Source organism: Pezoporus flaviventris, unplaced genomic scaffold (genome assembly GCF_033815535.1).
Source record: "Pezoporus flaviventris isolate CSIRO_AGI_PZ_B2104156 unplaced genomic scaffold, CSIRO_AGI_Pfla_v1 ptg000031l, whole genome shotgun sequence".
NCBI lineage: Eukaryota > Metazoa > Chordata > Aves > Psittaciformes > Psittacidae > Pezoporus > Pezoporus flaviventris.
This window is the reverse complement of record NW_026892579.1, coordinates 59,778,415-59,922,593: the sequence shown is the minus strand read 5'-3', so window position 1 is coordinate 59,922,593 and position 144,179 is coordinate 59,778,415. Positions and strand designations below refer to the sequence as shown.

At 40.8% G+C, this 144,179-nt stretch overlaps 1 protein-coding gene and 2 long non-coding RNA genes across 16 annotated transcripts in view; 2 read left to right on the top strand and 1 right to left on the bottom strand.

Annotated features, from left to right (window-relative positions):
• Positions 1–36,411: 36,411 nt before the first annotated feature.
• LOC133273254 (uncharacterized) lies at positions 36,412–88,587 on the top strand. Of its 2 annotated transcripts, none has more exons than XR_009744702.1 (5): positions 36,412–36,571; positions 68,533–68,621; positions 69,872–69,973; positions 81,739–81,895; positions 83,660–88,587. It is a non-coding gene; the product is annotated as an uncharacterized LOC133273254 (long non-coding RNA). The 2 variants fall into 2 exon arrangements; XR_009744701.1 differs by lacking the exon at positions 36,412–36,571 and adding an exon at positions 45,931–46,069.
• On the bottom strand, positions 86,566–100,309 carry ETAA1 (ETAA1 activator of ATR kinase). 10 transcript variants are annotated; one of them, XM_061461477.1, is made up of 9 exons: positions 99,941–100,309; positions 98,900–99,037; positions 98,544–98,620; positions 97,075–97,193; positions 94,605–96,736; positions 92,567–92,702; positions 91,325–91,413; positions 89,501–89,596; positions 86,566–87,483 (listed from the first exon to the last, which is right to left on the bottom strand). In XM_061461477.1, exons 1-6 carry the CDS (start codon positions 100,182–100,184, stop codon positions 92,587–92,589), a joined length of 2,826 nt encoding a protein of 941 aa, XP_061317461.1. In that variant the 5' UTR covers positions 100,185–100,309; the 3' UTR covers positions 86,566–87,483; positions 89,501–89,596; positions 91,325–91,413; positions 92,567–92,586. The 10 variants fall into 10 exon arrangements, with proteins under 10 accessions (XP_061317461.1, XP_061317464.1, XP_061317468.1 ...); XM_061461480.1 differs by having other exon boundaries at positions 86,566–86,639; XM_061461484.1 differs by lacking the exon at positions 91,325–91,413 and having other exon boundaries at positions 94,605–94,716; positions 94,936–96,736.
• A 33,192-nt stretch (positions 100,310–133,501) lies between these two features.
• Positions 133,502–144,179, top strand: part of LOC133273251 (uncharacterized) — a 246,819-nt gene continuing 236,141 nt past the window's right edge. For 2 of the 4 annotated variants that reach the window (XR_009744696.1, XR_009744695.1), the window contains exons 1-2: positions 133,502–133,569; positions 139,726–140,374. This is a non-coding gene — a long non-coding RNA (uncharacterized LOC133273251). Of the gene's footprint in view, positions 133,570–139,725; positions 140,375–141,546; positions 141,699–144,179 lie in introns of those variants that run through there. The other 2 variants (XR_009744697.1, XR_009744698.1) reach the window with 2 other exon arrangements.

Sequence of the window (144,179 nt, the reverse complement as noted above, 5' to 3'; positions counted from 1 at the left end):
TCCTTTCTCTGCATTTCCAGAAATTCCTCAATGTCTTTGAAATGTGACTCTAAAATTTGATATCATGAAGATATTTTTTTTTCTCTCTCTGTAGAATTACATGGAGGATTTATATTCAACTTGGTGGGTCAGACCACTTCTTGAGAACATAGGCTTGTTGTCCTTGATTTGCACAGGCTGTTTTACTGGACTGAAACCTTTTGAAACTGTGTCCAAGTCTGCTCTGTGGAAGGACCTGTTCACTCCTCAGCTAATGGTGGAGAACCAGAACTGCCAGAATGTGCATTTCACCTCTGACACCTATTCTAGTACGGGTTAAAACATCCTCAGAAAACTCTCTCTTGCTGTTACAGAAGGAGTTTAGAGGATGACATTAAACCCAATTCTGAATTTCATATAAGGTTATAGGAGAGCCAAGTGACTGTAGATTTTGGAGGTATGCAAATCCAAAGATGTTGTAAGCTGGCAGTAGATGAACTACGAAGTTCAGAAGACTTTGATACCTATTAAAACAGGATTGTCTGCCTCAATATTTAATGCTTTTATATGAGATTTAACTGAGGGAGTGCAGCTAATTAGTTAAAGATTAGACTGCGGACTAAGTGGGTCTAAGGTCTGTTCCTCACTCAGACGCTGTTTTTTCTGAGTGCTAATTGCTTGTCTATATTTTAATTTTCCTTCAGCGTAAATAATTATGATGATGTGTAAACCATAATGGTCTTCTGTAACGGAATTCAGGCAGGATTAGTAACCGCTACATTATTTTGGGTTGATCTGCATTTGAGAAATAGGAAGGACAAGATTTGTTTTCAGAAAACAAATAGCTGAGCCTTTGGCGTCTGGCTTGGGATATTTGTCTATATAATACGAATCAGGAAAGCAATTTGTATCCAGTTTCTATCTGCAAAACTGGCATATTTTATGACCAATATAACTGATTTAGAAACTTATTTAGACTTACCAGATTGTCCTATGTACAGCAGAGAGGAATGGGGCCACTGAACTGTGCCAGGGTAAGGGAAGAATGGAGACTTTCTTGGAAATGTTCCAGCATTTTGGAGAAGCATTTAGAGAAGCCACAGGAATGCCAGGATTAAGAGCCTGAATGCAGAATATAAGCTTAAGGAGATGGTGATGGATTACTTAATTCTTTTATTAAGATCCTGTACTGTTCCATATTCAGTATAGGTCCCTGTAATTTCCAAAAGATGTAGTCATATCTGAGAAGGGACTGAATGAAAAAGGACTGTGAGATGAAACTAGGTCTATAAAGAATATTAAGATTGACTAAACATTCTGGTCTTCTAAAGGAATATTTTATCTGGTTCAACAAAGCTATAGAAAATCTTAAATCATATACTTAATTCCGCACTTCTATCATGGTGTCATAAAGCCCATAAGAAACATTTGGTTCTTTGTCTACCATGAAAATGCAGTGCTGATGCATTTTGCTGTGAAATGTGGTAGGCTGAGGTCATGGAGATATTATCAGATCTTTCATCGCCATGCATCCAGGCAAATAAAATGTGAAAATCAGTTTTCAAAGCCCAAACCTCTAAAATGTCATAATGGTTTCTGAGTTTTAAAGCTTGAAATTGCAGCTCTTAGTGAAATGCCTTGTGCTGCACTGTTAACATTTGTTAGATGGCAGCAAAAAGGCCACTTAGAGCAATCAGGATGACTTTGTTTGTGTTTGTTTTCATCTTCCATTAGTCTATGACAAAGTATGAAATTTACCATTTTAACCATAACTACCCCATTAGATCTGTTGTCTATTCCCACGGTTTCTGTGGAATTCTGAATTCAGAGCAATGCCCATTTAGATGAGAGTTCTTGGCCTAAACCAGATGATAGAAATGCTCCAAAAGAGAGTCTGTGTGTGACTATAAAGCACAAACATAGCAAGTCTGGACACGGAAAAATTTGGTGATATCAAAATATCATAGTGAATGTACTCTATAACCAAAATAGACAGGCTGAGGAAAAGAAACCCAAATCCTAAGAAGTTAAATAGCACTTTTGTTTAAAAAGGGAAAAAGAAAAAAAGAAAAAGAAGAAAGAAGCCACTTTATCATGGGGGGAAGCCAGGATACGTAAATAGACAAAAGAATGTTTAGTGTCACAATATGACTTGGGAGTGGTGCTAAAGCTTAATCAGCCATATAGTTTGCAAACTTTCCCACAGCTAAATGGATGTCCAGGACTAAAATAACTCAGGAGCTGAGCTGAGCTAAATTGATGGATAGCTATGTAGCTTGTCTCTCCCTTCCTAAAAGTAGGAAACTATCAAGATGACAGTTCATCAAGAAAGTCTTGCAAATTTTTTGGAAGAGCTGAAAAAAATGGCAGGAATGTTTTGGTAGGGTGTTCAGTTTCTGGACCTGTAACATAAGAAGGTCTAGCAGAAGAAATGTTAATGCAAGGTTAGTCTGGCAGCTTTGATCCCAAAACTAAAAAGAAGAGATCCAATTCAAAAGATTGGCTTTGATCTGGCATTGACTTTTGAGTTTTTGGGGAAATTTTTCTCCTCTAACATAAATTAAGCATCTAGGAATTCATTATCTTTAACTGAATGATATAAGCTGTCTGTTGGTGGTGGGAGAGAAAGGATCACTTCAATGGAATGTTTCATCTGTATTGTCCTTGAGAGTTATTTTAGGATGGGCTGACTCATACCCTGAAGATAGTTATCCCTCTACTGGCTATGGGCAGTGCCAGTGGGTAGCCTAGACTTACATACACAAGTTTTTGGTGGCTAATGTGGATGCAGTGTGTCCTCCCTCAGTGACTTCAAGTCCATCTGTGATCCAGTATGTCTGCTTTTAATAATCCAAAGTAAAAAGCCTCCTCCCCTTCTAAAGCATTCATATTAATTAGGTATGAAAAATTACTTTCTGGATCAGTTCACTAGCACTTCAAGGTTTTTTAACCACCTCTAAATGACCTAAGGCATATTAACCGAGACAGAGCAAGTGGGAAGAGGGAAACAGAACTACCGCTTTTTGAAGTATAGAAAAACAGGATGAAAAGAGTTCCTTCTCTTTTGGCTTTAATATTTACTTTTGTTCATCTCTTAAACTTGAAAATCTCATCAAACAATCTGTCAGCACCTGTACAGTGAACAGAGCCCTTTAGCAGGAAAGGAAGCCATCAGTAGTCGGTCCTGCTTGTAATTTTAAGCATATCATTCAGTCTACTTATGCCAGTAGGACTTCTCTTAACAGTCATTGAATGCATGCATGTCTGTGAAAGGGCTTTTTCGTCCTTAATTACATGAATGTGAGTAACACAGCAGAAAGCAGCCACATGCAGGTGGCCTAAAATCCAGCTGTGTCTCCTTTATGTGGTCAGAGCACAGAGCTAGCTAGCCTTGAGAAAAACAACACGTCTCCATAAGGTACTGGTAGGGAGCTGTCTAGAGCTAATTAATAGGAAACTATGTAAAATACTGAATTAGAAGAGATTTCCAGCAATAAGGAACAGCTGGACCAGGAAGAGGTTGAGAATAATGTTTCAGAAATAAATTGGGGAAAAAAAATGGTCCTGAAGTTGCTAACCTGCACTTAGAACGTTCTTGCATCCTGCTGAAGGATGGGTTTAGTTCTAATACTTGATTCCAAAGAGTGATACCGGCCTCATGGTGTGGAGAATCAAACAGCCCATATGTCTGCCAGTACTTCAGGGCCTGAAAATCTGTTTTGCAAATGCTTTGTAAACCTGCAACAGTGCAGAGTTGTTTTGGTGTAGTACGACATCATTGCAGTAAATAATTGTAGTTTACAAACTAGTGCTTCTTTCCCTGGTGTTTCCTGGGCCTGAATACCATAAATCATAACACATTTTAGCAAGATGGCCAAGTGATTTTGCTTAACTTGAAGTTTGCTGAGCTTTTCTGTTTGGTCGGGGAGTCCTTAGGATGACATTCTGTTTCTCTTGCTTTGCAATTTTACAGCGTTTTGTTGCTTACAGGGTATTATAATCTTCTGGTACTGCTGAACTCTTCTTGCTGTGAGCCTAAAAGATACTGATTTCCTGGGAAAAGATTTATAATTGTCACAGAATCGATTTCCCGGAGGTGCAGGCAAAGCAAGAGCTTTGATTTGACATGGAGTTCAGGGTCTTGGGGATAAAGCCACCTAAATGACTAGATCATCTAATCCAATCCTCTGCTTGGAGGAGGATTTATTTTATGTTTCTGGATAGATGCTTGTTGAAATTGTTCTTGCAAATCCCTAATGCTGAAGACTTCATCATGTGCTGTTCTTCCCAGGTCTAATTCAGTTCTGCACTCTTATGATCAGAAACTCGTTGCTAGTCTCCAGCCTGAATCTCTCAGATGGTGGTTTATGCCCATAACTTCTAGTTTATCTAATCTGAACAGAAAAAACAGATTGTGCTTCCCTCCCTGATCCTCCCAAGCTCTTTGATTCACAGGCTGGTCTTAACTCTTTTTTAGCTTGTGACTACTTGTCCAAAGTCAGAATAATTCAATATTAGATACTCGGCGTCGACAATGTCAAATCTTGTTCATCTATGGTGGTCATGAAATAAAAGGCTATTCTTGTCTCCTTATTTATTTGTTCAAATTTAGTATTCTATAGGCACACAGACATCAAGAGCTGATTCTGCTTTTAGCTGGTAAGAAAATGCAGTACACTTCTAGAGGTCCAAAAAGAGATCTGGCAGGGATTATTTCCCCTCTAAAAGCCTGCCTGCCTATGGGGGTATCTTTGCCCAGGAGATTGAAGCATTAGGCTTCTGCTCATGAAAATGTGATCCTTTGTGAGAGAGAGAAAACTGTGATCTGGTGTTCTGGTTTTGTGCTCTTTTTTTTTTTGCTGCTTTTTGATTGGCAAGAACCGAATACACACTTTAATTACATCTGGCCTTCTTTACAGCATGACTAAGCTGTCCAACAGATGTCTGCTTTAGGTCCAAACAGCATGAACATATGACAGGGAGGCAAACAATAATCTCATGGAGTTTCATCCCCGTTGTCTTTCACACAGATTTGGTCACACTATATCAAAAGCCTGTGCAAGTCCTTTATTCTTTTGGAAAGTAACATTGCCAACAAGTAGCTTCTGAATCTGGTCTCCTCTTATGACTTCCAAAGCCCTCTCTGTAAAGATATCTTCAGATCGCGTCTAATTGCCACTCATAACCTGATGATGCGCGCAGGGGTCGAAGCTTTATAGGCCACACTCCAGCAGAAATCCTTAAGGAGGACTAGGAAATGGATACCATCAGGCCAGATTTGGAGGACTGGAAATAATTTACCCATAACTCTTGATTTAATCTGTCTGTTCAAATTCATCTCTCATCTAATCAATCTGAACAAGAGGACTGAAATTCTGGAAGTAGTGTGTTTATTAGTTTAAAAAAAATAAATAATAAAAAAAGAAGTTCTGGAAAGATGTGTTTTAACAAGTTGTTGAGTTAGCAATTCTTTCTTACACTACAGCCCGGTCTGCCACACATACTGTAACTTTCATCTCCAGCCAGAAAACTTCAAAGTCCTTCTGAGGTCAAGGGCAGTATGGCAACATGTATTAAATAAAGAGTTTCCAGATCAGTGTACGTTCTTGGATGTGGACATGGACTGCAACATACAGCGACACTGTAGAAACTAAACTAAGCTCCCACTTGCAGAAATTAATGATTTGAGGCCTGCAGAGCTGAGAGGGTTGGGGGGTTTTGTTGTTTTATTGTGTTTTAACTACTGTGGTTTAAAGAGCAGAAGGCACATACATGACTTCAGTGTATTGTTCTGCAGCTTGCTTTATTAGATTTACTCACTGGTGAAATGGTGCTGCACAACCCAACCAGTAAGCAAAATCCTCTCAAAGCCAGGCAAGAAAACAGTCTTTTTCCAAATGTAGCTTTATCAGAAACATAATGAAAACCTGTTTATAAGGTGAAACAGTCATCTGTAAAAGTAGTAAGCTTGCAATGATGCTCTGAACTGGTTGGGTTTGCTCCCGCTTCTAGTTTGTGTTCCATTTGGAATAATCTTATTTTTCATTTACAACCATCATGTTCTGTCTGTCCTGAGAATGAAATGCAAGCTAGTCCCTGCCTGATACATTTCTGCTCAGAGCAGTGTAATACATGGTCTTGGCTTTATTAGGCAACAAGAACGGTTGTCACTTTTCCTTCCAGCAGCTTGGAAAGAACCTTAATGAAAAATGTACCTGTTTTACTGCAGAAACAAAACCAAAGCCTTATAGTAACAGGCAAGAGTTTAAACATTATCAGGTGAACTAATATTCTGAAATTGTCTTCTTTAATCTTGGAATTACCAAAACTAGTGGCAATAAGAATTTTTTGCAAAAACAGAGCTGCATTTGAATCCAGAAAATAATACACACAACAAAGTCTCCTTTCATCCCTTGAAAATACAAGCACTTAAGTAAGATTTTATGTAAGATTTTCATTACTGCAGATTCCCTCTAGGATCAGTAAAGATAAACAGAGGGAGGGCAGCTTGGCTTTGAATGTGCAGCTACACCCTTCTAATTTTTCATAAAAAGAAAAATCTTCACAATGTTTATGTGAATTTGCATGTGTGATGTTCTCAGTCTTCCTACAAATGTTACATCCATAGAGCATACATATTTAATTATAGAATCATAGAATGGTTTGGGTTGGAAGAGACCTTAAAGCTCATCCAGTTCCAACCCCCTGCCGTGGGCAGGGACACCTTCCACTAGACCAGGTTGCTCCAAGCCCAGTCCAACCTGTCCTTGAACACTGCCAGGGATGGGGCAGCCACAGCTTCTCTGGGCAACCTGTGCCAGTGCCTCAGCACCCTCATAATGAAGAATTTCATCCTAATATCTAATCTAAATCTTGCTTCTCTCAGTTTAAAGCCGTTCCCCCTTATCCTGTTGCTACCTGCCCTGTGAAAGTCCCTCTCCAGATTTATTATAGGTACTGCAGTGCTGCTCTGAGGTCTCCCTGGAGCCTTCTCTTCTCCAGACTGAACAAGCTCAGCCCTCAGCCTGTCTCCATTGCAGAGGTGCTCCATCTCTCTGATCATCTCTGTGGCCTTCTCTGGACATGCTCCAAGTGGTCCATGTCCGTCTTGTGCTGGGCACCCCAGAGCTGGATGCAGGACTGCAGGGAAGGGTCTCATGAGAGTGGAGCAGAGGGGGAGAATCTCCTCCCTCAACCGACTGGTCACACTGCTGGGGATGCAGCCCAGAAACCAGCTGTATCCCAGCACACACTGTTGGGTCATGTTGAACTTCTTGTTGACTAACACCCCCAAGCTCTTCTCCTCAGGGCTGCTTTCAATCCATTCTCCACTCAGGCTGTGTTTGTGCCTGGGATTGCCCTGACCCAGGTGCAGGACCTTGCAGTTGGCCTTGTTGAACTCCATGAGGTTGGCACTGGCCAAAAAGGAAAGAAAAAAAGGATATCTCTTTTTATAAATCCCACTTCCAAATTTAGTCACAAACCCTGGTTCTCAGGGTGAGCTTAGTTAGCTAAAGAGAGAATAACAAAATTAATTCACAGGGCCTCGGCTGCAGTTTCAAATATCCAGTCTGATTGCCCCAAAGTGCCAGATAACCAAGCTGGAATGTTGTTTTCTCAGAAAACCTCCTTCCAAATGAATCACCCTCTTTGCTTCAGGCAGAACATCGCTCTTCTTCAAGTTTCCCATCCACCTCTTGGTCGCTCCTAATTTAGTATGGGTGCCAGTCTGTCATAATTAGAGTGGGAATACGAAAACGCAATTCAAGTGAACTTAAACTAAAGCATGGTTTAGGTTTTCAGCCCAGATTCAGGTAGTTTCTATTTTTGCCAAACAAATTACCTCACTGCTGAATAAAATGGCTATCTTGCTTCATCAGCATTGCTCTGTGAAAAAAAGGAATTAATCAGATTTCCTGCCGTTCCATTAGCTAGTTTTTTTTTGTTTCATTTAATATTTCAGCTGCCTCCAGAATGATTTTTCTAATACCAAAAGGGCTTAGTCAATTTTCGGGACTAACTACTTGCAAAATGTCAGTTTAATAAAGCAGGTTTATTGCTGGAACTTGGCACAAAAAGAAAAGCTGAAGCAATGTAAAAATGTATTTTGATGAACTTTAAAAAAGTGGGGGGGAGTAGTGCTGGTTGTTTCTCAGTGCCCTTGATTTCTGTAACAACTGAGTCAATTGAGGCTACTCAGCATTTTTGGTGTTTGCATTCTTCATGTACAGGCATATTTGGTTGGCATCTTTACAGTATTATCCAGATCTGCTTTGAACTTGCGTGGTTTAAATCTACCCGTTGATGAAAGATTTACATGTAAAGTTTAAATATTAGAAAGGCAAAAATAGAATTAAAACAAGAAAACACTTTGACAACCAGACATGGAGAGAAATGCTAGTGATTAGTCTTTCAACTGACTGTGCTTTTTCATTTTATGGAAAAAGCATGCTTCATTCCGATACAGCTCCAAAAGAGATTTCTTTTCACGTTTGTGGCCTACCGTGCTCAGGTACCCATCTGGTTTGTGCCCTGCTAAAGCACCATGTAGGGCAGGAATGTATAGATACCAAGACAAAGACAGGCAGCTCTTCTCAGAGTTTTTCCCCTCTTTGCTTTCCCCCGCCATGCCTGTAGCCAACCTGCTTGTGTAAGGTGAACGCCGAACGTTCCCAAACAACCTTGTCTCAGGCTTCTTTAAAACTGCTAAACGAAGGAGAGGAGGATGGGGAATTCAGTTTTGCGTGCGTGTAGGTTTGGCGTGAAAAACTCTCTCACCTGCCATTCATCAGAAATAGTCACCAGCTGCTCCCAGTCTAACGTTACAATGTCAATGGGAGGTCTTTAGCATGAGAGGGAGAAAAAGGTCTTTGCCAAGATGTTAAAAAGTGGAGTACAGTGAAACTGGAAACTTCCCTTGATAGTGAGCACATTATCTAAGCATCTTATTACAAATTACTGAGAGCCCTTTTAGCATTATTTTTTTTTTCATGTCTTAAGGGGATTTAACTAATTAGGCACAAAGTCTTATGCTCGGGATTTATTCACTCATATTTTTTCACTTAAGGTATGGCAAGTTGTCTGGTTTTTTCATGTTCTGGTGGTCATTTGCAGACGAAGCAGATTTAGCTGAGAGAAATCCAGCTGCAGTTGCTAATAATGTTCAGCAGTGCTGACTCTACACACTTGCTGTGCACAGACTCCTGTTGGATTCAGCTGAAGACCTATGTTCTTGCTAGTGTGCAGTTCTGCTGTTGCTGCTCATGTTGCCACTGTCACACAGCGTCGGTATATAGCTATAGGACTAGATTTTGAGTATACAAGGATGGCAAGGGTGGCTCATCAATGCTAATATTGCCCCCCTTGTTTGGAGAACATGAGACCATCCAGCTGCCTGATAGCACAGCCTTGGTAGTCCTGAAAAGCTCCACCTTGGAGGGGAGAAGAAGCAACAATTCAAGGACCCCAATAGCCAGTAGGGAGATGGCCTTACAAAACAGCATGGAGTATGTCAGTTCAGGATCTTCCTTCTGCCTGGTGCTCAGGTATTCAAAGGAGGCAACGTGGTAGCTCACTTTGGAGTTGGATTGATTTGTGGAACATAGTCTCTCTTCCTAGTACTAAAACACATGCATAGAAACAAGGACTGGCCCTGAGTCCACAAGCATCCTTAGACCATGCAGTGACCTATGAAAGGTCTCTAAGAATAGGAGACCTATTGTCTGTGGATTTGAATTACAAATTTGAAATGTATAGAGCTCTGTGGATAGATTGAAAACCACTTTTAATCTGACAGTTCCTGCTGTTTTCCTTGAGACCCCTGTGATCTCACAAGCATTTCCAAAGCAACCAGTAGGAAAGTCACTGAGATCTTTGTATTTAAAGCAGGATCATGTAGCAGGAGAGCGTAAAGCATACTAGAGAGTACTCTGTGCCTTCAGCCTCTTGGACCTGCAGTGGGGCGGGAGGAGCAGCTTTGCAGACTTATATCAAAAGTCTCAAAGATTATATCCAAAGCCTCAAAGACTAATCCATCCTTGCTCACTTATCCATCTGTAAAAATCAACACTGCATTCTGGGTTGCAGAAATGTCTGGTATATGAAATCGTTTCTCATTAAAGTTTGTTGCTCTCAGGTGTTACTTAGCTTATTAAGGCTGTTTGAGAAGCATTTGTTCTTAAAGAGTCAAAAATGTGTTGCTGTATGTGGAAGAGTTAGCTAATTCAAATAACTTTATAGACTGTTAATGGTCAAATCCTCAAGTTTTCTTAGAGTCATGTCAGGTGAAATTTGCAATTGGTTTTGGTGAGACATGGACTCCTCCATTACAAAAGGATCTTTTAAAGTCTTCCTTTGGTTCCTACCTAGTGGTTAGCTCAGAAATCCAACCATGTTCATCCAAATGTTATCTCACAGCCATGCCACAAAACTACTTCTTCTCACCTATTGAACTTGGAGGTACTGGGGGCCACATGTAGGTTTCTACAGAACTTCACTTGGTGTAAAGTATAGGGCGATATTGCTGGCACATTCTTTAACCCACAGTTTTGGTTAATGTAATTCAGAAAACCAAGCTGCGAAAGTGCTAAAATCTCACTACTCTTGACTTTTACTGAACATGTTGCATGATATCTCAAACAACCAGAATCATCTGGCACCAACTATGTTTGACTTACTGTCGTACTAAAAGGTGTATAGGAAAAATCAATATCTGTTTTGTTTCACAGTAGAAGATCTCAGTATTTTGTAGCCTAACATATATTTTAGTGGTTTCAATGCATCACTAAAGGTCAAATACCATATCTGTGCCTGTGATTTCCTGTACTGCTTTAAAGCACATCCAGGGCCTGTAACTCTTTTAAGGGCACAATCCTGTTATACTGAAACAAATGGAGGTATTTTTTGATGGTGAAAAATTAAATGTAAGAAAATAGTTTGTGCAGTAGTTTTTGAAGCTTTTCTTCAACTTTTTCTCATCGTCACTTGTCACATCTAGCAGTAATTTTATAAACTATATGCTTAATTGTAAGCTCATGGCTAAACCCATACTATAGCTTACCGGCCAGGGACTCAGACAACAAGGATGAGATCTGAATGACAGCAGATTGTATTAGATATTTCCTGATTATAAATGTTGCAGTGCTTTCTAAGGAATTTCAGATCTTGCATATTTTGCTTAGTTTTTTACTGACTCAATTCATATTCTATTGTGCAAGCCACATTATAGCTCTGTTCTGTAGTATTTGCATTTTCCACCTCTTCTATTTGTCTGTTACCTGATATGTTGCATTTTCTTTTTAGAAACTTACCTGGTGGATTGCTTGACACCTCAATATCCCATACATCTAATTCCAGACAAATTTATAAAAAACAGATAAACCCCACACTTGTTTCCTAACCACTTTTGCATTTTATTGACATTTCTGGTTCTGCCTGCGTTCATTATTTATTTGCTGTGATGAAACAAGTTACACTCCCTGATTTATTTGGTGTAAAATACCGTTCTACATACAAAAGGTCCAATGTAAATCAATCAATAATAATAATAAGTAAAGAAAGTTAACATTTCACTTTATGATTTTCTGAGAAACAAAACACAAAGTCTCTGTTGACTGTGAGACATTAAATAAAGCACTACACAAACACACCAGCACACACCCTTTATAACTTACTTGATGCAATTAAAATCCAGGCTTAAGGGTGGCTGCCCAGGAGTTTATGACATGTCTGTTGTTGTCCTATCTTTTAATTTTAAACTGCATCTTGTAAATCAATTTCTGTTATAATTCTCATAAAGGAGTATTTTGTTCAATGAAGTGTGTGCTGTGGTGATACCAGATAACAGTACCAGTTCCCCTTAGCTTGTTTGAGCTGTGTAGGACATACGTATCTTATAAATTACTTCCCCTGTTCGATGATACGTCTATGGCTGCTTTCAGGAAGGAAAGTATATTTTTGTGAAGTGGGGAAGCCTGTAATTCTTCAAGTGATCCCTGAACCTTATTTAATGCTGCAAAACACTACAGGAAAGGGGGTTGAACTTTAATGTCTGCAAGGGGGAAAGTAATAACTTTCCCCATCTCTTCTGTAAGCGACTTGGGCTATGTGATGAATGCAGAACCTTCACTCACAAGGTTTTCCTGATATTATACACTTGTAGCAAATAAGGTTGGAACCTTTAAAATATAGCATTTAGTAATGTACTGGAAATAGCTTCTTCTCGATTCCTTTAAAGGTCACTGCATTTGCTTTTCAGTCGTAATTTTAGTTCGGACCTCTACAGAGTAGAACTGAGAACAAGCTTCACAATGTTCTCTCAATTTCCCCAAGACTGAAAATAAAATGGCATGGGACATTCATATGTAGTGAACAAGTGTGTATTTTGTGTGTGTTTGTATGTATGCCTGCAGAAAAATGTTTAGAACATGTTTGTGAATAGGTTACTAGACCAAATAATCAGAGATAGACACAAACCACAGAGAAATAATCACTTTAATATCCACTGTTTCCCTTAAATCTTAGCATGACCTCACTCTCTGACACTGCCCAGAGCTCGGGGATCTCCAACCTCCCCAGCCAAACAACAGGCCTGTTGCTGACGCTGTAATCATGTTTTGCTTAATAATTTGGCCTTGCTATGAAATAAAAACCAAGTGTTTCTTTAGCAGTTTGGTTAGGACATCTGAAATGAGGAAAGATGCTGAAAAGTAATGAGTGCCTGTGAGATATATTTTTCCTCTCAGACTTTAGAAATATTCCATGGAGAGCAGTTTGTTTTGTAGTTGGCCTAAATTTGCCAGTAATGCTAAAGTTTATTAGGAATTGACATTTACTCATTAAGGACAGGTGTGGAACATTCGGGTAGAATAGGGTTAGAAGATGATGTGAGGAGCATCTGTGAAGTGTGGGCTGGCAGAAGTTGCATTTCACCTGAAAGACACAGATGCAAAGCAGTGGGTTTGGGTTGCTTGGGAAGATCTTTTTTTTCTGGCTGTGGAAAAGTCACATGGGCTCAGATCCAATGAATATTGAGGCTCCAGACTTCTAATTTCAGTGCAATGATGAGGAGTTACAGTAGCTGTCTGCAGAGGGGCTGTGATGCTAGAGGTCATTGTTTCAATACCTAAGTTGAACAGATTCCTCTGAGCAGATGCCGTGACCCTGAGTTCACGTGCCTTTGCTCTCAGCATGGGGAATGGTTGGCAGCTGAAAAGAGGTTGTAATTTTTTTTGCTGAAATAGGTCCTGAGCTGTAATATTTTTTACACATGAACTTATATTTTAAGTCTTGCCCTAGGCTTATAAAAGAAATGCTTTTTTTAAAGCACATAAATCAAGTTGGGTGCCAGCTGGATTTTCCCAGGAGAATATTCATATTCAGTGACTGAAAGGATTTATTCTCTGTTTATGTTTATGAGATTTGGCAACGGTTAATGGAAGTAGAAAAATCAGCTATCTTCCTTTATAGCAGGTAACTATATCTCTTTGGCTGATCAAGATTTACAGACATCTTCTCAGTTGATTTATTCATGTTAACATTGATACTGGTCTATTTTGAAACTCAGGAGAATGATGCCAATTTTCATTTCTGTAAATGAAGGCGAAGAATTAGTTTTGTCAGCTACCAGCTAATAACTTCCTAAATAGTATGTTTGGGTGGTTTCACTGGTCCATTTGGAAGATGTTTGACCTGTTTTGTATTAACTGAAGGACTCGGAGCTCCGTTTTCTGAAGTGACTGCTGCGAATACCTGATGATTTAGGTATACAGCTGAGATATCTGGTTTTCAGCTCTCAGGTGTTCAGTGCATGGAAACCTACCCTCTTTTGGATGTCTCTGCTTGAGCTCCAAATTTAAATAGACTAAATCATTTCTCTCCTCAAATACTCTCTTTGCTCTGGAAGCATCTGAGCTTGAAAGCAGTGGTAGTCATCCTGCAACAGGGTGCTTGCTATGGCCGAGGTCTTGGTTGTAGTCTTTTAGCTAATGTGGATGGTATAGACTGGATCAGATTGTGTTTCAAAACTACTTGATCCTAGCAGCGTGGCAGGTAACTGTCTGCCTGAGCTGATGAACAAACTGTACCTGAATGTCGTGGAGAGGAATCCTCATTCTGAATGTTGTAGCACCCTGTGAAAGGCTTTTATTTTTCTCATGCTTGTGGCAATCCAGGAGGACAGTGAGTGATTCCCAACTGCTTTAGATCGGTGTCCGATCCTCACAGATCTTGTGGAATAACACCCTCTCATTTATGTGAAAACACCATACATTTCACTGTCTGATAGGTCTTTAGGGACCCACTGCAGAGTGTTGAAAGAGGCTTTGTAGACCACAAGTGGGCCAGGACCACACTGTGAGAGATCATGGATTAAAGTCTGTTACGCTTTCCTGACTGGTTTACTCTCTTAATCTCTGTCTTGGTTGATGTGCTCTGCATTCAAACTAACTTGCAAATATACCTGATTAATTACCTCAGTGCATTTGCTGGGCAAGGCATTTCACAAATATACTAAAGCTACAATTACCGCTTTAAAAACATCCTAAGCCATTGATCCTATCCTTCTGAAAAACACTTTGTGCCACAGCCAGAGCGTAAGCTACTTTGGTGATTGAAATACCATTATATAGTCTCCTTTGCATCTATAAACGCCTTGCAACCTGAAGACAAATTTCTTTGCCAGCTTCTGAACTGGAGGAGTTAACCCTGCTTACCATCCCTCACTGCGCGGAGTGCTGTTGGCTGCCCAGCGCAGGGGGGGCATAGAATATATTATTCCATTAACGCTTGTCTGTGTTCTGTACTCTGCATATTAAAGCAACTGAGGAGATCAATTATCTTCAGCTGGGGATACTAAGCCTTATTATGTCTTTTTTTTTTTAATGTTTATCCAGAGCACTATGAACTTTCATTCTCTAAAGGTAGCAATCAACAAAGATAAACGGAGTGGCAGAAATCTGCTCCCTAACTAACATCTTTTTCTGCTCAACACAGGGTTCTGAATTCAACAGAGGTGAGGCTCTAAAATGAAAGCTAAAGGAGGGGTTGGGAGACAAAAACCAGCCAATTGAGATCTCAGAGTAAGAGATGTTAATGGCAAAGATCACACACAACAAAACCAAACAAAATGAAGCAGCTAAAGACAGTGATTATATAGATCTGAGCAGACTGTTGACTATGTGGAATTGCAATTATCTCTCGGGCTCCTGGGACCTTGCTCAGGGAATCATTACTACAAAACTAAGAAGATTGTTCTCAGGTGCAGAACATATTGATTTTGCTGTTCTCCAGCATCCTGCAAAGCAACTGACCATGTCATTTAAGTGTTCGTTAACCAAACACATCAATAAACATAAAACTTTCAAAAAAGTAAAAATCACCTCATAAATAATTATAAAGGAGTGAATTATTACCTAGGAGCAAGTGTAATTGATGTCATTATAAATAAACCACAAAATATATTCTGTCCCAAGCTTAAAAATGTATGAAGGCATCCATCTACCTTGTTAAAAAATGATAGTTTATCTTGCCAGGAGGACAGCTTTCATAGCTGCCTGATTGGAAGAGGTGTGTGCAGAGAAGAGATTACATTGTAAATATTTTTTATTTGCTTTATTTTTTTTCTTTTTTAGTTTTATGTGAATTCAAAGCTTATAAAGAGAGAGGAACAGATAACATTTGTTACAGCTGAGCTGCAGGAAGGGCAAGAAGAGTTTCTCAGTGCGGTTCACAGCAACCCTGACCTGCAGTGCTCCAACTATTGTAATCCTTGACCTTTGAAGAGCAGCTGTCAGTAACAACAGGCTTTTTTTTTTTCCCCTCAAGGACTGCAGGGACAAACAAATTCGTTTTGAATGTGTGATGTGAGGTAATCAGTAATGGCAAAGCACTCACATCCTCTGTTCTCCAGCATTGCCCATTCACCCATAACCACAATTAACACTAGCGAGATATTAATGCAGGAGGAAATGAGAGCCTTGGCTCTGTGTTGACCAATGTCCCAACATACCTCTTAATCGGGGTCCCTTCTTCTCCAAATGCTGAGACAGGGACAAGCCCGCAGGGTAGGTCAAAGGGGTAAAGATGAAGGCTTTGGATTTTCGCTGACTAGTAACTGAAAGGGACAGATGAATCCATTTGGTAATGGTGGTCTTTTCCTGCATATTATTCCATACATGAAAGAAAACAGTTGAATACTTCCTTTGTGTGCATGCTCATTTAAATAAGCACAACTCTGGGGCTGACCAACTCCCAGAGAAGTCAGTTGAAGACTGTCAGTTGGATGTGAGATAGGGCTTCACGTGTTCCTTTGAAAGAGAGCTTTTAATAAACTTGGAAACTTCTACAACTTGTCATCCAGAGTGGATGGGAGACTGTCTCCATCTCCCTTCCCCTGGATCCTGCATGGATCCATACATCAGCATTCCTCCCCCAGGCCAGCCAGATTTGGCAATACTGGATATAAACTGTGCGTATGCTATATATATGCAGATATAACTTCACATTGTGGGATTTTGTGAAATGAGGTATTTCTCCATCTAGTGTGCTGATGTATCAGAAAACAGTGATTTCTGTTTTAAAAATCTCAGTGAAGAATCTGAAGGAAAACTGAATTTGTTTTCTTTTTTGTATGTCCAGTGATCTGTTTCTTTTCAGGTCAGATTAGCACTGGCTGGTGGCTCTGCTTGAACCCTTAGACATAAGGAGAGATTTCAGAGTCAAAAGGGGCTGTTGGTTGTTTTGACTTCCCAGCAGTTGTTGCTTTTGGTTATTCATGTTTCTCTTCTCTCCTGCATTGCACCCCATTGGCTTCTGTGAGGGTCTCTTTTTGCAGCTGTATTTTCACAGAGTTGTGAGACTCCTGTTCACGTAATAAAGCCAGAGGTTTGTCCAAGAAGATATTCTGATTTTTTTCACCCTGGTTCCAGGAGTAAAGCCAATATCAAAACACTGGACTTTCTCACAGGGATTTCAACAATCTTTGCTTCCAAAGGCTTTCCACAAATTTGGAGTTCTACTTTGCTGTCTGTTTTGGGCAAGCTTAGGAGCACATGGGCACTGCCTTGGAGAGATGAGAGTGTGGAAAAGCAGAAATGGAGGCAGGGTGAGGGACTGACACAGAAAATCCCATGAAAATATTCCATTGATATTTCCATGGGGCTTCTTACAGATCAGTCTGAGCAAAGGGATGTACTCAGAGAGGTCAGGGCAATGTCTGTCATGCATCTTACTAGTTTTATTTCCTTTCCCTGCTTAGAGTCTTTGTTTATTAATTTACTATTTTCATGTAAGAACTTCTTCAAACATTTTTCAGAGCATCTGAATCATTTTGGTTTTGACAACATATTCCGAGATGGTATTTGTGCAGGGGATAATCACCAGCAAAGGAAAAGTGGATTTGGTGAGCAGAGGAGGAAGGAAGAAGGTGGAGAAATAAATAAAAAATGGATGGAAAGCAAGGCTAGGGTAAGTTAGTGAGCTGCTTATTAAAAAGAGACTCTATTTTCTCTTCTAAAAAAAAAAAAAGGAAAATTACAGGTTGGTGCTGCCAAGTTTATTGTGCTATGGGCTTGTGCCTTGATTGCTTTGATGTCTGATGCTGGCTTCTTGGACAATGCTGGCCACTGAGTCTAGTGAGACTTCTGGAGGAGCTACTGAGTTAAAAGTAGTAAATAAATAAATACTAAATAAATAAAATAGTAAGTAAATAATAAGGACAATAATAATAATAAACGGGAGATTTAGGTTAGATATAAGGAAGAAATTCTTTACTGTGAGTGTGTTGAGGCACCGGAACAGGTATTCCAAGGAAGTTGTGGATGCCTCATTCCTGGAAATGTTCAAGGCCGGGTTGGACAGGGCTTTGAGCAACCTGGTCTAGTGGAAGTTGTCCCTGCCCATGGCAGGGCAGTTGGAGCTGGATGAGCTTAAGGTATTTTCCAATCCTAATCATTCTATGATTCTGTCATAATAGAACATGGACATATACCAGACCAGCTTATCTCAGACACCGAAGTTTTTCTCTGAAGGGGCCTTTTCTCTCTGCATAGACGGTTCTTGGGAGTGTAGATTACCAGCTTGACTTGCCTTATTTTTAGACAGCTGATTTTCTGTGTCTAAAGTCAAACCTACTCAAAAAGTAATATTCTTTTCATAGAGGTCATGGCCATGACAAGCTTTAAGTTTTCACTGCATGGCACCATATAGATTAATTAATAGAGCTGGCTGATGCAAGGTCTCAGAGGTCTGACTCCTACTGGCTTTGCATTATTGTAACAGTAATAATTTAAACCTATTTGCAATCTGCAGAAGAGGAGGGGATGGAACACAGCTGTCAAAAAGTAAATTTGCTTCATTAAAAACAAAAGCGATCTGAGGGTTTGACTGATCTGTCAGTTGACGTGAAACAAGAGACGGTGTAAGACTGCAGCTAACTAAAAGCAAGAAAAAACGTGAGTTCTGACATAAGCAGTGCTACAGAGAAGTGAATAGAGATCTGAATACTTTCATATTGCAAGCCTGAAGTTAAAGCAGTAGATTATGCCATTGAAAAAAGTAGGGAGTTGATTTGGATCTTCAAAACTTCAGTTTTGAATTCGGAGCTTTTTTCTTTGCTTTTCTAGACTGTCCAGCACTCCCTCCGGCTCCCACAGCATTTCCTGGCACTGTCTCCGTAACCCTGGTTGGAGGAGCTTATCTAAAGCTCTCCACTGGGGAATGGAAACAGAACATATAGTGCAAGTTACTTGGCTTATCATCCACTCTGACAACAACCACAGCAACAACAAGAAGCTGGACTTATTTTTACTACTTGGCAGTGGAGCAGCTTTGGGAAGAAAACATTTCTGAAATTACATTTTCATTAAAACTTGAGAAAACATTTGAGGGGGAGCACAGGGAGGTATATTTGATGCTACATTATGAGACCTATTTTCAGTTAAGCAGAGGCATGCTTGGGAATAACATTTGCCCCTGGACAAATCCACAATGCAACAAACTAAAACTGAACCTGCCATTGAATTCCCTATGCACAGAAGTTGTCAGCAAATCAGGTCAACAAGGAGGGGAGGGCAGCCTTTGAAATCTGAACCAAAATAGATCTCCATTTCAGCTATCACATCAGTAAATAAGTCATTGTTTTTTACCTTCTTGGCATGCAGAAATCTTTTATATCGATTTGTATCTTTTATATAACAACGGGAGGTTCTGCGTGAAGGAGTGATGCTGTAGTGACTCACGAGTTAGATATTTCTGACAGACTAATTATCTAGATGATAAGAATAGTTCTCACACTTTGGAATAATAATAAGAAAAAGGAGCAAATTAACATTTATTAAGTGTGTTTGAAAAATAATTGTTATTCATCACTTCTTGCAGTTAGCACTGTATTAATTATCTCTGCCTAGTTCATTTGCTCAGTCGCACCTAATGAAGACAGCAGCTTCTGGAAACAAAATCTATGTCTATTAGAGAAGATTAAAATTATTGGAGGAAATCTGAAATTCATTCATTTAATTCTGCTGCCAGAACTTTTTCTGAAAAGGCTTTGTTAAGCTACAGATGAAATCCTTTTTTTCCTCCAGATTTGCGGAGCCATAAGTGAGGGAAAACTCTGACACATAGGTTTTGGGGGTTTCTTTTGTGTGCTGGAACATCTTGGTTCTGCACAACCCGAAAGTTGGCTGGTTCCCACATTCCTAACGATGACGTGCAGGAAGGAGTTCAGTGTGTTGGCTGTTGATTTGTCAATAGCTTAATTCTCCATGACAACCTCCCCAGAGGAGTGAGAAAAGTCAATAGCAGAAAGTTCACATCACCTTGGGTAGCTGATGAGAGGCAAAACACAATAAAGAAGATAGAGGCCATAAACTGTGATAGGCAATGATTAACCCATCAAACTGCAGAAATATAAAAAATCATTAAAATGACAAAATACGATGAGTCATTTGGTGCTGATCTAATTAAATAATATTCCAGTGTAAATCAGTGTAAGTCTGAGAGCTGGGGGAAATAGGCATTTGGCCTAAGTAGTGATTTCTGAAAAGTCCCTATAATTATGTTTCTCTGCTTGACATCTTTGTCACGTGCCTGTAGCTCATTTCTGTGAATTTGATTTTGGTCAGGACAAGGTTGACCCAAAGCCAAGCAAAGGCAGTAGAAAGGTGCAGACTAATTTCAGTATGATTTTTGTCAGAGCCAAAAACTGATAGATGATCATCAGTTTGACAGAATGGAAGGTTTTCCCAGCTTGGGAGGAAGACTGCTTGTTACCCACAGCATGTGGTTAGGTCTCATCATCGTTTCAGAGTCAGAGTGTTCTTTATTTCTAATGGCATTAGTGGTGGCTGTTGTAAGAATGTGGATGTTCAGGTTTAGCTTTGGAAGAAGTTGTGATGAGTGATACAGATTTCAGATCTATTTTACCCAGGCCCTGGGGCTCTGAAATTCCTTTGACAGGAAAATCAGGAATGATTTCTTTTTACCAGGACTTCATTAGTAATGATTTGGTTTCATAACATCGAAACGGACTAGGTTGGTTCAGGTTTAAGTTCCATTCTGTGTGCATGCTCTAAGTCTGAGGATGAAAGTTCTCGGGCATTTTTTATTTTTTTAGTACAAAAATACTATTTGTGAGCTTATTTCTTTGGAAGAAGTTGAAAAGATGCAGATGATACAGGCCTTTTATTTTCTGCCTCATATTTGAACATGGTTACTCTGGCTGATGTGCATCTTCCTTTGCTGTTATTCCCTTACCTGTATTCACTCTGGTGCATGGCGCTGCCTTATTCACTCCCTTCAACTTTAGCAGCTGATAAACAAAGTACAGGAGTAAAATTCTTCTGCTTTTCCTTCATGCAGAAAGCCAGCATTTCTGATTTTACTGGTTTCATCACGTGTATCTAGGCCAGATACTGGGTAGCTGTGAAATGGGATCAAGAAGACAGATGACCGGCTCTTAAGGATGTTTTTTAAAATGTCCTGCTTTAATGCAGTTGGCCATATTGTTCACAGTGTGTGGTATAGTTTCACATGAGTTTATGTCACTATGTTGTTCTCACCAATTTATTATTCATCTGCCATGGCTAAAATATTTATAGGCTGTAAGGTTTGTTTCTTCCCAAGCACCTGTAGTGCTCACACACAACAGTAACTTGGGCATCTGTCACAGCAGGCGTATTTGGTAGTTTTGGCTGCTGTTCCACCATCAGTGACCCAAAAGGCTCCCTAAGTGACCTAATTATGAAATCATGCTGACCAATAGCACATTTACATCGCTCTGTTAACGGCATTATTTTCAGTATAACTCTTTCACTTACTATCCTTCTGATCAATTAACCATGCCAGCATCTGCTGTAATGAATGTCAGGTCCCCATCAAATAAACCTCTCTTATCCATTAGTAATTATTGGCCGTGGCCTTCATCAAAAAGAGTGAGCTGAAAGTAAATGTTCAGATGGTCTTATTTGACTAATGTACTACTTGAATCTGACCTTTTCTTCATTGTGCAGTATAGGCTGATAAGGAGTCTTTCAGAGACTTTGCTCCTTTCTAGTGAAACATAATCTCTTTCATTAAAGTTTGAGTTATTTAATCACATCCTTTTCAATGAGGCCAGCTTTTCCTGAAGTCCAGGAAAAGACTGCCATTGTCAGGGGCTGCTTCAATACCTCCAAACTCGTCATCTTTCTTTTTTGGTTCAGTTTCCATACAAACACCTTGTGGTTTTATTTTTGCTGTTTTCAAATAAGTTTTTCATTTAGTAAAGATTTCCCTCATTGCACCTTCCTTGTATCTGTCAGCTATTGTCACTCTTCCTTCTGCCTTTCCAGGGATGCTCAGTTTCAGCCTTGATAAGGCAGGTGGGTGTTTTGCAGGCAGCTGAGGGACATGACAAAAGTTCTGTTGTTCCGTGGATCAACATGGCTTAAGGCCTTCTCTCTTCACAGGCACAAAGTCTCTCACTCCATTTCTCTGTGTAATAATTTGTATTTTAGAGTGAGGGTTTGCTGGGAGATCAGGCTTTGGCTTTTGCATTGCTTGTAATACAGTGAGTTTGCAATTAAGAAACTGAGAAGGTCCAAGTAGCTGATAAGTGGTCCTAAGCTTCACCTAATATTGCAAATATTTTTAATTTTTAATTGCTTTTTTTTTTCTTCAAAGTGACCTATTTTCTCTGGAAGCATCTCACTTTTAGCTGCCAAGTTCTTGATTTCTCCCCCTTTTCCTTCCAGTCTGAGGGGTTTCCTCTAGGTACGGCTGTTTTCTACCTTTCAGTGATACTGGAGAAAAACCATCCTGAACCTTTTGAGATCTGTGACCAGATTACAATGCCTGCTTCTTTTTCCATCCCTACTGCTGTTTCCTGGTAGAGTTGTTTTTTCTATATCCACTTACACACTAAGGACACAAAACCTCTTTCACTTGCACAGTGAAGTTAAATATCTTACAATTCAGCACTCTTTATTTTAAAACATATCATCTTTGCATGCGTAGATGTTTACTGCAAAACTGACATAGTCACCATTCACACAAACATGTTCTCCTCAGGAAGCAGATAATTTAGAACCAATACCTTCTAAAACAGACTTCCCCAAGTGTACAGGCTTGAGCAGCTGGAAATCAGCTGAACTTCCTCAAATAAGTTGATCTTACTATTTGATACTGGGAGGCAGAACTTGCTGTTCATGCATTTATTTCTACTGGGTGATAATCCTATAGAGAACCCTGGAGAACTCTTGCATTACTTCTTATCCGGTGGATTACACACACAGAAAGACTTCAGCCCCTTAGTATAGTCTCCCCTCCTTGACAACATTGCTGCCAGTTGCTTATTTTGAGATACATCCCATTTTGCCTCTCAGCATCAGGGGGAAGGAGAAGCTGGAGTGTGGTCACAGGCTCAAGCTCACACAAGTGCTTAGGCTGTGGCTCAGCAAAGCTCTCAATGATGGGCTGAACTTTAAAATGAACTACAGGTAAGACAGTTTCCCATGCATCAAATCAGATGTGTGTTTTAGGGGCATTGCTAAACTAAGACCTAGAACCTTATGACTTTGTTTACTGAGGGGTGAATGATTGTATGTGCAGTGTACCTCTGCCTCTGGTGCCAGTCAAGCCATACTGGAGAAGGGCTCCACAAAAGAGGGCCTTACTCTAAGCCTGAAATTGATTCCCAACCTGAAAATTGCAGTGACCAGCATCAAAACTCTCCATTTTCCTCCTTTTTACCCTACTGGCTGGTCAATAGTAAGACCAAAGGCTTGCTAGAGACCTGAAACCAGTAAAAATTTGTAGCAGCCTTTTCATGCAGCAGGGCTGCTTGTGCTGCTGTGGTATCTAATTCCAACCCAGCCAATTTTCTTCTCGGTTAATGGAGAGGAGTTGAGAAGCAGTGATTTAAGGCTAGTGGGAGGGACAGATGCAGGAGAGTAGCAGTTCTGGCTCTAACACTGTGTAGCCTGTTGTGTAAGATTAATGACTGTGGACTACTCTATTTTTCTCTCCCTACAACTGTGAGTAATCGCCTCCAAAATCAGCCTGCTGCTGGCTAGCCAGCAAATAGATAATAAGATCCCTGTGTGTTAAATATGCACAGCTGCACGTCTGACATTGCTGATCCATCTGCACTCCCAGATACCACGTGCCAGCTGTCTTGTTCAGGGTGAACAAGGAAGGGATCCATTAAAGAAAGAAAGTCCACAGCCTCATCTCGGCACTCTCCCCTTTACCATCGCTGTGCTCTGTTGCTCCTGTTCCTGGAGTCTCTCTCCCCTCCGCATCTGTCTTTTGGCTGTGGAAGTTTGAAAGCACCAGATGCCTTTACTTTACCATTTAAAAAGTGAGCTGCGTTGCCAGGTGGGTTTTCCCTGAGCTCCTGCAGTGCTAATTTTCACCTCCCCAAGGTGGTGGTGATTCAGAGGAGCTTAGCCAGTCAAGTGAGTCACAGCACCTTCCTACATCCCTCTTTTATTGCCTGGCATGTTCATTCAGTAAGAAAACTGAACAGCCTTTTCCTTGACTTCTTTCTGTCTGTATCTCCTGCTCTCCATCCTCTGCCCCTCCAAGCAGCTTTGCTTCTGGCTCTCTCTTTGGCAGCGGGGGAGAAGAAAACCAGTGTACTTCTTACGCTCCATGCGCCAATGCCTGCAATAGCCATAGGGGTCTGATCACAGCTTGATGAAGAAAGGAGCATTGGTTCTAGCCAAGAGTTTCAAAACCAGGAGCCTTCAGCTTTGCTCCTGGGTCTGTGTTTAGGCACTGGGGTCGGTGTGGGCTGTTCTTGCTCTATGCTTTTTTGAAAACCAACCTTCTTTGATGTTTTTGCCAAGGTAGAGATAAATTGTGCCTTCTTGTTGCTGTCACCTTCCTCTTGCTCCCCAGGGCTGCAAGTCTTGGCCATCAAGGGAGGGAGAGAGCAAGGGGGTAAGGAGAAGTCCAAAATCTGTATGGTAGCCACTGACTGCACTAAGGAGTGTTTTGTGGGGCTTACAGCCCAGTGCCATGGTAAACACCACTCTGCAGTTGCTGTTTCTGTGTGAACTAGCTCACATCTGGCCATGCTGGATAAAATGATAGAATGGTTCAGGTTCAGGTTGGAAGGGACCTTAAAGACCATCTAATTCCAACCCCCTGCCATGCACAGGGATATCTTCCACTAAACCAGGTTGCTCAACTCACATCTACATCCAAAAGGCCACGTAGAAGACAGGTTCCCAGCAAAGTGCCCTTTGGGACCTTTGGTGGAGGAGGGAACAGGGAATAAAACACATTGTTATCTGTCTATAGGGGCTCCTGTTTGGCCTTATCCTTAATCTTTTACTTGCAGCTGAAGCTGCGTACCGTGCTTGTAAATGAGGAATGTCATCACTGTTCTACTGACAGATGTATAAATCCTTTAAGCCATGATTTTATTATGTAAACTTTCTTGCCACTGGCATCCTGTCAGTACTCTAGTGGGAGGGCTTTCCTCCCCAGGTGTAACTGTGCAAACATTATGGTTATGGCACAAAGTCCAACTTGGTTAGGTTCTGTCACATAAATATACATCGAGTTAAATCAAACACAGCTTGCATCCTGTTGGAAAAGCCCCTTCATAGTCAGTTGTTTGCGATCCATAAGATAACCCAGTGTGTAAAGGTAGCCAGTTCCTCTGAAGCATAGTTCCTGGGAAAATGTACAATTGAAGATCAGTATTTAAGCTAAAGCTAATAGGTGACCAGTGCCCTTGGATTTTATATGACTGGATTTCCAACACTTCTCTTTTTTCCCCTTTCTTCTTTATTTTTGTGGTGAAAAATAGTTCTGTAAGTGAAGGAAAACCCAGAATCTGGGAGGGAACCCTTCCAAAATAGCATGTTACAGACAGTCCCTGTCTGGGAAAAAAGGAAATGATAATACTTTGGAACATAATGACATTTTGTATATAAAATAATGGAATTGGCAAAAGTATCATACAAGTGCACATGCTTCAGTTTATTGCTAAATGAATGTGGGAACGAATCCCCTCCTCCCAGTTACTCCTGTGTTTTAAAGTGCAAAAACATTAGCAACATCTAAACCCCAACTGGTACAGAAAAGTTTAGCAGAATAAGCTAAAATGGATATAAACAATTTCTGGGGAAATTAAGTTTCTCACAGTCTTTTTGAGAATTAGGTTTGCTATGACTACATACAGGATACTGCCCCAAAATACAAAAAACAAACACAATACCCCATTCGTGCTTGAAATATTGTGGAATCTGTGGCGAGCAAGACATTTATGTTCCCCTGACAATAAAGGCAGCCAAATAACGTATCAAATATATTTGCAAGGATGTATCATCATTGTTAACATTTTTCTTCATGCTTTTCAGTTTATTTTGTTAGATAAGTGTACTGGGCCTGTTCTTGAGCTCAGCCAGATTTTAGATGGGCATGAATACACTGGCTCCTGATTAGCATCTCTGTAAGTGAGAATGGAGCCAAGGCAGTACCTAGAAGGGAGTTTGAACCAAGCTTTGTCATCCATGTGATTTCTTACAATTTACTTTTTTTAAAAGACCCTTTGGAAAAACAGCACCATCTTTCTGAGCAGAATGAGCCCCTGGATGCAAATGAATTTGAACATGTTTAGGGCTCCATTTCTAAAGGAGACCTGATGAAGCAGTAGGTGTCTCAAATCCTCACACATATTTAGGCATCGATACCCCAGTAAATTTTATTTGACAATTGCATATGTGTAGACTCATCCCATATCACTTTCTGCAGTTAGAAGGTCTGTCTAAAACCCCAGGTACCTCTATAATGGAAATAGAAGGGGGGTCTCAACTAGAGTAAATCACCGTCACGGAAATAGCTGTGACTCCAGTGATTGTAAGGGCAGTTAAAGATGATTTAGGCTTGTGAAGTGGACATGGTGGTTAGCTGCCCAAAGTTAGGTGGACCTCTGACCTTTTCTGAAGCATTTTGAACCCCTGGTCAGCCTGGTTCCCACCATATCTTCACAGTGCCTAGCAACTCAATCAGATCTAGGAGCCTACCTTAGATAGGAATGTTTGGCCTCTGCTTGCACACGACAGCAGGAGACACAGTTTAGAGTGAAAACCGTGATTATTATAATTTTATGTATCAAATTTTGTCATCTATCTATATACACAAGGTCCTGAAGAGTGTGTACATAAATTAGGTTGTTGAATGCAAATGGGGCTACGTAGATATCTAGAGGGTTATCTGACAGGCATAACTCATGGCTGATTTATGCCTGCAGTCATTATAATGGAATGTACAGTTGTTCGAAGGCCAGAAAAGTCAGAGGGTTTCTTTTTGACTTCAGTCAAATTTAAGCTAAGCCCCCTATAAGTAGTGCATTTCTTCTGCATTCCCAGTGGAAAAGGCTTGACTTCTCTCTTCTTTACCAAAATTTCCATTAAGATAAAGATGAAGAGGATATGAGGTATCTCAGCTTTCAGTGCTAAGGAAAATGGAAGCACTGAAAACAGGAAAATACCTTTCAGTTCTGAAACCATAAAATGTTTGCAAAAAGCCAGAGAACATATGAAAGTAGTCTGGTCTGGGTTTTTTGTTAAAAAAAGAAATTGAGATTCAGCCAAGAGTCATTCAAACATTTACAGGGTGAACAAGGCGACTTGCAAAAGCAAAAGTGCAATTATCCACCAGGAATTTCTGCTTGTCTGTGGTACTTGTTCTCCTAAGACTGTCAGATACTCTCTGAAATCTAAATAGTAAATGTATCTGTGTCCCTCGCAAACCCAGAAGCCTGATCAGAATCCAGATTTCACTACAGCTCTACATATCACCTTTTTTGGCAGATCTGCTCTTCTTTGCTGGGCCCATTACTAGCTGAAATCAAGGACCAGGCTGTGTTCTTGCTTTAGTCTGTGTAGATCTGAAGTAATATCTTTTGACACAATGAAATTATACTGGGATAAATGAAACTCGAATCTGGCCTTAGAAGTGGCGCGTTCTGGAAAGCCATGAGAAAGGTTAAAATCTACATGTTGATGTGCCAATATACCACAGGAAGAGCAGTTATATATGCTCAATATATTTCTATACAGCCTGAAATTCTCATCAGAGTTCTTGTCCAGCTTTACAGGTTTGTGAAGGCAGATGGTAAAAGTTTCAAATTTCGTGGGACACCTCAGAGGTAGTCGGCTGCATATTTGAAACATACTTGAAGAGGTGTGTCCATTGGTAACGACAAAATCAGCTCTGTGTATCTTGGTACGTAAAGGAAAGTATGCATCCCAATGAAAACTGCTTTAGCCTTTTTTCACCTTCCTGGTTTTGCATTTATAAAAATCTTTCACACGTACCAAGATCATTTCTCCTGTATGTTTACAGCATTTAGAAAGAAAGGAAAAGGCAGCCACTGAAATTAGCAAGTTGATGAAATAGTGTAAATCCTGCCTGCTCCCTGCTTGTGGGAGAAACTCTACTTCTGAGTCTTCTCTAATGAATGATGACATTTTGCATTCAAGGAACAAATATGACTTTTCCTGCTGGCCAACACGCTCTTGCTTTCTCTTTGAGTACACATGACAGAAGCTTTCTAAGAAGGAAAACAGTTATAAATGAATTGCAAAGCCCTAGATCTCTTTGTAGAAATGTGGTAACTGCGTAATGTTGTGGTCATGAATTAAAAGGTGAAATAATGTATAGAGCTTAACGGCAGAGTCATCTCCCTCTGTGCAATGAGGAGCACAGCTGGGAATTCCTCAAGCTGCAGCTGTGCAGGGAGGGAAACTGCAAAACCAGGAACAACAGAAACGTTTTTATTCTTCCAGATTGTTCCTGGTAATAATCTAAAATAAAGATCTGCAGGCAGAGTGGTTTGCATGAAATGGAGAAGATCTTGCCAACTATGCATGCAGGACAGGGCTTGGGGCTAGACTTTCAACCTGAGTCTTCTTGCAGGGTTGATCACCCCAGAGTTTCGCTATCTTCACTCCTTTATTATGTGAAGTTGCCTTTGGTGACAGAGCCAGCTGTGAAGAGCTTGGAGAAAGGTACTCTGCTTGATTTGTTGAGTCAGGGTGGAGAGCAGAAGTGGTGTTCTGCTGCTGTTCCCTCTTTCATTGCTGCTTTCCACTAGGGAGCTGTGCAGACTTGAAGAAGTGCTTCTTCATGTACTGCTGGGAAATGCTTTTGGGTATTTGGGTTCAGTGGGAGATAGAGGCCCTGGGACCCCATACCTTCTCTAAAATGCCAAAGTTGTCACTTCTCCTAAAGTGAGAATGCAAAAATGGGAAGTGACATATTTTAATTATGAAGTAGGGTGGGAGTGAGAAGGAAGAAATAAAAAGCAATCCAACAAAGCCAAGATTTAGAGTGACATCACTTTCTATATAATTGCAATGCCAGCAGACACTCAATAAACATATCAGCATTGTTAAAATGATTTATGACCCAAATAGTTGAATATAAAGTATTATCAATAGATGTGTCATCATTGATCTTTCCTGGGGCTAGCAGCTGAAGGATGGAAGAGGGAGATGATTTTAACAAACAATCCTTGACAGGAATCCAAAGGAAACAATGTGCAGGGACAGACAGCTGACAAATTCAGTATGGGGCCATTAAAACATGTGATGAATTTGCTGGGAAAGTATATATTTGTGGAAGAGGTGAGCTCATATCTGCCATAAATTTGTCAGCTGTGACACAGTGTTCTCAGGCCTGGCATGAATAATGCCTAGCTATTTACAGGCTTTGTCTGGCAAAAGCTCTATCAGTCACTCCAGGGTTATTTACAAAGAAAAGTGTCTGTCAGTTACAAGGACATGACTTTGCCACTAAAAGATAACAAAAGAGGAAGTCAGCCAGTGGCCTCTCAGTGCAAGATGCATCTTCTCCAGAGAAGCTCAGGGTTGGAATGAATCAGATGGACTGCAGTAGGACCTCCTGGCAGAGTGCCTGGCATAGGCTGCAACAGTACATTTATCCACACTGATTAGATTAGAATTATTAATAGGGGTCTATGGAGTGGAGCAAAGGGTCATTTAGAGTTTAATTCTGTTCTCAGATAACTTCATTTTAGCTGATGGGATTGTTATTGTAGGGGTTTTATATGTTTATAGGAAACAATATACTCAATAATGAAGTCATGCATCCTTCAGCAAGATTAGGAGAGCTATTGTGTAGCTGGAGTGAAGTCTTCACAATTGTGTTAATTAAGTAATAGTGATTTGACTTTGTCTCCTCATAAAATGCATTTAAGAAGTGACTAAAAGCTGCTGAGAAAGTGTTCCCTCAATAGAAATATATAGCAAAACAAGCAAGAAATGAAAGCAGCCTTGGACTGAGTAAACAGAACTGATGATGCGATGCTTTTACTGAAGACAGGCAATGACTTGATCTGGGGTTTCAGCTTCCTGCTATGTTAATATAAATGTGTATCAATTTAGTATTGAGTACACCAGGCTCCTTTTTCCGCGTCCTCATTCCTGATAAAAGTGGAAGGCAGGACTATAGACCATGGTATTTATGGCATGTTTACATTTGTCAGTCATTTGTTTAAAGCTTCAGATTGTGGAGTTTGAGATTACATCTGGCTTCTTCAAAGTGGGCACCTGACGTTAGGCATTGAATTTTGCATTCAAGATGATAGATTGAAATGGCCTAATATGGGAAAGTAACAGAGCTGGTAGGAACTGGCAGGCAAGATTTGCAAGTGCTCTTGAACAGTGCCAGTTAAGCCACTTTCCGAAGGAAATGCAGGAGGCAATTTCGTATCAAATCATAGAATCAGCTAGGTTGGAAAATACCTTGAAGATCATCAAGTCCAAGCTCTACTCCAGCACTTCCAAGGCCACCACTAAACCATGTTACTAAGGGCCTCATCTGCACGATTTTTTAAATCTTCCAGGGACAGGGACTCCACCACTGCACTGGGCAGCCTGTTCCAGTGCCTGACCACCCTTTTGGTGAAGAAATCTTCCTGAATGTCCAGTCTAAACCTCCCCTGGTGCAGCTTGAGGTTGTTTCATCTTGTTCTGTCGCTTGTTACTTGGAAGAAGAGATCAGCCACCTCTTCTCTCCATCCTCCTTTCAGGTAACTGTAGAGAGTGATAAGGTCCCCCCTGAGCCTTCTCTTCTCCAGAATTATTGCCCCCAGTTCCCTCAGCTGTTCCTCACCAGATTTGTGCTCCAGACCTTTCACCAGCTTTGTTCTTCTTCTCTGGACCGACTCCATCATAGAGAAATGTTACACACCAGAAGTGTTGACCTGTGCTCTCTTCTGAAATGCCGTTGTCCAGATTTCACAGTGTGTGTTATGCTGTTCCTAGTAACAGTTACGGTTTTGTCACTAGGTACTTTATCTTCAAGGGCTTAGAGTCTGGTGATAAAATTTTTCTGAGAAGTTTAATTTTGCCTGTTTTTCAGTGGCGAGGAGCCAGCTCCATACGTGGTGTAAATTGGACTCTTTTCATTCACTTCAGTGGAAGTGTAGTAACATACATCATTTGAAATCAAATTAAGCAGCAAGCATGGAATGTGAAAAAGCAGCATATTAATGCTTCAGGATAGGATTTCAACTGCAAGTGAAGGAAGTGTCTTGTTCATGACCCCAAGATGTGACCACAGAATAAATAATAAATCCTGACAATGGCAAACACTTCCTTATCCTTCTAAAGATAGTATTCCCTGTTAAAATAAATGTTATCTCACCTCAGTTTCTCAGCCAGAAGCGTGCAGCTAGAAGTTTGTCAAGCAGATGCTTTAAGGGGATGGTAATTAATGAGGATAAAGAAGGTTACCCTGTTTCCAAAATGACCACCAGCTTGTGCAGTAAAGGAGTTTCAGAACACTGATGTTTGTTTCGTAGGCTTTGCAGGCATGTGTGACAGCCCTGTTGGTGTGATAAACTGTAAGTGCTCCAAAGGAGCCATCATGGCCAATTTTGTCATTGATACGTTGGCTCTGAGTGATTTACCCTCCATGGTATATGAAATAACTCAAAGGAGTTGCTGTGGCCTGTTGATCAAATCTATACTGGAAGGACCTCAGGAAAGCTGCTAGATCTATTGCTCTAAAGCCTGTCTAGGTACAGCAGGTTTTGTTACCAACATGGTTACACCAGCTTTCTGTGACTTGAAGCAACACGTTTTCATATTCGTGAGTGGAAGTGAAATGTATTTTCAGATTGCTCAAATACTTTTATCCATTTTCTCTTTAAGTTTATTGTGTCACTTAGAAAGCAAAAGCAAATGTTTAAAGACATGTAGTTTGTAATGTGCCAGCTGAGAAAAAGGGATGGAAGATGAAGCAGGTACACCTGCAGCCATGCTTCTCCTTTTTTCCCCTTGGTCCACAGAAAGTGTGCTGGTTCAGGAAAGAAAAATGCAGGTATTAAAGCCTAACTGTATTTGAAGGGAATCTTGTTCTGCACACGTCTGGTCTGGTGTTTGTTGTTGCTGGCAAACGTGTGCTCTGACAGTTTGGGAACTTCTGTTGTGAGGACTTGCGCCATCCATTCACTCTGGGAGTGAAAAGGCTGGAGATCTGGTTTGGCTCTGTCCCGAGTCTGCTGGGTGTGTTTTGAGAACTCTGGTATCCATTTGAATTTCAGCCACTCTGTGTATGTGTCCAAGGATTTATGCCTTTTCCTGGCGCTGCGTCCCATGACTTCAGGAATTTACCAGCCAGTGTGAAGATTGTTTTAATGAAAATCTCTTTCAAAATTTGGTTTCCACTACAGGGGCCCTACTTCCAGCTCTGTTGATTCCAACTGACTCTAGCAGGAGTCAAAGGGAATAGTACTTTAGAGAGACAGCTTTAACAAGTAATTCAAAGGCGGTGAAGACAAACAAGAAATAATCTGCCTTCAATGAACTTTACATCACATTTTCAGGAAGGTGTAATCCCACATATTCTCTTGGTAGGAAAATCTTCCTGCACTGACCTGGAAACTCTGCATGTGCCTCATTTTTATTGGACTTGTATCCAGCCAGCTGTTCCATCGAGATTCTTATTTTCTTCTGAGGACCTGGTTGGCTTTTGTATTTATGAAGTTAACGGTTATACAGCAACAGACTTGAGGGTCTTGAGGTGAAATTTCAGTGTGCTTCATCTCCTTTGGAACTGTCAGCATCAAGGTGCAGTCTCAAGGCACTTGCATGCAGCTTGGTATCTTCATTCCTGCATTACGGGTAGGAAACTGGATGCACAGGGCAAAACGTTTTGCTTGGGAAGCAGAACAAAATCTCACCCACCCAGCCTAGTGCTGTACCCATGGGGGCTGTGGGGAGGCTTGCAAGCACCTGATAGACACTTTGAGAGGCATCAGGAGGGCAGAGGTGAATGTGGGCTGGCCAGGTTTGCCTCTAACCCATGCCAGCCATGGCCGTAAGAGAGCTCATGGACCTGTTTGTACAGCATTACATTTTTTGGTGTTTTTTTGACTAAATAGAATTTGACTCTAGGAAAAAAGCAAACCTTTCAAAGCTCCGAAGTGGCCAGAAGGATTCATTCTTCTGACAAGTAACTTTAACAACATGTCTTCAATGGAGTCCATGTGTCCGCTTTCAGACAATTTCTACTGGAAATGCCTTCACAAGTAGACGCATTGCTGTAAATAATCAGATTTCAAACACTACAACTCCAAGTCATTTTGAATATAGTCCTGGAGTTGGAATAACAAACATACATAAAGCTGGCTGCCCTAATGCAGAAAAAGGAACTGTAAGGCAAAATCCAAACCAGGAAATGCTGCCAACTTAAGGCAAAGTAAACTGAGAGCAATAAATCAAACTGAAAGACATATTTTATTGTGGACTGAACAATACAGGGCCTGACGTTTCCACAGGCAAGGCACAAATATCCTTTTACTATCAAAACCAAAAGCTTTTAGAGCTTCAAAAGGAGCTGCAGGCAAAGGAGCAAATAAATGACAGGCTGAGCTGGTCTGATGGGGCTTTGTGGGTTGTGTTATAGAGGTCTTAGAAGATTCACAGATGTCTGCTTGCCCTCCAAGCGTCACTGCTGACCATGTCATCCCCAGCTGCTAACGCTTGCAGCAATTTTGGGCAGGTGAACTAAAACAGCTTAACAAGTTAGCTCCCTTCAGCTGAGCTGCTGTGAGCATCTGTGATGTGAGCCCATCTCCATTGCAAGGCAAAATGTATCAGCTTGCATTTCGTTTGCTGAAGATGCTAAAATCAACCTTCCGATAAAGATTTAAGCCAACATTTTGAGCTTGTGGTGGGGACTTCTGGCAGAGACAGCTCAGCTGAGAGGAGATACCTCCTTGAGCTCTTCTGGCTTGGTTGCAGTTAACAATGAGCTCGTGTCCAGGCTGTTGCTGTGAGGCCTAATTCTCTACCTGCTGTAAAAGCGAGTGGGACACTGAACCCAGTGGATGAGTCGCATTTTGCTTTTTAACTTTACTTTACTTTGTCGTTCAATGTGTCAGCTCTTCTGGAACCTTACACGTGGAGTAAATATCCCCTGACTGCTGCAGAGCCAGAGTTTTCCCAACCAAAGGCAGACAGCTTTCCGGAAATGGGAATAAAAGATCCTATCTGCTGTCCTCTTCTCTATGGAGGAAGAGCAGAGAGGGCATTACAGTGTGCTGTGTTCACACCTGAGCAGCCTGGGCATCTTGTCATCCTTTTGGAACATACTTCAGAGTTCCTCATGGCGGTACTCAAGTCTTAAGAGTTCCCTTTGCACCCCAGGTTGCAAAGCAAGCATGTGCTGGAGCCTGGAAGGCGACTGCAGCCTGCAGAGGCCTGTGGCCGCCTTTCCTGTGCCTTGTCTCTGTAAGGGCTCGTCCGCAGACTGCTGTGGGTGACATTTGGCCCACACAGGAAGATAAGATTAAGACTGAAAGGAACTTCCTAAGTCATCAAGTCCTGTCCCCCGCTGTTGAAGGCAACCACATCATATGATGTCTTTCGAACACTTATCTAGTTCCATCTTGAAACCATTTCGGTTTCTTGCCCTCACTACTCCTACTGAGAGGCTGTCTTTCTTCTCGTGGTTATAAACCTTCTTCTAATTTCCAGCTTAAATATGTCCAGGGCAGTTTAGGCTGTGTTTAATAGATACTAAGAAAATAAATTAGTCACCAGCTTTTATTTATGTGCATCAAGCTTTTGATACGCATGTATATAAGGCCCCTCTGCTGCCGTGTGTATGCTGTGCTCATGGGGAGATATCTGGATGAGGGGGAAGGGGGCCAGCACTGCTGGGTGCCCCGGTTCGGGGAGGAGGGGATGACCTGGGCAGTCAAGGGAAAACAGGGGGCAAAGGGGAGCAAGCGGAGAAGGAAAGTGAGGAAGAGGAAAGGAGAAGACAGCTGAGGCAGGGCAGGGGTCAGGAACAAGGTGTGAGAGGCAGCGAGGCCTGATAACGAGGAGCGGAGAAATTCTGAAACGGAACGTGGGGGGGGGGAAAGGCGCTTTTAAGAAAAGCAAATAATGATGCAGATAAAACATAAGGAAACAATATTAAGGCAACAGGCAAGCAGATAAGGAATGTAAGGCAAAAGGGGAAGATTCACAGAGAGTTCAGAGCAATGAAAAAAGAAACCAATTCAGAGATGAAACCCAAAACTATTTCAAGTATGGGGTATCCCACTTGTTGGGTCAGACTCCAGTTCTGACACACAGGCTGGCTGGGCCTAAGCTCTTCTCCCAGCTGCAGGTCCTACAAAAGGGAAGCACAGGCTTCGTCTTTGAGAAAGACATGACTGTAGAGAGGCAAATCTGTGTTTTCTGAGAATATTCACATATTATTTCTGAGGAGGGTGGGGACTTGAAGAGGGAATGAAAGGTACAAAGGTGTTAGCTGATGTTTGCTGGTACTCAGCAAAGCTCCTCTCTCTGCTGGTCTGTGTGAAGTTGCATTGTTAATACAGCAACTAAAGAGTACTAAAGGAGAAGCCGTTCCCCTTCATCAAAACACAGTTTAAATAGCAAAAGACAATTCCTAACAGAGTGGGTAATTTTAAAAAGGGATGGGGCTTTTCCCCTCCCTGAGGCTAGCACACTATGGCACTGTTGTGTAAAAAGACTTGCGGATGAAGTGAGAAAAACATGGGTCTATGGGCATATGCATAGGGGATAGCAGAGACCTTTGTACTGAGCTAGCTTTAAAGATCCTGCAAAGAGCAGAATTTACTCATAGCTCATGGCAAATGTTATCCTGCAAGTTAGCAGAAAGCTGTATCTGGGAGGTGGGGGAGGTAGCTGTAAGATGAGGTTATTCTGCTCTGTAAGGCTGTGTTAATAGCCGTTAAGGATCCTGTCATGTTGTAATTACTTTATGCACAGTGAATACTTGCACAGAGGCCTAACAGGCTCCTGCAGCCTGTACTGTGTAGGGACAGAGGCAGCACTGGAGGCACAGACATCAGCCACATCTGAGGCTCTAAATGTTTAACCGTGTGCTTTGCTTTGAGAAGTCCTGGGGACAAGGCAGGTGCTTATGTGCAGCATATGTGCAGATGGCTTTGCAGAGTCAAGACCACTGTGCGTATTCTGCATGTGGTGCTGATGTGATGTGAAGTCATGGGAATACGACCAGTGACCAGAGTGAGGATTGCTCCAGCTCTGGACTTGTTGATACTCATAAACACTAAATGGAATTTTGGTCATCAACGGGATATAACATTGGCTCTCCTGTCAGTTCTCTTTTCCTTAAAATACGACTTTAGAAACTTCTTTTTCTTTACCTTATGCTGGTACTCAGTGAGATGGGACCTTTTCTGATACAGATTCCTGTATTTCAATATCAAAACTTGAAATGCATTCCTCTCAAGCTAAACAGAAGCAAAGCCTTTATGTGTTTTAGATGAGACTGGTGGGTTTGAGTCCAGTCCCAACCTGCAAATGAGGCAGGATTTATTCAAGAGCATTAAGCTTGTATTACTGTGTATTTTTTAGAGGACTGTAAGTTGTTCCTTTATTTTTTCTTTCTCTCCTCAGATGCACATATATGAAATGGGTGTTTTCTGTCCTTATAGCAAGAGTGCTAGTTTCCATCAAGCCAATTAATGAATGGGAGGCGATGTTCAGTGTGAATACCAGGGGCTGCTATCTAATCGGAGAAGAGCTGGGGGCATTGCCTGCATCTTAGTACAAGTCGTCAGGTGGCATATTCACCAAGGAGTCTGCCAGCAGTTTGATTGACTTCATTACAGTTTATCATTATGTCTGCCTCCTTTTTTTTATTTCTACATTTAATCACCTAATATCATTTTTATCAGCTTGTCAGGGCGTGGGAGAGAGTGGTGGGGAATTTGTTCCACTTCCTCATAGTACATGTCTGTTTTGGTAAAACATTATGGCAAGTTTATGACTGTCCTACTTTAAAAAATAAGATCCAAGTGAACTATTTAAGCCTGTGAGTAACAAAACATCTAATTAGCATTAACTCTTAGCTGTAAAACTATCATAGGTTCTTCATTGCAAGATACATTTCTGTATCATTTGAGACACATAATGAACCAGTAACTGGTAGCCAGGTGGTTGGTTAAAAACTGCACCTTCCCAGCTCAAAACTTGCTTTTGATTGAATCATGTTATTGTCCCTATGATAAGACCTATCACATACTATTGGAGAACTGATTCCCAGTTCTAAGAGTATCTTCTTCTTCATTTAATAAGGCACCAAGCCAAACCACTCTTCATGCCTCTATAGCTTGGCCACCAGAAAAGAAGATGACTTCCCTATGTGCCATATGTGTATTCTGGATGTGGAAATGTGTTGCAGTTTCGGTGGAGAGCCAACAGTTGGTTAACTCGTATAAGATTTTAAGACAGCAGTTAATAGCGAGGTTGGAAACTGAAATTCTAGCTATTTAACATTTGCTGTGTATGCCATGCCTGGTTTTAGATGCTGTTCTTGCAGGGAAAGTGCATTCTTGCACGGACATCAATCTAGAAATAGCTGTTGTAAAAAAAACCAACCCCGACATAAAAAAAAAATCCTGTAGGCTTCCAAGATACCCTTGCGTCCAGATATACTGTAACAGTGTGAATTTAGGATGATGCCATGCGTGCAGTGGTGTTCATCTTTTGGTTCAGAAAATGGCTAGTTCAGCCCATACAAAGGTGGTATGAAACAGTCATCACATCTCCTTGTTTGAGAAACTGCTTCTCAACAGTGACCCAAGTTTCACTGGAGGTTACTGTCTGAGAATAGATGGTATAAATCACACTTTCCCCACCTCCTCCTCTGCCAGCTCTCCTGTCTAGTGCCTGCATTCAGAAAATTGCCTCCATCCCAGAAGGTCAAGACAAGTGCTACCAGTGATGAGATCCTCTTCTATGGCATCTTCAGTACAGGTCCCCAGGGGACTGGACCTCTGCTGATTGTTCTCCAGATTACTGCATTTCTCTAACAGGCTTTAGTGTCTCAAAAATTCACTCCATTCCTGACCTTCTCAGATCTCTCAGCTGGCAGTTTTCCACAATGCCATCAAACTGGATGCTGTAACCTTTTAAAAAATGTTAACGGAGGTTAAAATCACAGATGCATTTTAGGTTTGATTTCTCTTTTAGAAATTCCAAATTACGCCGCATATTGGAAAGGCCTGGTTTGGCTCGGAGCCATTCTGATAGATGTCATATTGCTAAACAAGATGGGCCTAGAAGTATGCCTAGATGTTTCCTTTTTTATTTCAAACAAATACAAGCAGTAGATTAACATTTGGCTGACCCTGGCGGCAATTGCTAAATGTAATGTTTAGAGCAATCTAACACCCTGGTACTCTGCGGTCCTCCACAGCGGAACGTTGTTTTCAAGCAGCTTTCCAAGTTTTACAAATCTGGGGTATTTCTACAACAGAAGCCTAACCCATGTACCAGCAGATCGAGAGCACCCAAACCGCATGGTCTGATAACATTATGGGGGTGTTTCTCGACCTGGTTGTGTGGACAACAGCAAAGTGCTCTGTAGCTGGCCGTTTGCTTGCAAGTAGTCGATTAAGAATCATACTTCTGTATCATTTATAAAGTTTCTGCACTGTATTGCCCCAAAACAGCTTTCAATGAGCAGGGAAGCCCACGCCAAAAAGCGTGTAAGCAAGCGATAGAGTCAAGTCACGTGAGAGAGAATGAAATTTTCATGTCTCATAAATGAAATATACATTAGGGACTCTCTCCAGCGACCTCCAGGTTCTGTAGTTTTTGGATCAGAGCTGAACACCTAAATCATGGAGCCACAGCGGCCTGTAACACATAGATGGCGGGTATTGCCTTGCTATGGGCCTGCGATGGTAAACAAATGGAACTAGTTTTGGAGAACTGCTATTGACAGTAAAATTCTAATTTTGCTCCAGCTCCCAGAACAGATGTACCTCAGAGTCCATAGACTGCAATACTTAACTGCAGCTACTCAGCTGTGACCTTCAGCCTCAGGCTCACTGCAATAAAATTTTCATGCAACCATATGGAAGAATATTTTAATAGAGATTTACTGTCAGTAACTGTCCCAAAGGAGCAAATAAGGAAGCTGTAACATATTGCGTACAGTAAATCAAGGGGACTTCAATGGAAAAACGAAACCTCCCTGAGGCAAGCATCTTTAAAATTACAGGCAACACTTTGTACAAATATGTGTACAAAGGACTAGATATGCACTCAGTTAAGCAACTCAAAATGGTTTTGATTTGAAGATATATTTATTAGAACTTATTTATTGTATTTGTAAGTGCTAATGGGGGAGGGGGTCATCTCGCCGGGCTCACCAGCAACTGCTGAGCAAGTTTTTGGCTTCATCGGGCGTGATGCGAAACAGGCAAAAGCAGAGAGCAGGAGGGAATGGGAGCGCCGAGACCATGAGTTCACATGGCAAATTGCATCTCCCAACAACCACAGCTGCAGTGGTGCTCTCTTAGCCACTCTGACCATACTGAAGGATTTTTAGTTGAGAGCAATTAAGCTTTGCAATTGCTGGTTGCTTCCTGAAGCCTGGTGGAACTGTCAGGAAATGAAGGGGAAATTCCTGCTGGAGTGCTCAGTAGGAAGCAGGAAACACAAATGCTGTAGCTTTGGAAGCATGTCAGAGCTGTTCCCTGTTGGCAGTCCTCTGGGGAACTTCATGTGTGTAGACTGAATCTGAGAAGCACAAACGGGCAGAGGTCTGTCCATTTGGATGTGTTAAGAATTCACCTTTTAGGGCTTCATTCTCTTTCCCTTTTTCAGGAATTTCTACAACTGGATAAAGGCAAACTGGAATCTGAATTTCTCCTCTACTCTCACACTGCGCACACACTTGTTTCATTCCTCTAATGAAGCTAATAACATGACAAGGCAATAAATCAGGAGCAAGTAGATTAAATGCTCAGAGAGGTAGGACCGAGTTATCCTTTGTAATATTCGGTACTAAGCATCATGTAAAGAACAGCTTACGTGAAAACTTACAGGTGTATATTGAGCATACTGAATCATGAAGTATGTGATGAAAGACATAGCAAAGCCCAGGAAAAAAAAATAGCCAAGCAGTAGGATGCAGATCTGCCTTTCTGAAGGAAAAGTGGAGTATTGCATATGAGGGACACCTTCAAGCCCCAACAGCGAGATGATTGGCAAATATTAATGTAGTGTGAGGATTTCCCTGGGTTGCCATGGAAACCAGGTAACACACATATACATATACATATGCACATGCAAATTCATGTGGGCTGCCATTAGCAAGCAGTCCAAAAGCATCCTTTATCTGGTTCCTTGGCTCCAATTCAGTGGTGAACTCTGGTTATGAGGAGGCGATCACACCTGTCAAAGGCAAAAGTAGCACAGGGTCCCTGCCTTCTGACTGCCATTGCCTTCAGCTCCTAGTTCACTCTTTGTTGTTTCTGAATGCACGTGAGTGGATAAGACCACTATTGTGGTCACCAACCTCATACTCCAAACTCTCCCTTTTCACATGCATATTTTGGAGAGACGTGGGTGCAAATCTTAGTTTGGATAGGCCTTTCTTTACTCCAAAGTAAAAAAAAAAAAATGTTATTCTTTACTTGGGTACATCTTAGAGGGCAGAGGGCTTGAGGAGCATCCTTTGCTCAGGATGGCAGTGAGGACAAGCAGCTCTTGATGCAGGAGTGCTCTCCAAGCACTCTGTGCCAGGGAGCATTACTGTCTACTGCCTTGGATGGGTGAACAGGAGAAGTAGCAGGGGTGTATCTTGGTGTAAAACTGCAAAGAAAGGAGTTATAAACATGCCATAACTGTGTGCAGTTTTGGTGGTGAGACAAACATTGTAAGAGAGAATGAGGAAAAGCAAAACAAACCAAGGCATTTTCCATTTTGCAAATAAACGAGCTGTGTAAAAGAAACTGCACTTCATCCCCATGTTTTCCTAAATGGAGTCCTGTGCAAGACCCTTCATGTTGACTAAGTGCATGGTCCGAAGTGACCACTGGAAAGGAAAAAGCATGTTAAAACGGTCATTTCAGTATGGGCTCTGAAAGCACTGCTCCTCTCTGCCTGGTGCAATGACTCTGGAGGCTGCTGTTGTATCAGCAGCCTAGTTCCAGAAGAACTTTATGATTTCCAACAGCTATTTCAAAGGAAGGGCAGATTTTAACTTTAGAACATCTCATGCCTACTCTGGATAGCAATTAGAGATGTTTAAAATAAGGCGTTTTTACAAGAAGTGTTTTTAAATTGCTGTTTTCCATCTCTTTATTTGTACTTTGCCAATCATTCATTTCTGTGCTATAAAATAGGTTGGGTAGCAGTTCTGGGTCCCCTCCTTTGCTCCTCACATGTGTCTAATATGTAAGAAGTCCTCACTTTGCCTGAGTCTGAGCATTTCCATTTCACTGAACTCTTGCTGTGCTGTGAAACATCAGCTACAGGCAAAGGTCTGCCAGTATATATTGATTTTGTTTTCATTTATTTGTTGTTTGTGTTATTTGGTGGGGTGTTTTGGTATTAGCCATAGTGTCAGATTTGGACTAACCTAAGGAATCTATAAGGTGTTTTCCCCTTTTGCTTCCATGTACCTGTTTCCCTCTTGAAATGCTCTATTCAAAGAGCGCCCAAATGAGAGGATTATAAAAGTTTTGTTTTGCTGATCCACTGTTGATAGAGGCTTTTGAGGAAAGACAAATCACTGACAGGCTCTGAGCATCACAGAGATTGTCTCTTCTTAGCTCAGTACTGTTTAATCACCTGCAGGCATCCCAATTACCATAAGCAGAATTACTATCCCAATTAAGCAGCAGTCCTTGCCACTTGGTGTCATTAGGCTTAATTTGGTTCCTTGGGAAGTGTCCTGATTAAGTTGATTACCTGATTAAGTGGGTGTACTCTATATGATGGGCCTGATGCATCAGTGCTTTATGCCAGTTCTGCTTGTTGATTAAAGTGCTATTATGGCAGCGTAGAAATAGAGCAGTGCCAAGGTGAATCTGGCCCGCTGCTTTTAGCAGTCATTGTCCAAGCTTACAAATACTTTGCATTTCTAGCAGGAAGCCACTGGACACAAATCACTCCTGGGTTTAATTCTTCATTTTTGGAGGAAATGAAATTGGGATGAAATCAGACAGTTCTGCTTCTTGCGAGCAAAATAGTGAAATTGGCTGTCTTCAAGGGGGTGGCTGACATGGTGAAAATGGACTTGAGTAATACAAGATAGGAACATTTAGAATTTAAAGACAGGGAAAAAAGAAACCAACCTAGCAGCTCAGGTTGCTACTTTTGCACTGGTTTTCCATGCTGGAAAGTACTGGTGTAGCGTATCAGCCTATTTCTGCAATGAGCTAGAGACCTACTGCCTGAGAATACAGTCACAATTATGTTTTTAAATACTTTATATCTATTTGTTTTTCTTGGCTACCTCTGGGAATAACCTGGAGTGTCAGAATATTAGGAGCCATATTCATTCACTGGTTGACATTGTCAAAAGCAGCGACATCATAAGAGGGGTTAAGTAGGCATCACAAGAAAAAAGGAAGTTATTTCTGGCCAAGCCAGAAGTAAGAGGGAGCAGAAGTAAAACTCCTAAAGCAAAGTCTGGGAAGAGTTTCTTCTTAATTTCTATTTTAGGAATAAAAAACATGGAATACTTCTTAGGTGTGCCGTCTTTGAATGTAATTGTGATAAATGACAGTGCTCAAAATTTGCAGATTAATCTTTGAGCATTAACTCCATCCCTGATTAATACCTGTCATAGCATTCATCTTGCCTGCCTTTGAGCACGGTTGTTGTAGAAGTTTATATGGGGATGTTGTGTCTCGGCTTCTTTCATAGCCAAGGAACTATGGGGTTGATCCAACCTGGTACAGATGCCTGTTTTAGGGTGAGGTGTCCTGTCACCTCATCCTAGTAAGTCTCCTCAGCTTGCTCAGAGGTTAATTATCTGTATTAATATCTAATACTGTAGGCAGCCAGACTTGGCGAGGCGAATCAGACCCCCACTCTTTGTTGAGGTTGTGCGCTTGGGCTGCAGACATGCCCACTGCTTTCAGCAGAACATGTTGAGAGAAGAATCTGCCCATCTGCCGTGAGATGGAGGGGTAATATCTCTGCTTACTTTTATCTCTTGTCCCTTTCATCCAGAACATATTGCTTCAACTGAAGTTAATACAGCTATTGGCAATGATATGAGCATATTCGATTTTTTTTCCTCCCATTAGGTTTTCTTGGAGGACAGGAAGCAATTTTCCCTTCTGTCATGTCATTTATCTAAGGATAAAGGAGGAGGGATGCAAACCTGCATTAAACTATCTTTGCTAACAGAAATCAGTTGTCCAGTAATATCTGTTTGATCTGTCCAGCTGATGGAAGAGATACAGCACTAACTTAAGCTGATGCTATATTTTCCAGGCTGTTAGCCAGCTTTTATCCATATTTTGGTGCAAAAGGGGGTGTGTACAGCCGAAGGGCAGAAAGAAGGCGGCTTGCCCAAAAGGCTCATCAGAGCAGCAGCCTAGTTTAGGTGCTTTGAAAGCCTAAATGTGATGGATGTGGTAGCAGTAGATACTCTCCATTTAAAAGATTTTGAAATAGTGCACAGCTGTCGTAGTACCTGTGTCTTTCCTTCTTACCCAACCTTCTCTAAAGTCATTCATCCCTAATAGTCATTCCTTCATGAGGACTGTTTAGGGAATGGAGGGGTTTCTGCCTTCATTTGTCAGACAATTTCCAGGGACCCTTCTTGTAGCCAGCATAGTCTAGCTGACTTCTGAGGTTGGTTTGGTCTGTGCTGCAAAGTGGCTGATCCCAACAGGACAACCTTTCCCTACATATTTTCTCTTGTGTTTACGATAGCTTCTTCAAATCAGATATTCTACCCAGACCACAGGAAGTGAAAATACCGATTTGGACAACAGCCTCCAAAAATGCCTTTAGAAGTATGTGAACCTGTGAGATAGAGGTTTATTTCATTAACTGAACAACATTTAAATCTCCTTCTCTGGTTAATTCAATCCGCCCCTGTTCCAATCAGGAGGGTAAACAGTCTGAGCTCAGGAAATGATTCTGAACCTTGTTTGTAAGCTCTCATGGGCCAGATTGAAAACGGGGGAACCCTCACATGGAATTGGGCTGATACACCGCAGCTGGAGAATCTGGCTCTTTGTACCGACATCCCCTATGTGTGTACATTCAGCTGCTGAGACCTGAGCATGTGCAGTGCATTATTTCCTCCATCTTCACAATCTGGCAAGAAACTGTAGTGCCCTGAAAGGTTACACATGTGGCTATAAAGCTTGCGTGGATACTTGCTCAGCTGCATGCGTCACAGCTACATGAGCCTGGCTCCTCCTTGGAGTTGAGTGAAGGAGGGGTAGGGCTTTCTACCAGTGGATGCACCTTTAAAATAAGAACATAAACACCCACTGTAGTGTAGGAGTCCCCAAGCAAGCTATAATGTGGGCAAGTGGGCCATGTTCTGTAGCCAGAGATGCATATGGGAGTGTTTCCTGCTTGCACAGCCAGCTGCCTTTGGCTGCGCAGGCTGAATGCACAGCTTGTAGATTTTGCCACACATGCCTCAACTTGGCTTTTGCTAAATATTAGGCATAAACCATTTATTTATTATGCCTCTTTGTTTCTTGTTCCTGAAGGTATAATCCCTTTCCACAGACATCAGCAGTGATATTCCCATTTGCATCAGCAGGGCAGGGACAGGCAAAAGTTGCCACCATCGCTCTCCCAAGTGTGTCTGCTCCCTGAGTAATCAGGGATCTGTTCCTTGTTCCCTGCATGTGCTTCGTGTTCAAGGTCTGTTGTTTAGCTTTGACTGGACAAACAGGCTATGAAGTGTCAATTGTCTTTGACTGGATAAACAAGGCATTTAGGAGCAGGCATCTAGTTTGAATATTCATGGCCAGTGTACTTAGAACTCTTTCTACGTGAGTTCTTCAGGGCTTCATTAGGGGTTATTCCCTCTGAAAGCACAGTTCCCTAGAACACTAACAGGAAGAAAACATGAAAAAGGTGAAAACGTAATTGAATCCAATTCCTTTAAAACTGGATGAATGAATATTGCTGTAAAGTATTTGCAGTAACCTCCCAGATGTCTCTCTTAGAATTTGGATGAACTTGGCTCAGAAGTACCTTTTCTTTTCCTTTTTTTTTTTTAGATTTTGCTTTTTATTAAGCTTTTGAACAACATTTTACAACCAGTAATAAAAAGGAATATTAAATCTCATGCAATCTTTCATAGCCGATAAAGAAAAGTGTGCTGTATCTTCTAATATATCACACTCTCCTGGAAAGCTTTTGTACCTTAGAACTGGAATGGGCCTGACTCCCCCATATTAAGTACTTCCCTGCAATTTGTGGGGTAGGAGTTTTAGGTTTGTTAATGTGTATTTCTGCAGCACAACCAGAATCCTCTGTGCTCTGTCATGTATTTGAAAGATGGGATAAATCATTAGGATGTGTCCTAGGAGATTTGCACCCATTACAGACCTTGGAAACTTCATGAGAGGAGCTCATCTCTGAGAGTTCTTGTCTTGCTGAGGTCAGAATCCTGCAAGAACATGGCTATTCTAAAGAACTAAATGTGAACCCGATGTTAGCACTGATTTAATCTTGCTCATAAACTTAAAACTTGAGCCAAAACCTCTCTGCATGTGGATAGCAGGGATGACAGGTTGATGGATCTGAAACTTTAAGTGTTGTGTACAATTGGGATTGCTAAGCAGGATGAGAGACGTGTAGAACCTTGGATAGTCCTGTAAGGATATATAAACCCTTCACAGGCTTGTCAGATGAAGAGCAAATATGGATTTATGTGTTAGGATGAAGGAAACTGGAACCTTCCTACTGGTGAAGGTTAGGAAACCTCTTGCATTCTCTCCAATGAACTGCATGCCTGCATAAGCCAAGGGGATTCACAATCGATGTTCTGCCTGCCAGGAACCGCAGCCTTCAGAGAGTGCAAGTGGCTCTGGGAGATCCCTGAAAAAGAATGAGACCTTCATGTAGGAAAGGGTATTTTTAGTGATTGTTTGTTTGTTTTTACAGTTAAAGGAAATGAAACCAAACTTTCTTTGTGTATTAGTCTGTGCTAATTATTGCTGTTAATAGAACTGTGAGCCCTCAAGGCCCCAAACATGCAAAGACTAGTGCTGCTGTTTTGCGTGCCCATTGAATCCAGAACTGACAAACAACTGCTTGCAAAGTTAAAGGTGTATATCTTTGCAGGATGTGGGCATGAGAAGGGGTTTGGAATCATCGTTGTTTTAAGATCCCAAAAAAAAAACAAGGGCTGGTGGAAAAGATCAAAGTAATTCTCTTCATTCAAGCATGATTCCTGATCAGTTGCTGTCTTCGAGGCTTTCTAGTTAAGCCTTGTACAGGAGAAAATAGTAAGGAATCACAAGCAAATGACAAAATCAATCAAAGGCAGGAAAGAAAAACAACCTCCTTATTTATGATAAGTATCAGTTCTGTTTCCTCTGTGTTGGCTTTATCCGCAGCCTGCTGTAATCAATTATATCTTCCTCTTGACTTGGAAGCATTCTGGGAGAAAGTCTGTGGCTGCTGATGATTGTTTTAAACTGAATCTCTGAGCAAGCTGCATTGGGCTGTAGCACAGCAGTCCTGGACCTCATGCTGCACATGGTGTCCTGCAATAATCGTTGCCCAGGTCCGCTACTGGTGCAGCTGCATAGTCACGGTGTGCTGCCAAGGCTGTGCTGTTCTGCAGAAACATCTTCTTGTGCTAATCCATCTGTACCACTTCTGGTTCCAAGGGAAATGTACAGTGAAGCATCTCGGGAAGCATTAATACCACCAGTCTCTTCATAAGCTACAACTTAAAGGGCAGTTACTGCCAAGAAGTGAACACACCTACGTTGCAGTGGGGTTTTGGCTAAACAGTCTAGACAGGCTGGTTGAGAAATGATTTGTTTTCTTCTCTTTTAAATCCTCTTTAGCACCACCCCACCATGCACAAGCGCACACAACTGGTCATGACAGTGTTTTGACCCTGCTGTTGCAAAGGCAAGGAAAAACGCAATTGGTTTTGGTTAATACTTGTTGTTTAGTTTCATAGAGAACTGCCAGTTTTAAATGACTACAGAGAAGAGATTCCTTTAAAAAGAGATGGAGAGATTAAAATGTGAATAGACGCATTTTGCAAAAGGAAATGTAAAGTTTTTTGGGGAAAAAATTTCAACTTGCTATATTTTGCTGTATAAGGGGAGACAGGCAACTCTGCACAGTGGTTCTTCCAGTTGATGTTATAATACCTACATGTGGAACAAATCTTTTAAAGTCTCTGGATGAAACTCTTGGAGAAAAACACATGAAATCTAAGGAGCAAAACTGGTTGGAAGAGACATTATGCCTTATGCAGAGAATAAAGTAGTTGTCGAGGCTTCCAAGAATCATTGTGGACTTCCTCCTGACTGTTTAGGTGAAATATGAAACTGGGATGTTTAGGCGCTTACACTGGAGGTAATCATCTTGTGTGTTTCAGAACCATTAACTAGGCTGGGATTTCCAGTGATGTCCAGGTTTGCTAGGTGCCCAACCTCAATGAAAATTCCCTTTGAAAACTATGGAGGAGGTGGGTGGTAATGAGGGTCAAAGTATTTGTGGCCCTAATAGCATCTCACAAGTAAAGTTGGAGTATTACATTGGAGTATTACACAAAAGGAGAACTTCACTGCCTTTGATGAAAGTGTGTATTATGAACTTTATAAGGAACCCCCAAAGCTTGAATGAGATGTCTCATGCTTCATTCTATTTTGGAGTTCAACATTTGAGAGATGGGCTTAAGAGAGGCCACCGTTGTAGTCCTGTTTGTCATCTGCTGGGACCAGGTGGAAAGCAGATAAGAGGATTTTCAAAAGGTATATAGAGCCTAACTCAGAGATTTGTAATTCTTTCTCTAGAAGTGAAAGCACTTCCCACAGAACTTTAAAATATTTTATGATAAATTGAAAAACTGCTCAGGCATAGTGAGCCTTTAAATACAACCCTCACACCATGTTCTTATTTATGTAAGACCAGGTCATCCTGATTAAGAGAGTGATAGTGTTAAGAATAGGAACAGTGACTTGTAAAGAACACTGAGGCTGCATCACAGACCTGTTCTTCTGAAACATAAATTTTCATTACAAAAATACAGTGCTTTCTTTGCAAGGAGCCGTAGAGCGCTTTAAAAGGCTAATGACATTATTGGTAGGTGATACATTTTGCAAATAGAAGACAAGGAAGAGAAAACATAATTTCCTCTAAATTTAGCATAAATTCTATTACCTCTGTTATTGTCCCATAGGCCAATGGCACAGCTTTCCTAAAGCATCTGCTTCCTAGATTATAAGGTACGGTTTGTTCTTTCAGAGTCCTGTATTGTTTCTATGGAGATGAGTGCAAACGCATAGCTCTTCATGCCTATATAGGGCTTATGAGTTATAAAATAAAAAAGGAATGGGAAGTTGGGTATCTGCATATATACTTGGGTAGCAGTAATGTGGAATCCAGTGTGGATTGGCAACTGTGAAAACGTGCTTCATGCTTAGGTTCAGGGAGGTGAGTGCCATGCTCCTGTGTTTAGAAAACCTTGGCCGGAGTCTGCAAGTTACTTACTGATTAGTTGTATTTTATCTTGATTCCCACCTCTTATTTCCTTCTAGTTAAGAGAACTCTTGCAGTTAATCACAGCAAGATTTTTAGACATCAATGGTGAGGATTTGGTGGTGCTGGGCACCTACTGAGTAAAAACCTTTTCCCGTGTTTCTAGACAGGTACTGAATAGATCAGATCAGGATTAGGAAGTGGTTATGTTCATATTGCAGAGAGGAGGCACAGGTACAAATAGGTTACACGGCATTTTGTCCAGACCCTCTGACAGAACTGGAAACTGAACACAGACCCTATTTTCTTGTTTGAGGTCTGTAACCCCAGAGCAGCTCTTCCACCTTCATCTCTCTCACAGGTTTTATTAGCATGCAGCTGGACCGTGGCATCCCAGTTACTCATGGTAATTATTCAGCAGCGTCTTGCAGGACTTGGGTGCTGGAAGTATTAGATCTATTCTACGTAATTTATATAATTTACTCGTGAAAGTCAGAAGGGAAAAGGAGCCCCTAAGTTTTGATTAGACACTAAATTCATTATTTCACATTAGAATTGCCTTCACCAGAGGACCAAGGATACTTATTTGATTCAGTAACAAGAGCTCCAAAGGGTACTAATTTAGTAAGACTATTGACTGTTCATTACTCTGATGTTGCTCAAATAGCTGAGAGCATGTGTGGTGTTTAATGTGATCTTAAACATTACTATCTACGGTAAATCAGAAACAGGGCACAAGTGCTATAGCTGCTGTTTAATGATGTATGAAAAAGCTGCCTGGTAAAGTGCACCATTAAGAAAAGCTAAAACCAGTGCTGAACAAAGACCCGATGAAATATTGATACCTTTGCAGCCAGTACGATTTCTTCTTACTTGGAAAGTGACTGAAGTCTGGTTTTCAGGAAAATCACACTTAACTTGAGCAAAGCAATGCAATCAGATGCATGGGAGAAAAATATCTACTGGGGCGAGAGAACAAGGAAAAATAATACAGTTAGTCTTCTATACATCAACGTTTAGTTTATAATCAGGAAGACTTCCAGTTCTGCCATTATTCCCTTTCCATTAAACTACCAAACCTCTCCCACTGCATCCCCAACTCTTTCCTCTTTCTTGGAGAAAGAATCCAATTAAATCCAATTATTATTATTAATCCAATTATTATTATTATTAATCCAATTGAAGAAAAAAAAATAAGACAGTCCTTTTTAAAGGATGAACTAAAGGATGTAAACTTCATCCAACCTTTAAAGAGTGTAAAAAGACTGATGTTCAGGGGAGCTCTCCCTGATCAGATGCCATCATTGCCAGACCTTCCCTCAGAGATTCTCAGGAAAAGCATCACTTTTCTGCAGTGGACTTGCATGTTCTTAGCAGGGAGGAGGATGCTCCTCTGTGCATGTATATCCAAGAGAATGGCTTTTTCAGCACTGTCATGAGCACTGTTATTTACAAATGTGCATCCATTTGCCAGTATTTTGACGTAAAGCTAGTGTTCCTGACACCGGGAACAGTGGCTTCATTTCTTTTAACCTAGGGAATCACCTCTTCAGCTCTTTGTGAATCAGGGCTCAAACGTGTGCAAATTGGGCATTTTTGTTTTACTTTTCTCTTGCTTTTTTCAATTCCCATCCTTTCCACCAAGCTTGCGGTAACCAGGGCTGTGGTAGGTCAGTGCTGTCCCAAGGGTCTTGTGCACAGGGGTACGATGGAAGCTTTTAGAAATCAGGGTCCTGTCATAATTGTGGAAGCTGGCATGGATTGCAGTACATGTGCTTAGTGGTTAGAGCACCTCTCTCACACCAGTGCCTTCTGTAGTTTGTGGTGAAAACCTGAAGTTCCTCTTGTCTGACAGCTGCAAGTGGGCTTTGCTGGTCCATAGATCCCACTATGCAGCTCTTTCAACCTAGAAAGAAGTAAATACAAAACCAAGAAGGCACCCAGAAATGGTCAAAGCAGGGAGTTTGAAAAGACAAGACAAAAAGGAAGTGCTTTTTCACACAACACATAATGAAATTGTGCTACTCATCAGCACAGGATGCTGAAGAGACCTGAAGAATAAATTCATTCAAGATAAATAAAATAATGGGATTAGGCAACCTTATTAGAAGAGGTCTACTGGTGGTTATTAATGATGTAGGTGGAATCTCCAGGTCAGGAAATCCTGGAGCCATTGATTTTAGGAAACAAGACAATGTAACCAGGAATGAATTGTGCTTTCCTGGCCCCATTTTTTTCCCTGGGTTTCTATTACTGAGGCATTCCAGGGCAGCTACCAGGCCAAGGGACCTCAGGCTGAAGCAGAGCAGCCCTTCTGCTGGAAATGGCCTTAAACTACGAGCTTAATTCAGTCCATCTGAAACCCACAGGTCTCTTCTGCTCTGAGGGTGAGGTTGCCATCTGCACTGAGGACAAAACCAAGAGGTTGGGTGTTCAGAATTTGTCTGCTGAGAGCCTTTGCTGTAAGCAAGATCTCAGTGGTTGCTCCAGATTTCTTAAACTGGGGGAATAAAGGCTGGATGCATGGTTATTAATGTGCAGTGTGGGCTCCCTCCACTCTGTTGCTGCAAGAGGCCGTGCATAGATCTGCCTGCTCAATATATACAGTAAGGGTACACAGTATGTACACGTGCACGTATATATGCTGACTCTGGCAGATGAGCAGAAAGAAGGAAATATCAAGAATCATGTGCTCCAGCAGCATTTCAAGTCACTTGGAACTCCAGCACACCTTCTTTTACATGTGGGTGTTTTGAAACTAATGAATAAAAGGGATTTTGGAGATAATTGCTGTAGATCTGTGGTATTGTGCAAGGAAGTGCCCTGAAGAAAGACCCTGAGACAGGCGGCTCAGATTGTAATTAACTCACAAAGAGCAGGTGAGGGCAGGGACAAGCCTCCAGCCTTCTCCCTGTTCTCGTTAAACAAAGACCACCTTTACAAATATGTGTGTATTAGAGCCTTTGGTCTGCAAATTTCTCTCTTGCTCACACCATCATAAAAGATTCAGAGGGCTGTATCTTTTTGATTACTAATTTATGCTGTTTACAGACTGGGTAAGGGGAAAAGAAGAAAAGCTCTGAAAACTCCAGGAGCTGTGCTTTGCCGTTACAAGAAACCAGCATTCTTTGGACAATGTTGTTCATCCTGAGATGGGATTTTGTTTAGCTGGAGAGGAAGGATCAGCCTGAAAGCAAGATGTTCTCTGCTGAGGTAGGGCCCAGTTCAGCAAAGCAGGTTCCCAAGAAAAGAATGGCAGGCATGAATGGTAATGATGCCGGGTTTGGGGAATATGAACTGAAGAAGACCCAACGTGAGGACAAGGGCTCCTGGAGACACTGGATTCACTCCAAATCGTGGGAAAGGCTCACGTTCTTCTCTGGCTACCTTCTAAGGTCTTCTTCCTTAAACCAACCTGAGGTTGGCCAGGAACAAAACAACCCCTTTCACCTAATATGCCAGAGCCATGATGTCCCACTTGTTTTCTGACCTCTGGGACATAGTATTTTTCTACTTGAGGTGTGTGCCTGCCAGCATCTAGATGTAGCAGGGTGACGTTTCACTCTTGCCCTGCTGTGAGGCTGCAAGTACGGTACCACTCTCATCATCTGCTCTGTGCTGCTGTAAACTCTGATTTTCATTTTTCAATACCAAGCCCTGATTTTCATCAAGGTGTGCAAGGAATGTAGGTCCAGGCCCTTCATGAGACCCATCTGGGACCCCTGCAACTTCCATTTTTTTCCTTATTGCTCTTTTTCCTTTCCATTAACCTAGCAGAAACCTGGCTTTCCTCCTCCACAGCAATGCAATCAGCACATTGAAGAGCTACACATTATAATCCCTTTGCATCTTTTTCCCGGATTTCTTAAGCTCATTTGTTCATCTAAATATGTGAGCAAACCTTTTCCTCCCTTGCTTTGAGTGGATCCAGACACCCTTAAATTAATACAAAAAATGGCATTGGGGTGCTGTCACTACTTGAGAAAACCCAGAGGAATCAAATTAAGTCCATCAGTGGCCCTAATTCACACATTTGTGGGAAGGTTCAGCACCATAACTGAAAGGTGGAGTCCTGGTATGTCATCTTCTCTTCTTAAAAATGCACTGTAGTGATTTGATAAATCACAAGGATCTCTGCCTCTGAAACAAAGAAATGGGAGATGCTCTTTTGCTGGCGATGTACAATAGGATCCACAGCAAGCTGGTTGAGGATGCCCCTGTTAGGCATGTAAATAGCTGCACTGAGATCACTTGCTTAAGGTAAAGCATGAACTCTGACTAAACTGGGGCTCAGAGAAAGCATTATGGCAAGGTGTTTCCAAGAGAAAGGAAAGAATAAAATCAGGGTCATCCTTTAAAATATTGGTGCCCATGCGACAAACATCATTTAGGGTGCAGAATAGTGCAGAATATAGGTTTCTGTTAGCATGTAAGTTGGCTCAGCTACTAATTGTATCTGTAGTTTTCTTCATTTGTACACACACAGTCTGCACATTGCTTTTAAAATGTATCCCCAGTTCCGTTCTCTTAACCTGCAAGGAGTTTCAGCTGATGACTGCAAGACCAGCTCCATCACCAGTTCACTTGTCTTCTTAGAAATCAAAAGAGCTTAGAGGGACGTTATACTGAAAGGAACATCTGCAGAAGGAGGGGGAAAGGAGCTGTTGTAAGTAGATCTTTTAGTTGCTTTTCTAAAAGTTTAACAGGATTCAGTGGTCAGGCCTGAAGATTTGCAACCCACCTCCAAAACGTGCCAGTGCCCAGGCACCCGCACGCACACAAATCCACCAGTAACGCCAACACATGCTTTTCTAGTTCAGAATAACCTTCTTCCCTGAAGGGCCACGTGCATAAAGTGCCAGTACATAACGGCTCATGTAACTGAATTTTAAACTCCTGAAAATAGCAGCTTAGATTGGAAGTGCTGACATAGGCTTAGTGACAGCAGTGCCAATTTAACAGTTGTATGCACTATGGAGTGTTCTTGCAACATTCCTCATTTGAAAGACAATCTGTGCGTGGTACAGACTAGTAAGGTTTAAAAAAAAAATAGAAATAGGGGAGGGAAAAAAAAACCCAACTGTGGTCTTGGCTGACAAACTCTGTCAACCAATGCAATCTGTGCTCCTGATGTTTACTGCTTGAAGCTAAATAGGGTATTTAGCCAAATTTCAATTCCTGCTACAAATAAAGCTCAATTTGTGTGTGTGTGCGTGTGTGTGTGTGAGATGATTGCTCATTTAAATGACAACTTTATATATGATAATTACAGTCATTAATGAAGACACACTTACTTTACTATAGATTATAAGGATAAAAGAAGATCGCCCAAGAATCACATTCTGGTATAGACTAGAGTCAATAAGAAAATTAGTCCAAATACTATCCGGAAAATTGTTCTTAAATAATGCCCTAAAGGTTAAAGGAACAATGGGTGTAAATTCAATGGAAGAAATGTTAAAAACACACTAGAGGTCACTGTTGCTACTTGAGCAAAAGCTTTTTCAGCTTCCTTGTAGTTTGAGACGCTAAAGTTCAAACATTTCAGCAGGAAAAAAAGTACTTCTGTTTCTATATATTTCAAAGCATGTACAGTTTGATATCCTGAAAAAATAAACAGTACATTGATAGGGAACGGATGGTCGTGCTATGATTGTGGAAATGGTATGTACATGTGAAGAACTTGGAGTCATAGGACAATACAGTTCTATTTTGTGCAGCATCTTTCATACAAATGGCATCCCCAAACACTTTATAGCTTGTAGCATTAAATAATATAGCTTTAAATTACAGAGATAAATAATCAGTGGGAGAGAAATTAAATGTTATGGGCAAGGGACAAAAGAAATGTTAGATATCTGAAAGCTGTGTGAAGGCATGAATTGCAAATCAGAGCCAAAGATAAATGAGGAAGACAAACAATTAAGTCTTGTAATGCAGGAGAAAATACCTCAGTCTTCCCAAATTATTCATGAGCTGGGTATTAAAAGGGAAGCAATCGTTTTATATCATAAATATAGTCCTATGCCTAAATGTATTTATAAATATATATGTGTGTCTGGTGTATATGTATCTGAAGAAGAAATTCCTCTGAATCCCCAAGGGTGTAGACACTCACTATAAAAGCAGGACTAGACCATGGCATGTTGCATTTGTTACAGCCTTCAGCAATTAAAAAGGGGTGGATTTAAAGGAACATTTTTACTCATTGATCTGGAGAATAAAATCATACACTTCATATAATAGGGATATTACCATGGACTTCAAAAGCAGGAGGTAAAGCATTCCTGCAGAATGCAATACGTTGGGTTCTTGGTTGCCTCTTGAATGCCATTAAATTTCAGCAGACAATCAGTTTCTCTGACAGCTGAAGGAATTAAACTACCAGTGTACATAATACTGGTATTATGTGCCAGTGTGTGGGAATGTAGGTGGGTTGAGTACTTTCAAAGATTATCATTTTGTGTTCAATCTTCAAGCTCTAATTAGCACCTCACCTTTCAGAGCTGCCACTGAATTGGTCATGGGTTTAGGGGTTGCCCAGTGACAGTTGCTGTATCTGGTGAGTCCCTTACCTGCTGAGGTCATTAGGATCAGAATTTTCAGCTCCATGGGAACAGTGTAAGAGCATGGGATACTTTTCCAGCCTTCCCTCAGTCTTTTTGAAACCATGTGGATTTTACCTCCATATACTTGTTGTCTTGCAAGCAAGGAACTCAAGAATTATTATCTCATAACTCATTTTTAGTGAGAAAGGATATCTTTTGCAAGTTATCTCTTGTCTTATTGTCCCTTTTGTCTGTATGCCTGGGATTTTCAGGTATCTGCCAGCCCACTCAGTGACTGCATTGGCTGGCTGCAGGATATCTGGGCAGTTGGCCACTGCTACAGTCACACAGATCAGCTGTGTTATCTCATATTTGTTTGTGGCCTGTCACCACTCAGTTCTGGGGGTCTTCATATGTTGGCAGCTCAGGATTATCTCCAAAACGCAGCACAATTACAGAACTGGGGAAGCAGCAGCAAGAATTTATATGCATGTATTCTGTATGTATACAATATCAGTTTATAGATTTAATACAAGTCAGGGCCATGTTAAAGCCTCAGGCTGTTCTGTCTTTTTTTCCCAGAGTTGTAATAGTTTATTTATTTTTGCTGAGCCAGTTCCTTCGTATAGGGTTAGGCATGGCCCTATCTTTTCATGTAACTCCACCCAGACCTGTAATATGTTCTATTTAGACATCTAAAGCATTCCCAGGTACTAAGGCAGCTTTATTCTTTAAAAGTGAAGTTTCTTTGGGTGAGGATAGCTTAGCTGCTGCTGAGGGACATTGGGCCAATGCAGTCAGTTTTCTGCAGTGATATTTCTGTGGCTGTAATTTTCCCTTTGGCCATCTTTGAACTGAGGAATGCTCTTCATTCTAGACCAAGCAATGTTAATGAGGGAAGCTGGAGTGGAAAACTGGGGAAGTCACCCAAAACGGTGCATACAAGCTGGGGTGTTCAGTCCTGGGTGCCCAGTCTGTGGCACCTCGGGGAGATCTTTATTTTGAGAGAGCTGAGCAAGCATTTTGTGGAAACCCAGCTCCAGTAGCGTCTTGTGGATGTGAGCTCAAACTGCATGTGGCCTGAGAGCAAGGTATAAGAGGAGAAGGGAATAAGTAACTTACAAAGTCTGGCAGAAAAGTTCAGTTGTCTGCCCCTGGTTTGCCTGTTTGTATTGATTTAGGATGAGTCTTTGACTAGGTAGCACCTGGCCTTGAATCTCTCTTTGAGTTGGTCTTTATTTGAACCAACTCTTCTCAGTGAAGCCGGTAAAGAAGAGAGGGTCACTAATGCGGAAAAACCATGCTGCTAGAGGACTTCTTCCCAGTTTAGGGCAAGAGAGAGGGATTGTGTGGAGTGAGAAAGGTTCAGTGGAAGGTCCTGCTCTTCCTCTCTAGGAGAAAATACAGGCCAAAGGATAACATGTTTTGCCATTAGCCATCATGCCTTAGTTTATCTTCTCCAAGTTTGTAAGCAAAGCCCCATCCCTTCTTCCTTTCAAGCCCCCCCCCCCCCCCCAGGTTCCATTCCTACCTTGCAGCCTTCAGTGAATCTTATAATCAGGGGTAGAAAATCCTATATCCTCTGTCCCTTCTGTCATTCACAGTACATCTCTGTATATCAGCTGTGGATGTTTGCTGTGCAGACACCTTCTCGTCTTCTGTGTCAAAACCAAGACCATGGTTGCCAGAGAATTACATTGTATGAGCCAGCAGCTTGGCTTGGGAATCAGCGCATGAGCGAGCTGGTGAATTCCCAGCACTGCCACCAAGCTGGGCAGGTAATTTCCTCTTTCTGTTTTCTCTCCCATCTTATTTTTGTACTATAAATTCTTTAGAGTGGGGAATATGTGTTATTCTGTGAATACATGTAATAGCTGCTAGACATTACTGCAATGCATATTATAAATACCTGGAAGATGATGTAGCATTTTTAAGGACTACAGTATTTTATTTCCTTGCCAGCATTTTTTTTTCCCCCCATGATTTTCTTTCCCTTTGTCTATTCAGTGATTGCTTTCTCTGAGAGCAGAATCTTACTTTCTTTATGAAGCACACAATGAAAATGTGAAAACTCTAGGTACAGCCTCAATATTATTGAGAAACAATAAAAATATGTGCTAGTATCTAGCAATCACTGCCTGTGAGAGAGAGAGAGGCAGGAAATAAAAGAATCATGTTGCATGCCCTTACTGAACAAATATTAGCTCTTCAGGGTACTGTATTATCACAGAGCACTTAAGAAATCCAAATTATAATAACAGTCTGAACCAAACTCAGTTCCTTCCCTGTCACACAGGCTCAGCTGCTAATGTTATTTTAATCAAAGATTTGATCAACAATATTAGGCAGATAGTTAGCAGTGAAAATTAACACATAGGCTTCTCACTAGGGAGGAGAGTATTATTTTTAAATCTGCATTTAGTTTCCCACTACCCAGAGTGATTTCTTTGGAGATAAGCACAGCAGCCAACATGTAGTGTGCTGTATCTCAGAGGCAGCAGAAATAGTCCCAGTACCCAGAAACTTGCCTCAGAGTAGAGGTTTGAGGTTGTTGAAGGAAACAGTTCATAGGAGTTTTAATGTAAGGAGACAAAAGAGCATTCTACTTCACAGCTTCAGGTCTTGCATGAACACTGCTGGATGAAGGCTGTTTCTGCTGTAGCTGGATTCATAGGGTAAATCATAGTATTAGTCTTTTAATTAAAACTAGGTAATGCAAAATTAGAACAGCCACTTTGGGGGTAGGAAACATTTGCTCCATTGGCCCTATTTTCCTCTCACAGCAGGGTAACTCAAATGAATATTCCTGTTTCCTGGGTGCATCAGGGAGACAAGAAATCCAGGCAGGCCGAGGGTCTGCTGCGCAGAAGCTTAGTGCAGGTACTTGAGACAGCCCTTTTTTCTTTCCTGCTTGCTGTTGCTCCTTCCCCAGCTGACTCAGGCAGACAGTGTAGCCAAACTGTGAGGAGCGGCTGCCTTTTGGAACAAGCTTCCATCACCCTGTGCCACTGCCTTGGCCAAGCGAGCAAGCTCTGGAGTGGGATATGGGATTTCAGTTCCTTGGAATAGCCAGGGGAGAAGCCTTAAATCAGCGCAGTGCATTCACATCCAAGTAGGTAGTGTGGTCCAGAATCCACATAACAGAGCTGAAACATGATGGCACAAGACATTCAACTGATGTCAAATTTAAATCCCTATTAAAAAGAAGTGTTCTCCTGTCTGTACCAGGCCATCCATTCTGGTAATCTCATTCCATATTTCTTTTCTTTTTGAAAGAAGACGTAGATTAATGGCAGAATGAATCCCAGTAGAAGGAACGGGCTCCTTATAAGGAAGGCCTGGGGGAGAGATGGTGGAAATCATAACACAGGATGACTTTGTTGGCAGAGAAGGTTGTATTTGTTCCATTTATATTTGAAAATCCTTCACCTAGGTCAGCGCAGTTCAGCCAAATTAACTCCATCTGGATAGATGGAGGTGAGGATTACTTGTCAGAAAAGACCTAGAATGGCATATTGTAAATTAGTGCCACGATTTAAAAGCTATTAGTGACTGTGGCAGAACTGTACAGATGGGGGGGGGTGGACGGGAGAGGTACAGCAAGGGCTCCTTGTAGTGAAGCACACTAGCAGTGGGATGAAAAGGTCTGAACATTGTGTTTGTTCAGCCCTTTCTCCAAGTTAGTCCGCCCTGACTTGTTGCCTGTTAGAGAAATATGGCCATGGTTCTTGATGGTCTTGAATTAATACACAATCTCACTAGGCAAGTGAATGTTTGCTATTTGCACCGCTGTCAACACATGACGTTTAGTGAGATTCCTGTGATGATTTCTAAAGCCTCAGGCTCTGGAGTCACATGAGCACAGGCTCATCCCTAGCTTCTTGTGAAAAGAAAAAAAACCAACCCAGCCATAAACAAAAGCTTTGATCTTCTCAAGTGTAGAAGAAGAGGACAAAAGTACGGTGCCAATTTGCCTGTTAAAAACAATGCATGGAAATGAAAAGCAATGTATTTATAACAACCCCACAATCAAAAAACTCATCTTGTGCTGTAGAGAAGAGGTTGATGGGGTCATCTGAGTGGTTCAAAGCACCATAAAGCCACATGTGCTGTAGGGAGGCTTGTGGTATCTGAATAGCTACTGGTTCACTTGCTGGTATTTAAGCTCTGGTAAATGTGTAGGACTGCAGATGTCCACACAGCTTGGCAGATCTCACAAAACGGCATTCCTTGGCCATTCATTGGCAAAGCCTGGGCTTGTTCAAGGCAACCTAACAACATCAGGTAGCCCTTCCTGCTTCCTATTACCCCACTGTTAGAGCAGTTACCTTGGAGGCGAGAGATCCCCCTCCGATGTCTGTGCTCCCAACTCTGTTGTGTCCTATAACTGCTCTCATGGGCAGGTAACCACATGAGCCAGAGTGGTAACAGCCACTCTTGTGCACAAGGCTGTGTTGTCAAAGATCGTGGAGATGCAAGGTTTTTGTCCCGTGGAGAGAGTCACTATCACCATAATCCAGACTGGAAGAAGGGCACATACTTCAGTCCGTCTTCAGATCTTGGGAGCAAACTCAAAAATCCATTTTTAAGTAAAGACTTCTTTATCTAATGGATTCCTTCTGGCCTTGAGAAACGATCGAGAGTCATTGTGAATGGACCCCATCTTCCTAAGGTACTTGGCAGCGTAGGATTAAAGGCAATCCTAAGTCAATATATGTTTAAGGTTTCTAAAGGAAAAGGAGCTCAAACTGTGGGTAATAAGTCCTCATAGTGTGTACAGGGAGGAGAAGGACATGATCATAGAATCACAGAATGGTTTGGGTTGGAAAGGACCTTAAAGCTCATCCAGTTCCAACCCCCTGCCATGGGCAGGGGCACCTTCCACCAGAGCAGGTTGCTCCAAGCCCCGTCCAACCTGGCCTTGAACACTGCCAGGGATGGGGCAGCCACAGCTTCTCTGGGCACCTGTGCCAGCGCCTCAGCACCCTCACAGGGAAGAATTTCTTCCTAATGCCTATTCTGAATTTGCCACCTGTCAGCTTGATATGGACAGGATCATGTCCTTGGCATTTTTTGTAGAGGGTATGTAAGGTATGTAACCTAGGTTACGGGGTTTTTAATATCATTTTTTTCTCTTACCTTTTTTTTGTTTTTTGGTAACCCCCAAATGGAGATGTTTCATCATTTGGGTCAGCAGGAGCCTCCTATTATCCTTATAGGAAAATGTTGTTGATTTTTCCTGGAGGAAGAAAAAAACATTTTGTATCAACCCAAACCAGACTTGATTTTTCTATTTCAGCCACTGAAGTGAAAAAAAAAAAATAAAAATCAATGATTAGTACAGCCTCATCTGGAGATGTATATTTTAGGGATCACATTATGCTGAATATGTGCATTACATACGCAGAGTAAAAATCCATGCCATTATTGTGCCTGCTCAGTAGCCACTTTTCAAATTGAAATATCTCAGCCATTTTAAATGACGTTTTTATTTTTGCAAAGATGCTAAAAGCAATTAGAGGGCAATATTGACTGTTCACTTGCCAAATTCCACTGTTCCAATGAAAGCTGCTTTTGAGTTACTGTACACAAGTGCAAAAAGCATCCCAAATCATTTTACATACATTACAAGCAAAACCAAAAAGAAATCACCATTTAAAAGGAAAGAAAAAGCTGTTTATAAAAGAAATGCTTGCTCCCAAGTTGAAACCATGTGTCAGCCTAGAGCAATCTGTTAAACTTGAGTTATGAACCCCTGGAAAAAAACAGTTGTTTGCAGTGCAGATGCTGAGACTCGCAATTAAAGCAGAGGCATGGTGAGGAGAGGTCTCGTGCTGATGTTCTGCATAGGGAAAGTTCTCTAAGTGCCTTTGGTGAGAGAAGTGACAAATTTTGTGTCTCATCCTTTAGTAAAATTTGTTAGCTTTGTGTTTTAGCTGTCTCTTTCTTAGTAATTATGAAACTCTTACATATGACCATATGCAAATGACATCTGTAATTTTAAAGGCTCACAATCAACCCATCTTTCCTGAATTCAAGGCTACCTCCAGTTCACCTGAAGGGCTATTAATTTCTCCTCAGCGTGAATTTAGGCAGCAGGATCATTCTTAGAGAGTTGAGTAAAGGCATAGGTAAGTCATCTCAAAACTTTCCTGAGGAGCTCAAGTGCAAGATGTTGTTAGTATCCAGAGAAAACTACCAGGATTCTATTGCAAGGATGCTTTCAACTCGAGTGGTTGGTAGGTTAGAATCACAGAAGCACAGAATAGTTTGGGTTGGAAGGGACCTTCAGAGGTCATCTAGTTCAACCCCCCTGCAGTGAGCTGGGACCTTGAACTAGATCAGGTTGCCCAGAACCACATCCAGCATGGCCTTGAATGTCTCCAGGGACAGCACATCTACCACCTCTGTGGACAACCTGTGCAGATACCGTCATCCCTTGGGTATTTGTCCTCTGACTTCACTTTGTCCATGCAGTGTAAAGCACTGCAGCCTTTGGTATCAAATTCTTGGGCTGTATGGTTATGTTAAAATCAGTTGAGTTACGCTGTTGGGGTAAATCCTAGGCTCTACTCTGCTATCTGCCATTAATTTATCTGTGGGCTACAAGCCAACATCTGTCTCCTCTGCCTCAGGGCTTGATTCTCATTAATCCTGAAGCCTCTTTACACCTTCTTGGCAGTGAAAAACAGCCTTGCAGCAGAATTTTATTTACACCGGTTTGGTGGCCCCTTGTTTCACTCCTGACACACTTCTGCCTTTTCAACATGCTGTCCCGAGGAACTCGTGTTTTCCTCTCAGGCCTGTGTTTTTGTTACTGTGTTGTCTGCCCTCATGCATGGAAAAGAGAGATTTTATCTGCCAGAAACAAATGTGGTTTTATCATAATGGTCCAAGCAAATGTCATGATTCAGAGTGTAAGAGGATCAACAGCATGGACGAGTTGCACAATAAGTCTGTGTAAACAGAAGCAGGGATGGAGGTGGAATGGCTTCCTTTCCTTTCAAGCAAAAATATTATCCTAGAAGTAAATTTGGGTTAAATTTTCTGGATGGGGAAGATTCCCCTGATTTCACAAGGCTGAGTAGTGTAAATACATATTTCTCCTCTCTTGTCTTTTCTCTCCCCTTCCTTGGGGGAGCTGGTTTTTTTCCTGGGACATCCCAGAGTTGATTTATCTCTGATATTTTCTGGTGTCTGCTAAAACAATTTTCTCCTCCATTTCAAAATAACAATTGAGTGCCACACCATGTGCCTTTGAGATATGAGACAGGGTAACCCTGTTAAGAATTGAACCAGAGCCATGCAGAAAAGGAAAGGGGGTTATTTGAGTGGGTGACACAAGGGCGATGCTTAGTAGCCTGCACTAAGCCATTGTTCATGGGAACACGGTCTTTATTTATAAATTATAAGTAAAGATCTGCTAACTGCCCAACTGAGGACACTTATTCATCTGCACACTTCAGCCCAAATGCAATAAATACAGATCAAATGCTCACCATCCATATAGGAATAAGGGTCTGATCCAAGGCACATTTTCATTTCGACAGGATTACCTTGGATCACATTGTGTTTCGTTACGTTATATATGGATGTGTCATTATTGAAAGGAAAATAAGGGACAGAGCTGAAAACAATTGCAATTGCCAGTTGGAACTCTTGAGGCAACTGGAGACACTGTCTGAAAAGTAGCACCTTAGCCAGTATCTGTTAACACATTTGTTTGCACAGTTTACAGGGCCATTTATTTTACGCCATTTTATGCCATTTGCAGTCAGCTCTTGAAGTTTTGAGATAATTAAAATGGAAATATTTTTTAAAGCCTGCTGTTTGGAATTCAGAGTAATACCCAAAGCCTCTCCTGGAAATTCGAGGTGCTCTTTGGCTCTGAGAACGCAGCATTTATATTTTCCTAGGTAATCATAAAGAAACGTATTGTGAAGAACTTTGTGCCAGATTCCCCATTATGCTGCAGGAATGTACTGATTGCAAAAGGGAGAGCTCAGAAATGAAGAAGTGATGCAGGGAGTGTGTCAGGCCTGACCTTTCCACCTCTCCCTTCCAAGTACACATTTTGATTTGATCTTTTATTACCTAACCGCATACCGCTTTTACACTGCATCCCTGCCTAATTGAGAGCACCAGATGGATGATGTATAGCCAAAAAAGCAGTTTGTTTTGCATGCTTGTCATTGAGTACAGCTTTAATCTATTACAAATCATTCTTCTCAGTGTAAAATAAGTTTTGGCTTTTTTTCTTTATTTTTTAATAGACTTCCCCATGGTGCCAGGATCTGAGTGCATCAAAATCATTGAAGATTTTACCTTCAGAAGTAGTCCTGGGAGTATGTTTGTCCCAGATTCGCATGCATGGATTTAGGCACTTAATTTTAAGCACAAAAATCTCCTCTGGTTTGCATATATTGCATACAGGAAAGTTGATGCCTCTGGAGAGCAAGTCAAAGTAGGCAGTAATTATGGGTGTAAGTGGAGTCCTTGGCGTATGCTGGTGGAGGCATCTGTCTCTCCCCTGTTATCCTAGCGTTGTAAGGGACATTTGGGGATAAGAATACACCAGAGTCACAAAGAAACAAAATACCTAAAGACATTTTCTCAGGGAACTAGCTAAGCTAGTAGCAAATATTACTACCCCAAGCTGTCCTTCATCACTCATGTCCTGGTGGTTATTGTACTCAGGAGCTCCATCAGCAGCAGAGAGGCAGTGTGTGCTCCCTGCTCTGCCTTGGTGCCACGCCAGCAGGTTAGCTCTAACTGCCTTTATTGTGCTCTGCCTCAAAGCTTCAAGCCACATCGAAGGCAACACAGTGTCCTGTTGAATAGTAAAACTCTGGGACAGTACTTCACCCACAAGTTGAGCTTTGTCTTGCTGGACACACCTTTCTCTCTGTTCGGAAACCATGCTGCAGCATCCCCAGGCTGCCCATAGCAACAAGAGATCCTCCTGATACTATTTAATGTATTGACTCTCCCGTTTCATCTCTTTCCTTCCTGAAAATTGATGAAGCAGCATCCTGCAGGCGTTAAAGAGAAAAAAGGAAAGAACTGTAGACGTGTCAATTCTCCATTCCAGGAGCATGAGTAAGGTTTCTGTAAAGATTTTGTTTTATTATGAATGAGATGCGTCTTGTGTCATTTTAGAGGGCTGGGGACTAGATGCCTGTGACTAAGCCAGTCATTTGAATGTTTCATCTAGTCAGTGGTAGGAAACAGGCACTTCGAGGTCATGACTGATTGCACCTGGTTTAGATGCCTACCATAGCCAGAGAAGATTCACAACCTGGGAGTATTTATTCCTGCCCACTTGCTATGGAGAGCCCTGATAAGTAGCTCAGAGCCGGAATCCTGCACTTAAACATCTAAAATTGCAGTGGAGTTGTGTTCTTCCTGGCTTTTGGGTGCATCTGCCCTATTTTTGGGTCCCTGCTCAACAGAGCACCAGGGCACATGCTGCCTCCAGGCTTCGCTGCAGGGAGGTGGCATTGACCACCCGAGTGTCAGGCTAAAGTAGCTCCTCAGTGTACTTTTTAAAAGATATTTACTAGGAATAGCAAATAATACTCCAGCACCTCCAGCTGTTTGTTACACAGCAAAAAAAAATCAGTGCACATCCATTCAGCTGAACCAGAATAACAGAAGCAGGAATAAGAAAGGGGTTCCTAAAGTTAGCCTTTTAAAGGCCTGTTTAAACACATGCATATGGGTTGGTCCTCATTTCCAAAGGCAGGGGTAGCTGTAGCTGTTTCTGTTACAGTTGCTGCATTTGTCATGTATATTTGGTCTTTTTTTGCATTGTTAAATTTAACCATATTATGGAAAGGTTCTTACTATAATTTTAGGGGAATTTCTTGGAAAACCTGTGTGCTGTCATCTGTTACCACCAGTGATGGCACACATAAACAAAGGTACGTGGGGAAGAAGGGCGTTTTCTTTATGAAGAGCACCAGAAGTTTTTTAAATGAGGTAGAAAGGAAGGCTTTTCCTGCTGCCTTTAGTTAAACTGGACAATGTATTTGTTTTTTCTGGAACAAATCTTCCACATTTCACCTAGAAAGGGGGAAAAGTCTTAGCTTTAGCTCCTGCATAAATATTTGCACAATGTTAATTCTCAAGTTTGTGTGTGATCATCTTTAATTGCTTTAAATGACCATAATAAAGAAAAGAACCACTGCATTTTGTACAAGAAGAACTGCATGCAATTACGTATGGAGACTGAAGTAGTGGCTTAAATGTGCAAAGTTGGTTGAAATACGGAAGGAATGGATTTGGCTCAGCAAGTTTGAGATGAAACAGAGCTGTTTCTGGGAAGCCATTACAAGTGTCAGTCTGGAAACTGGCTATCTCTGCACCTGCTAAAGAATTGCATTAGTACCAGTTTCCATTGAGTGATCTTTTGGCTGTAAGAATAAGAGCAGCACAAATTTGGGTTTCAGAAGACCCTACTAATGGCAAAGTAGGAGAGGGTGAAGCTGTGTCGACTTCAAGAAGATAAAAAGTGATAAAGCAGCTGGCAGAGGGTCCAATCTGTGTTCACAGGGTTTGAAAGCTGGGCTTATGCAAAAGTAAGGGTCATGGACTGATGTGAAAACTAAGACTGCCTGCTTGAAGCTTCTGGCAGCTGCCCCAAGAGCCTTCATTCTCTACCTGCTTTCAGACTTCGCTGCAGCACTTGCCCAAGAGAGGTGCGTTCCTAGAGAGGGCTTGGTGAGGAGGCACCCAGAACTTCACAAACTGAGCTAGAAAAGCACAGCTGATAATGGTAAAAAAGCTGTTGCACATCGTGCATTTCTTCAGCAGCTGAGCTGCACAAGAGCAGTTGCATCAACCCATTAAGCAACAACCTTGCTTGCTTGGATGAGGTGTTATATGTGGTTTTTACCCTGCTCGCTTCTTACTCTCCTCTCTTAAGGCTAGGTTTTAAGACTGTTTATTTGCATGGAGTAGGTGGTTATGAGTGTTTTCTAGACTGTGACTCTTTACTTTTACAGAGAATCATTCTAATTCAGCCCTTCATCTGAAGGGGACTCTGAATTTTAGAGACGTCCCTCCCCTAACAGCAAGACAACTTGAAATCCTGTGTCTGAGCAGCTCCAGACTTTCTGGGGTTTGCAAACTTAAGACCTGATATCTGGCCCAGCTTCTTAATGACAATGGAAAATTGCATTTTGAGCCTCAGCCTTCCTGAAGGACAGCCTGTGCCAAACCCGATGAGCTTGAGATAAAAACAAGGATTTGCAGGACGCTGTGTCCCATCTCAGGCAAAGGTCAGCCGGAGTTTTGAGCCGAGTGGGACTGGCCCCTCTAGCTGGAAATCTCTTTATTTGCCTCTGAGCTCCATGGCCACTGGGGTTTGAGACCTACGCAGGTGTGCGGTGGGGAGCGAGCCATTTGTTTTGCTCAGAAGAGGATATCTGTGATGAGGGAAATTACAGATTTTATGTGCTCGCGGTTTTTTTTTGTTTCCTCCTTAAGCGAAAAGGGAACCTTTAGAATGCCAAAATCTTGTCTTAATATTTCACGGAAGTAAGTATTTTATAAACGCGTGTTGCAAATGGCACTATAAATTCTCCACTATGGAAAATTGCTATCTGGTTTGAAACTAGGCAGGATAAATAGAACTATAAAAGGTTACCTGGAGTAAACAGATAGGGTTTCCAAAATATACCACATGAGATAGATTGGAGCTCATAATAATCTGTTTTCCATGCTTAACATACGCTGAGCATCAGCTGAACTCTGTAACTGAGCTGCCATCTGTATCAATCCCGTTCCTAGATGTCACGGCCGTGTTAATGAAATCTGGAAGTGAAATTGTAAATGGATTCAGTGAATGGTAGATGTCAGCTATTGCGTGATGGGCAATCATCAATCACGCACTGTCAGTTATTTCTGTCTCAGTGAGTAAGCCTTTATTTAAAGCATAAAGTAAGAATGTTGCCAGACCACAGGAACAAGCCCTGAGCTGTTTGCAGGTGCTGCTATTCACAGCTGCCAATTAAACCCCTGACATTTCCATAATGGCCAAGAGGCAAAGCATATGCACTTGATATAACCATTTTTGTAAAAATTAATCTCAGTTTATCAATACTTCACTTTATTTTATTTTTTTTTCCAGGGCGATGTACAGCTTCCTACTTGGCCTATTGTTTGTTTGCTGTAGAAAGGGTGAAATACAAGTTGGAGAGCAGCCAGGGCGTTTATTTCCTCAGGACATACAGTAGATTCCAGTGGCTTGTTTCAACCCTTAATTGGGGAGGGAAAGCACAGTAGTGAGGAATCCCACCTTTGGAAAATGGTGTGTTTGTGCCCCTTGCCCCCAGCCATGTGCACGTGCTCAGCTCCGAATCTTCACATCCCATGTTGGCCCTTAGCTCAGTAAAAATGTGATGCTTGTTCTGGCAAATGCTGTTCCTGACGTTACCCAGCCCGTTGTGGTTCTTTGCTGCTGTACCAACATTTTGCCCTGCCTGGATTTTTACACAGCTCTCTGGGTGTGTTGCTTCTGGCTGGTCCTTTTCATTACCCCTCCGCTCTCTGAAAGAAGAATAATCCAAACCACCAAAACCTAAAGAAGCGAGCACTTTTTAATATGCACATTATTTTCTTTTGGACAGGAGACAAAAAATAATTGTCAACTCAACTTATTAAAGGCATTCATCAGTACCACAAAATTTATATCTGTATTTCATAAAGCTGCCAGTGATGGGCTCACTTTTATTTTATTATTTTCTGTCAGCGAAAATATTTTCATGGAATAAATAAATAAATATATATACCTACAGAAAAAATAAACTGCCCGCTATTGCCACCTGACATTTATAGTTCGGAGGACATAAAACTTTTCAGAGGTCCCTTTATTTTTTGCTCTCAGCTGTTTATAGTTCTTCAGGGGTACACTCATCTGTAAGTAAATACTGAAAAAGAAAGGGCCGCATTCACGTTTCCAAGGAGGTTTCATCACAGGCTGATTGCTCTCCCCCACTTTGCTGCAGTCTACACAAGGCAGAGTACTGAGTGGGGAACTGGATATAGCACTAGGGCATTTTAAAGTTGGTTCCTTCACTCTTCATGGTACCAAGAAAGAGCACATAAATCAGCCAGCGATTTGAAGTGTTTTTCATATGTTGCATTATCTGGTTGTAAAATTATGCAGTATTGCATGAAATTGATTTCTGAAACCTATAGAATTCTGTTAACATGATATATCTGCAGTTGGTGTTAGAGGTCATGCTGGTATGTGTGCATTAAATTGGATGTGATTTTTTGCCAGGTAGCAGTGCTGGTCTAAGTGCTAATTGTCAGATGCAGATATACTGGTGCAGCTTTTATTGGCATAGCTAATTTGACTTCACCTACCTGAAATAAGCCATACTGCCTTAAGCACTTCCCTGGAAGTGGAAGTGTAGTTACACTGAGCAGTTTCCTACCTATCAATGTATCTAAAATTGTTAAGGATAGATTGATATTTGCTCAATTTTCTGTTTCTTTTGTCCATGTAGGTGCCTTGTGAAGTTCCATGTCTCTTCAGATTTCAGGGATAGATGTTGCTTCAGATACCCATGACCTGTTTTGAACCCAGCTAATTCAGGTAATTTTCTAACATGTTTCTTAAGTCTTTTAATGCATTTTTTTTCATTCAAAACCATTCAAAGTGTTTGAGATCCACAAAGATGTAGTCTTTAGATGTTAAAAAAGAATGTTAAAATCTAAATAATGTTCAATCTCTTTAGAACTTGAAGGATCAAACTGGCTGACTTACTGAGGGTAGGTCAACTAATCCCACATATATCACCTGTTTATTTTAAACAGAAAGTGTTACAAAAGGCTGGCTTAAAAAAACTTAAAAAGCAAAAAGGCTCAACATCAAATGATGATAGTAGCCTATCTTTGTGGCTGTAAAGTGATTTCTTGGGTTCAGGATGACCCAGTATTCATTATCACCCAAGATGACCATCTAATTTGTGTACATTCCTGTAAGCAGAAATAACTGCTGAATTCAGTGAGGTCTTTCTGCATTGCTGTCACCTCTGACTTGGCCTCTCTGTGCCGAGCAAAGGTAAAAGGTAACTAACCCCCATTATCAGTTCCTGTGCTCTTATTATAGCAATACTAACAATATCGCTCTGAGTATGTCCACATGACAATGCCCAAGCTAGCTGTAAATGAACCATTGTGGATACCGGACGCACTCAAGATGAGACAGCAGAGAACACCAAGAGGACTAATTTACCCTGCTTTTTGGCGGTGTTAGCTCCATATGGGCTAATTTATCCTGCCGGGAAGCAGGCTCATTTATGGCTAGCTCATTTACAGCTAGTCTGAGTACCTCTTCACTCTACTGGAATTTGCAATATAGACGTGCTTTCTGTTAAGGTGACAAATGTGTGATTGTATTATGTAAAAATATGGAGGTTGGGATTTTGAAGGCACCTAAGGGCTTCTTTTGAAAGTAAGAGGCTACCACCTCCAGCGATCGGCTTTGCAGCTTCTCTTGAAGATGACTTTCCCCATGAATCGGCACGTGGCATCACATGCCCACCAAACAGCCTCTTGAGTTTATGGCACAATATTTTAGTTTAACTCACCAAAGAGGATGTGCTTGTAGTAAGACAGTAAATGATGAACTGAATCAGAGCAGGTGTTATCTGTTGATATGGCAGAAGCAGGCAGACAGCTTGGGTGACAATGTTCCATATTGCTCATTTTACAGAGCCTAAGGAGAACTGAGTTCCAGGTCTTATGGAAATGTGTTTCTGCTTTAGAATGCAGTAGGGGTTGGATACCTCATTCTCCTCAAATCCTTTCAAAAGAAGTCATCAGCATTATTTGTCTTTTTAGGGTCGTGCAGATCCAAATGCCACTATCTGCTCAGCTACTCTGAAGTCTGATCCAGCTAAAGAAACTAAAACAAACCAGCATGACACCAGTGAGATTTCTCAGGTGCTTAAAGCTAAACACATTTTAAAATTAAGATTTATTTGTTCAAGCTTTACCTGCATTTACTTCAGGGTAGTTAATACACGTTAACACTTCTGGTGCAAAGGGAGACAAGCATGCAGAGAAGGGTTTGACATTCAAGAAAGCAGACGAGTACCAGCAGCCATTCTTGTACCGCTGCAGTCACGTACGATGAGCTCCAGGCTTGTCTCTTGCTTCCCTGCTTCTGGGGCTGCCCAGCTATGATCTAGTATGCTGACCTTACTAGCCAAGTAATGACTTTCATGCTGCTGAATCCCATCAGGAACTTCATGTCTCTTGTGGTCGTCTTCATCCATGGCTAACTTGTATTATCATTGGCACGCTTAAAATTGTGATGTTATGTTTCAGATGTTTTCAAAGCTGAAATACACAAGCTCTTTTATTTCTCTTCTGCCTAGTAGGATTATTTCAGCTCCACACATGCAAAACCTCATATTATGCAAGAAATTAATCATATCAGGGTAAAGTAGCTACTGAAAAATTGCCAAGCACCATAAACATTGGTCAAAATGCAGGCCAACCATTTGCACAGCAAGTAATTGAAGCTAGAGGTTCATTGGAGCGACACGTAACTTTTCATGATGAATTAGAAAGCTTTTCAAATATAAAATGATATCTGAGAAGACTGCACTACCTAAAAGGTTTCAGTAAACACTCAAAAAAAAAAGTGTTAAAATATGCTGGAGAGATCAATCATGCTTTATGGTTACTTGCTCCATGTAGTTTCACACACATTCTTTGATAAACAATGTCCCACACTCTCTGCCCAGACCCATTATTTTCTTCAGCACCAAAGCGTCAAGGGCCAGATCCTCATTTGGGTTAAGTCAGCAGAGCTCTGCTGAGGTTGACTGCTTGCCATTGATTTATGCCAGCTGAAGATCTGGCCTGAAGAGTGACAAAAATATAATTTTATGTTTTATTTATGGGTGTAAAACAATAGTCCTAAAGGGAGCAGATGTTCCGTGTCGAGGGAGGAGGTTTATGAAATGCAATTCCAGACACAAAAGCTAATCTCTGTGGTCAGGGAAGGCATGAGGCCTGTTTTACATGATGAACTTTAATTGAAATCTTGCTCTTTTGTGTTCATTTATTTCTTCTGTTTGGGAGCCAACAAGCATCGTTTAAATGACTTCCCATCCGCCAGACACCTTAAAAAAGCAATAGGTAGTTGTCTGAGACACCTAGAGAAGGATGGACAATCTTCATTTGTCTTCCCAGTACTTGCTGAAATGGTATTAATTTGGTATCACATATTTTCAATTAAGTGGTCACTTCACTGAAGAAATTTCCATCTGTTTCAGATGGAGCTGTGGGGAGAAAGATCGTTCAGTTTTATGGAGGGTTTTGCAATTGTAAAATGGTTGAGTTTTTCTAATTTGAATGAAAACCAAAGCGTTTTGAAATTCTCTCAAAAGGAGAAGGGAGTGTCTGTCTCTAAGTCTCAGGCCCCAGACCACTTATTGTCCCCAGTGCCGAAACTATTCCCTTTGTGGACCATCTTCCTTCTGTAGGTCCTAGAGCAGGACGCCCTTGGCTTCTCTAAAGCGGCTGCCAAAAATTGAAGCTAGGGAGCTGAAAGAAAATCAGTTGTAACAGCCTGCTTGCAGGAATGTCATGGGTTTGAGGCACTCTTCATCATGTTTTCTTTCAACAAGCTGGTATTTTTGACTCCTGTGCCACTGCATCCACCCTAAAAAGGAGAGAACATTCAGTGATATGCCTTCTCCTTGGCTTTATATGGCACAGAAATGTACCATAGCGAGTTCTGAGTTCTTCACAGGAGCAAAGCAATAGTCAGCTGAGCTGTGCTGATTCATATCAGATGAATTTTGGACCAAAAAGTGTAAGGATGAGATTTTCTCCTTGACCTTCTGTGTCACTCTCCACACCCTCGTGGTCAAACGGGGTACATGGAGAGCTGGAGAACAAGCTGTGCTTATCAGAGGCCAACAGCGACATCTAAATTGCAGCTTTGGAAAAATAGGGCAAGTGGAGCAAAATCTGAAGTATTCCCGTATTCTATTCCCGTATCTGTTCTGTAAAAGAGAGAAACAGAAACACAGCTTGAGGAAAGCTGTTTATGAAGAACAGAAGGGAGCAGGAGCTAACTCTCCTATCTCAATTTAGCTGGAAACCCCCCCATTTAAAGTGTGATTTTGTCCTGAAGCAGGCTGAGCATAAGAAGTTTGAAATTCTCTGTGAAAACCCAAATTAGAAAAAGAAACCTAAGGCTAAACTGGGGATGGAATGCAGGGACCACTGAGACACTTCATTCATGTTTCAGCATAATTTTTGTTAATCCACTTTAGAAATCTGGTGCATCTTCATTGTAACACTTTTCAACACAAACAGCAGCAGCAACCACAACTTTCCATTCTAAAAACATCAAAGTGGGAACTTCCAAGGTTATAAAAATGCTTCATTTTTGTTAGCCTCCACGGGTAAGAAGTTAGTGGAAGAAGTTTTGCAGAACAGCTTTATTCGGTTAGACATGGCATTTGTTCCCTTTCAAAGCCACTCTGCACAACATTTCCAGCTGCACATTTCCAAGGGTGACTCACATCACATAATGGGAGATGTCCATGGGAGATGCCTTCACAGCCACACCAGCCTTTCTAGACCCCTGCAGGGGTCTCCTAGTAGAGAAACACACACTTTAGGACACAGTCAGAGCTGTTTTAAACCTCTGCTTTAGGATGATATAATTAGGCCCTGCAGTTGTCTTCCCTCCCCACTCCTCCATCAGCTGAAAGGTAGTCCAGGGTGACTAACACCAAGGATCAAATGAATCCCACCCAAATATTCTCATCCATAGGGATAGCTGCTGTAGCATGCTATGGTAAGGTAGTTCATATCTCTAGACATCATATGAAGGTGAGTGAGAGAAAGAAGGTTTATGTATTGAAGTCACGGAAGAGTAATAAAATACTCAAAGAATTGGAAGGGCTTAGTTAGAAGGAAGTATGAAAGCACCTCAATAAGAACAAATGCAAAGTGCAGGAGAAATATGTTACATGCTTAATTATCACTTGAAATGGGGAGACACAATGGAAGGAGAATCAGAATTAAGGCTTTCCAGAGGAATGAAGTAAAGAGGGTGGGTTCTGATAAAGGGGAGAGGGAGGATAATTTTCTTGTCAGATGATGTGTTTAGTCTAGGGAGTAGTTTTCAAGAGAAGCAGTAGCCTCAGAGTTTGAGTCATTTCTTACCAGAGCTTGGAAATGGACAATAGAGATCGCTCCTGTCTAGGCAGGGAATGAAAAAATAGGGTCTACTGATCTCATCCAGCCCTCACTTCATTCAGCAGGAATCTTTTCCACTGACTCAAGCAGGATTTGGATCAGACCCTTTTTTACCTCCTAGGTTGATGGCTGTTTGAAAAGACTTTAGGAAAAGACACAAACTAGAGCCCAAGTATGACACCAAGAATGGCTTTTTTGGGCTGCTATGAGGAAAAATGCAAGTCTCAGAAAATTATGAAGCAGGCGGCTGGCAAACTGGAGGGGCAGTTTTACAGCTGGGAGCTGAGTCAAACTGTAAAGCATCTTTACGGACTTAAATGACATTGAGCTGGGGTGTCACTAATTCCCTTAAAGCTGTAAGGAAACACTTCTCCAACAGCAGCTATAAGGGCAGCGTCATCGCTTGGCAAGTTTTGCTTTTGCCACAGCAGGGGGGTAGCTCTGCATATCCAGCTCCATTTTATTTATATGCCCAGTATTTGAGAGAGGTTTTGTTGTGGATAACAAAACATAGCTACATTTTATATCTGATTCAAAAGAAAACAATAATAATAGTAGTGGGGTAACATTTTTGTATATGCCCGAGTGAGTCCCTTTGCCTGTTTTCAACCTACCTAATGGCAAAGCTCACTTCATTCTACGCTGCTCTAATTAATTTGACAGGACTGGAAACTTGCTCTTCCTGTTCACACTTATTATTCATCTCTTCAGAATGCCCTGTAGGGAGTACGAGCACAATAAAGCAGTATTTACCAAATCCCTCAATGCTAAATACACCTTTTAAGCTGACTCTGCACAATGCCAGCAGTGAGAAGATCTGACTAAAGGGCGGCCAAAGAAAAACAACATTTTCCAGAGCATCGTCTCTTTACACATGACTAGAAAGTCTTAGGCAAGGAAACTATGTCTTTTTGCCCCCCTTCAAATTCTACAGTAGGCTCCGGGGATCCCAGTTTATTCCTACTGTATCTGAAAGCTTTACTGTAGCCAAAGCAAATGACAGAGTGATCATACTCAATAAGATACGATGTTAGTTCACAAGAGTCATTGGGTAATTTCATACAGGCATATCTTTTAACCTTTCATCACCCAAATTAGAAACATCATAACACAACATAAAACACATCTGAAAAATCCATCGGAGACAGGAACTCAGAAACGTGCAAGTAGAAATAAGCGTTTTGAGAATTAGAAAGTGTTTTGAGAAAACACTGAAATTGAATGTTAGGTTTCCTTCTTTAAAATTCTCATTGCAGAAAGGGACCTTTTACAAACACACGAGGTGATTAAGGAATTTCGAAAGTGGAGCACGCTGATTTGCACACACTGGGGAAGCAACTCAGACATTTCATATTTTAAAAGTGAAAGATCAGTGAAAGAGATTTTCAGCAGCAAGTTACCAGTTGGGTCTTCAGCTCTAATCACCAGCTCCCTTTGCACCTTTTGTGCCTCCCTAAATCTCACCTTACATGAAGCTAACAGTTAAGTTTTCAAAGTACCCCAGAAAACTTCTGCGCGGCATGTGCAAATATACCCCCATCAGCCCTAAATGAACTAACTCAAATACCAAAACGGGATAGAATCACAGTAGTAGGGCAGTTTTACCCAGCTTTTTGCTCTTAACCTCCAAATGTTGCTTTGTGTGGCTTTCAGCCAGAGTCAGATGCCACAATATGCAAGTCACTCTTGAAAATGGGGACTTACAGCCAATTTTCAAAGGCGTGTAAAGAAACAGACCGGCCTTCAGTGGGATTTTCAAGGCACCTGTGAAAATGGAAACTAAGGAACTGCACATAGGTGCTTTGGGAAATGAAATACCTGAAACTTGAGAAAAATCTGAGAATTAGATTCCTGATCTGCTTCTGAAAACTTTATGTTGAGTCATTTTTCCTAGATTCTGAACCTCCTTATTCATGTTGGAAAGCAGCAAATCTCAACATTTTATGGGCCAGCATGCGCACATACACACACAGGCTTTCTTATTCCCTTTAGTCTTAGCTTTTCCCCATTTATCCACTTGTTGCCCTATGGAAAATGGAATCCTGATTCCTTTTGCAGTCACAGAGATCTTACACTGATGCTATATTGTTCACCTCTGTAAAGGTATTTGGGGCTTACGGTAATGCGCTTTTCTGGCCTTGATGCAAAGCCTAATGAAGACGAACAGGAGACTCCCACTGGTTCAGTGTGGTTTTGGATCAGACCCTAATAAAGAGAGGAATTGGGCTCATTGACTTGTAGATAAAATAACAGCTCAACTCCTTCAGGCGTAGCTCCTCTCTGAATTACCGTAAAGGAAAGCCCACTCTAAACAGATTGAATCTGGAATAAAACCTTGAATAATTGGGAACAGAATGGGTCCATTGACTTCAAGGGGAATACTGCATGAAAAAAAGGTGTGCTGGCATTGGCCTTTACTGTGTTACATAAGAAAGATGGTTCTTGAAACTAATTAATCCTTGAAAAGATCAGCTGACCCATCTCATTGTTAGCAATACATTTTTAATTATTCATTTTAGTCAAGCATCATTTGAACACAAGTCAATTTGCAATTTCATTAGAGTACAGAAAAGGCCTGGGGTCTATTCCTGGTAAAAAGGAAAAAATCTCTGGCAAAATTTCATAAAGGATGTTAATCCTCTAATTAATTTTATGTATCAAGCAAGAATTAATGTGTCCTGCTATTTAAGCAGAAGTCATCTTGCCAAGAAGTGCATTTTGTCATACCTTCCCCTCCAGGAAAACCTCTTTACAAGGTTTGTGGCAAAATACCCTGGCAACTAATGACTAGCTTTGAAGCAACATTCACAGACCATTTGCTTTGATGACATTTGGAGCTTTTTTTCTCCCCCCCTTCTCCTCATTCCAGTCTATTGTAAGTGTAGTGCTCTCACTGCACTGCCTTTGAAAACTAATCAATAAAGCAAGATTTGTCAGGTTGCATCTGAGGAGTATCACATCTTTTAACTCCTTTCTTGGTTGAGCTGCTGTACACATTTTTAAACTAAACCTCATGAACAGATTTGAGTACATTATACTTACCATATTCACAGACACACAAGTGTGACGCCTTCCTCGTTCTCCCTTACATTAACTTCAAAAGCTCAAAACCTGTGCCAGTTAACCTTCCATAAAACTGACATCATGTGGCCATCAGACATAATCGAATGATGGATTGCATGTCAAAAAGTCACAAATAGCAAATGTTTACCCTTGTTACAAGTATAAGAACTACGGTATTGCAAGAACAGAAAATAGCGACTTCACCCCACTCCAAAGAACTCCAAAGAAAACACATCCATGTTAGTAAATAGTGAAACAAATTTGGAATGGCTCCCTAGCATCAGTAGGAGCATTAGAGTGAGGTGATCTGTACTCACAGCGAAGGATGGGGATCAGAATACAGGCCACAGAGTTTCATCTTTATTGTAACTTTTGACTTTCCTTAATCAATGCTAAAATCTTTAGGTCTGATTTCTCATTTCAATGTCTTTGTGTAATGTGTCTCAACCGTACCTCATCTAATTTAATAAGATGCAAGCTAAGGAAGTACTTAAGTTACTTATCAAGGGTTTCAGATGACACATTATTATTGTACTCAAAAGTCAATATTTGCTAATCATGTTAGTACAGGAACTGATCCAGGGTTACAATTCTTGAATTGCAAAGGCATTTAAGATTAATTAAACCTATCTCCTCCTTACTCAACACATATACACATAGCACCCCCCTCCACCCCTCTTCTGGAATGGATGAGTTGGTGTCTCCATAATAAAAACCTGCCTAGTCTGCAGCTTTAGGATGAAAAACTATTGTTTCTCAGCTTTCTTTCTCCAACACTGGTGCGGTCACTCAGAGCCTAACGTCAGGCACTTGGGTAGCTCATGTTCAGCATGTTGGGATTGTGCCCTTTGACACCGCTATGATATCAAACCAATCAAGTGTATTCTACCTGTGATGTGTGCACAAGACTGCAGTTGAAATCAGGGGAGAGCTACATGCTGAGCAAAAGCAGAGCCCATCTGGGCAGTGCGATGCAGGTTGAGAAAGCCTGATTGCTCATTTCATTTCATCTGGGATTGCTCATCTAATAGGCACACATTTAAAGGTACTGAGGTGTTGAGCAAGCCTTGTTCCACACAGTGGCAGAAGAACAGTGAGTTTACGCTGTGCTACACATTCTAATTTTTCTTTTCTCATACGTAATGGGAACAGTTAAAAAATGATCTATGTCTTTCTTTCTCTCTTAAAGCTGTTGATGAATTTGGCATGTATAACGTGAAAAGATTTAGTGCATTTCCTAGGGCTAAGTACAGTGTGAGCAGGTGATGTGCAAGCTTCCACATGCAGAGCTGCCAGTGCTCTTTCAGGATGGATTTGCAACCCTCCTGCTATATACCAGCCTTGGTCTCCTCTGAGCACACTGTCAGCTGCTCAGAGATGATGGCTGCATCTGTACATGCGCATTTCATAAGCAATGTGGTGACTTCCTGATAGGATCATATATTTATTCAGAACCTGGCTTAGAATGAGATACAGATTTGCCTTTAAGTGGCAGTCTCTTAGGGGTTGAAATGTGTCTTACCTGCTACCCAGCATTTATTATTGTAGTTTGTATGTGATTGTGGTTTTCCCTTACACCTTTAAGCCATTATTATATTGGTCTAAACAGTGTAGATTAAATGTTTATATGAAAATAATAGAACAGAATGGAGAATTGGAAACAGTCACATTAGGAGAGATTCTGATCTACATAAAACTCAGGCAGGACACAACAGTGAGACAATCTGCACTGGATTAGCCCAGATTTACCCTCATTAATGGGATAGTAGTATTGGAAACCACAGGAGTGATTCACCATAGAGACACTTGTAAAACTGGTGTATTGCAAAGGCTTATAAAATGGGAGGTGTTCACTGTTATCTGGAGATTGAATTGATACTGTGTATTAAATCATAGAGTGACTGCATGGGTTTTGATCTAGGCATGTAGAACATCAACATGCAAATTAAGCAAAAAAGGTAACTGTTTTGGGTACTGCGGTACCCAGTCTGCTTACATCTTAGATCAACCCAGTATTAGGTAAAATATTCAAAATTACACATTCTGTTTAATATCCCAATTACTGTTGAACTATTAATCTGAATGTGCTAACAGTGGCAGTCACATAAATTTGGCACCTGAAAGCCTCTAAATAGTAATCTGCTATCCTCAGGTAGTATTCATTCAATTTAAAATATGAGACAATTTACCCTTTAAAGTTCCTTCCCCCCCCCCCAAATTTTGTTTTTAATTAAGCATTATTTTATGCATGTCTTTTAACATGCTAATTGATTCATTTAGACCTGCCACACACCGGCTGAATTACTAATCCCATTTATTTATTTATTTTTCTTTAAATCAATAACGATGCCATTTTTAGCAGGCTTTGGAAGCATTCAAATTCCCAGCTATTTCTCTGTGTGTGTATCTGTTTGCCTCAGTTGATTGTTAGGACAGGGAATGTCACACTTGCCTTTACTGGTCTATGCAAACTCAATTTGATAATCTTAGCTCATCTCCCAGTGGAGCGCGTATCCGTGTCACAAATGTCACCTTTGAAACTGGCACTAATTGGCATTCATGTTGGAAGTCTCAGTGGAATGGCCATAGACACAAGGTGAAATTTTGGCTCTGTTGAAGGCAACAGGAGTTTTGTCATTGACTTTAATAGGGTCAGGACTTCTTCCAGAGTCTGAACTGCCTCTCATACAGATGTTCATACTGGGCTGGGAGCTTCAAACCCTCTGTGTTTGCTCATGACTAATAAAATGGTGTTTTTCTGCTAACCTTCGTCCTTCTCCTGACAGGATCTAGTTGTCTTTTTAAGGGACAGAGTGAATAAGCCCAGGTAAGATCCCAGCTTCCTCTTGTATTGTCCTCCCCACATCTTAGCTCCCTTCTTTTTATACTCTGTCATGTCTTTCAAGCGCAAGTTGTCTGTCTTCTGTTATCTCTCCATTCTTCTGTGCTTGTGTATTTTTAGGCACTGTTTTCTAGACCCTCTGCCTTCAAGCATGCTCTTGCTCTTGAAAGAATGAAATTCCTTTAATTCAGTCTCCCTTGAAAAAACCCACTGATTTCTTCATGTCTCTCGTCTCCACATTCTCAGAAGCTGCTGCTTCTTCCCACTTCTAAGTAGCTTCTGAAGCTGTAGCTTCTTCGGTTCCTGTACATGGCTTGATCTGAGGACAATCTTTGTCGTTCTCTTCCCTGACCAAGATCCCTCCCAAGACTTTGCTTCTGTAATTCTCTCTTTTTCTCAATCCCAATTTGCTTGGAGATGCACCCTCCATGACATTGCCTGTATTTTTTGTGCCTTCCTTTGCTACTTGGTCTCCCCATTGCCTCACAGAGGTAGCCATGAGAGAATCCTGGATGCACTTGCCCTTCTCTGCCAGTCACTCACTCGCTTTCTCTACCAGTAATGCTCTTGCCTGGAGTTTCATAACCATCTGCTTCTTCACGTCCAGCTGGCACTTCAGTATTGGCTTGACTTCTTAAGGTTAGGTATTTACCACTTCTTACTGATTTTCTGATCCTATTTTCCTCTGTCAGTTCTGTTACACTTCTTGTCTCCTGGACTGTCTCCTAGACCATCATTTCTCCCATTTTGTTGCCTCTTTCTCCTGCCTGTCTTCCTAACATGGTGGCTATCATGATCTTTTTTTTTCACACAAACTGTTATGATCATCTCTATTCTTGACAGATGATGTCTGCAAAATCTCCCCACTTCCTCCCTTCCATCTAGAACGCTGCTTGCCAGTGCCACCTTGTCTCCACCAGCCAGCAGCTTCCTTGATTTTCGACTGCCTGCTGTAAGAAATTCAAGCTATTAAAAACCCTGTGAAATCTATTACGTGAAGTTCTGCTGCCATTTATCTTCACTCAATTTAGCCAGCTGCTTTTCCCATTCTTCTTTCTTATAGGTTTCTTCTGTGCCTTTTTCCTCTCTTTGCACTTTTTGCTGTGCTGCTTCATAGACAAGGAAGCATTTTTTGTCACCCATGAGCAATATATTCTTTTGCTTCCTGAAGTCTTCCATTAAAAACTCATCTCTAAACTCTGAACTGTCCTTTTCTCTCAGTCATGCAGGCAACAAAACCTGTGATACTGGCCAGAGGTCCGTTAATGCAGTCTCTTTTCTCATGCCCAGTCACAGCCCTGGTGAAGTCAGTTAACGTCCATCGTGTTACCTGGAGCCTGTGGGACCAGTAGAGTGGTGATAGGTACTTGTGTTTGTAGTGCATGGATGGTGCTCATCCTGCCACAATACATTGTTCTTAAGAATAATCGCTATACTGAGAAATGGAATGATTGCACTTGGGGGGGAAACATAAGAAAACAGTGAATACCTTGAAGCCTGGAGCAAAGCTGAAAGCAGGAGTTGCAAGCTCTGCTGGCTGCTGTTTTGAAAGATTTGCATTAAAAGTCAGGTGGGGAGTTCTTGGTACACACAATTACTTGTGACTCGGCAAGCATTGCTACACAGAACTGCAAGTTTTACTGGTTGAGTTGTTACGGCTGAGGCTGTGTAGGAGTTAGAACAAGGTTATCTCAGTGAGCTTAATAGAGCAGGGTGAATTTTTTGCATAGGTTTGTATTTTACCCTGCAGAGTTCCCTCAGCCAACCTAAAAGGAGTGCTGGAGGAGTGTGTTGACTAAACTCCCTGGACAGAAATAACAAAATACTTCTGTGTGTGGACCATTAAGCAAGATTATTAGAAATATTCCCTCTGATACTGGGAGAGTATATAATGCTACAAAGCGCTACAAAAAAGTTTCATTCTTTGGTATCATGATATGGGGGCTGTGCAAGCCTTGACTCTTCCTGGAGAGGAGGGAGTCATTTTCAGCTCATACAAGGCTGCCCTTCGACTTCAGGTCAGACCACTATATCCTGTGTTCTGTGACTGACTCTCTTTTTGTGATAGAACAAGGTCTAGAGCTGAAGGTCTTAAGTAGTGACAGCTACAGAGAAATGAATGAAAAGCTCCAGATTTAGATCTTCAGCCTGCTTTCATGTATCCACTACCACAAACTTCACTGTGTCCAAAACACTCCCACTACAGGAAACCACATCATATTAAATGGCTGGGGTCACTGCGTATCCCCCCGTTGCACCTTTCTTGTCCTGTAACCCATTCACTGTGCAGATTCATTTTAGCTGGTGTAGGAAAGGTTTTCCTCTGGAAACCTTGCAGTTCTGATTTCTTCGACCTCTGACTGTGTTCAAAGCTTCTCTTCAGTCCAGGAAATCCAAAGGTGACCACTGTCCCTCCGCTGTGGCTCTGTGGCACAAAGTCTTTCGTCTTCTCTTTTCTCACAGCTCTCTGTGTGATGACAAATGGCCCAGCTGGCGGTCACTTGACAGCCAGGCCCTAGTCCTGCCCGTCTCCATCACAACATTGGTTTGGATACATCTGCATGATTACGTTTAGGTGCAAGTTAATTACTGAAAATTCCTGGCCTCTGAGCCGATCGGGACTAATTAAACCTCATGCTCCCTTCAGCATAGCAGTGGATGCCATATAGTACTGCATTCATCTAAGAGCAATGAAAACCTGTGCGGATTGCCCAGTGCAATTCCAGCTGCAGGTAAATTTTTCCAGACACGTTTAGAATATACCTTAGAAAGGAACTTTAAAAGGCATCTCTGTTACCCAGTGGACTATTGCAAATACCGACCTTGACCAATAAAAGGCGAAGCACACCTGTGGGGCTGGAGTGAGAAATCACAAGTTTCCCATGGAGCTCAAAAGAAAGTCTGTGCGTTCCTGTGTGCAAGGACATTTTATGTATTGGAGGTCGACTTTCTGCACATTCAGAGGAACAAATCCTCCAGTTGTGTAAAGTGTCTCCAGCTCCACAGAGGAACTATGACAATTTACACCAGCTGAGGTGCTGCTCAGCATTTTTGGTTATGGGCCTTACTTACTCATGGCTAGTTAGAGTTCCTGTGGAACTGTTAGGGCACGGTGTGGATGTAAATCTTACTTTAGATGCCTTTGGAGCACTTAGGAGATAGCATGCCTGTCTATAAAGTAGAAACATCCTTGACCATGTGCCTGGCATAACCTCATAATAGAATGCTGCCATAGCAATCTGCCATATAGCTATTTTTACCTAAATGAAGATCTACAAATAACATCCGCTACAATGTCACTACACCAGATAATTAAGTAGTGAAGAAGACCCCTTTGTGTTTTGATGTAGCCCATTTCATTTGTGTCTGCATCTTTAAGCAGTTACGTCCCAGAATAAACCTCATCTACCCAAAAGCGTTGTGCTGACTTACCTATTTCTTCTTCTAGAAATTGTTTAGTTCAGGGATTGATGTTAGCCATTCTCTTATTGAAATAGGTTTGTTAAACAGTGAACAGCAGCCTTACGTAAGCAAGGCCTAGGGTACTGTCGCAGAGCAACAGTTCTTACTGCAGTAAAGTAAGGTCAGTGTAAATAAGAATTCAGTTGTATGGCTAGACTGTTGAACATAGATAGTTTCTGCGTATTCACTGCGGTAACTCACATCTCCCTGTGGTGGGACTCAGCTGCAAAGGTGGTGTGGCATTTTCATGGCAAGGCCCTAAAATACAGACATTTGAGAACACCTCCTGCTCTCCACAACATCGTGAGTGATGCCAGGCAAAAGGCAGGGTAAGGGTGAACAAGGAAGCCATTACTGGTCTTTGTGTAAACCTCCTAGAGGTCAGCATGTGCAAAGCCAGCAGGGAGCAGGGGGAAGGAACAGCTTGGTCTCCCGAGTCCTTGTCTGTGTTCCACTCCTCAGGGAGGCCGTTTCTGTGAAGCACAGTACAACATGTCAGTATATTGTCAAGACGTAATATGTGAATTGCAAGGGATACAAAACTGTCCTACAAAAAGATGCATTTCTAGGTAGCACTAAGAGGAAAATGTAGGCCCCCATGCAAAAATATTTCCTTAGCACTTTTTAGCTTTAAAGATATTAAATTACAGTATAACTTCCCAAGAGTGTTCTTGCAAGTCATTTATACCATAACACATAAAATTATAGTAAGCCTCCATTAGTCCTGTGGCTACTTTTGTAATCAGTTTTGAAGAATGTGCTCCATCAGTGGAAATATTTAGATTTAAGTTCATAGTGAGGAGCAGTCTAAAAGTTACACTCTAAATTACACTTCAGAATAAGTCCCGTGGTACATCCTTACAATATATATGGTATGCTGACTCCATGTAATTAAATTCTTGTCTCAAGTTGTCATTAAGTTGCAGTAAATACTGAAGCTAACTTCAGTTAAAAATAGATTTACTTCTTGATTTTAGCTGATGAATGTTCTTGTATAGAAAATTAATTAAAATATTCATACATACATATAACAGGGCAGGTCCAATGGTTTCAGCTGTTACAAGCAAGCAAACTGGCAGTGGCTTCTATCAGCATTAAGGTAGCTGATCGACCATGACATGAGGAAAAGCACACGGTTCCACACAAGACTCATCAAGGAATGAAAGTCGTAGGCCCTCTCCCATCTTCTCATTCCTAGGTCAGAAATAACATCAAATTACTTATTAATTAATCAATCAACCACCTGACTTCCTGTGAATAACAAAAATTAGGCAAGTTTGGAGGGTGGAAGTAATCTTTCCTTGTATGTGCTCAAGCCATTATGGGAACAGCACCACCAATAAAGGGAAAGGATGGGGAAATTTCACTGTGTATACTGGGGGAGAGAAAGGTCAGTTCTTTGGAGAGTCTAAAAAGAATGGCATTTTTCAAGAGCTTGATGAAACTGGGTGGGATAATGGAAGAGAAAGTCTCAAAAAAATCCCTGTATCTGCAGAAAAGCTCAGGTGTGCATTTGTTCTTATTAGTCCCTAGAGAATCCACACTGGGTTCTCATTCTAGGGGACTCAACCACAAACGCTTCAGTTGGAGCTTGCATCTTTCTGAAAGTCCATTAGTTAATCTGTAGGAAATCAGGCTTGATGCCTTTCAGTGCTCACAAGATTACTTGTGTTCTTTCTGGAACACAGACAGGAAAATTGCTGAGATGACAAAGATATCCGATGTGTCTTCCAAGAATGTCTCTCACCCTTTCATGAATGTTTAAATCTCTCCATTTCCCAAATGCGTGCTTATTTGACATTTTTATAACTAACAGGTGTTTTATGTAGTTTTGTTGGTGCCTCAAACTTACTCAAGAACATGAAAAAGGGTCTCTCTTTATCTGGTCTACACCAATTGACATTATCTCAAACCACCTTCAAATTTCTTTCCATTCACCTCCATAACTCTTCCTACAGGCTGTCCTCCAACTTGTCTTCATATCTCTATGGTTATCTATTAGAAAGCTGTCACTTGGCCAGACTCTTTTTAATGTGTTCTGTTGTCAAGATTTGACACTCCAGTGAAGTGTATTCAGACTTTTTTGATCTATAGAAATTTTTTATCGGTGATGAGGAGCCTTTCAGAAATTTCACATGCATAGATTGCTGTACAGCGTATATGAACTTGCTGTTCTCATTCGCCCTGCACATATCTGTTAGCAGCAGTCCAAGTATCCCCCCCCCTTCCCCCCCAATACCATCCAGAGATTATAGATTGTACAGCTTTAACACATCAAACTTGGGATCCTGAAATGTCAGTCGTGGATGACTTACACTGTAGAAGATACCAGAGTTAAAGATCAAACTAAAAGTAAATGTAAATTTGAAACTTAGCAGATAGCTCCAGTCTCCCATAAAAGAGTAGGAGTCTGGTTGTTGTGGAAGCTTTAATAGGCCATGATTCCTAGTTAGATCTACAGAGCACACTTAACGACCCACATCATCAGTCATTGAGGGATTGCAGTTACCAAGGGATGGAGAGGAAAAAAGCACCAAGGAGTCTCCAAAAAGCCCATATGAGATTTGGATGGCTGTATTGTATGAAGGGCCTAGGTCAGCCTTTGTGACCTGGGAGAAAATTGTAGAAAAATTGAGTCTGTGAGACCTTGCCCTCAGCCCATAAACAAGCATAGCTTTCTTTTTCTTTCTTAGTACTGGTTGGAAACCTGGCATTAAAAACAAACGGAAAAGCTTCTGGGTTCCTCTGATGTTGTATGTTGGAAATTGAGGGCTTTGCTGACTTGATTGCCACTTCTGATGAGTGGCTTGCATTGAAATCACACAAGTCAGTATGCTGAAAACTGAGCAAGTGATACAGAAAACATAGTCCTTCTGTAAAATTTGGTTTCATTTATTCATCACTAGCACCTGTTTAAGTTCAATAACAAAATAGTTATTTGGGTTAATGTCATCTTCATTTACAAGCATTGGGGTTTACAGAAACATCTGGCCTTACCCAGGTAGAGTGCGTCCTATAAGAAGCAACCAGGAATACAGGAATTCAAATTTGTCCTATTTCCAAGCATATATGTTGGTTGGTTGCTTGTTTTCTGGAGAATATGAGAGGTAATTAAAGAAAGAAACAAACAACCCCAAAACCCCCAGCAAACCAACCTCCCTTCCAAGTCATTATTGCTGAAGGAAGTACTTCACCTACTCGAATGTTTCCGAAGTGTTACAGAAGCCTCAGAGAACACATTTTTCTTCCTTTCTTTATGTCAGGTTTTTTTTGTTTGTCATTGAGGTTGAGCTTTCTGCAGGTCTCTTAAAACCCACAGGTTCAGCTGAGTATCCAATGGGATATTTAAAAACAACTATTCATCAAGCTCTTTTTGACACCGAGAGTCACCAGTGTGATTCCCCAGTAGTAACTTCCCCGGGTGCTTAAATAGCCTCCTTAGACACTTGGCCCTACAGCCATGATTCTGCAAAACATGCCCAACATATGCTCAGCTTTAGGCATGTAAGAAATCCCACCCTGCTCAGCTCCCTCGAAAAAATCACACCCCAGACCTAAACTGCTGTGCTCAGTATATAATATTTTATTTGGACATCTGTTCACGGAGAGCATGGCAACGAGTGCAAAGCTTCCTTCCCATGTCTACATGGGTCCTCATTTTCCAGGGTTAAAACCTGAATCAAGTTTTTCCTTTAGCAAGGACAAGCTGCAAAGGGCAGACAGCCTCATTAAAAAAGAAATCTATAAATCCTGTAGTCCTCTCCTCGCCTCTGTTAACTACAGTGTTTGAGGTGAAAGCTGTTAACTGCGGCTTTTAAAAGGTATGCATAAATGCAACCTTTTCCTCAAAAACTTTGAAAATGTGCATAAACAATAACAATTTACGATAAATGCAATGCTCTTTTACTAGATTTATGTGCTAAAACCAACAACTACTTACAATAATGAAATGCATGGGCTAGATTTTTCTTTCGCCTGAGTCACTCCATTACCTCCAGTGCTTTAAGAGAATTGCTGCGAAGTAGAATCGGGCCCTTAATGGTTTGCCAGCTACCACACTGACATTACACCCAGACAACAGTCAGAAATTTATATTTAGGTCCACAAGAACAGTACATTCGATATCTTTAAGTGTTTTATGAGGCAGGACTTTTCTGACTGCTCTGGCAAAACCGCCGGTGTGCATAGTAACTGGAGCTTTGAACAAATATTGCAGTTATGATTTACAGCACAATTGCCAGAGTCTCCCTGGCTTCATCTCTGATGGCTACTTACTCAGGCTGTCATTTTTAGCTCCACAGATTCTATCTGCCTTGGCCTCTTCCACAAACACTGGATTCACTGGAGTGTGTTGCAGACAATACAGCTCTCAAACAATGAAGCATTTGTGTTCATTTTCTTCTATTTTATCTTTGGAATTCTACTATTTAGGTCACTATCTGTTGCTTCCAGCTATTCTTTCCTGACAAATTGTAGCTCTTTTTAGGCTTAAAAAGATATAATCAATGAATTCATCCGTTATTCCTCTGGGTATAAAGGTCTAGATGTAATAAGTGGTACACATAGTATAAGAAAGATTACATTGCTATTCCTGAATTGCAGCCCAAAGATTAATTGTGCCTTTATAAGCCAAAATTTGAAGAGCTGCTGGATGCTGGCCTCTGAAAATCTGATACAACACAATAAAACCCCAGTATTACTAGATTTCTCAAATGCTTTATACGTGATCTCTCACCAGCATGACCTGGAAGGGTGTGAATGTATGTATGTATATTCCACAGCACATAATTTTAGATGCAGATAAGGAAAATAATGATGAACAAACCTTTATCTGATCATATCTTAGTATCTGCTTTTCCTAAAAGAAAGAAAATAATTCACCACATTTTTTACTTGAAAAAGATAATCCTTGGATTTTAGCAAGTAACATCACTCATCGTGAAATGCATCAATATCCGTGGGATAAAAACTATACTTAGGTATGGGAACATACTGGAATTCCATTCATATTTAAACTTAAGCTCACTGATTGCTCTGCTCATGTAAAAAATTACTATGCTCTGAATGAAATGAAAATGAGTGCTTAAGCAAACAGTCATAAATTAATTTATAATGAAACATGACAGTCATAATTTAATTTAGAATGTATTTAAGATTGTTGTTACTATTCGTATAGGTCTGTTCTGCCTGGAGGAAGATGTGGCTTCTTAGTGAAATGTCAGCTATTGAAATACAAAACTTCTTATGCGTACATGTGTTTTAATTAATTAAAATAATGTAGCTACTTTCCTAATGGAGATCTGTTGTCTGTGGCAAGCAGTCAGACAAAAGACTGCATGATCGAGGAACATGCAGTATCAGTGGAGCACCAAGGACTTACCAGGAAGCATGAGGGACACAGAGCCCAACCTGTAAAATCTGTGGGGTCATGAGGCTGCCACTTAGCTTCCTTCCACAGTGGTGAGGAACAGGGAATGTAATGAGAGCAAGGAGCAGGTGCTTTTGTAGTTCTCATCTGTTCTCCGAAGCTGTTGGCTGCCCAGGTACAGCAGAGTGGCTGTCTAGGCCCAGTACCACGTCCTTGAAATACCTGTTAGATAGATGGCTGCTTTTGCTGATGTAAAGCTGAGCACATATGAAATGTAGCTCAGGCACCTATCATCTGAATTGTCCTCTCGGCATCACTGACTGCCATAAGAGCCCCTGAAATGACTCTAGGTCTAACCTGTGCCTCTCAGGTTAGGAGGCACCAAGCTAGCTCTACTTACACCCCTGCTGCATTGCTGGCTTTAATATCCAGATGTTCCAGAATTAGGCAGAGGTTAAACTCCTCATGTTTGCAATGCTGTCAACAGCAGTATGCTGCCCTGTGTGCTGGGCTGGGTCCATGTCCAGCACCCTGCTGATGCCAGCATAGCAGGAAGAGGTGAAGGGCAAGACTAGCAGTTACAGCACAGGCACTCTAAACGAACAAGTTCTGTGCCATGTACTCTTTTAAGACATTGTTTTTCACTAGATTTCTACTAAATCTTTTGATGTTTCTGGCCAATTACTATGAATACGTATCTTTCTAAAGGCAAAAATTCCTACCTTATGGGATTTTATTTTGATATTGCACAGGTTCTTCTTTGTAACTATTTCTAAGCACTAATGAACCTTCTGTCTGCACTGACTCTAACAATGAAACTGTATGGGTTAAAGTATTTCTCCAAGCTTCTCACTTTTATCAAATTTGCCTAATAAAATAGTATAGTAATGGTTTAATTTTAATGCATTACATTATTTCTCTGTTTCGAAAAGCACTGAGTCACAAAAAGAAGTAACTCTATTCAGTTTGTTAACTGAGAAATGGGATGGTAGGACGTTTGGGGATGGTCAGCATGTGACCAAAAAAATCTTGTTTGTCTGGACATCAGTTATGAAACCATGATCCCAAGAACTTGGGATTTTTATTTGGAAGGTAACATTTAAGAAAAAAAAAAATTATAGGCCTTGAAGCATAATATCTATGCTAAAAATAGGTATTTATGAAAAGTAAAATAAAAAATAAAGCCCTTCTGTTACAATCAGTGTAATGGTAGAGGGCAAAGCATGCATTTGCTGTACACTGTATTTCACACTGATCAGCAAACAGGTTCTTTAGATATGGTTAAGCAGCACGTCGGAAGTACTTGGCTACATAAGTAAACAAGTGACAGTAATTGGGCAGAAAGTAGTTTGTGTCTTCCTCCACCTGGGAAGTTTGCAAAGAGTCCTTTCCACACCTCTCATGGCAACAGAATTCTCCTTGTCATATATTAAAATCTTCTTTTAAAGTCAGGATATAAGGATGGTTAGAGGCTTGTGTTAAAAGATGAGCCAGTATATATTCTTACCCTGCTTTCACAGGGAGAGCAGTGGTAGCATTTTAGTTGAGAAGCTCCAAACCTCCAAGGCCTTTCTATCCTGGGTGCTCAGAAAATCAGCATCACCTGGAAGAGGAGTAAGCTGGTTTTAAACTTTGTGTGTGATAAGGACACACAGCAGCAAGCAGTCAGGCACTGTCACTTTGCATGCTGACCTTTGGTAGCCATAACATGCTTAGCCTCTATTTCATGTTATGTATCTACTATTTATCCCAGTTTCAAACCTGAGTAACAGTTAGTCCTTTAGCATCAGAGAATGAAACCTTCCTAAAAAAAATACTCTCCAGCACCCACAGTAGGTCCCTCCTTTCCAGTTAGCTCATCTTCTCAAATCAGGAGTATAATTAACCATGTTATCCTTGAAAACAAAAATTATCCTGGTTCCTTTACAAATTATTTCTAGAGAAAAACCCTAGGGAGGGAAGGGTGATAAGCTAAACACTGTCCTAGCAAAAGCTTAATTTTTATCTTTCTCGATAAGATTTGACATTCTTATGTATCAGTACCTTAAAAGCCAGGTTTATAACTCTCATGTTTCATACTGATAGTAGAAGCCTTTTATTTCATTGCCACTTTCTTGGCTAATATTGCATCTGGCAAGTTACAGTTTCGATTTTCCTTGAACACCACGAATACAAGCAGATCACTCACATGCACAGATCAAACTACATTCAGGATAAAATTTTCACAACAGCCACACATTTATTTGTCACCTGGACATGCAGATCTTCTGTTTTATAAACTACCTGAACACTGCCACCAGAGGCTTGACAAGACAACATGGAGTCTTGCTATTTCATGTTATATTATCATCAAAGGAAGTGTGATCAGCAGGCTGAAGGAGCTGATTCTGCCCCCCCCTACTCTGCTCTTGTGAGACCCCACTTGGAGTATTGTGAACTGTTCTGGTGTCCTCAACATCAAAAGGACATGGAACTGTTGGAACAAGTCCAGAGGAGGCCACGAGGATGATCAGGGGACTGGAGCACCTCCTGTATGAAGACAGGCTGAGGAAGTTGGGGCTGTTCAGCCTGGAGAAGAGAAGGCTGCGTGGAGACCTCATAGCAGCCTTCCAGTACCTGAAGGGGGCCTACAAGAATGCCAAAGAGGACTCTTCATCAGGGATTTTAGCAATAGGACAAGGGGTAATGGGTTTAAACTGAAACAGGGGAAGTTCAGGTTGGATATGGGGAAGAACTTCTGCACTATGAGGGTGGTGAGGCCCAGGCACAGGGTGCCCAGAGAAGCTGTGGCTGCCCCATCCCTGGCAGTGTTTAAGGCCAGGCTGGGAGGAGCCTTGAGCAACCTGGTCTAGTGGAAGGTGTCCCTGCCCATGGCAGGGGGATGGAACCGGGTGATCTTAAGGTCCTTTCCAACCCAAATCATTCTATGATTCTATAATGAAGTGCTTTGAAAAGCTGAAAACATTTTTTGGGGGTTAAGTTTCAGTCAGATCAATAAGCTGATCCAACTCATTGTGTATTGCACGGCTGAAGGACAGGGAGCTGCAGTAACAGACTGTAAGCAATGTTTATTGGACACCATCACCCTTTTCAGTGGACTTGGGAATTTGACTTCATAATCAACCAACTAACACCAAGAATGGTGGTTAATACAAAAGCAAGTTAATTAGTTTGAAAACCAGTATAGCTGAGTATTTCGTGACTCTACTGCACCTGGTTGTGTGTAGAACCAGTTCCTCCAACAAGGATTTCTAGTTTAAATGGATTAAAGGAAGCACTTTGTCACCACAACAGGTAGAAAACTGAGGCATGGAATAACTGGGTAAATCACCAAGAAAAGATGTTCAGGTAAAGACCATACAGAATTCCCGTATCACTCCCTTTTACCAGCTTCTGTAGTACAGTATTTTCCAGAACAGACTAGAAAAATGTAAAAAACTTTTAATGATGCTTTACAAATATACAGTACTTACATTTTTAGCAGTTACAAAAATGGCACATACTACAGAAACCAAAAGCTTCCTCTAACCTTTGGTACATTTCAAAGTTATTTATTTACAAAGAAAAATTACAGTCACTTTTCAGTGTCATATGTTTACATATAAGCATTTCTCAGTTGAAAAATATCTTGCAGCTTACCCACAGGCAGTTTTTGCAGTTTGAGCTCTGCACCCATCTATCACATAAAAAATTCTATCAGCCCCTGTTAAGCTGACATGACATTGCATTTTTATGTTTTAACAGCCTTTAGTTAGAAAAATATGTACAACCCATAAGGCTAAACTGATTCATAGCTGTTGAGATTTCATCTGATGTATTATATATTGCGCAAGGTTTGGTAAAATGACATAGGCTACCTTTTTTAGTTAGCTGGGTAACTCACATTTAGACAGAGGTGATCCAATTTTGTCAGCTGGAGTATTCCTAACTCTTCATGAAGGGAATTTAAAAAATGAAAAAAAAAAAAATAAAAATTAAACATAATTTTCAGGATGCTTTTTTCACATTATGAAACCTTTATATTAAAATTTTCCTTTGCTATGTACAATTCTTACCTAAGGTAGCGAAGACAAACTGAGCACACTTTCCAAATCCTGTTCATTTCCATTAGGTTTCCAATACTGGATGTTTTCTAGATTGTACTTTCTTTAAACAAGAACTTAAAAACTTTCTTCTACCTGAGAACAAATGTTTTCTTAGTCTGAGTGTACTTGAGAGTCTTAGAAATTAAAATACTTGCAATAAGAGAAATACAGCCGAAACACATACAGTCTGTTTTCAACATGTATTTAGGTGTGTATACAAATGCTTTCATGCTCTGGTGATTTTCAGACTATACAATTTCAATACACAACAGTACGTGAACTCAGCACAATCTTCACTGTGCTGAAGGTAGTTTGGAACTACACGTTTACAACTGATAGTTTTTAATTAAGAGTTAATACCACCAGAGTATTAGTGCAGGTCAAGATTGTTTTAAATTGAGAAACAGGAAAAGCTTGCTGTCGGTAGCTGTGAACAGGATTTAAAAAGTGTCTTCCAGCATTACAGTATTTCCCTCCCCAGAACTTACTCAATAGACAAACTCCAAATTCAGGCATCTTTAACGTATGCCTGCATTCTGGATTTTCTTCGTGCAAGAGCTTCTTGCTTTTTTCTTTCAATCTCCTCTTGAGAACATTTTCTGGTTTTATTCTCCACCACAGACACTGTAAGTAAAAAACACGTATTAGGAGCCTTCAAGGTTGTTCAATATGTATTTTAACTTATCTGTTTTCAATGTTTGAAGATCTATGGCAAGAGCACACTATTCTAACATACCAAGCACCCAAGTTAAAAATGGCTCATCTATCCTGTCCCCTCCTGTCCCCAAGGCAGGAAGGGGGGATAAGATGCATGACCTTTGTAGTGGTACCGATTACTACCCCCCAATGAAAATACTGGGATGCAGACGTTTGCTTCAAGGAAATTTTACTTGGCTGCCCTTCAGGTGAACCTTGTGACATCAGGAGTCAACACAGGAGATGGCGATGGGTTAAGAACATTAAGGCTATCAGAGTGAAAAGGGCTCTACAATTTAGTGAGTTAGGCAGAGATATGGGCATGGAGATGGTATAGACACAGGGGTCAGATACAGTACAGGTGTCACACAAATAAAGCCAGAAAGGTTGAAAAAAGGTCAAAAGTAGCAATAAAAATTGGCAAAGGAGACAGGAACATGATAGCTAGCCATAGTATTTTATATGTTGTGATACAGAACTATAAATTCCCATGCAATAAAATCCTGACCTCAGTGCAACCAACAGGAACACTCCCTGCACATACCAAGAATTTTACTGGTTTTATACACCAATTTTTCAATTAATGTATTTTTAATAAGTAATCTTTCAAACTGAATAAATAAAAGGTCTGTTTGCTTCTTAAAACAGAGGTGTCCATGAAAAAATATTTATCAGTTTTTGAAAGCATTATTTAACATCCATGTTTTTGTTACAGCAACGTCCTTTCACCAAAAAAATTGAAGGTAAGAACAGTTACTGTTTATCTGTAAAGCAAATTTATACTATTGTCATTCCTTTATTCTCTAGAACATTCCTGAGAATGACTAGTCATCTCCCCTCCCTTCCCCTTTAGCATTCTAAATTGCTACTTTCCATTTATCTGCTTCTTTGCTGAGGAAGTAAGAGAGATAACATACTGATACTTCAAATAAAGCTGGCTGATATTTTGCAGGAATTCATTTTTTTGTTGTTTTTGTAACAGTGCTTCCTGAAAATTGAAGTTGGTAATAGTACACCAAAAAGCTCATTTTGTCAAAACTAGTATTGCTTAAAAACTTCACCAAGCCATGAGATCAAGTAAAAACAGGACTGACTGGCACTTGGCTGGTTCTGCATTTCCATAGCATGTAACAGCAGTGCACGGAGTATTACAGACTGTTGCCTGATGATGGAAAAGTGACTGACCTCCCCTCTAGGTGAAAGAAAATGTTAGTGTTTAGACTGATAACACAAGAATATTTCACTGGCAGCTTTAGCCACAGAGCAAACAACAATACAGGCTGAGGTTTCAGAACCACTGAATGATTTGAGGTTCCAGTTTCTAGGTGTACAATAGTAAAAGGAAATTGGCATCCTGCATCACCTGCTGCCTTCTTCCCCTGCCCCACCATTAACTGGGGTTTTATGCATCATGACTGAGATAAGTAACTTCTAATGCTTTCAAACTGAGCTGTAAATTAAAGCACAGATTCACATTACAACATTTAATACATATCAAAACAGCAATGTTTTTAAATATCAATTTAAGAATATGATATGCTGAGTGCTGGCATCAGCATATATTTGATCCTAGTGATTCCAAGTGTCACTGGAGAGAGAAGTGGAATGAAAATGGGAAAAAGTCTTTAAATACAGGGATTCAAAAGATGCATCAGCAGAGTTTTATTTTGGAGAAAATATTCTCCAAATTTTCATTAGAACATTTACTAACACCTAAACTGAATGAGTATTGACACCTGTTCTAAGTTGCAATACAGTATAAATTTTTCTAACGTTCGGATTACAGTAACAAGCAAACCAGTATAACAGTGATACAATAAAGACAAATACCTGATGTCGGCAGTGCAAAAGACTCTGAAAGGTGCCTCTTGAAAGGTGACTTCTTATTGTCAAGCCTGCTGTGCAAAGTCACATTCACCTGATTCTTGCTTCCTTCCAAAACCTGCAGAGTAATCCCAATGCCAGAATGACTCCCTGCCTTTTCAGACCCTCCATGAAGAGCACCCTGAAAATTATTAGTCTTTCGGAACTTAAACTTTGAAGGCATAAGTGATGTTTTGTTACCAGAACTGTTACTTGGCATCTTCCCCATATTATACAAAAAATCTGGACTGTCTAGAGTTTTGCTACCAAAAATATTTACTGCATTAACAGGACTTACTTCAGAACCAGTCTCTCCTGCCGGCACAGAATTTGACCTGTACCATTTTCCTGCCACAGTCTTTGTAGTATCTTCAGAAGCAGCTTGATGACAGTTTTTAGACAGTGTGTATTTACACTCCGTGGAAGTACCTGAGATCACAGTTTGAGGAGTTGAGACATTCTTACAGTTCACTATGTGACCTGTTGCGGCCAGCCCATGTGGAATCTTTGACAAATTCCTACAGGAACCGTTTATTGAGAAAGCATCCTGTTTTCCATTTGTTTTTTGTGCCAAGAGATCAGCTAGTCCTTGTTTAGATTCTGGGAAGCTGTTATCAATATTTGATCTGGCATTAATACTTGTTCCTTGTATAGTTTTGGCTCTTTCATTTCCTTGTTTAACATCCTGGATCTGAGTCTGCTTTTCTATATCATCACACACCTGATACAGCAATTCATCATCCTCACAATTTGCATCCCATAGACTATCGGATTCACAAAACATATCTAATATCTCATCAGAGAATTTTGGTTCATTCCAGTCATCAAATGATAGAGAACACTTCTTTGATATTTCAACTTGATTTAAGTGAGCTGCATTAGCTTGGTTAATCACCTTAGTTAGATCCTTAGGTTTCGTATTTGTAGAAACACTGGATGATTCACAGAAAATACCACGTGTGTTATTCCCAGGTTTTCCAGACCATTGTCTATGAGGATTAGATCTTGAAGGAAAAACAGGAAGAGAGGCACTTTTAGGCTGCATAGTTTCACTTCCATCCTTCACTTCAGATTGCAATGAAACAGATATATAGTTCAAACCGCTATTTTGGGCACTCTTCCAAACAGGATTTATTTTATCTGGTTTAGTGTTACTTCTGCCATGAAAGGGTGTGGTCTCTGTCTTTGAGTTTTGTGTCTTATATGGCTTTCGTAGAGGAGATTTTACACCATTTGTTGTGTTTTTACTAGGATGTTTCAAAGGTGAAAACTGCAAACTGTTAGATTCATGTACACTCCCCAAACAAGTAACTGAATTGTGGCTACTTCTTTCGTTCGTTCTGCTAGCATTGCTGAAACCATGCACAGATAGGTTTGTAGGAATTGGTGGTACTTCTTCAGTACTTATCAATTCAGGATTTTGGGTTATTTGCATCACAAAAGAGTCATCTGCCAAAAAATCTGAATCCCAGTCATCAAAGTCATCATTAACTGCTCCATCAGGCTTAATGGAAGCCACTAACTGTGGCTTCAAAGGATGTTTTTTGGTCCGTGTGTGAGTATCAGATTTTGGAAAAGCCTGGTTCACACTTCCTAGTGTACATAGAGTATTGGTTTTATATGCCTCTGAATTACAAGGTTGGGTGTCTTTATGTTGCTCAGGAAGGTGTCCCTCCTCCAAGGTGCTTTTATTTTCATGGAAACTATTATTTAAAGATATATCTGATAGTCCTTGGCTCAACTGTCCACTACACTTCTGGGTAGAGCAGTCAAAAAGAGCATGGAGGGCTACTTCAGCTTCAAGGTCTATAGATTTCTGACTGCTAGATGGACAGGGGTCTGCAGCAGGGATACCGGTGCTCTGTCCAACTGGTTTCTGGGAGAGAACAGTATCTGTTTCAGAAACTTCACCAAGGAGTGATTTCAGGTTCTTCCTATTTACTTCAGCTTTAGAATGATTTGAAGACTCTGAGGCAGTCTGGATGACGTCATGACCAAGCTTCTCTTGTTCCTGAACAGCATCTAGCTCTACGAGATTTTTATCAAATTCCTTAGCCAATTTCATGAGTTCCTCTTCAGGATTTTTTATTTTAAGATCTCTAGATTAAAAAAACAAAACAAAATTGAAAGAAAGTCAGACCTTCTAAAAAGGTTTAGCAAAGCTCAACACAATGACTGTATGAGAGAACTGTTCATTCTCTACCTTTAACAACTGCAGAGAATATGACTGAATCCTACCACTTTCAATGCACAGTTAACATGCACTCTTTCTGGTAATTCCCAAGAAGTACCCCTTAAGAAGAGATAACAAGCACAAAGTTAAAAATGTTTTATATGCTAATGTACAGTTATATGGTTCACTATACATAAAGGCACACCACATAACCTTTTTTAATGAAGGCCCAGCTGTGATGGGCAAGACAAAACTGTAACTTACCTTGTGCAACTTAACTTTGTCCTAGGTCGCACTTTTACTACTCCAGGTGTACAGGGAATAGCATCCTCACCAATCCATGTCCCTAAAAGGGAGTCTTCATTACAGCCTGCTTTTTCATCCTGAATGATTAGATTTGTAATGTTTAGCAATCTGATTTCAGATAAAGACTGGACTAAACATACACCCTGCATTAAAGTTGCTACATCAATGACACTGGATCAAATCTGTTGAAAGCCGCAGATAGGAGCTAAACCAATACAAGTTCAGTGAGATTACTACAATATTGTCTACTGATAATTGGATCACTTTAGTTATATGGATTTAAGACAGGAACTTCAAATAACTGAATTCTACTTTGGTGCTCAAATCTAATTAACTCTATTTACTTCAGGTTTACACATAATCTGCAATATTCACATCACAAGCTGTGATCTAGTTTACTTTACTGTACTACTAAGGAGCTGGTTCAGATACATGGTCTTTAGCCACATAAAACCGCATTAACAGATCAAAGAATTTGAAAGAAATCATATTCTGTATGCTTCTAGGAAAAAAATCTGACTTCTTCCATTACAACTCATTTATACAAGGAACCTTTAAACAAGAATAAATGAAGTTTAGAAATTAAGTGGCGTTGTTCCAGAGCTTCAAAGTTGAGCCTTGGATTTGATTTCTGAAACTGAAGAGATACAATACTGCAGTGGTAAGCTGTTTAGAGGGCCAGAGCCATGGGATGTAGGAAATTACTGCATGTAAGCAGGCAAAAGTAATTTGAACTTTACTAACAACCAGGGTAGTTTGTTGTAGGTTTTCTTTTTCCTTAGATTTTTTTTATTATTATTAAGAAAAAAGAACATAAGCAACGGATACTCGAAAATCCTGGTGTTATTTACATCTATGACAGTGCTATAATCATGTAAAAGGAAGGAAGTAGCATCCCTTACCAGTGATTTTCTAATTCTTACATATAATTTCTCACAAATATGCCAAATAATGAATATATTTTAAATTGCCCTGTCAAATTGGCATATTCTGCAAGCTAAATAACTGTTTTAGGAATGACATGTTATCTTCTTGCACTTAATGAAAAGCAAAGAATAACCCAGTACTTTTATTTTCACTTTGCAGGCTGTGGACATCAGGTTCACAGCAAAAGGGAGACACCAAGAACATAGATATAAGGTAAAAAAAGCAAATTATGTAGAATACCAAAGCAATGTTACTATGTTTATATTATTGTGAAGTCTCTCAGCTCAGTCTTGTTCTTGTACTTCAGAATTTAAGAACATTAAAAATGCTTAAAAACAACTGCTAAGTAAGCCTGGTATGTGAAGAAACTCTTTACCTTTTAACTGAAGAGTAATTAAGGATAAACACACTACTGTAACTAAACCTGAGCCTTCGCTAAGGCTGTAACACTAATCTGTCTGATGACTGCATATGCAGAGCGTTGTTTTAGTGGGTATTACCTGAGGAGCGATACGATTTACAATGTCTGAGATTTCTACTGCGCATCTACTGGTCGCCTGTTTGGTTTTTCCAGTGCCTATGAAAACAAACAAAAAACCTTCTTAAAAACTGCAAAAGAATTCAATTTATAAAGTGCAGTGTATGTCAGATAATTCAAATATATGTGTTAACATCAGAGCTTAGCACTACATCGAAAAAATTATGGGTTATTTATGGATTTTTAACAAAACCAAACAACCTACCCCGATGTTGTAGGGAAAAAGGGACCTTTTTTCAAGAAATTTGATAACTTTTAGTGAACTCCCACAGCATGCCTCAAATAGGCACGCTGAAATCCGGATTTTATTAACATTACCTAGTCCGTGTGCAATTGGTGAATGAGGATCCCAAAAGATTTCTTGCTGTACATCGGTTTCGTTAACAGGAGAGCTGAAAGTAGGTATTCGGGATTTCCTACTCAACGATCTCTTTGGTGTTTTATGCAAACATGACTCTGTGTGAACAGGGAGATGATTCTCATTAAAAACAATGAATAAAAGGCCAAAATAACTTAGAACATAAAACAGGAGAAGGCATAAGATGCTTTAGGAACTTTAAGTTAGGAAAATTGACACTCATTAGCATTACTTATAATAAGAAAATTGTTCACAACTATACATTTAATGTAGAGTATGACTCTTATCTATCAGTTACACCACCAGAGGTAACAGAGCATTACAGCTGACAGCTGTACACTGAACACCTGATATAAGGATGACAATTGTCAATTCTGCTACTTGAGAGGATATTGATTTCAGCTTATGTGGAGAGATAAACTGTGTATACACATATGGGAGAATCTTTTGTATTCTTGCTCGCTCTGTGTCTTTCACCCAGATTCTGATTTGGGTCACAACTTTAATGAGCCCCCAAACTGTTCTGGGTCACAACCTACCTTTGTCTATACTTCCCCCACTGGGCCAGTCAGCTAGAACTATTAAAAGCAGTTATATAGCTATTCTAAGACAGCTTGCGGCTGCCTCACATCACTAAGTGAACCGAAGACACTGTCTGAAGCTCAGCTTGTCACTCCTGCCCTTTAGAAATGACGCTGCAAATGCGAAAGCCTATAGAAATAATTTTAAACGATGCAATTGCTACGTGAAAAGCATCTCAGGAGACGCTCTGCACTTCAGCACTTTGTCCTCCCCTCGAGTGGATGAGCGTCCTCAGTCAGCTCGAAGTATGTGCCGCGGGAAGATGCTCTTCATCACTGCTTGACAAGAAGAGCCCCTTCCCAGCGCACGCAGCCGGGGAAAGGCGGGGGGTTCCCCGCACCGGCCCCCTCCTCACGGTCAGGGCCCGCCTCCCCTGCGGTGGCGGCCGGGACAGGGCCCCGGGGCCGCTCCCGCCGTACCTGCAGCGCCGCGCACCGCCGCCTCCCGCGACGGCGACGGCCGGGGCGCGCGCGGCGCCTCCCCCGCGGGCAGGCTCGGGCCCGCACAGCCTTCCGCGCCGCTGGCCGCAGCCGCGTCCTCCGCGGAGGGCTCTGCCGGGAACTCCGGCGGCCGCCGCCGGGTGAGCTGCTCCTCGCCCCCGCCGCTCCGCCTCCTCAGGGCGGCGGGCTTGAGGCAAGACCCCTTCCGCCGGCTACCGGGCATGCCGCAAGTTACGACGACAGCCCCGCATCCACCCCACCGGCGCCGCCATTTTGCCGGGGAGCCCGCCGCGCCACCGCCGATTGGCCGCCGCCTCGCCGCTTCGAGCCGCCATTGGCTCTCGCGCGGCGGGGGCGGGTCGACGGACGCGGCAGGGAACTGCGGCTGGCAGGGAGCTCGCTTGCGCCGCGCGCGCTTGGCCCCGCCCCCGCCTTGCCATGAGGTGACTTGGCTAGTTCCCGCCGCCCCGGCGATCCGCAGGCTGCCCTCGGGGTTAAGCGTTCAGAGCCCGGGTGCATTAGTTCAGTGCGAACAAGTCTGTGTGCCGCCGCCTGAGGGGCTGGATGTGCTGTCTGATGGGCCGCGGCCACCGGCCTGCCCGGAGGTGGCTTCGTGTCCCTGAGCTGCCTCGTGTGCCTTCAGGGTGCCTCGTTTGTGAGGCCGTTTCACCCCGGACTGGCCACCTCCATCCTGCCAGGCCTGTGGCAGTGTGGGTCTCTGCTCGGGACCCAGAGGGGAGGTGTGTGGTGAGTGTCCTGAAAGAGAAAATAAACCGAGACAGGCATAAACCGTTTCAGCCTGTTATGGGAGTTGGGGCTAGCAAAGAGAGACTTACAGAAGCCAAAGCTGGTAGGTAAGAAATTAACGTGAGGTTCCTGAGGGACTGTGATATTACATCATTATTTAAATAATATAAATGCAAGCACATGTATGTATTACATCATTAGGTGGATATTTCCTCCCTGAGCCACTAAACGTAAATGGATAAACATATCTACCAAGCATATAAGGTCAAGGAGTGACCTACTTGCAGAGGTCGAGTGAACTACTTGTATATTGGTTGCCTGCCTGGTTTTCATTTAATTGATTTGGAGTACTTTGGGATCACACTTCATTTATAGGATGTGAGCAGTGGATTTCACTCTGGGTTCGGGAGTATGAGAAGTTTTAAAGTCACCGAAGAGTGATTCCTGAGCCATGAAACCTTTTCTTTCAACCCAAGGTCTCAGGCAAACTGTATGTTTTTTCACTTCTTCATTCTCACGAGTGTAATTAAAGTCAATAGAAGACTTTTTAACAAGGAAAAAAAAGTTAAGTACTATGTATTAAACAGAGAAGCCGTTACATACATAGAGAATCACAGTTAATCAAAGTTGTGACATTTGAATAATCAACTTGTTTATGTCATACCTATTAAATATAAATTGAAAAAAAGACCAAAAAAATGGGTCAAGAGTCAGGTTCCAAAATCCATCATAGATGTCTGAACACGGCTACTGCCTTGTAGGCAGACGAACATGGGTAGATCTGTGCATAGTGCAAAGTGTGGTGAAGGTATGCATGACATTTTTGAACAGTGATCTGCAGTATAGTAATTAAAAGCAGTAATATGTCACACAGCTACAGAAATGGCTTAACTGGGCTCTTTATACCATAGGCACAATGTAGATAACTTGCTCATTGTTTCCAGTTAAAATGGATGCTGAGAAGAAACTGCCTTTTTACAGTAGTGGTAGCTAAAATTTGAGGGCTAACACAATTTGAGGGCTAACAATGCATTGAAATCAACACACTTTAGCACTACTAAAATCTTGATGTCTCTTACCACTTCCTAGTGACCTCTTAGCAGCTGGGTACTGTAAAGTGGTCTGCTTTCATATTCCTTTACGTTAGCAAGAATAGTCTGAAATCATGGTCATTGATAATTAGAATTAAGCGACCTTTGCCATATTAACTGAGTGCTGTGAATTTTGCAGTGCCATCTTTGATTTCTTCCTTTCTCTGAGCTCACTGTTCACTAACCTCATTCATAAAATGTATTTGCCACAGGCCTTTCACACATTGGAGAGGTTTTACTCGTACAGTTAAAAGTGTTTTGTTCTGGTTTCTTTTTTTTTTTTTTTGTTGTTGTTGTTTGGTTGGCTTTGGTTTTTTGTTTGTTCTTTTTTTAGGGAGAAAACATGTTTTATGTGTATCTAGCTCTGGGTGAGAGATTTTGTTACATCAATTTAAGCCTATGCAAGGTTTCATCACCAGAAGTTCACAAAAGAAAATAACCTGTTGGTATGGAAAAGCTGAACAGGTTCATGATGGAAAAATAAAACAAGCCAACACCACTTTCTTGATGAATAAAAGTGTGTGTATCTCACTGCAGCTTAAGAACTTAGCCCTGAGCTGATGCTGTTTATTAAGTTAAGAAATGTAGTGGTAGAAGTCTGTGATGTTGAAGGGTTTCTCTGTGGAGCTGTAGCCTCAAGGAGGAGGGAGTTTGTGTTCCCTTGTCATGGTACGAGCAGCTGGATCAATGGCTAATTGTGGTGAGGCTGTGTTCCAGGGACTTGCAGCAAACTCCTGGTGCTGCAGTTGTGAGTCCTACTTTCAAATCAAGAGGGATAAATAATGGAGGAGCTTGAATGCATAATAAAGTTAGTTCAGTTTTTAATAGTACTGTAAACTGCCTGAGAACTTTACACTGTGTTTTATGAGATGAGGATCTAAAATGAAATTAAAGAAATGCGGAAGATCTGAGAAGTTTCCTGAGAATTTCCTGTAGGTGTAATAAGAGCACTGAAAATAAGAGTGAGAAAAGGCTTCTTTTTAAAGTCCTTTGAATGCTGAGTTTTAGCGTGGTTTTATCTTGGAAAGAGTATGTATCATTAGTGAGAGTTACTTATTTTCAAAGTATCAAAGACAAGTGACTTTATGTTACAGTTCATCTTTCATTCTTGTTGGGGCTGGAAAAAATGTAAATCAATAATAGTGATTTAAATGAAAATACCAAGATTTGTGAGATGATAGAGGTTATTATAAATAATGAAATTATTTTGACAAATACTGCCTTTTTCCAGAATGTTTTTAAATGCTTCCTGATATTTTTAAAATGAGGTATCATGGGCTTTTGTGTTCCCAAGCTGCATTTTCATTTCAAATTGATTTCTTTAAAAGGACTGAAAGAGAAGTAAAGAAAACATACACATGCACTCATAATTTGTCTCCAGTGGAAATGTGTGCATGCATTTTGATCACCTGAGGCCAGGTGAAAAGACAAATCCTTCAAGCCATATGTTCCTTGGATAATTTGTTTTTTAAAATGGTGTGGGTATAAACTCTAAAACTCAGTATAATTATGTGGTACTTTAAACATAAATATGTTTTCTCCTAGGGAAGGAGAGTTAAATAAGGAGTGTATGGAGCTGACTAGCCGCCTTTAGTACATACCTAAGGCAATATGGTAAACAGGTCATAGTCTCTTTGCTTGTGCAGTTAGACTTCTGGCAAGACAGGTATCAAGAGAAGTTTTCTAAATGTGTGAGGAGCTGTCTACTTCTTTGGTTGTGTACAAATAGCAAAACACAAAAGCAAATGTTAACAAAAGCAAAATGTATCTAAGGTTGTGCACTGCTGTGTTCGGTCTACAGTTCTGTAAAAGTCCTCAGGAAATTTCAGTGGTCCCAAGAGCAAGAGTATGTGGCTGTGCTTCCTTGCACAGTGCGGACTTCCCTCAGCCTTGTCGTGCTTCTGCAGAGTGTGGCTCAGCAATACTCAGAGGTGTACAGAGGGACAGGAGTGGTAACTTAGGTGATGAGACCTTCTAGCTGGGTTTACCATTCAGAGCTGGCTTGGATGTTTCTCTGCAGCACTGCCTCATACCATGTAGGCATACCTTGGTATGCCTGGCTTCATATCTGTCAAAAGGAGGTAACAGTACTCACTGCAGCATGGGTTGTCCTGGGGATAATCGTGAAGCCATTGGATACCACAGTGAGGGGAACTATATAAACAGGAATAAATTTAGATACTTAATGTAAGATGCATTTATAAATACAACCCTGTGGACCCAAGCAAAAATAAACTAAGACACTGGTATAAAACTCAGCTATGAAAGTAGAATATTCTAGCCACAAATTTTTACCTTTTTTCCTCTCAGAAATCCTACTCATCCATATATTCTCTTAAGAAGCCTTGGAGTGTTTACTAAAATGGAGCACTACACGATAGCAGGTAGTTTATACAAGTTAACAACACGAGATAAGTGTTTTGTTGCCTTCTTTGGGGCCTTAGGAAAAAATGAGAGGGTATCTGAAATGTTAACTTAATGGACAATAATTTTTTCCATCCATAGGGGAACACAGGCATGTGTGTATTTTTGCTTTTATTAATAGCATTTTGATAGCACAGTTATAAAGCTTGTCCTTCGCTTGCCTTGAAATATCATACCGACTTCACTTATTACAGAACGTTACTTTAATTTTCCAAGGTGAAATGTTCACAGAGCACAAACTGGTGAGGAAAATATGGCCAAAACAGTTACGTCTACCTTTATTTTTAAAGTGCTGTCCAGAAGGGCTTGCAGCAATTTTTGCTGATGCATAAATTGACCTAGACAGTAAATGATACATGACCTTAAAAATACCTGAAGTAGCCTTGCTTGAGAATTTTTAGTAGAGAGTTATTAAATGTCAGAGTAATTTACACAAGCATAGCCTGGTTTATGCTTTAGCATTTTCTTTCCCTCTTTCTCTCCACCATGCCATCTGAGAAACATAGAAGCTTTTAAAATATTTTACATATATCTCTTTTTTTTTTCTCATCATAGAGGTTGATCTTATTTTATCACACTCAGGAAATCTAATCAAATGTGAGACTATAGTGTAGCTCACAAAGGCCTGATCCAGCAGAGCACTTAAGTACCTGCATAACTTCATCGTGATGACATTTTCCATTGCTCATTAACTGGCATTTAAAGGAAATTTTCCATTGCTTGGTGTCTGGGCATTTAGAGGCAATTGTCAGCCAAAATGGGTGAGCCATTTAGAAGAATTAGGTCAGGCAGTGAACAGCCTACAAGTCACAGAGGTCTGTAGGGAGCCCTGGAGGTTCAGGCCCCTTACAGAAGGCTGGAGATCAACACTGAGAGGGCTTTCTATTAGGTATTTATTATAATGTAGGCTTAATTCCACAGCTGTTCTCCAGTTCTCAGGGTGACCTGTATTGAGAAGGTGAGTAATGGTTGTTCAAGGCTGTGGAGACCACTGCTTGGAGAACTTACGCCTTAAATCTTAGCTGGGCCAGTTAGCTTCAGGCACTGCTGCCTGGAGGCAGCTCAACAGCTTCTTCTGGAATTGGTACAGTAATCTGGGCATCTCTTCATTGTGCTGGCTCACACTGGGTAGGCTTGCACCCAGGAGTGACCAGGAGGAGTCTTGAAGCAGTCATCTCCCATCCACTCACTTAAGGCTACATTTGGCCTTGTTGCCAAGGAGCTTTCAGAGCTTTTCACCGTTTTTCAGTCGTGTCTGTAACTGTTGTATGCACATCTTGGGTGATCCTCCCAGCTGAAGTGCACCCTATTCTACCTTATTGTTTATACATGAAAAAGAGATTTAAATAAGGGCAGGATCAAAACCTGATCATAGAAATTACAGCAGCAAGATTTTCTTTTCTCTTTTCTTTTCTTGTTTCTCTTTTCTTTTCTTGTTTCTCTTTTCTTGTTTCTCTTTTCTTGTTTCTCTTTTCTTTTCTTGTTTTTCTTTTCCCTTCCCTTCCCTTCCACTCCCCTCCTCTCCTCTTTTTTCTTTTCTTTTCTTGTTTTTCTTTTCTCTTTCCTTTTTCTTCTCCTTCTCCTTTTCCTTTTTTATTTTATTTTTTTAATCAGTTGATCCTGCTGTATTACAGCTCAAGGCTATCAAGGAATGAGAAGTAGGTTTTCTGTTCTGCTCTCTGAGTTCCTGGAATTTTTTTTATCCCTTCTAGGAAAACAAGTCAGAGGGCTCTTTAAAGAACAGGAAATAATAGGTTTTCAGCTTGTTTGGTAAACCTGGCAAATATTAATCTACTATATATCCTGCAGATGATTTCTTTCATCAATGACAAAAACTGACCTGTATTTGAGATCTTGACTTGCTAAAATTCTCACGTTACAGTGTAAATCAGTGGAGTATTTTACAAGCTACCAAACACAAAGTAGTGGATGGCCAGAGAAAACAGCTTTTTGATCAAGTGTTCTGGAGAAGAAAATAGGCACTGCTTATTTATTGAAAGTAGGCTTAACTTTTGATTGATACATCTGTTCTGAGAGAATATTTAGCCTGCAGTCCTAAACAGCTTACTGAAGAATCAGTGATCAAACTAGTATGAAATTCTCCAAGTGCAGTCATTCTCCATTTGTCTCCAACATACCCAGTGATTTCTGGATAGACTGTTTTCCTGTCAAGTGTTTGTAGCTTGCAGTTCAAAAAACAATTTCGATTACCAAAGTGCTTTTTTTTGAGGCTTTTGTTTTATAAATTCTGTACATTATCCTTTGAGCCTGTATCCCATTAACTATAAGCCACAGTTTATATGGAAATGCATAACAATGAAGCCTGTCTGTTCCATGTGCGTGTGTGGCTCTTGTTATACAGCACATACCGCTGCTGTTTTTAATGTTGGGGTGATTGGAAGTTACTCTCTCCTAAGAGTATTTGTCATCTCTGTACAGTAATTTGAAGTCTCTGACCGGTACCTGATGCCCACATTATAGGACCTAGCTGCCATTAGTGGTTATTTCAGTGACAACACCAAGCTTGGAGGAGATATGAAGTTTTGCCCCCATGTCATGGAGCCCTAGTTAGTTGCAGAAATGAAGCAAGAGAAAAATTGTGTTTCTGATGCCTTACTTGTTTTCTGGTGGTACCATTTCTTCACAGTATCACAGTATGCTAGAGATTGGAAGGGACCTCGAAAGATCATCTAGTCCAATCCCCCTGCCGGAGCAGGAACACCTAGATAATGTTACACAGGAATGTGTCCAGGCGGGTTTTGAATGTCTCCATGGAAGGAGACTCCACAACCTCCCTGGGCAGCCTGTTCCAGTGTTCTGTCACCCTCACTGAGAAGTTTCTTCTCAAGTTTAAGTGGAACCTCTCGTGTTCCAGTTTGTACCCATTACCCCTTGTCCTATCATTGTTTGCCACTGAGTAGAGCCTGGCTCCATCCTCATGACACTCCCCCTTTATATATTTATATACACTAATAAGGTCACCCCTCAGTCTCCTCCAAACTACAGAGACCCAGCTCCCTCAGTCTTTCCTCATAAGGGAGGTGCTCCACTCCCTTAATCATCTTAGTTGCCCTGCGCTGGACTCTCTCCAGCAGGTCCCTGTCCTTCTTCTCCTAGAACTGTTGGTTCTGGCACCTTCCTCAAGCAGGAATGAGTTCCAGGCCCCGGGTAATTTCCAGTTTGATATGCCCTGGCCCGATAGTCCTCATTCATACAGTGAGCAAACAAGTGCCCAGATAAGAATTAGACACCCTTTTGATTATTAATTTTTTTCATTTATTTTCAGATGGCTTTTCCTTTTGTCGTATTGTTCACACATAATGCGTCTGACTCTTCCTATGTCACACTACATCTTTGCAGTAATTTTCTGTGCTGTTCTGTCCCTCTGGATTTTACAGCAGTGGATCAGAAGAGAAGTGCGAGCCCTAGCAGAAATAATAAATCCACTGCAGGTCTTGAAGGTACTCATTTCTGCAAAACAAAATACTGCCTCAATTCTGTTATGGGCTAGAAGGAGTGATCAAAGTGAAATACATTCATTGTGGAATTGGTTTGCAAAGCCTGCTTCTAAACCATTACACACTCTTTCTAGATTTCTTTTTTTTTCCTGTGAAAGTAAATGCTGTTGTGTCCAGGCTGGCCTGGAGTACTGAGTCCCGTGCAGCTCTTTGGAAGTTCAAGGATTCCTCCCAAACCAGACCTGTGTCACGAGATGGGCAGGGAGGCTGTTAGCCTGGCAAAGGCGTCACTGGATAGTATGAATCTGCATAACACATAGGAGATCTGTGAGGGGCTGCAAAATTTGGTGCTTATAGGTTGTGCTGGGAACTGTCCATATAGTTGTTGCACTGGAGTGCTAGGGATTCATGGTCATCTCCCATCTGCCGAATCACTTGGACCACTTCAAAGCCTGTGGCATATATGCTGTGCTTCCAACTGGAAGGTTGGGGTGGTTGGTCATCGCTGGAGTAATCTGACATTTGAAAAAATATTTTAGGAACTGTCCTACAATTACAGATATTTCTAATCTATGCAATCTATCTAATTAGGTTCAACCCTGCCCAATTCCTTGTCTGATTGCCTGAGCCTTTCCGCTTAACCAGTCAGGTTTATTCAATAAGGTGTCCTATAATGTTATTTCCTTCCTGGAGAGTATATGTTATCATCCCTGACACAGACTTAAGAATCCCTCCACTTTTTTCTTATTTTTACATTCTCTGTCTCCACCGAAAAGCCCTGTGCTTTAGTTAGGAATCACCTAGCTGAGGAGAAGCTTAGGTGAGACGTTAGATCTCACTATTTTTATTTTTAACTATCTAGAAGATTCTTAAGAGACACAGAAATTACAGAGTAGGCACAATATAGGTAGAATCCCCATAAATTTAATGCAAGTTAGTTTAAATTGTGGATTCAAATAGTTAACGAGATTGGAAATAATAAGAAATTAATACAGTTGCACAGGCAGTTGACTCACTGTTACTGTCATTTCCTTTTGGCTTTGGTCATGTGGATAACAAGGTAAGAAATAACTTTGTTTCCTTTTATTGATTCTTTTGATATTTGAAATAAAGACGTTCCTTTTTTGTCTGAACAAGTCTTTTGTAAGTTAATATTATGTTAATTAGAATGGATGTCTTCCTGAGCCTTATTTTCTTGTTCATTTGATCTAATTAGCTGATTAATTTTTAATTGCCTACTGAGACATTTTTACCATACTGTGATTTGTGTTTTACCTTTACATTTGGAAAACAATGGTATGCCTAAAATGACTCTATTGTATTGAGGTATTTCTGCAAAGGATAATTGCAAATTATGATTTCTTCCTGCTTCCTAATTTTAGTGCAATCTACTTTGAGTTAGCGCTCATTAATCAAAAAGGTTTGCATGGTGTGGAGTAGCAAGAAGGTGTTTCAGTTAGGCAAGCTTCACAGGAAAGGGTCTGTGACTTGGTGATCAAATGGAAATGAAATCTCATGGCTGTGTATAAATACTGCAGAAAACACTTCCCAACTTACAACATATAGTCTTTGTCGCTAGCATTCTGAGATTCTCAAACTGAATTCATTAATAAGCTTAGAACTGGAAGTATAAAGTTTTAATAAGGCCAGGTGTTGATTAAAACTTGTTTTTTGGTGGTGGAAGATAAATCACAGTTGTTAGCAAGTTATTTCAAGTTATTCCCTGAGTGTTTAAAATCTGCACCTCATTCTTAGACTGAATTAGTCTTGCTGTAACTTCTAGCCCTTGGATCTTGTTCTGCCTTTGCCTGCTAGATTGAAGAGCCCTCTATTATCAAATTTTTGTTCCCTATGGTAAGCACTTGTAGAGTATGATCAAATCATTCTTTAACTTTCTCTTTGATAAGTTTCCTGATGGAGCGCCTTAAATCTCTTTCAGTAAGTCATGTTTCCTAATATTGTGATTGTTCCCCTGGCTTCCTCACAAGCCATGGAATTTTTTGCAGTCTTTCTCCAAACAGTACCATGAACCCAGTGAAACTACTAGTTGTTTCACTGATGCCAAATAACATAATGTCCCTACTCCTGTTTGTTATTGTTTCTATGTGTGGTGAACGTAGTACCTTTTTGCCACTGCACTACTCTAGAAATTCATAGTAATCTGGTTACTCATCATGGCCTCTGTTCCCAAACCCTTAACCTCCTCTCTACAATCTCTTTCTCCAGTGTAGAGTACTTCCTCTTTAAGTCTGTCTCATTACACTCATTCCTTGATCCATGCCCTTCCTGTTGACTATACTGAAGTGAGTGAACGTCTGGTCACTCTAACCTAACCCAACCATCTTCATTAATTTCCATTTTCTGGTCATCTTCAATACTGTGAAAATGGTATTTTTTTAACAAAAATGAAAGATGGTCCAGGAAACAGTAACCAATTCCAATACCAGTGCCTTGTTCCCTGATCATGTCAAAATGGCTTACATGTGTCTGCTATGTAGTTTTTAAGTAGCTTAAGATGCCATTCTGATTTATCACATCTAATTCCAGCCATCCAGAAATTAGCTTCTAATGGTTGGTACTTTTCTGAGCTCTTAGTAGACAATGGAGGGAGATGGAGACCTTTGAAAAAAGATGTAGTGGACTTATCTGAAAAGCCATAATTCACATTTCAACAGTACCTTTTTCTTTTAATTGACTGTAATGGAAACATAGAGAAGTTAAGAGAAGGTGCTAAAGCTCTAATTACCATGGATGAATCCCATCTCTTATGCTTTTTAGGTTTTTATTCAAACTATGGTGTGTTGCAAAGCCAGTTGTCTTACAGGCATCCATCAAGATGGTTGCCTTTAGCAGTCCCATTTGTAATCACATCAGAAAACGATATCAGGTTAGCTTGACAAGATCTGTTTTCCGGAAACCCATGTGGATCAGCTTTAATTAGATTATTCCTTTTAGTTCCTTATCAGCTTAGTTATCACTTATATGCCTCTTTTACTTTTCTATCAGATCTTTTTATCAAATTCCTGCTTTTTTCACTTTAATATTGACATGCATCCAAATTGTGAAAAATCTGAGGCTCTGATGTCTTAGATTTTTTTTATTTCTTTCCCCTTCCTTCATCTGCATCAGGTAGACTTTTATCTGAGGTGCTCCTGCACTCAATCAGTCAGTGGTAGTCATCAGTTAGGATGACACAGAGTTTTCTCTCAGTTCTTCAGAAGTCTTTACCATGCAGCCTGCCCATGTGGTTTAAGTCCTGCAGTCTTCCCAGTGGAGGGTAAGGTAGTGGGCTTTTTGGTTTGTTTCAGTTTGGGGTTTTTTTTAGGACTTGAAGTGAAAATTTTCATAGATCTGTTAGATTGTGTGTTTCTCTTTCCAAACTCACATGTTTTAAAATACTTCTTTTTAATATCTCAGGAAGACTTACCATATTTACGTTCTTCTTCCTCATTCCTTTTTCTCTGTAAAAGAGGCATCCAGAGTAAAGAGGGAGACACAGCATCCCATTGCCCTGTGACTGCAGAGAGGCTAACAGGGCTGAAGGGAGAGCTGTGATCTTGTACTGCATGTATGGTAAGAGATTAAAAGCTTTTTTTTTTCTTTTTTTGATGTAATATTCCATGAGGAGGATGCTCTGGAATAAGGATTTCTGCCTCCAACTAAGAAGGATGCTTGCAGAACAAAAGCAATAGGAGAAAATGTACACAATGGTGTTTTCCTGAACAAGGAGACTCCCCAGATGCTTTAAACTCTACCTGACAGACAAGAGAGATTCTTGCAAGAGAGTTCCTTCAGGTAAACATTTAATTAGAAAACTACTGGTGGCATTTCTTAAAATATGTTAAGCTACCTGGTATCAAAGTGGTAAACTGTAAAGGCAAGTCATTGCCCTCCTGTCCAGCTTCATCCTGCTAGACTTTGAGTAGCACCTCAAAAGACAGAAGGTCTCATATTTAATTCCAGACACCCCTGTTCATCAGTTGGGGGGATGTGTTGCCAGTGTGGTTGTGGATCCTTTCGCAAGATGCATAAGGGTTTCTTGTACCTAACTGATGCTGGAATGCACCAGTTACAGGAATCATTTATTTTCTGTAAAGACAGATTAGAGAAATAATTCAATGATCTGTCTTTCTTCCTGGGTAATCCAAGGACAGATTCAGCTGGGAAGGCAAGATAGTGTTACCTGACAATAATATTTTATGCTGGCTAATTCTGAGTCCTAATAAATATCAGGGAAGCAGTTAATGTCTAGTGTGACCATCCCACTGATGGAGATTAGTTTGCCTCAGTTGGAGATGTCTGTAATTTTATTTCTTCTCTTTTATTAGTCTTATCTCTTAATTTTTTTTGCTATTCTCTGCTGTTTCTGCCTCTGCATTAGACGTACAGGTAATAGTTTTGCAGTGGCCAGACCATCAGATGGGCCAATTGGAGAGTTCAGTTCATTATGGGACTGCGAGTTTTGGGGTTTTTAAATTACTACTTTGCTAGACTAGTGTTATATGGGATGTTTTGAGAGAATATTTTCCAAAGTGCAGTTTTTAAAGTCCAAAACTAGTATCTTATAACACAGCAAGTGCTTTACAGGCACACTACGTAGTTAACTCTCGAGCATCTCTTATATTATCTATCTTAGCAGAATATTTGCACTGAAGCCATTTCAGATCTTTGCGACAGACCACACTTACGCTCATTATAGGAGTTACCTAACCAGCAATGAGTTGCATCTCAACGTGAAGGTATTTATGTGATTACTTCTTGGGAGGTGTTCATCCAAGTGTAAATTACTCTGCCTCAGAACAGATTTTAGCTGGTGTCGACAGCTTGGATGACTGGCACATTGTCATTTTCATAACACACCTAAAAGGAAGGTGCCAAAAGAACGTAAGTGGCATTGGTGCAGCGAAAAATTTCCAGTGAAAATTTGTCTTAAGGTATATTGGTAGAAATAGGTCAGCTTCAGTTAGTACCTGGGATAAAACAGGGTTATAAACTATTATTTTTCTTTTTCATTATTTCTGAGGGGGATCTCTGTTCACATGAAAGCAGTGCATGGTGGTGCTGTCATGGTATCATAAGACTCTGTGGTTTATGTTCCTTCCACTGCATACATAGTGCTCTTTTCAGACGTCCCTGCACTACCCTTCCCCAGCTGTGCTGGTGTCATGAAGACAGCTTATTTTCTGCCCTAACCATTCTGTCAGAGGTTGTGTGGGGCAAAACCTCCATGCTGATGTGGATGTTTTCCTCTGTTTTCCCCAAGAATACAAGGGATATGCAGTCACTCTGTGTGCCAACTGGTCAGTTTTGTTGCTGTCTTTCTGTTGTCCAGTTATAACAAAATTCTGAAATTAAATTCCCACTAGTATTATGAAGAATGGTGGTTAAGAATAGCAGACAAACCTAATTTATCACCCCATTCTTCTGGACAAGAGAATCACCGCACTAGAGTGATGCTACACACGCTCCAGAGTTCACACATTACTAAACACATCTCACATGTACTTTATTAGCTGGAGTATAATCCAGCCATGGGATGCAAAATCAAAGTGAACCACACTTTGTAAGTTTACAGCTCAGGAAATGGAGAGAAGCTGCTTTCCTTCTGCTCACTAGAACAGAAATCCTTTTGAAAAGAAGGTTCATTCCAACCTCTGTTTTGGAAATGTGCTGCATGTGATTTCATCCCATTAGCTGTGATGGTCACCATTCAGTCCTCTTAAGTGATGATGTGATGTACTGGTGGAAAGGGTTGTTTCCAGTGTTACCCGGAGAAATCTTCCTATGAACACTTGACCAAGAGCACACATATTTTACAATTATGTCTATTTAAAGGAACCAGCCATTTCCCCGCAGTACTGTAGAATCTTTTTTTTTTTTTTTTTTTTTTTCCCTTGGCAAGGGATGTGAAGAATTTGCAATTTCTGTCTATTATAATAGATTTTAATACAGAAATGGTTCACCCAGGTTTGTAAAACTGAAGGCATGTAGCCCACAGTTTTGTTTGTTTCATTTATTTAGCTAGGTCCTGGAACTAGCTTATATGAGGTCATTACCCTATTGATTAAATAGTGTGATGAAAAGGGCATGATAATACACTGCTGGGAGATTATTGCCAGACACTTTGCAAACAAAGCTGCTGAAAGGAGAGCAGTTGTGAGACCTTCAGTGTGGTGGGTAATTAGCAAGCAAGTAGGAATTAAAATAAAGGATACATGGTGTGATATAGTGATTATGTGCAGATAAGTAATGTTTTGAATACTCCCTTTTGGTAACTGTAATGAGGATACATCTTAGTACAGGAAATGTCTGCTGGGACTACACTATCCAGAATCCTTTAACAAGCTATGCAGTTTGTGTCCCTGACAGTAAAAAGAAAGCATGGAAGCAGTGCAGCAGATCTGCCTCATTTTCTTTAAATCTGTCTGGGTCTTTATTCTCTTCCCAAAATCTCAAACTGATGTAATGTATCGTAGAGAAAAACGGTTTGTTTGGGATGGAGCATGATTTCTTTAAAGAAACCCGAACAGTCTTTTGGGGGACAGCAACTGGGTCTGAACAAATCATTTATTGAGTGAGAAGCCTCAGCTCTTGCAAGAAAGAATATGCATCTGCGTTGTAAAAGCAGCAGCAAACTTATGATTCTTCCATTTAGAAGGAGGGAAGACTCACCTCTGCCCCTCTCAGAAGCACAAATACATGTTCCTGAACTAAATCAGGACATTTGATCTATTCTGATTTGATCTATTCTGTGGCATGTTTCACTTCAGCAACCCTTTCAGGCCTGCAAAACCCAACAGATTAGAGTCTTTCTAGGCAGCACCTCAGTTGCGTAATGGAGAATTAAATGAAAATTTGCAGAATGTGGCACAGACCAACTGTAGAGAGAGATAGGTAGACATTGAAAGACATCTTGTTGGCCGTGCATTGTTTCTTTGCCCAGTTTCAGGCAGTTTTCGGTCATGAGATATGTCACAGGATACTGAAAATTTCATAAATTTTATTGTTAGTACAATTCTTCAGGCCCCTTACCCACAGTGTTATAGACCAGAGAGGGAGAGAGCTACTGTCCTAGTGTCTTCTTTCAGAAATCTCAAGCTGTACCTTCAATGCACAGATTTAAACAGCCGCAACAGCATTAACAGTCAGAGGGAAGAAGGCACCAGGGAAGGAAAAATAGTAAGGAAGGGAGAAGAGAAGATAAAGTGCTGTTGTGGGGAACGCATCTACACAGGGCAGAAGGGGGAAGCAGCTATGATGAGGGCAAGCTAAATGGGGAATTCTCTGTCCGGCTCTATTAACCATAATTTTAGTTCCTCTTTTCCATTTTTCAGATTAAGTAAGCAAGCATATAGCCATGTTTATATAATAGCTGGAGTAATGAAGATGGAATATACCAATTTGGGGCTAATTCTTGCCCCCAGGAGAGCACAGGGACTGCAGCTGTGCCCAGCCCCTACCAAAAAGAGGTGGTGAGAACAGCTCCTTGTATCCAACTTCCCATTACATCCTCACTAGGGACCACCATAGCCTAGCCCTTAAAATAAATAGATGAGGTTAATTTTTCCAGCAGTAGAGTTGGTTTAGCAGCTCTCAGCACCGCTTCAGTTGTGCTCCCACTCAAGCTGATGAAGTGGTTTCCTTGGCAAGAGTTGGACCCAATGGAAAATTCTTGAAAAGTCCATTTATAGCCATTTTCAGTCATCGGGTTTTGAGTCCTGGGACTGTCTTTTGTTCTCTTCCTATTTGATATCTTTACCTTCCAGATTATAACAGGCAGGGTTTTCCTCTACTTGTATCACAATGCTGTTACGTACTTACGGCCATAATGTCCTTTCATTGGAGGGTGTGGGAGAAGCCTGCACCATGGCACATCTGACCACATCCTCTGAAACTGAGGTTTTGGCTGAACTAATTATTTTCACAGGTGGAAGAGAACAGGCAATGCTGCCTATAGAGTGGGAAGATACATGTATTTGTGAGCATGTGTTTGTGTGGTTATGCCATCTAGGAAGAGCAGAGCCAGATACACTTCCCCTTGGCTTTTTAATATGTGCAAATCCCCACTAAAGATGTAACTGGAGAAGTCTCATTTCTCTGCCTGAAGTCCTGCACTTGCCTCAGGTTTGGCATGCTGGGAATGCATCTTGCTGCAGAAACCCTGCCCTCTTGAATTCCTGTTCTGCCATTCCCCAAATGATGCCCTTTGCTTCTGTGAGCAGGGGGGGAAGTTGCCCTTCCTCCACTTTGCTTGTTTTTGTTATACTAGCAGTATGAGGTACCCTTTATTTATAATCTGAACGTTAGGGATGTTGGGCCAATCTGGTGCTTCCAGCTGGCTGAACACTTCCTAGCGCTTTGGATGCCAGATATAACATAATTTATTGTGGAAAACAGTAGGGGTAATACACTTCTTGCTATCAAAGGTTAATGTAGAGTATCAGCAGCTCTTCGACAAGGATACATGTATTGTTGGATGGTCTGTGATTAGGGGTCTCATTAAAATAGAAAAACAAACTGCTTTCCTTTTTAACGCTGCTGTTCACCCCCTTCTCTTTTCCCTCCTTCTCCTCAGTTATTTTAACTCCTTCATTGCATTATGCAGTTTTCACACATTACCTCAGGGAGAAAAAAGCAATCATACTTTGTTTCTTTGGCATGAAACTGAGCAAACTAAGGGAGGATTTCTTTTTCTTTGTTTTAGCTAAAACATTAATTTCCATGCCAAGACAGAGCAAAACTGCTGAGTTAGTCAAGGCTGTAAATTGAACAGGTCCTTTTACCTCTAGAAAATATTAAAGCATCTTTCTGCCAGTGAGCTGGCACCCGTTGCTGGATCAAGTGTGACTATTAACGGGAAATCGGGAAAGTACATTATCACTTCAGTGCTGTCATTACCAGAGGGTTTCACTGAACTATAGCATTCAGGAAAGTGAGGATCCAAAGACCAGAGAAAAATGGCACACTTGCAGAGAGGGAAAGAAAGCTTCAGACAAGGAAGTTAGAGATACATTAAGAGTTTGTGAAGGTACCCAGAGTGGGAGACAAGTGGCTGCTTTATTAAAAAGGGATATGATAGGTAAAGTGTTACATTATTCTTCAAGTTTAGAAAGAAACTGATGCAGACTTTTCTAATGGGCTCATCTAATCAATTCTAGAAGATGTGAAACCTGTCAAGGCAAGATTGCATCTGCCTGAAATCATTAGGTTAGATTAGAGGTTCATTCTGCGCCAAGGAAAACCCCCAAAGAGAGGCTTTTGTTGGGAACTTTGTTTCTACCCAATAGAATAAGTTCCTTTTCCAGGGATTCTTCTGTTTAAAGTGGGATTTTCTAAATCACCAGAAATACACAGTAAACTGCACTAATAGCTCAGTTAAAGAATGTAATGGAAATTTATGGAATAATTAGTAAAAGTTGTGATTATTTAAGACATTAACTTACCACTTAACCCTGAGTGTTGCCAGGTCAGCAGGTGGGGAAGCTGCCTTCTTCCTCCAAGGCCACGTTGAATTCACCTGCAGTTTTGGCATCAGAGCCATAAGGAATGCTATGAATATTTCGTTATAGTTCACAGTCTAGGCTGTGTCTGACTTCCATTTTATGGGATAAAAAATGACAAATAATACGTAAATTCAGTTTGTTTTGCTTCTCCTTTTCAAAGTTCTTTAGAGAACTGAAATAATCTTCCTGACACCCATGCAAGGTAAGCCTAGCTATCAGGTTTTACAGATGTGGAAACTGAGGCACAAAGGGGTGAAATAGTGATATTTGAAAATACAGTGCCTAAAATGAGGCAACTTGAGCCCATGGTCCAAACAGCAGAAGTCCTCAGCTCCTTATTTCACTAGAAAACAAGGATCCTCAACATATGAGTGGTGCAGGCCCTGAATTGACATACTAAAATCTGAAGGCTGCCGGGCAAGGTATGGTTCCCCAGCCTGTGGTCAGATCACTAGACCAGAGCGCTTCTGAATGATTGCCAGAACCTGCATGTTGTTTCTGGCCCTCTTTAGGATTTAGGAATCTGACATTTTTACTGAATTTTGCTCCCAGCTTACCTGCTCTTAGTTGAGTCCCTCAGCTCTACACCTGCTTTTTTTTTTCTTTTGTGAATGGTTTCCCTACAGGCATGATCAGTTTCATGAGAAAAACCTCCATAGGAACGTAAAACCTATTTTTGTTTTTGTTTCCTGGGATAGGCTTCCCTCTGAGAGTTACTCATCAAGCCACATATTTGCTTTGCTCAGCACTATTCTGGTAGAAATATTTCTTGTTTATTTAGGCTTACACATGGTCTGACATTCCCTTGTTACCACAACACAGTAGACTGTGAGCTTGGAGTGCCCAGGGAATCCAAGATTATGGCCCAGAAGTTAAAAAAATGAGCACTGATCTTAACTGTGTATCTTTTGAGGCTCTGGTCAGGGCATCAGCACGTTTGAATTTTCAGCATGTGCTGTGCTCTGATGCTGTGTAGAGCTGTGGTTGTTCTGGGTGCCGTGAAAGGCACCCCTGTGGTTCACAACAAACATCCCCAACCTGGAGCTCCCAAAGAACAGATGGACCTTTGAAACAGTGGTTATTTCAACCGAGCACTTACTGGTTTGATTAATACAGTTTCTGTCAATTCTTAATATCAGTAAGTTAAACAATACTGAGTTCCTATTTGATAGTTCTTAGAAAATAATCCATTCCCAAATTTACAGCAGAAAAGTATTTCCCCCCCAAGTTGTTTTCAATGAGGCTTCAAAAGTCATTCAGATAATCAGACTTTAATGCTGGGAAATTTTATCAAAGGGCACTCTTTCCCTAGATTCAGATATGAACCTATTTTGCCAATCAGATAAAACTTCCCAAGCTTTTTCCTAGCAGTATCAGTAGTTAACTTGATCTTACTGCACTGTAAAGGATTTTATGTTACAAGTCATTTTTCATAGAATCTCCTTGTTATGTTGGATGAACTCTGGACAGAGTATTTGTAAGAACATTTCCAGGAACTTTAATACCACAGTGTAGTCTCCAATGAAATGACTTAAAAAGGGTTTCTTTGAGATTAATAAAAGAGAGAATGTATAATGAAAAGGGTTGATAGGGAAATGTTTAAGTGTATTAATAGGCAGAAGAAATACCTATTAAGCAGAATAATGTCTGTATACCAGCCCCCCATCGATTTTAAATCTGATATATTATTTTAGCTGTTGGGACTCCTTCCTTCCACCTTGTGAAAGCTGACAATTTTTACTTACAGCCTGGAGCTAAATACTGCAGCGCTTCAAAATGGAAGATGAAACAGGCCAACAGGTTTTCTTTGTCTTTTGAAAAAAATGAAGTGTCATTTCTTCTCCCTCCCCCTCATCTGTTCCTCCCCCCTCGCTACACCCCTACTGGTATTAGCAGCTTTTCCTCCAAAAAAGCACTAGATGGTGCCCCTTTTCTTTGAGTGTGACAGAGCTAGATTTCCCAAGAGAGGTGCTATTGCCCTGCCGTGAAGATCATCAGGCATCAGAACTTATAGGGTCTCCTTGTCCCTTAGTAAATTAAGAGCCCAAGATAAGGCACTTTTACTCCTTTCAAGTCTTCAGACCTGAATGAGATCCATCTTTAGGAAACTGTCTTGCTAATGACAGAGAATGAGTCATGGCTTCAAAGATTCATGAGCAGTAAAATAGTTTTTTAAAAAGTGATTGCAAACCAAAAAGGAGAAAAAGCAGGAGATGTGTTTCCCTCCCTGTTTTCAGTTGCCCAGCACTGCAGTATCAACGTTTTCATCAAGCTTTACTGAAAAGAAAACTTTTCAAGTCAGGGATCATTAATTAGCTGTTATCTGGGCAATCTGATTGATATTAATTTACTAACTTTTGCTAATTATGACCCTTGTTAATTTGTTAATTTTACGACCAATTTATTGCCCTTTAACTGACCAAGCAGCCTTTTATAAACAGAATTGTTATTACAGTTCAGTTTTCTCTTTTAAAACAAAGTGCCAAACAGGGAATATGGCCCAGCCTTGCATTCTGCATGTTCTGTCAACTTACACTATCTCTTTATTAAAATAAATCCTATTAGTCATGGCTAGCAGATTGTTCCCCAGCCCCTGAAATGGAAAAGAATCACTGCTTAAAAGGATATTACCTGTCTGCATCTGTATTTCTTGCTGCTTTGGAATAACTGTTTACCTGGCATGTGTCATCTTTGTATTTAGATGGTTGATATATTCTAGTCCCTTAACAGAAGAAATAGATAACATGACATTGAAACAAATTCAAAATCACCAACAAATATAATGTCTGCTTGCTACGAATGAAAGTTGAAGCAGATACCAAATTCCTCATTGTGAACCCCCTAAAATTTAACTGAAAAAAAGCTTCTTCCTTTGATCTGTTTATTTATGCATTTGAAATGGCATAAAAAATAAACATCCTTTGAAGTGACCCAAGATAAATTAGTCCAGGTTTGTCATTTCTTACTATTTTTGTAAATGGTCCTTAGAAAATTAGGTCTGTTGGCATCTGGGAACAAAAATTCAACTGGGAAAAGAAGCTTTAATATGAAACAGAAAGAATTATTCCCATGCTCTGGCTGCCCTGTCATATGTCATGACATGTGGCAGGTTGACTGCTCATTAATTCTATTTATATCAGTATGATAATACACCCCACTGAGTACACATGTGTTAAAATATTCATAAATTATGTTTAGTGCAAGCAGATATACATTACATGCCAAAAGAAGACTATTATTTAAAGACAAAACTGGTAAACAGTCAAACATGAAGAAGTCTTTTTAATGTTGGTCCAGTACATTGTGTATCTTCAAACTTGCATTTAATTGCCTTTACTTGCAGACTGTGTCTCCAGCAGTGCAATATCCAATGCACCTTTGTATTTTTTAGCAACTTGCAAAAGAAGCAGCTTTTACTGAAAGTAATTGGAATTTCAGCAATTACTGTAAATGTCATATTATCTCAAAGCAGTAGCTATAACAATTTGAAATATTTAAAATGAAGGTTTACTTTGACCTTCACATATTTTAAGGTACTTTTACACTGAAAGCTGAAAGCTCTACTCTAAATATTAAAAAATTCAAATGCAAACTATTTTTGGAGGAAAATGCAGTCTACCTCCCAGAATAGTTAATCTCTGTTGAGAGTAAATTTTAAGCAAAAAAGATCCAAAAGTAGTTAAGCATATATTGCTCAGGATATTTTCTGTTACGTATATATGTTTCTTAAACTTTTAAAGCTGCAAAATGAAAAGCAATTTTTAGAAGTAGTTGATTTTTTTATACAATGTGAAAGTAATCTCAGACTATTAAAATGGATATATCTGCACCTTAAAATCTGTTTTTTTTCAGAATCAAAATGCTCTTCTATGTGCAATCAATTGTAAATTGCTCCTAGCACAGGAATAGAATTATTAGAATATTTAGACACGTGCTTTTTATCTAACAGAAAGTCATTAGGAATTATGTTGAATTCCTTAATTTAAAAATACCTTAAAAATGACCTTTTAAATTTAAAAACATATTTCAAAACTTTAGAAATTATCACAAATTATCGTGGGCTAATGGCACAGGTGTTAAAATCACTGCATGGTTCAAAATTATTAACAGAAGGTATGATATGGTACACATTTACTTGCAGCTATTGTGATAGCAGTTATCCTCCCAAGTAAGTACAAACCAAGCTGGTTTTGATATCCTGTTAGTACTTCACATTTGGGAAACAATTTCAAAACTTTTTAAAACATCAAATGTAGTAATGGGGGCAGTGAGAAGGAAGGAAGGGGTTGCTTCAGGATGCAATATTAAAAAGATATATGATGAGAGTTGGAGTTTTTGTACGTCGCAAAGGGCAAATAGTTACCCTGTTTCTCCTCAGTTTTAAGGGCTCTGAACAGGGGCAGGATGAAGTGACTGGCTGCAAAGTGTATATAACCTTTATAATCACAAAACCATACTAATGTTTCTAGCAGCAGTGAAGCATATTGAGTCCTGATAAAGGATGAAGAGGGGGCACAGGGGCGCAGTGTTACAAAGCCATCCCTGCGGCACATTTTGGAGCAATGATGGCTTGCCCAGGTGTCGTTGGGCAAAAATGTCACCCCTTGGTTTCTGCTGGCCTGTCAAATGTGCCAGCCGAGGTGAATGTTGCCCAGCCGCACAAGTGGCTCAGTTCTACCCATCAGTTCTACGCAGTGAAATGGTTAGGAGGAGTTGGGAATTTTTTCTCTTTCTGATTGAATAGGCTGGTTTGAGGAAATTGAAAGTTTTTTTGCAGGCAGGTATCAATTTCAAAGACACTTTCATCAGAAGAGATTTGTCAGCCGCAGGATGGAATTTCTGGTTGAGACCAGAAGGAGATGGTAAGGTTGGAGTATCAGGTAGCGCATGGTCGGGGCACTCACCTGGAATGTGGAAAATCAAGGTTCAGGCCTAGAGACTTGAACGTGAGATTTACAAATCAAGTGCCCTGAGCACAAAGCTTTCAAGTTGTTTGCTTGCTGTGCATTTAACCGTTTATGCAAAGTGGAGCCCTGCTAGCAGGACATCTTGAGACCTGATGGGTCCCTGAAGTGTTGGACGAGCCTGAGACCCAATGGCTAAGGCGCTCATGTAAAATGGGAGAGAGTGGCAAAGTTGGCAGCACTGAATGCTTTACCTACACAGCTTTTAAAGACTGTCTCCCATTCTCATGTATAAAATTCACAAATCTTGGTCCCGCAGAGGAACAAGACCAAGCATTGCAAAATGTGAAACCTGCTTCTCCCATCCCACCCCTATCCTCTTTGCCATAGGAACAAATTGCAAAAGTCCACGGAATTCCTGGGAGCAAACTTTGACTCTTATAATACTCTTGTCAGTTGCTGGAGAATTTAATGGATGTAAGGTTCACTGTGAGTATAAAAAATGCGGCCTTTTCATACGACAGCTTTTAAAAATAAAACGCTTTCTGAATTTTAAGAAACTTTACAATAATATAAACAAGGCTTTTAATCTCGGTAATGATAGCAGCAAATTATATACACTAGAGTTCAATCAGATGATAACAGTTGTAGTTTTTATCTTCAAAACCAGGTTGTGAGTGCTAGAGGGGAATAACTCTTCATATCAAAAGCTAAGTTAATTTTGTGTTGTCTTATGTTGCTGGCAAAGAAGCCTCTTTTTTTTAGTTCCTATCTTTTTTTCTGTTGTTTTTTTTTCCCTAAAAAGGGGAGTAATTTCACACAGCAGTTTATTTAAATACTAAAAAGATCACTTTAAAAGTATTTCTCATTATAAGCTTTCTGAAAGTTTGCTATGCACTTTCATGTAAAACTTGGCCTCAGTACAGAACTGCTGTACAATCATTTTCATCTGAGATTTGAACATATTGGAAGAACTAGAGCAGTTCTTTCTTCTATCCTGTCATTTTTTTCCCTTGGAAATGATGAGCATATGGCAACCACCCTTACTGGATTCTCAAACAACAGGAGGGACCTTATTTCGATTCCTACATCCTGTCATCAGTGAATCCCATGATATTTTGTTCTTGCAAGGCTAAAGATGTGATTCGCATTTGCCATAAGGACAGAGCTTAATGTGATGCCATTTTACCACAGGAGCCCTCAATCAGTTAATTAAACATGATATAAATCACTGCATGTATTTGTAAAGTAAGATTAATATGGCAAAGTCAGAGTAATGAGGAATCCTCACCATTGTCTGAGTGTGAATCACTGATACGAAGATTACCCTTTTTGAAACTGGATAGCTTTGAGTGGGTTTTGTTGGCTTAATCCCTCAGACTGCTTTGTGCAACTTGAAACTCAGAGCTGTCATCTTCAGCCAAAATTTCAGCCATAACTTCCTCAGCTTTCACCCAATCATTTAAATCAGCATTCATAATGCTTAGAAAGATCAAGCCTTTCAGCATACCACAAAGCTTCTTCATACCACCTGGGACATTGGCATCACGTTTAATAAATATTTCATTTCATTGTGGAGATTCTTCCTTTTTTTTCTTTTTTTTTCCAGGGGATTTACAGGGTCCCCACAGCAGCACATTCCGTCACTGCGGTCACTTGGGTTTACAGCCTTAATAAAAGAGGTTTTTTCTTTCTTGAAGTGCTATGGAGCCTTGTTAAACTAGAGCAATTACAGACACACAAGATAGGTGCTCTGGAAAGATCAAAGCCCCCCTAAAGGCAGCTCTGTAGGATTCTGGAGCTCTCTTTGAAAAGCGCTCAGTTTACAAAGTAGAAATGTATAAACCACGCATTAAAAATCCTATGTTCAAATAACGCTAAAGGCCTGACATTAGTTAATGTGGAATCCACTTCAGCTACTCTCTTTTCACATCAAACTTTGAACCACTCCAAAGGAAGTCTCTTGGTATATCAGCATGCTGCAGCACTATGTGCATCCCACAACATGGTGTCTTGCATGGAAAACTGTCCGTTTGTTACAGAGCGCTAGTGCTGTGCCTTGGTATTCTTCAAGTGAAGACAGGGATGAGGGTAAAGGCAGATTCAGTGAAAGGAAAAGCTGCTGCCGCATCTGCCTCCTCAAACTCCTCTATGCTTGAGAACTATAGAGTGGCTAAAGAGTGTCTCAGAAACATTATACTATCAAAGGAGCTAGCAAGAAGATCAAATAAAGTCAGAAGCCTTAAGTGCTTTCCTGAATTTGTAGAATTTACTCAGAAGATGCTTCCATCAGCTTGAGCCAGATCTTGATAGCCCCACTATGAATGAACTGTACACAGGTACTGTTTTAAAATGTTGGTGGGTGCTCCAGCTGGGATGCCTGGGGAGTAATTCAGCATGGAAGGATGAAACTTGTACCTCCCAGCTCACAGGAGAGTACCCTGCCATCATGCCATCTGTTTCTTCATCAGAAAAAAAGGTGGAAAGGAAGAAAAGATACGGGTGCTTTCTGCTCTTTCTAGTGCAGTTGTGCTGCTGGATGTCAAAGATCATAAGCAGGGAGCACAATACTGACTCCAAAAGCCAAAGGGGAAAGAGATGTGCAAGGGGCAGGTCCCTGTTCCACATGTTACCTGCAGACAGTTGTATGAGCAGACTAAGCCATGAGTGCCACATGCTCAAAGACTGATGTGCACCAGTGCAGTTTGTGGGCCTCCAGAAGTGAGTAACTGGTCTGTTGGGACCTTTCAAATTGCTGTTTTCTGTTCTGGTGCCTCAGCTTACTCTTAGTTGATACATCACTTAAGGACTTTGTGAGCCCCAAGTCAGCAGCTTAAGAGTATGTAGAGCTGAGTCCTAAGGTCAGGGACTTCTGTGGCCATTAAAATGAGACCCCCCTGGCCGACCTTTTTTGTTTGTCCTGATGGCCTTCAGAAAACCAGTAGATCCTGTGCAGCTGGAAGCACTGTCATTGCTGTTGGAGTTTTGAAAGGTCTGTGTTTGCAGATGCATGAATGATGAAAGTAAAAAGGGTAACAGGAGAATCCCTCTTGTATTCATAACTTGTCTAAGCTGCAGGTGCATAAACAAACATTTGAGATGTGTTGATCTCCTTTCTATGCTCTTCAGTAAGTTAAAACAGTCAAAATTGAAACTGAAGTGAAGAGCTCAATCATGGAATTGAGACTGTTTCATCTGTGCAAGTGTTTGTCTCTCATTCATGTTCTTTTTAACTTCACAAATTCAAAAGATTTTCTTTTGAGGCAGCAGTTAATAAACATTGTGATACTGATTTGTGAATAGCTATTTGAGTTTCAGCCTAAAACTGTGCATAATTTACCTTACAATACCTTGAAAAGTGGCCTGTTGGAGGAACTTCACTTTTCTATGATCACTGTCAATAAAATTTTCATGATAAAGATTCTCATTATACCAAAATAGTATAGGATTGAAAAGGCTATCAAGAAACATGTTTTCCTTTGAAGTCTTACAAGTACTCCTAAGTTTTTATGATACAGGGTTTTTATCATGAATGGGTTAGTTAGAAAGAATAACTGAAAAGAAAATAACAGAAATATGATGAGCTAACCTGAGAAAGGAAACTGTATAACGTGTAAGAAAAGTCTGGAGCTGGGTTATACCTGTAGGTAGATGCTTGAGCATTTGCGATGACCATTTGTGAGTGTTGCCACTGTTCTTAGAGGCTGCAGGGTTTTATCCATTTTTATCTATCTGTATACCTTTATCTTTCTGTCTATCTGTCTGTCCATCTGTTTATCACCCTGAACTCAAATCAGCAGGAGCTGGAAATCAGTTGCCATTTCCATCTGCTCAAACATCCTGTAGCAGGACTGAACTGTCCCGTGTTTTTTACAGTTTTCTGTTTAGAGTTGCTTCTTTTTCTACTCTGGGAATCCATCACTCTCGTAAAACTCCAGTTACAGCTGCATTTACTTACTGTGTGACTTGCTTTTACAGCTCTTCCAAACCTATATTACCTTTTACGAAACCTCCAACATATATCCCCATGTTCATTCTTGTTCTTATTTTTGCCCTATGGGTCATATTGCTTACTTATCCGGTGCTGTCAGACCCTGAATAGCTTTTCTTTATTTATTCCTTTCTTACATTGTTGTGTTTTGTGTTATCTGTAACCTAAAATTCCTTGTCATTTATGATGAAAACTTGCAAAATGCAAACAGTTTACTTAGAGGATTAGAGTTGATGTGAAGGATTAATGCAGAGCTAAGGAATCTCCCTGCAAGATATTTGGATCAAATCCAGGCTGCACAAGTTACCACAAGTTGTAGTGAGCAGAGAAAATGCACTTTTTCATTGGTTTGGGGGACTTTTGTGTATAATCACTCAAAATCTTGAAATGCTCTTGTTTCAGTCAGGTTTGTAAGTTTTGGGGGCTGAAGCACTACAGTAATTTTATTTCAGCACATGAATTCAAGTGAATTTTGCAATTGGTGCCTGAGTATGCAGGGAAGAGTCACTGGGAGATGGTTAAGAAGTTAATATATGTAGTATAAATTTCTGTGTACATGTCCAGCTAGGAAGAGTAAACAGTGCCACGGACTTTTGTCCTCATAATCAGCACAGCTCAGCACACAACTAAAAAATTTGTTACTTATCCATTTGTGGAATTGAACTACTTCATTCCCAGCCTTTTTGGATATTGTTGCAAAGATGGTAGTTGAGGAATAACATCCTGCTCATAGGTTCTCCATAGAAAAGTTAACCAGAGTTAGTTGTAGAGCAGCCTGTGGTGCTGGTACCTTTGTCTACTGATGCAAATCTTAGATAATAAAGTGGAAAAAAAAAGATGAGCTTGAAAGCAATCAGGATCCCTGTTCATATGCTTTACATTAAATTTATTCTAATTTCCTGTCATGTTTTTTTATAGCTTTGTAATCCTCCTTATTGTAAGATTAAGGTAGGCTTATAGGCTGCACTACAGGGACATGTACCTAAACTTGCCCTGAAAAGAGTTGGTGAATGCAGTCAAGACTGCTCCTTTACACTGGCTGGAGTGTGTTGAGGATCCAACCCAACTTTGGTATTCGGTGGTAACGCTCAAGTAGGCTTTAGCGGCTTTTGCTCTGCCTTGTAATTTCTTTGCAGCATAATAAAAAGCTCTTTAGAACATTGCTACATAGATTAATATAGAAAGTGCTTGTGATACTTTTATACACAGGGAGTTTAATACTTGGATGCAAGAGCAAATTGATTGCAGGCAATCCTGTGCTTGAGTACCCAGGAGTGAAAGGAATGATTACAATAACCTCTGGATTTCTTCTCAGAAGTGGTTCCTGAAAACACCCACACCCACGAAGTATTGGGCACAACAGAGTATTGTTTCCTTCAGATGTGGAATCACAGAAGCATATTTTACTTTGGGAGGTGGGAGGGGTTGAGAGGGAGAGGAAACTCAAGAGACATTAATGTTTAATGTTTTTAATTTTGTAAAATGAACAACAAAAAAGGATATGGTTTGTGAGTGCCTCTGAGATTGTTTAAACTCTGGCAGCTTGCTGTCAGATGAGATGCTAAAAGCCAGGAAGGAAGAAACTGAGGGGCACACTGGGTAAATGGCTGCTATCTCACCTTTGGCACCCCAGCTTGATGGAAGAGTGAAATAATGGTGAAACAGATTTGGCATGCACGCTGTGATCTCCACAAAATGACTTGTGCCACCTTGAATTGTATCATGCAGGACATTGAATTGCAGCCAGGCAGGTATATTTCTCTTATTTGTGGAGGGTTCTAGCTGTTAACAGAGCTCATTTTCCTGGCCAGCCCATGGAATGAGGACTACATTAGTTTGTGCCTTTCCTTCACTTACCCTTTCCAGATTGCCCCCTTCTGCCCTGACAGAGATCATGTCCATTGCTAAGGGCTTCCAGGCAGATAATTCAGCATCTCTCAGGGATGGGGCGTAATTCCCATAGGACCTTAACACCTGCTCAGTTTAGCAAGGGTACATTAACCCCTGGTAATGCTGAAGAGAGTAATTCAAGTTAGACAGGTTAGAGCAGTGTCTGTATACACACTGCACAAGGGTGTTCATGAAACACCACTGCTTTTCTGTGGCAGATTCTGAAACTGTGGGGTAGGGGAGAATGGCAGATAATTTTGAAGGGAAGGTAAATTCAGAAGAAAATTCAGTTTGGAATCTTACTATCACTTTGTTCAATAACGTTTAAAGATAGGCTTCTAGTACTTTAAAATAGTAAATCGATAATATCAATGTTGGTAGTGTAGCATGCCATAAAATCAAAGTAAGAAAGTAAAAAAGAATTACTGATCTTAACAGAATTAAGCAATTCTGCCTTTTTAAAATGTGGCATTGAAGCTTTTATTGTGAAAGTGAAATTTTGGCACAAAAAAAAATCTGCTAATATTTCTTACTCTTTGAAGCTGACTGATGGCTTTAATTTGTAGGGTGTTTGTGCTTAAAGTGCTCAGGTTGGTATTATCCATCTGGTGTATACAACTCTCAGTGGTCAGGGCATTATAATACTGTGCCTCACTGGAGATTTTCCTGGAAGGGGATATAGGAGTAGCTCCAGCACAGCTCTGACACCAGTGAGACTGTGGCAAAGGAACAGATGTTTCTGTAGGTGAATAATAATCTGCTGTTATGGGGGGGTAGGGGGGCAGGGGGAGTAAGAATACTGCAAATGAACAGAAGTGGTTCATTTAGGTGTGTACTGGTTTATACTGTGCCTTCAGTTGTGCCATCTCTTCTAAGAGCCACCTTCGTTGTTTCTCATGTGGTGGAGCCCAGAACCAAGATAAGGGCCCCCTGTAAGTCATTCAAACCTGCAAGAGTCTTGGGAGGAAAGGAATTTGTCTGTTTATGGCTATCTGATGTGTAAGAGGGGACCAGTTTTCCCAATGAAGAGCTTTCTGTGGGGTGGGAGTCTGTAGCTTTATGAGCCCCTGACCCATTTACTCCCCAGAAACTCTGTGGAAATGTCAAAGATTTGAACTACTATAGCTCAGACTGCATGCACTTTTCTGTATCACTTCCTTTTTACTCAGGGCCCCATATTTGGGTGCAGGAGTTGCTGGGACACCCATTCATGGGAGACAGTGGGCTGAAGCAACTGTTTCTTCATCCAGGACAGATTAATGCAAGAATTCATGTTATTCTTTGTGCAAGTGCCCAGGGTCATACAGAGAGTAAAGCAATGCTGGTATTTGTTTTACAGTGGGCTACAGATGGAGAGACTCCAAAAGGCTGCCTACACTAATGTGGGGAACATTCAGTGTAAAGAGCGTATTTTATCTCTCTTTTGACGGTTACTGGCTACTGGATTAGAAAAACACCAGGCTCATTACCTGCACAGGCTGCTGCCTAACCCAGGCACTGTCCCACCTGGGCCAAAACCGGCTTGCCAGAATAAAGACATTTCATTGTTTTTTTCCTGCAAGTTCTGCTGCACCTAGATCTCCATTTTATGACTATTGAAAGTGTTTTCCTTTTATTTGGATGATCTATGTACCTTATATTGACAGCTGCGCACTGCAGCGTTACTGCAGAGCTACTGTGCGTTAGGACAGGCCGTAATCGATAGGTGTATGTTTTTCAAGCAACAAGAGAATAGCTGAGATCCACAGAAGTAGAGTTTTAAAACCTGTACTGTGCTCCTATGAATCAGCTCAGTTCTAACTAGTTTAATTTAGAAAAAAGCCTCTTCAGCAAATGAAATTTTATGGCACCATTCCCGGCTGGTCTCACTTGCCATACAGACTCTGAACTGCAGCGCAGGTCAGAAGTAGACCTGAACTTTTCAATAAGAAGGTGGCTGATATTCAGCTGCTGCAGTGACAGGCAGCTTAGGGGGAAATGATAGAATAGATTAGAAATCTGGAACTGGGTTTTGGTTTGAAACTGTATGTGAAGTACCTTTAAAATTGTATTTTCAAGTGAAGCAAAAGGTGGGAGAATCATTGGAAAGGAAATCACTGTCAGCAACCATTAGACTTAAAATTAAACCTGCTGCTTAATTTTTACAAGCATGTATAAGCATGTTAAACTGCTGCTGCGCGCTACCAGCAAGCAGGTTGAACATCAAAATGCTGTAATACTGTTTACTTCTTTGGCTGTTTTGCCACTGAAGTTCTCAAGACCTTACATGCATAGCCCCATCAGCCATCTCACCATTCCTGCAGCATAAACTCCAGGTACTGAGCACTGCAAAACTTAACGTATGCATACAACTGCCTCTTCTCAATAAGCAGTGGTTGTTTAAAGATGATTCAGAGCATGGCCAAAAATAGATGGAAGATGAACTTTGAAAAGTCCAGCTTATTTCCAGGTTTTTCACCTTTTGAACTGACAGCTCTGAAGGGAAAAAGAAACTGGTGTAGACAGTGAAAGCCCATAGCAGTGGCTCTGTTCAAAGTGTGTGACAGATCGAAGAAGTCAGGAGCTAAGTGACAGCAGAACTCCCCAGGAGAAAGGAGATCTTTCCCAGGCTGAAGAAACTGGTTCCATCTCTCCTGCACTTGCCAGGAGACATTATGAGGCTTGTCAGTCCAGCTAGCTCCAATTTAGGTGAACACTTGCTTTGGATGGGGCATTGCCTTTCCCAAGTGGAAATGCATCCATGAAATGCTTTCAGACCTATGGATCTTCCTCAAAGGACCCTCCAAGCACTCTTAATCTGTCTGCCCTGGTTTCCCTTCCTGCAATAAAAGTATTCAGATCTCCAGAATGAATCTCATAAATAGAGAGCTAGGTTAAGGCCCAAATACTCTCTGTTGATTTAACAAGCCTCTTGTTGTTGTTTTAGCCTAATCATGCTGTTTTGATGGGTTTACCTTGCAAGAAGCCCTATGTTGTGTTTTCATTGTGTCCAGCTAAGCATGCTTTGTTTTCCACTGATGTTGTCCTATATTTAGTGTTTTGACTTTACATGACCCTGACACTGTGTAGGGGGAGGAGGAGGAAAAATGTATTGCTGATGGCTAATCCTTTGCATTGCTCAGACTGCATCCACTCTAGCAACCTTTTTCATGGTAATATTTTCTGTTAGCAATAAAAGGATTAATTCTAAAAATCAAACTCTTTGATTATGATAAGCATAATAAATATCTTAGACAAATTACTATCCTTTTAAGAATATTAGTACACGAAGACCTTTGCTCTCCTTGGCTGGGCTTGAGTCTGCTGGTACATGCGTTCGTACCATCTGCACTATGTGCTAATACAACTCCTTGTTGTCTGATCTTCCTGGGAATGCATTATATAGATTGCAGCTGGTTCAGAATGCAGCTGCCAGGGTCACGACTCACACTAAGATTAATCATTACGCCTGGGTTAGCTTCATTACTTCGACTACCCATTACATTTAGCAGAGATTATGAATGTTGCTTTTAACTTACAAGGCTTGGACTAACACCTACTCACCTCAGCAACATGCTTTTATGGTATGTTTCTCTTGGTATGTCTCCTAGAGCAGCAGAGAGTCGCCCTAAATGCTGTACGTTCAGCTTGAGAAGAAAACCATCCAGCGCTACGTGTATGAAGTGTGTGGGAGTCTCACATCTCTGGCTTCACTCTTCTAATGTGGACCGATTTCTTCCCTTGCATACTGTCAATGCAGAGCTGCTTGCCAGAGAAAACAGTATGATGAAGAGGAGGATGAAAACATCGTCACCACCCCATTCATAATTAACCTTGCAATTTACCTAGTTCTCTGGATTCACTGCCAGGTATTTTGGGTGGTAACCATCCCAAGAAATGTGGTTTCGTAGGAAGGAGAGAGAGCTAGTGCGAGTACTTCCATTGCACATGAAACTAAGATCATGAAACAATATGACATTTCCCAACTGTAGTCTACAACATAAATTCAGCTAACGGAAATGAACAGGAGTCTAACTCTGCTGCATTCCCTGAAGCTGAGCCTCTGAGGTCCTCTCAAGCATAAAGGGGAAAAAAGCCAAATGTACAGAAGACATTTGAAGGACAATTGACTAAATGTGCCTGTGGTATTCCACATCAGAGCTATGAACAGGAAACTTGAGGTTACCTTTTTTATGTACATATGGTTTAGGTTCCTGCCCCTAGGATTGTGGCAAAAGCTATTGTTGCTAAAATAAACCTGATTGCTCATGTGTAGGGTAGACAGTAAAAAATAATTACTTAAATTATTTTACATGCTGTAATGATGTACATGATGTACAGGATTCTATGTCACCAAACTACTCAGTGCTGAATATAGTAAGAAAAAAATACCACTGTATCAGAGACCCAGAGGGTCTGACAGCTGCTGTGTGAATAAACACCCTGTTTAAGGGAAGAAACAAATTTTCACAAGTTTAATTTGGCAGAGTATGGACAGATAGGGCTTGTTTCTCTGGTGAAAAGAGTTCTGCTTTGTAATGGGCATCACAGCCAGAGGTTAGTTTCTTGCCAGTTTCTGGGAGGTCAGACTTCCTAAAAAGAGTCTTATAGCAATGGTTGGCTTTATCTCAGATAGAAATTAAGTACTTTGCTGAGGTGCTTAAGCCAGGAGTCTGCCTGCTTTTGGCAACCTTGTCTGTCAGTGATGAGAGACCCTTCCTCCTGAGGGCAGCTGTGCCAGCAGGTATGTTTAGCCACGCTCTGCAGGTGTCCCTTCCTCATCACCAACTTGGAGGTTTAGATAAGAAGCACCTCAGGTTGGCTGCTAAGGCTGAGCCAGAGGAATCCAACTGCAGTATAAATATAGTTTAGACCTATGAAAATCATGCATAGCAAGGCTCAGACCTGAGTTGGGTTCTAACAATTAAGCACTTGAAAACTTCCAGGTCTAATATGCTGGTCTGAAGGCGGTTGGTGGAGAAAGCACAGAACAGGTGAAAGAGCAGCTCTTTGTCCCTGTAAGTGGTCACTCCATGTGCTCTATTAAAAAAGAGGAAATCTCTGGAGAGGTATCTTTGAAAGGTCCTTGTGCTAAAGCCAAGAAGAGCCCTTTCTGCTTGCTGTGGGGGCTCTAAGGGCTCATCTGTGGGGCTCCTTCCTCAGGAGGGTGGAGCTGCAGGAGCCAGTCAGGCATTAGGGTGAACTACAAAACCTGGGGAAGAGCTGACTACCAGGTGTCTAAGATTTTGTCTGATTATGATCTTTTCACCCTACCTCGAGGTCAGCTCAAATCTGAAGTGCAGCAGAGGAAAGAGTTTTTTTAGGAGGTGAGTGTGCAGTGGGGCTCTGTTCCTTTGTGATTTCTCAAATGTTTGTTAGAAATCAAGGCATGGCCCTTGAGAGAAAAGGGTCAAAAATGGTGCTGCTAGCCTGTTTGTTGAAGATGGGTGGTGTCCCTGCTTTTTGCAATTGAAGGTGTGGTCATTTGGGGATAGACTCAGTAATGCAGGGGTCCTTTCTATATCCTTATCTTACTAAATTTGTTGTGTATGTGGTCTCAGAGTGATTTTGTTGTGCATGACTTAACACTTAGTCTTGTGATTTTTGATCAGAATTGTGAGGTAAGTGGCTTCAGTAAGAACTACAAGGCTCTTTGATGTAACAGCTTCAGAAATGCTGAAGATTTTGTCATGCAAAAAATCTGATTTGTTTTTTTTTTTCAAAATCAGTTCTCTCTTTGATTTCAGTCCTTCCAATGTTTCTTGTGTCTGGGTGTATGGTAATTCCTAAGTCTTGCTATATTGACCACTGTATTTCATGCTGTGATGTGAATCTTTTACTTTCAAAGCAAAACTGTCCTCCTTTCAAGAGCTGCATATATGGGTACTGAAAACATAGTTCCTGTTGCACTCACAGGTGACAATCTTGTTTCCCAGTGTCTCACTTTGGCTCTAACCTTGTGAAGCTTGGGTTTCTCTCTCCATGTTTAGTGGAAGACACTTCAGTTGAACATCTCCTTCCTGAAGAAAAGGTAGTGTACAGGGTTCCTACCAGTTGTTTTAGAAGCTAATAGATACGTGTGTATGTATGGAAGGCTTAAAGGTGGGATTGTGTGCAGCTGTTAATCTCCACAAGAATATGCATTAAGGATCTAGTTTAAGCACAGAGGTGAGGAGCAATGATCAGTAATTTACCATGGTGCCTAAGGGATGTGTGGCAGAAGGCTGGACTGCAACTCTGCTGTCTGTCAGCAGATTTCTGTGGGATGAATCTCATTCTGCTCCAGGTTCCTCTGAGATCTGCCTGTGTATCTGAAATTTATGGGAGGTGAATGATTCTGGGGTGAATTACAAGGCCTCTGCACCTGAAAAATATGTGGGTGATAACTAAGACTCATTCTGTATGTTTGAATCTCCTCGTTCCCTTTTCATAGCAGAAGAAAATCCTTTCCTCCTTGACTGCACGTTAGTTCTGCATATTATTTACCATCTTGCTATTGTGCAGTCATAAATTAATAAAGCGATGGCTTTGCATGAAGCTAAGAAACTGTGCACTTTGGCTTCTTTCAATGTGATCATTCTGGAGTTGGAAGAAAGGATGATGCTTATTAGATGATGTTTCTTTAAATCCCTTAAGATTCAGATTTTCAGCTCAGTCCTCACCAGACCTCTTTGTAGATCACTTATGTGCGATACCCTGGTTGCACCTATGACTTGGAGATGCCTGTATTCAAGTGACCTAAATTGCATTGAGGGAGGGAGGGAAAGGAGAAGGGGAGGACTGGGGGATGGTGGGAACCAGTCTGTCTGAAAATTCTGCAAAATGCAATTCTCCTTCCTGGAGAAATTAATTCAGAATCAGACTGGTTTAAGAAATCCCTGAAATATAAAGGAATAGATCAATTTAGGCAGGAAATTTTTTTCATGTAGCAGTTAAGATTGTGTACAGAAGTAAAAATCCAATTAGGGATATGGTTGCAAAATATGGAGGCAAAAGAGGCTTTGCAGTGGGATGTCTGGCACTGTATGATCCAGTAAATGAACTTAAATTGGCTGCATGGATATAAAGTTTAGATGAGAGTGAAGGAATCTTCTGGAAGTGATGGTCCCATTAGCAAAGTGATATGCCTTTATTAACGTTATGCAGCTGCAGTAATCTTAATGGAGCAATCTAGTGTTCTTCCCAAAGGAAAAAGGAAGGTCTTATCTCATTTATTAATTGTCTTTCTAGCACTTATGAGTTCATCTGATCTTGGATAAGTGAAAATTTTGATGCTGCAGACAGGGAGTGGGTTTAATACAGGATGTTGGTTCTCAGCAAGGGTTTGTGCTGGTTGAGTTGCATCTTGCTCTGTATTTCTATCTGATTTGACTACTGGCTGTGTAAATACTTAGTTTGCACTGTAGGTTGAATTAGTCACCCGTTACTAGTGTACAAAGCAAGTGTTGTCTTCTTTCAGAGGCTGACGAGTGGCATTTAAATGTACCGCTGTCAGGATGCATGAGAGACATGAGGCTGCACTGCACATCTCTGATGCTTCTTCTGGCTAGAAAGTGAGGTAATGATTAACAGGGAAAGTGAATCGGGTGCAGTTATAGAAAGCTCTGTCTTTGAACCCTGAGAAAGTGCTGATACTAACGGCAGTAATCAGATGTTTTTGTCTGACCTCTACAATCTTGCTATGCTTTTTTTTCTTTTTTCTTTATCAGAAAAGAGTGTAGTGGGAATAGGATTTCACATTTCTCTCAAGATACCTGGCTAGAAAACAAAACAATGCCTGCCACCCCTGATTATGTGGGAAATGCAGGCTGTTCCTTATGTTGCATAGTAATTTTTAAACTTGTAGGGAAAAGCTTTGAATGCTTTGGTGAAAGTTGGCACCTAGTAAAACCACAGTGGATTTTTTCCAGTGTGGAGATACCCTTGTGGGGACAGGCTGTGTGGCCTGGGCAGTGGTTTTGAGGAAGAATCGTCCAATGCCTGTGCAAGTCATCTGTGGCCAAGACATGCTGGAGAGGTGAATGGAGGATGTGAGTTGTTAGAAGAGCAGAGAGGCTTGTGAGTTGATAGAAGAGAATTCTCTCCTTGGTATGATTTCTCCCCTTGTCATAGTAAAGGGAGGTACCTTAAGGATGAATTGACAGCATAGGACTGCAGGCTCTGAATCCCTTCCTGTCAGTTAGGGATGTATTTTGGCTTTGAATCTTGATTTCCTCCCCGTCTCTCTAGCCTCACCCCCGTTCATCTGGGGATTTGGATACCCACAGCAGAGGGCAAAATACCACCCAGTTAATTCTCTGGAGTATAGCTACTGCACAGCCTCCTGATGGGGAGCTGAATATATGGTTTATGCCCTAAAGCAAAGTGTATTATGCTTAGAGAACAGAGTGCAATTTTTTCTTTTTTCTTTGCTGCTGGAATAAATTATCATGTCGGAGTGCTGTGGTTTGGACTTATCCCTAGGTGGGCATCACCAGTAATGTGCATTTAGCAAATAATAATATTAATTTGAAACGATGCCTATTGCAAATTTTATGGGTTTGCAACAGATGGAAAATTATAGTTGAGGACTTCTAAAATATTATTTTTTTCAAGATTAACCCCAATAATGTTTGCCTCTCTGCATCCTTCAACATGGTTTTTGTAGGTCACATAATGCTGCCATTTAGCCATATGGACCTGTTAAATTTTCTGAATCTAATATGCAGCACATGTGGGGTGAAAAAATCCAAGAGAAAGATAAAATGTCTCAGTCCCTGATATTCATTTATGTCTTTGTCAGCAAAGAATGCTGACATTATATGTTAACAAAGCTTTTACATTTATTTATGTGCCTGGATATATCTGTAGGTCCATGTGCAATATTCAGTGTAAACATAAGGTGCTCTGAAGTTTTATTTACGAATTCCTGTGTCCAGTTGTTAACTTCCTCATGAAACATCTGCCAGGCCAAAATGTGACCAAGATACAAGGGGGATACCCCCAAACGTAGAAGACCTGGAGGATGTGAGTAAAAGCATCTCTTCTCTGTATGCTTAGGCTGCAGTGCTAGTGCTGTGTAGCGCAGGAACAAGTGAAGCGATGAGGCAAAGCTTGAGGGACTGTTCCAGAGTGAAGGCTGGCTAGTGTTTACAGCTGTGTGATGCATCTTATGCTGTAGGAGTTGTTAGTTGTGGAGGAAAATATTTGTGGGTTCAGGACTTTATTCTTTTGTCCAACTGAAGAAAGAAAAAATTGGTAATCTGTGAAATAATAGTTTATTTCTTTCCTTAGACACACACACAGAGGATGTTAAAGTTTCTGTAAAGTATATTTATGGTGTTCCTCAAAGCTGTGAGGGCAGAGTATATAATCAACAGTGTATAAGGAAAAAAATCTGAAACATCTTTAACTGTTAGAAGACATGACAAGAAGGACGCTTGTGTTGTTAATCCCCATCCAGTAGGCTGTTGTGAGTGGAATTTGTGCAGAAGTTGGCTTAGGTCCAGGTTGCAGCAGAATTAAGCGCCCACACCTGCACGTACAACTGCTTGTTAAAGAAGCAATGCCGTAGGCTTGAGCAGTTGAGTATAAGTTCTGTTTCTTTTGCTGAGACTGCATGCAAACAGTTTCTTTCCCTTTTTCTTTTCCCCTGCCAGAACTCCGTACCCCATGACAGAAGGGATGTAGCTTTCTTCACTTGGCAGCAAAATTGCATCAATCTCTTGAGCTTCCAAACTTTTATTTTGGTCCTAGAAATTCATATTGGCTAGTTATTTTAAGGGGCTTGCCTTTATTCAGATTTTGAAGTATTTGCAGTGATGAATGGGAGCAACTCTTGTGAAAGAGTTAAAGGGAAGAAGAAGTAGCAGAAAAATTTAAACTATTGTATTTCTACAAAGTAGCCTTTGCTGAAACTTACACTGCCATTCTCAAAAAGCAGTTAAGTTGCTTAAGAGGTTTCAGGTTGGCTGGCTGATCAATATCAACTATTAGTAATGCTATATTAGGAAAGACCTGTGCTATACACTCAGGCCTTATTAGCATGATGTCCGTTTATTGATACTAACACTTGGTCATATACAACAAATTATTTTGAAGTTATTTTTGATGAATGTTTCTCATATGTGTTATATGGCCTGATCTTGCAAACCTTTACTCATGAGGGTAGTCAGTTGTCTTCAAAGATTTGCAAGAATGGCCCATATGCAATACAACCTCGATTATCCAAATGTCAGGGGAGACATTGCATAAGTTCATATAATCGACATTTTGAATAATGAGGAAATTTTCAGTGCAATTAATAGATGTCAGGGGACATGACTATCTTTCAGATGACAGAGAGTTTTCAGGAAATTTAGATTTTGATAGCTAAGTTCCTAATGTATATGCTACTGACAAGACTGCAATTCAGAACATCTGAAATGTGCTTATATGTTCCTTAATAGCCCTTCATGCAGAATCAGACCGATTTCTATTTACTGTGATATTAGTGTTGAGGGTCAAATTGTCACAAGCGTTTAGCTTAACATTGCAATTACTCTGCTATTAAGAGTTAGATTCCAGGAACACAGTGTTAAATCAATATTGGAATTGTCTGAAGCAAAATATCATTAGGGAATACATCAGCATCAACTCTGGAATATTATTTTAAGAAAAAATAATCCCGTAGAGACATGAAAGTAAATGAAGTTTAAAGGAGGAAACTCCTGGAGGTAATGAAAGAAGAGAGAAATCCAGACTCTTTTGAATGAATGTGGAAATACCTGGGGGAGCATTGATTCGTGTCACAATGACACTCTTTAAACTTGGAGTTGGTCAGTCAAAGGTAACCCAAAGCCAGAATTCCTGTTTTCTGACTCCTGTTCATCTCTGCACAGCCAACAGAAGGTGCTGCGGTGGGAGGCACTAATTTCCTTCCTCCCCAGATGGCTGCACATGAGCACCCAGGGATGCATATGGCTCTGCTGGCGCCCTGAGCAGAGAGTACCGATGGTGTCTCTGATTGCCTGTCTTCAGGTCTGCACCTCCACTGCGTAATCAGAGTTTATCTTTAACTGCTCTAACAAGCAATGCAGTCTTGCTTCTCAAAAGCTTAGCAGCAGAAGCTGAATTATGATGATCACAACTGATGGGAGTGTTTGGGATTCTGTCCTGAATCAAAATACTAATGTTTGTAGGAAGCCAAAACCGATGCATCAATTTATTTCGGCACAGAGATGAGCAATCGCTTGTTTCCTAGGAAACATGGGGCTGTGCATATGCAGCTCCGAATGTGTGCCCTAATGTTTTCCTTCATGTTGATAGAGTAGAAAGTTTGTCTGATGAGATCCATTATGCTTAAAGCAGAAGGGAAAATAAATTTGGAAAGTTGCACTATTTAAAAAGAAGATAGCAGCAATACTGCCAGAGTCATAAGGAAAAGGCAGAAATAATTCAGGAAAATAAAGGAAGTATCCTCTCTGTCTATCTAATCTAGGAATCTGGAGATTTTTATAGTTGCAGAGCCATCTGCTAAGTTTCATTTATTGTGCAACTTTACTACCTCACCATCATCTGCTCATTAATCTGCCTTTTTTAGGTCTACTTCTGAAATTCTGAACCTCTGAGCATCTGTCAAATAGCTGCCACTGTTTTTGAAACAGTACTGTAGTGTAGACTAAAGGTTTTTGTAGTAAGTTGTTTTGCTTGATGTCAGTATTACTCAGCAAAAGCTTAGTCATTTGTAAGATGTTCATCTCAAGCTTGTCAGATAACCACTTCCACCACACCCTAACTCTTAGTTACTCTGTAGGAAGAAATACAAAAACATGATTTGTGGTGACGTGTGATTTGTGGTGATGTGTACTATGTCTCAAAACGTGGCTTGGACTGCCTTTCAGCATTAGGTCCTCTTTGGATTTGAGCACTGTGCTTGGGTGGCGATTGCCAAAAAGCACTGAAGATTTGAGCACAGATCACTGACCCCAGCAGGAGTCTTGCCATTGACTCAAATGGCTGAGACTTGGGCTGAGATCAAGGACTTTTGGATGTTGGATTTGGCTTTAATACAGTGTTTCAGACCTGGCCATTCTATTGTGACCCGCACAGACATTGCTGAGACGAGCACAGGAGAAAAAAAGGCATTAATATCTATCTTTTCAATCAATGCATAGAATTCCTCAGATCCAGCACCACATCCTTTGGAGGTGGTCAAATGTTTCATTCATGTTCATTGTGAACAGCAACAAAAAAAGTAATCTAGCTGAAATGCAGAGGCCTGGCAGCTATGTCTGGGTGCGTCTCAGACTAATCCATACCTTTCCTTTTTGTGCATTATTCTAACAGCAGGTGATCTGATGTGTTACCTGAAAATGCACTTTGAATTTACAATTCCTGCTTCCTGGCCCCACTGGAGGTGAGGTAATCCATGAAGCCCCAGGAGCTGAATGAGCAGTGGCTGCCTCTGTGAGTAAATGCTGCTGGAAGTAGGTATTAGCAGGTCTGAGGGACTTGAGTCTTCTGCTGCCAGATGGCTGCCAGGATGTCACTACCCTGTGTGAAGCTTATGGATGCCTTTGTCATTCCTGCCCTGAGGTTCCCTGATGTGTTTCTTTTAGGCATTGATTTCATTTTGCCTGCCTTAGGTAAATCTCAGTAGCAGTGGACGATTCAACTCAGGAATTGTTTTCTTTGGGGACTAATCATTCTGCCTTGATCTACACTCCTAAATTTAGAGGTTAATCTCTGCAGGCTTCTTCTGGGGAAGGCTGAAGCTTGCACTCTGAAAGCTCTTGTGAAAGGACTAACCCTAGGCATTTTGAATCACACTCACTCGGAGTCTTTCTCTCCTGATTATGTATGGGACTAAGGAGACTGTATTTCTAATTTAGACAGTTACAGATGAGGTACCACAAGATGGATGAGCTGATCTAATAGCCTGCTGATACTTCCTGGCCATGTGTTCCTGCTGTTTTTCTTGCTTCAGCTTGGGTGCGTGTGCTAAAATGGAAGGGAACTACCCCAGCAAAAGAGAGCCAAGGCAACTTGAGTCCTTTGGCTGGGGTGAAGGTGGGGACCAGAGCTGGTGGCAGAAAGAGGGTTACCCTGTAGGCTGAGAGCTCTCAGCTAAGACTGTGATCTTTGCTAGCCCTATATCCTTTAACTGAGGGCCAAAATTGTCCTGTTACTGCTGCGACTTTCTTCAGTTCTTTGAACAGCAGCGACTCTGACATGTAGTACTGCATTCCTGACACCACAGAGGCCTCTAACTAAGAGGCCTCTAACTACACTGCCTTGATGAGGGGCCAAGAGGATTAGCCAGCGATGCTCCTGAGATAGGAATGAGGATGCATCCCTCTTGCAGGAATGCACTTGAGTTACTGAGGGAAATAGCCAAAAATCCGTAATTACCCTTTCCTAGAACTGAGAAATGAACTGATAGCTTCAGCCTTCAAGACTGAAATAAGGATTCTACATTGGGCCAGAAAGTGAATGTCTGAATTCTGCAATTAACATTTCAGGCTCAAATAATTGAGTTCTGTGATTTTATTTTTTTTTTTTTTTAGAGGTTATCTTCTTGTGTGACCGAACTAGTGCATGTGCGTATGGCTCAGCAGGGAATGGATCATGAGAGGGATTACTTTGTGGCTGTGCAGTTGGATTTTGACAAATCCATCCAGTCCCATGCTGTGGAATGTGTGGACAAGGTTCAAGTTTGCACTGATGGAAATGGAAAGCTTTTGCTATACCGAGTTCAATTTGTTTTCACATGTGGTGTGTTGTCTATCTGGTATGTCTGTTTTATTTATAGCTATATAAATATATTGAAAAAAAACCCCAGCTAGTTGGCGATTTTCACATCAATATTGTGTTTTCAACAGAAAATGGCTTATTAGTCAGCAGAGGCTGCTGGCAAAGTTTTATCGCTTGGATCTAAAAATATTTGCTTTTAATGAAACATTGGGAAATGAGGACCTGGAATTGTGGGTGTATTTTTTTTTTCTTTCCTCCCTGTAAAATCATGAAGAACTTGATGCATCTGTTAACAAATCGGTTTTTGTTAAAAACATTTTGAGTGAAAGTATATCACAGCTGGCTCAGACATTATGTACGCATTATGTATGTGTTATGTTTTGTCTGCTGAGACCACTGAAAAGAACTTCTTTGTGTCTAGTAGGGAAAATTTGCAAAGGCTGAGATCTGTTGTGTTTGGGGGGTTTTTGTTGTTTAGGGTTTAAATAAAACCCACCCTGGTAAATTTGCCAATATTTTCATTAGGTCTGGCAGCTCTTCTTTGAAACTCTGAATTCCAAATGGTGTTCCCTGTTTGCTTAGAGAAAGCAGGGGGCCCACTTCACAGTGTTTGCTCTGAGGTTGGTGCACTGACAGGAAGGCATTTGTCCACATTTTTTTTATTATCAACTAGAGTGAGCAGTTTAATAACTAGGATTAAAGCATCAGATCATGACAGAGTAGTATTAGCTGCAGGAACCAAGTTGGAAAGGATTCCAGATGCGATTAGATGAATACCTGCCCTTTAGGGGAAATAGTTAAGTGGGCCTCCGTTTTTATTGGTAAGGTAAATGTTTCTTGGGCCATTCTAGGCAGGTATCCCAGGTTTGCTTTTTCACACAAATCCCTAGTGGCAAAGAATAGACTGTATTCCAGACTTTAGCCAAAATTATCTCCCTGGTGAAAATCAATGATTTTGCCAGAACACACAAGATTCTGCTATTGCCTTAGATTATTTACATTTTTGTTATAAATGCAAAGGTGCACCTACAACATGCTGGTAGAGTAATATTTCCTTAGGGGAAGAGGGGAGTGGGGAAAAGTTGTCATCGGAGATCTCTGCTGAAGGGGAGAGTTCCCCCTCGCCCTGAAACAAATAGCAAAACCTCACTGGTTTCCGTGGGATCAAAAATTATCATGAAATTACAACTTCCCTTATCTAATATAAGTAAAGAGATGCTTAAGTATGTTTGTCATCACTGAGTTTGTAGTATATTCACAAATATGTGTTCAGGGGTAGGAGAGAATGTATTAAAAATCAGATGCAAGAAAATTATTTTTGTATTAAAAGATTTGTGTGGAGATCAAGCTAATGTAAAAACTTTCTTGTTTGACTGCAGAAGTTCATTCTCTTAGGAGCTGGCAAATTCTGTCTTGCTGTTCCAGGATGAATGCTGAGAATAAATTTTTCTCTGGTATTAACCACTTTGGGATCTCTTTGCAAAAGTGTATAGGTGCCAAAATAACTGTGTAAAACTGGCCCTGGAGCTACAATGCACTTTCCCCATATACTACATTGCAACACTGTTCCAGTCTGTGTGATGGGAGATGTATTGCACAAAAAGACCTCACAAATTTATCTATAAACAGCTCTACTGTCTGCCTAGTCACTGTATGAGAAAAATGAAATGGACATAGGGCACCAAGTTAATATTGGTGAAGAAATAAAATGTCAAGTTAGAGTATATGATAATCTTAAAACCTCTCTTCCCTGGTGAGTCCTGAGCACTGGGGCTTCAGGATGTACTTCAACGTCTTCTAAGGCAGAACACAAACATAAAGCTTCGAGGGAGTACTTGAGAAGGTGACCCTTGTGTCCAGATAAGTTTCAGTAAGAAATTATCAAAACTGATGACCTGCACCTTTTCACAGTCGTATGTATTTGCTCTATCCTACTTAACTTCAGAGTTATGTGTAACTTAGTTTCAGGGATCTTGAGGCTCACACAGAGAGGGACAGAGAATGGTGTAAGCTGTAATAGCTTCAGTCTAACCCTATTTTAGTGAATGCCTTTTTCTGCTCACTCTTCTGGCTGCTTGCTTTGTAAGACTTAACCTTTGTTTCCTTTTCCCTGTTGTGTGGAGGAGTGTTTCAGACAACATAGAACCACTTGGTGAAACTCACAGGCTCCACAATATGGTACTGTATGAAGGTGCTCTTATAGAATCATAGAACAGTTAGGGTTGGAAAGGACCTTAAGATCATCTAGCTCCACCCCCCCTGCCATGGGCAGGGACACCTCACACTAAACCATGTCCATGGCAGGGGGATTGGAGCTAGGTGATCTTAAGGTCCTGTCCAACCCTAACTGTTCTATGATTCTATGTTGCTCTTCCCTAAGAGAAGAGCATAGTCCTGAAAGAGTCAGAGGAAGAAACCTGCAAATATTGAGGTTTACAAGTTTTTCTTAATAGGTCTGGCCTGCACTAAAGTTTGTCTTTAGTTTCGCAAGTTGTGCATTTATCTATGGCCTGGTCCA

Bases quoted from the DNA above. Each gene is read 5' to 3' on its own strand.
- ETAA1 (XM_061461477.1), bottom strand. From the start codon at position 100,184: ATGCCCGGTAGCCGGCGGAAGGGGTCTTGCCTCAAGCCCGCCGCCCTG. The intron at 96,737-97,074 runs GTAAGTTACAGT...TTTTTAATCTAG, and splicing joins ACAAAGTTAAGTTGCACAAG to AGATCTTAAAATAAAAAATC. The intron at 92,703-94,604 runs GTATTTGTCTTT...TTTTACTTACAG, and splicing joins TTTTGCACTGCCGACATCAG to TGTCTGTGGTGGAGAATAAA.